This window comes from Mustela erminea, chromosome 7, assembly GCF_009829155.1.
Source record: "Mustela erminea isolate mMusErm1 chromosome 7, mMusErm1.Pri, whole genome shotgun sequence".
Lineage (NCBI taxonomy): Eukaryota > Metazoa > Chordata > Mammalia > Carnivora > Mustelidae > Mustela > Mustela erminea.
Window position 1 is genome coordinate 131,273,152 of NC_045620.1, and position 144,179 is coordinate 131,417,330.

Below are 144,179 nucleotides of genomic sequence, written 5' to 3' on the forward strand. Positions count from 1 at the left end.
TTTCGAGATCCATAGCACAGATAAAACTTTTCCCACTTTACATATGACAAAGCGGATAGGGTGAGAATGTCTCATTTCAAGCAGCCAAGACAAGAGGGAAGCTTGATAGAAAGCAGATAAGATCAGCCTAAAAGCTTGTGTTCTTTCCCCAGGATGAGACTTAATAAAAATGGATTCTGGGAATGAAAATGCATAGACATAGACACACACCTAAAACGATGGAGTGGTTTTGGAACTTCCACCCTTCTCCCCATCTAGGATGTATCGGTTATTTGGAGAGTACTGGTCATTCAGCCTCATAACAATTTCCCATCAGAAGTTCAGCTCGGACCAATGAATGGAATGATTACAAGCCTATTCCTCTGCTATGCAACTCGCACATGCTGAACCATGAGTAATTTTCACTGAGCCAGCTTGCCTATATTGGAATTGTATTCACTGCCCAGAAGACACACAGAGGCTTTAGCTAAAGTGCCCAGCAGGAAATAAAAGCCCGTTTTTGTCATGGAGACAGGGAGGTGGCACAGGCTTGAAGGGGAATCTGATTTGTAAGTACTGATGTAGGGCTGGCTGATGGCTATGCTGAAGTAAGTTTATTAAGGGAAATTTGGAACCAAAGTAGCAGATTTAGGCAGGTAGTAAAGCTGAGTTTTGTGGTTGTTAGCTTGAGATTACTTAAAGAATGCCATGTTAGTACTCGCCCAAAACAGAGTTCCTTGAGCAGCATCCTTGCAGAAGAGTATCTTTGGAACTCAGACATCAGTTAGTGCTGAACTGTCAAAGGGTTTTGATTGTATTTTTCCTTGAGGTGGAAAATTCCCACCTTTACTGTTCTTCTTTCCACTTGAAAAAGAACTCCATTATCGAAATGAAGTCAAAATAAAAGCAAACCTTAGGAGAGATGGTCATATATTTGCTTTCACAATAGGGTCTGGATGAGTCACCTGACCTGCACGGGGCAGGAGTTTGGTCCTGCTCTGCTCAGTGCTGCGCTCCCTGAACTCCGAACAGGGCCTGGCCCCAAACAAGTGTTGGGGAAAACGTTTTTGTGATTGAATGAAGCACAGTGAATACAGTGTTTTAAAATCCAGTCATTAGATGAAGTGAAATCTGAATTTTTTTTTTAATTATTTTGTTTGTTTATTTGGGAGCGAGCATGAGCATGGAGGGGCAGAGGGAGAGGGAAAAAGAATCTGAAGTAGAATCCACACCGAGCCTAGAGCCCCACACAGGGATTGATCACACAACCTGGGATCGAGACCTGAGCCAAAACCAAGATTCAGAGGCTTAACCAACTGAGCCACCAGGTGCCCCCAAATTATTCTTGATTTAAATGTATATCCTCATACCTTATAGAGCTGATCAAATAACTCACAACAAACTGACAGTAGCAGAGGACACTTAACATTTTTTTTTATTTATGTATTTGACAGAGAAAGAGAGAGATCCCAAGTAGGCAGAGCAGGAGGCAGAGAGAGGGCGAAGCAGGCTCCCTGCTGAGCAGAAAACCCCATGTGGGGCTTGATCCCAGGACCCTGAGATGATGTCCTGAGCCGAAGGCAGAGGCTTAACCCACTGAGCCACCCCAGGCACCCCTACAGTAATTTTTAATTAAAAAGCAAGAATAGTTGTAATTGAAAAGCACAACAAATTCATAATGGTCTTGATGATTATATATGACAAAATGTCCTTCCCCACACATGTAGGGACCTCATATTGGTAGACACACTTGGGCTGCAAGAGCTGTCCAGGTTTGCCAGGCAGGGTGGCCAGATTTCTTGGAAGAAGACTCTACTTAGAGTCCTCATGAAACTCTGAAAGACATTACTTATGATTGGGAAATTACTCACTTAATAGATTATATGTATTTTACTTATTTTTAAGTAAAATGAATAGCCACGGATGTGTACACTTAGTTAAACATAAAAGGACTCATGTTTTGGGATTGGATCACAGAACGTGGGAACTTGGGCAGGATCCTTTCAGCTACCGGTGGGCTCAGAACCAAAATGTGAGAATGGCTATGTTAGTGGTAATACTCCAGGGGCTGCTTTAGGGGAGCAAAGAGCCAGCGGGAAGTCCCAAGAGAAGATTGGGGACTCAGCCAAATTCCTCTATTTTTAAAACTTATTCAGTTAAGATTCTTTTTAATATAGAACAATTTCATGTTGGGAGCCTGTTTATAAAAGAATAAGCCAGGTTTTTATGGCTCTGGTTTCTGAAAAAAGAATGTGTGCTGATAATGATTTACTCTCTGAAATGAGAAGACACATCAGAGGGGGCTGTGGACAGTAGGTGATAGGATCCTCCCCTTTCAATCATATCAGTGCCTTTTTTTTTTTTTTTAAGTTGAGAAACCAAATTCAGGGTAGCCAAGGAGAGAAGAATAAACAGGTGAGGTTGGCACAAACAGGGGTGATCCACAATATGTGCTAGAGGGATGCTGAATGATACTTTCCTTGAGAGCCGGGTTGAAGATGGGGAGATGCAATGCCCAAGACCATGTGTGCAGAGACTTGGAGGGGTGTATGACTTCTACTGAATCAGTATCCATGAAGCAAGGGTGAGCCAGGTGCTGTCCTAAGCTGGGTACCACTTAGCTGGGGGAAGCTGTAGTGCCTGACTTTGAGGAACTCACAATCTGCATTTCCTGTCCCTCCAATGACTATGTTTAGAAAAGAGGAAGGAAAAATGATCCCCAAGTACTTCCATTGTGGCTCTTTAATTTTTGACTGTGAACTCTGAAGGAAAGGACTGAGTCTTCTTATTAATGACCCATAACTGATGCCCAGTGAATAAATAAAAGAATAAAAATAAGAATTTGAAAGGAATTGGGCATTTATTTATTTATTTTTAAGATTTTATTTATTTGTTTGATAGAGATAACAAGTAGGCAGAGAGGCAGGCAGAGAGAGAGAGGAAGGGAAGTAGGTTCCCCGCCGAGCAGAGAGCCTGACGCGGGGCTCGATCCTTGGACCCTGGGATCATGGCCTGAGCTGAAGGCAGACCCTTTAACCCATTGAGCCACCCAAGCACCCCGGAATTTGGGTATTTATATGCTGTCTTAAAATAGAATATTTGCTTTTTTTCTTTCTTTTTTTTTTTTTTACTGTCACGTGTAGAGTGATTTCAAGGAGATGAGCATATTGTTATGCTTTAGAATTAAATATTTCAAATATGTTGACTCTGCTATGTGAAAGTAATCATGCTGTAAGTATAAGCCTCTGGTAGGTTTCCCTCATCAGGAACCATGTGGAAATTGGGGCTTAGGAGATTGAAATGAATTCTGTAAATCATGAGATTTGCTAGGTCAAGACTAGAAAGTGATCCTCTTGATGCTAAGCTGCTGCCTGTTCTACAAGCAATATGGCTCATATTCATGCTAAGAGATTAGATCCTAGCTAGGTTTTAAGATGAGGTCCTGTGTTTCAGATGCAGCTCTCTCAGCATGATTCCTTCATGTGGTTTTCCGGGTGATATTTAAACATCTATTCATGCTCTTCAGGAAAATGCCAATGTAGGTATTTGAAGAATTTTGTTTATCCATTTGAGAGAGAGAGAGAGAGAATGGGAGAGAGAATAAGCTGGGAGAGGAGCACAAGGAGAGGGAGAAGCAGGCTCCCCACTGAGCTGGGAGCCTGAGGTGGGGCTGGATCCCAGGACACCCTCTTGATCCCAGGACCATGATCTGAGCCCAAGGCAGACACTTAACTGACTGCACCACCAGTAACTTCAATACCAATGTTGGTAAAGAAAGGAATTTCCTAGTATATTAATATCTAGATTATGTCCAATCCATAAATACAGCTTTTCGGTTTATTATTAATATTTGTGGGAAAATGTACTCTAATATATGAAGTATTGACATAAAGTAAGCTTTACAAATAAGTTCCAAGCATATGAATTTGTTTGACAAACATTATGTGAAAGTTATCTTGGAAATATGAGTATGCCTGAGGTGTTGTGTTTTGTTTTTTTCCTTTGATCTTGTTCTAGATATTTGATTAAATTTTATTATTAATTCTCATTTTATTTTTTAAAAAATTTTAAAAAAATTTTAAAAATATTTTATTTATTTGACAGAGAGAGAGATCACAAGTAGGCAGAAAGTTAGACAGAGAGAGAGGGTGAAGCAGACTCCCTGCTGAGCAGAGAGCCCGATGCAGGGCTTGATCCCAGGACCCTGAGATCATGATCTGAGCTGAAGGCAGAGGCTTAACCCACTGAGACACCCAGGCACCCCTTCTCATTTTCTTTAAATTCTTTGGAATTTTTTAAAACACAGACATGTCGTTTGTGAATACCCATGGCTAAATTTCTTTTTTTTTTTTTTTTTAAAGATTTTATTTATTTATTTGACAGACAGAGATCACAAGTAGGCAGAGAGGCAGGCAGAGAGAGAGGAAGGGAAGCAGGCTTCCTGCTGAGCAGAGAGCCCGATGCGGGGCTCGATCCCAGGACCCTGGGATCATGACCTTTAACCCCCTGAGCCACCCAGGTGCCCCCATGGCTACATTTTTATTTTCCTTTCAAATTCTTACAGATTACACTTCTTTTTCTTGATTTATTTTACTGGTTATTCTATGTTGAAGAGAAATGGTTACAGAAGTTATGATAATCTCTTTATCAATCTTTGGAAAAAAACATTTAGTGTTTTACCAGTAAGTCTAATGTTTACTATACTTTTTTTTTTGAGATACCCTTAATCAGAATAAGGATAATCCCTTGTATTCCTAGTTTACTAAGGATTTTTATCATTCTTGGCATTAGATTTTATTGAATGCATTCCTGTAACAACTGGGTAATCATATGATTTTTGTCTTTTGTTTATATAGTACATTATAGTGATTTTCTGGTTTTAAACTAATCTTAAGTCTTTACTAAAATGAGGTGTGATACATTGTTACTGTTGTATAATCTAGTAGGAGTTTGTTTGCTTAATGTATAGTGTGAAAGTTTTGCATCTATAATTATAGAAGAATTTGGGCAATAATTTTCTATTTTTGAGAGGTCATAGGCTTTAATCAGGTTATACAAAGTTCGTAAATAATTGTGAACGAGTTGTTTTCGGCTCTTGGGAAGATTCTAATGAAGATTTGATAATATCTTTATTTAATACTGGTAAAATTCCTTAATGAAGACACTTAGATTTAGAGATTCTGTGTGTGTATCCTTTGCATGTATTTGTCCGTTTTCAAATTCTTTTTTGCGTTTTTAGTATGTCATCTATACATTACAGAAAACTGAATTTGAATTTTCTCTAAATTAAAATCTTCAACTTTTTATAAGTAAATGTAGCAATTTATATTTATTATGATCATTGATATACTGAAAATTACTTTGCCATTTTATTACAACTGTATGTGATTATTTTATTTGCCCTTTCACCTTTATTATACTTACTGGAATAATTATATGTTCTTTGTTTCTATTTTTATATCAAGTAATTCATGGGATGTAATCTATTCTTCATTGATTTCAATTCTTAACAGGGGGGGTTTCAATTTAGAATTTTATGTAAATTGTGTGAATTAACCACTATCTCTAAGCTATGTACGGGACAAAAGTGAAGAGCAGAGACTCTGGTGACTTGAATTTGAATTTCAAGTCCAATACTTGTGAGCTGTAGGACCGTGGACAAGTTATGTAGAATCTCTATGCCCTAATTCACTCTCTATAAAACTTGGAGGATAGATGGTTACTCTTAGAATTAAATGAATTCTAGTTGTTTAGAACAACAGCAAATACTACATAATGTTAGCTATTACTAGCTGCCTTCCAAATATTACTGGTATTTTAGAGGTATACTTGATAGTATAGTAGTAGTTCCAAGTTATAATTCTTTCATTAGGAGCTATTTCTTTAGAATCATATAAGATTATGTAATAATTACTTCTGAATTTACTGATGTAATTTTGCTTTCCTACTTGTAGAAAATGATAGGTGTAGAGATGATTCAGTAACTTTTCCGGGTTTAGAATTTCAGATTGAGAACAATTTTTCTTCTCAGAAGTTTGAAATACTACTGTCATTCAGAATGCATTTTGCAAAAGAAAAATCTGATGTCAGTATGAGACTCTTTATTTTCTATGTAGATTGCACTTTTTTTCAGATACTTTTGAGATTAATTTTTTTTTTAAATTTATCCTTAGATTTCAGGAAGTCACACTAACATTCCTTCATTTCAGGAAGTGATTATATTTGTATTGTTCTCACTTAACACTATGGAGAACTTTTCAATCTGATCACTTGATTCTTTTGGTAATTCATTTAATTTTCCCCCTGCTTGTCTTTCCTTCTCCTTTGAGATGACTATTTAAACTCCTGGACTTTTCCTTTGTGTCATTATATTTCTCTCATCATTTATTTTGGTCTTGATTGGAAAGGACTTCTGTTCAATTATATAAATCAGAAATTCAGTATCTAGACATGACTACTTTATTAATTAGTGGAAATTTTTATACTTCAAGGTGCAAGCTTCCATTTTTAATTTCCAAGAATTATCTTCTGTTTCTTATATTTACTGTGACACTTTTGTTGTTAGTGGGTTTTTTCCCCTTCCAATCCTGTATCTGCTCGTAAGTGTCTATGTTCGTCACTTGTGTTGAGTTGGAGGCGCTGCACTTACAGATGGGCAGAGTGTGAATGGGTGGGTAAGGGACAGGCAGGAATAGAGGGGTCAAGTGTGCAAGGGAGGTGGTAATAACGTGTCCCTACATGGGGAATACCCCTACTGACTGAGAGGCAGGGCCTCTACAGGAGGAGCTCTTTCTCTCCCGCTTCTGCTGCCGTTTCTCTGTCTCTCTCTTGCCTCTCTTACTCATCCGCTTGCTTCCTCACATTTTCCTTATCCCCTTCCTCACGGAGCTACCACTTGAGGATCATGACAGTTATTTGGATGCGGGTGACCCCTGGGGTAGCCGGGGCTTACACTACATCCCCCTAAATGCCTTAATTTTCTCTCTCTCTCTTTTAAAGATTTTGTTTATTTATTTGACAGACAGAGAAAGAGAGCACAAGCAAGGGGAAAGGCAGAAGGGGGAGGGAGAAGCAGGCCCCCTGCTGAGCAGGGATCCTACTGTGCAGCTGGATCCCAGGACCTTAGGATCATGACCTGAACCTAAGTAGATGCTTCACCAGCTAGGCCACCTAGGCGCCCCTTTTTTTTCTCTTGAATAACCGCTATTAGATCTTATCTGTTTTCTAGATCGTGCCTTCCCTGTGGCATTGAATAGTATCATTTTGTTCAAGGTTGTTTATCTGCCAAGTAGTTTAAATGCATTTTCTCATTTAAATTTTGTAACATTCCAGTAGAGCAATTTTATCTCTATTTTAAAATGAAAAAAAAAAAATTTTTTTTGAGAAGGGAGGAATTAAGGAAGTTGCCAGAGATGATCCAATTTAAGAAAGACAGATCCAAGATTTGAACTTAGGTTTGTCTGATTCCCAAAAAGCCCATCTTTTTCCCCCTCCGCATAATTATTCCACCCCCGTTTTTGTCTTAGGCATTTAGGAAACAAATATCATTATGAGAATGCTAGAGATCAGGCTCCATGTTAGAGGTTAGCTCTGCATGGGTAGAAAAAACAGACCTGGTGGTCCTTGTCGTAATGAACTTGCAGCCTCGTGGAAGGACACAGAAAGAGATTTTTAAATTTAGAGAAAGGTCAATTTTAATCACTGCTTTGAAGCGAAAGTTCAGGGTGTGGAGTGAGCTTAAAGGGGGGGCTTTCTTTACTGTAGTATACCCAGAGGACACTTGCCCTAGAAGTGACAATGTTCAAGGAGGCACAGATAAAAGAGAACATAGAGTAGCATGTTGGGACATTGAAATGGCTTCCTTCTACTTTGTTCCTTCTGCACTAACCACCCATGCTCCGTACTCCTATCCTGGCTACCCTTGGTATGGCTCTGCTTGGAGCCTATTGCTTATTTAAAGACCATGCTGAAGTCCATCTTTGATGAAAAGCCATTCCATATTGGCCCCCAGTTAGAATTATTTACTCTGCTCTGTATTTTAAAACTACCCTGTTTTCCTGTTTGAATATTTATCACAGCCTATTTTATTTTAAAGTTAATTGTGTGTCTGTTTCTTTCATGAGACTTTAAGTTGTTAAAAACTGGAGGCTTATTTACTTTCGTATCTTTTGCAAAGCTTAGCACATAATGGGCTTTTAAAGGTTATCACAATGGCCTTGGGGAGTAAAGTATTTCACATTTTGCAGTTTGGAGGCAGAATTATAGGAATGGACACAACAATTACCATTAAGTGGCAAAAAAAAAAAAAAAAAAAAAAAGGAGGGGGAGGAAGCAAGGGTCATGGGGTGTTGGTATACCGCTGGTCTTCACCAGTGGTTCTCGAACTTACGTGTACCTCAGAATCACACCGTGGTCTTATTAAAACACAGATTGTTGGAGTTCATCTTTTAGGGTCTGATTTAGTAGGTCTGTGGATGGGAGAGGAGGGGCGGGAATTTGCATTTCTAGCAAGTTCCCAGAGGATGCTAAGGGTCTTAGTCCCACAACCGAATTTTGAAGACCAGATCTTCTGTCCACAAGGTTCAGCAATTCTGACTGACCACATTCTTTTCTTTCAGCACTTACGGAGCTATTTGTAGGACTTTACCTATAGCTATAAAGAGCATAGCTGAAGGAGCAGAAGCAGAAGTGATTTAAAATCCTGACTCTCTCATTATTCGCTGGTTTTGGACTAGACTCCCTGAGCGTCAGAATCCTCTTCTTTCAGAAACAGGATCAGTAAACCTACCTGGTGTTACATGATGAAGGTCTTGGAGACTGAAAATGCATGCTAACCGCATACCGCAACACGTGGCATATTATAGGTTCTGAGTCATTGTGACATTTCCCAGTGAAACCGGAGTCAAAGCAGCACCGCTCAGGAAACCTGAGCTGCTTCCATGCCCGTCTTGTCTCCTCTGTGTTCTTCACAGTTTTCTCAGCTTCTGTCCATAGAAGTTTGAGTTTCCAGTTTTGTTCTGGGATTTCTGTCCTTTTCTTCCTCTTTTCCCCTCCTGCATCCCTTTATTCCTCCCTTTTTTGTTTTCCTTCCCTTCTATCTTTCTCTCTTTCTTTTAAAAATTCACCCCGCATGTCTCATTGGAGTCTCGGCATTCGTTGGGATCATTACAGGTGAATGCCAATCAAATTTAAGTAACTAGATAATAATCAGAAATCCTCAAATGGGTTGTAAGAGAAAAACCATATCTCCCAATTTCCTTAAATCACTGGTGATTAAGTTGTAGGTGTTTTGGGTAGGTTTGGAAATTTCAGGTCATTAAAAGATTAACCGAGAAGGATTATAATAATTACCTATTCCTTTCCATATTTCTCAAACATGTTTCCATCTTATTTTCCAATTTAAAAGCTGATGAATCTATCTGGTGCTCCGAAGGATATATCTCAAAGGATTTTTAAGTTACAAGTAGATGCTTATTCTTTTCAATTCCATGTGATTATTGCATAAGTGAACATGGTGTGCATATCAGAGAGACTATTTTCTAGAGAAAAATTAAAATTAGTTCTGTAAGTGCCCTTGTCTCCTACGATATTAATATGAAAGGATTTTTAGATGTTGCCTTCTCTAATCCCCGATTTATTTATGTTGGGAAATCAAAGTTTAGATAGAAATTACATAAATTATGCAAGGTCATATAAATTTAGGCTTCTACTGTGTTTGGTTTATTAACCAGGGCTCTTTGCAAATGATAGAAACACAACTTCAAGAAGCCTAAGCCAGGAAGTGTTTCTGTTGCCTCAAGGACTTTGAGGAAGGATTGAGTAATAGATACATGAAGGTTGGAGATGTTAGGATCTCCAGATGAAGGTTAGGATCAGGGCTGCACCTGCTGCTAGAATTCTGTCCCTGGCCCTCCTTCCTGCCTCTTTCTGTGTACTCTCTTCTTCCCCAGGGTCACCAACTACTTTGAAGGGTTAACATGTTATAATTATGGGCTACTCAGTGCTCTAGATCCAATGTTTGGGAGAAAATCTGGAGTCAAGTGCTAACTCTTGGATCATTCATCTGGGACTAGTGTAGGGTCGTGTAAGCACAATTGCTTCCAGTGCATTCAACAGAGGTAGGGGGCAGTTCCCAGAAGAACTCTGCTGTCCCTGGGAGAAGGGAGGAGGCATTGGGCACAGAAAACAATAGATGATCTTTCTGGTTAGTGATAAGCTTTGCTAGATGTGGTTTCCTTAGTTGGTACCAGATGGCAGTGATTAAAAAGCTTACATTCCTTTAATTACTCTGTGAATACTTGTGGTTGTTAAACTCTATAGAGTTATTTGTTCATTGTTATTTAGCTTGTGCTGTGAGAGTAATAGAATTCAATGTTCTTTCATTTTAACAGGGGCTCAGAAAATTCTATTCTTTAACATTAAAATCAAATAACACTAGAACTAGCATTGTGTAATGGGGGCTGCACACATTCATTATGTCTATATCTGTATGAAATGGTATGAATAGGACCTTTTAGACCATAAGGACTTCATAAGCTTTAGCTTTTATTTCTCTTTGAGGATTTCAAAAATATATTTAGATTATTTTAATTAAAGAATCTAGAAAGGCATTGAGAGATTTATTATGAAAATAAGTGCCAAAATTATCATAGAAATTAAATTGTTCAACTATTGTTTCTACGTGTGTAGCCATGCACAGACATAGCAGTACAAACAGATACAGATCTACGCCTGCAATGCTTAATTACCAATCTCATCTCTATAGCATACTTATAAAAAAGCTAGTATTGACCAGTATTAAGGCCTTCGTAACTCTTGTGGTCTTGGTGTTTTTGTTTCATTGCTTGCTTTCTTTGGCTGTTTCTGTATCATGTTTCTGTGTGTTTCAGATACCTTCTGGTCCTAGTCAAACCTTCCCTTTTCTTCATAGCTCATGTAATAATTGTAGAGGATGCAAAGTTTTTCTTCAGATGCATGAAATTGACTTTTCTCCTTCATTCAAGACCTCTCTCAGCCATGTGAACACTGAAGGTGGGGTGTCCCCTAACCCTATATAGGGTGTGTTGGTCAACACAAGAAACAGGAAAGTGCATTTGAGCTGAAAGAAAAGTGACTTCCAACCTGAGTGACAGATAGTATTCAGCAGGTTGAGAGAGAAAGGAATAGGTCCCAGATAGCAGGAATAACATACACAATGTCCTGGGCAAGAAGGAGCATATCCAATAAGTAGTAGGTGGTCAGACATGGGAGTCCAAGCAGCATGACAGGAATCCTGGTTGCATATAAATATTTTGGGTTCATCTGTATTTAGAAGATAATCTAAGCTAAGGAGAGATGAAGAGGACATGGAAGAGAACACTAGAATTTAAAGGATAGTGAAAAAGAAAACAGAAATTCATAAAACTCTGAAGAAGTCTAAATGAAAAAGTCTTTCTAGAAGAGGGGAGTTATCAACAGGGTCACATGTCACCAAGAGGGAAAGGTCAGGATGGAGAAACTTCTTCAAATGCAGCAAGAAAATCTTGGTTATTTCATGCTTCCTCCTTTTTTCTCAGACTCCTCGCTTAGCAGGAATATTTAAAAATGGACTGCTCTGGCCAGACTGGGTTTTAAAATCTGGTCCCTTCCAAATATGGATTACATTATGAGGGGACCCTTTGGAAACCATTTTTAGTTATTTTTAAATAGCAAAAACAAAACAAAGAACTACCACTTAATGAACATTTGCCATTGGACAGGCAATGTACTTAGTGCCTAAAGAGTATGGTCACAGATCCTTTTACCAGGTCTGTACTTTACAGATTAAGAAACTGTAATGAATTTCTGAAATTCATACGACATTAGAGTCAGGTGTCTGTGATTTGGATTCAGGTTTCTTTGAGTCTCAAGGACTCAGTCCTTAGAGCTTCTTCTACCTGCGCTCATTCCTTTGGTGATCCTAACCATTCTCTAAGCCTTTAGTACCACCTCTGTGCGAGCAAATTCCAGATTTATATCTGTGGCCCAGACGTCTCTCCTAAACTACCTACTCATTTGTCCAATTCCCACTTGACATCTCCAGTTGAATGTCTTAAAGACATAAAAGACTTAACGTACCCAGAGCCAAATTTCTGATCTTGCTCCTTTAAAATCTACTCACAATCTTCCCCACTTAAGTTGCTGGCAACTTCATCCTCCTATCTACTTAGGATAAAACTCAGAGTCAGCTTTTATTCCTCTTTCTTTTATATGTAAACTAAAATCCATCAGTAAATTCTGCCCTAAAAACATATTCAGAATTCAAGCACCTCTTACCACTTCCCCTGTTACCACCTAAACCATCACCATCATCTCTTACCCAGAAAGAGAGTAGTGTCCTTTTTTCATCCTTTTATATCTCCATTGTGTTCTCAAATCAGCAACCATAGAATCTTTAAAACAATATATATTTAAATACAGTATTCCTATATCCAGAACCTTCTGGGGGCTTTCCATATCTCTCAGAACAAAAGCCAAAGTCCTTACAGTCATCTACAAGGCCTCATGTGATTCAAGTCCTCCAAACCCCTTTCTTACCTCATCTTTGAATACACCAAGTGTGTCTCTACCTTACATCCTTCTGCAACGGCTGTTCCCCTTGCCTGGAAAGCTCTTCTCACAGATATCATAGGTAGCTTCTTCCGTATCTTTAAGTTCTTGCTTGAGATTCCATGTTGCGTAAGAAGATGAAGCAACAAAGAAACCATCCCTTTTATCAAATTCAAATTTGATCACAAATAAATGAGTCAGACAGAGTCCGCTATGCATTTTGCTTGTGTTCATTTAGCCTATGTGACAATGAAAAAAATATACAGTGTTCAGTGATGCAACCAAGAGTGGATGTGATTTGAGAGGGGACATAGGGTTAAATTTGTTTGTTCTTGCAATAAAAAAAAATATGTCAGTTTGGAACTGAACACATGGGAACCAAAGAACCATCAGGCAGTGGGTTCAACAGAGAAGGAAACATTACCAGCTTCTCTTTTATTTGACACATATTTGTTGCATCTGATACTCCATGCTGGTCGCGGGTTGGTTATAGAGGAGTAAGATAATCTATATATTGAAAATGCCTAGAGTTCAGAGAGGATTCAGGAAACAAGTAAGGTCCAGGGTGCAGGGAGGCACAAAGAAAATCGTGGTCCATTTTCCTTGGAGTAAGCTGGCAGGGAGGGAAAGGAAACGAGGTTAGGGAAGACTTCACAAAGAAAGTGTGATTTTCACTCTTGAAAGATACGTGAGAATTTGCTAAACAGACAAGGGGAAGGAGAGCTACCCAGAGAAAGGAGAACAATAAAAAAATAACGTGGACCTGAAAATGTCTAACAAGTGTTTAGATAATGTAAATAAATCTCTGAATTACCTCCATCTGTCCCTCATAGTAAAGTGTAACTGAACAAGTAAGTGACCTTCCCTTTTGGGCACTTAGTAATTTTATAAATTTCTAATGAATCTTGGAGTCTCACCTCTCTTCCTTGGGAAGTCTCTCCTCTAGCATATTCTTAGGGTAGTTAATGTTCCTTCTCATATATGTTTGCCTTTCATGTGTCATTAGTTCTATTTGCGTGTATTCTTCTAAACGCTTGTGATGAAATTATTGTTCTTCCTAATTGGTTTGTGCTTTAGGGTTAGAAAAAGCAGGACATGATAGGAAACCAAAAAACAGGCGAGAAAGCAGAGAAAAAGTTAAGAGAATCACGTTTATGAAAAGCAGCATCCAAAGTTATTGGAAGTGGGTAGTAAAGACAGTCACCTTAGTGACAATGGAGTTCATTCAAGTATAAAAAATAATGAAGAGTGAGTAGAGTGGGAACCCCAAGACTATATGCATTTTCTTTAATCTGCCTGGGTATATCCTCTGTTCTTAGAATGATGCCTATGGCCAAATAAGTATCAATACATATTTCTTGGGAAACAGTATAAAGTATAAATAACAGTATAAAATAAATAAGTGACATTTGAAGTGCAACTTATCAATGCAACAATATATTTTCTATACTTGCACGAGCAGTATTTTCATAACATGTTTGCATGTACAGCAAGCATAAATTAATGAACAAAATCATTGGCCTTATATGTATTTGAGTTTTATTTCAATAGCTGACAGGCTATATCCATTTTATCTATGAGTGATAGATCATAAATAAAGTGATTACTAATATAGAACTGCAATATATCATATGAGTATTTTATTATAGTGATTATTACTAATTGTAATGATTGCATTTTCTTGAAAGTTCAGATGTTGGGTTAAACAAAAATTTGGTGACACTACAACATGTACTATATGAAACCATTCACCTTTTTAGAATACAATTAAATGTTTAAAAACTTCTGGAAGAACACAATCCAAACTGTTAGTAGTAATTTCCACTAGGGAGTAGTCGGGGATTGGGAAGCTCATAGAATGAAATGATTGTTCACTATATATTCTCCAGTGTAAGATTAACTTTTACACTCTTGCAGTTACAGTTCCATATAAAAGATAGGCTTATAAATGAAAACCAAGGCTGGTTATTTGCAAAGAGTCATTAAATAGACAATGCTTTTGTCAGTCTGATGAAAGGAAAAAAGGAAAATAGAGTGGAAATTGTTAGTAAGAAATAATGAACATAATCACAAGAGCATGATGTATTCCAAAAATTTCTGACAGAACACTTTGTGCCATGCATGTAAATAATTTTTAAAATCATACTCAAATGTAAGATTGTTATGAAAAATATAGTGTAAAATTTGATTCAAGATGAGGTAGAAAACTAAATAGACCACTAACTGTTTAGAAAATGAAAAGATAAAGGCCATTAAAGACTTGACATATAAAGGGAAACTAGGCTCAAATTATTTCACTAGCAACTTATTTATTAACCTATTTATTAACAGGTAGTTTCTAATTTATTTTAACTATTAATCAGCATAGGAGACATGAGTCTACATTCTAGTGGAGCTTTCTCATTCATTCTATAAACCAGGAAAAATCATTAAAAAAAAATCACCTACAGAAAGATGAAAACTGTAGACAAATTTTATTGCAGAGTATTATACAAAGATCCAAAAATATTATCAAGAATTACATATGTAAAATGCACCATGATTAAGTAGATTTGTTTAAGGTAATATGAATCTGAATAATTACGGTAATTCTTTATTTCAAAATATGGAAGCAGAAACTATAGTCATGAAGTATATAAGAAGTCATTTCATAGCCATTTGTAGAGCTTCCCTATGACCCTGCAATCGCACTACTGGGTATTTACCCCAAAGATACAGATGTAGTGAAAAGAAGGGCCATCTGTACCCCAATGTTCATAGCAGCAATGGCCACAGTCGCCAAACTATGGAAAGAACCAAGATGCCCTTCAATGGATGAATGGATAAGGAAGATATGGTCCATATACACTATGGAGTGTTATGGCTCCATCAGAAAGGATGAATACCCAACTTTTATAGCAACATGGACGGGACTGGAAGAGATTATGCTGAGTGAAATAAGTCAAGCAGAGAGAGCCAATTATAATATCGTTTCACTTATTTGTGGAGCATAGCAAATAACATGGAAGACATAGGGATGGAGAGGAGAAGGGAGTTGAGGCAAATTGGAAGGGGAGGTGAACCATGAGAGACTATGGACTCTGAAAAACAACCTGAGGGTTTTGAAGGGGGGGGGGAGGTTGGGGGTACCAGGTGGTGGGTATTAAGGAGGGCACGTATTGTATGGAGCACTGGGTGTGGTGCAAAAACAATGAATTCTGTTATGCTGAAAAGAAATTTTAAAAAGCCATTTAATAAATTCAACACTGGTTTTTAAAAAATCTTAATCCTTGACAAAGAAGAGAAACTGCTTCACCTGATAAAGAACATCCATAATAATACTATAGGAATTCATAATTAACGGTGAAACTTGTCTGCCATATCTGCTACTATTCATTTAATATTCCACTGGAGAACCTCACTAAAGTACAGGTAAGAAAATAAGTGAGAAATATAAATAATGGAAAGGATTTGTGAACCTGCTCTGAATAATAGGTAAAGTGGTTTTTTGCACCTAAAATTCAAAACAACCAAATAGAAACTTTTAGAACTAATAATGTTTCCCTAATTTGGCAGTATTCAAATCAGCTGTACAAATCAACAGTCTGTCTTTAACATAGTAACATCTTATTCAAAAGTATCAATGACAGATGATTATAGCTATAATAAGAGCAATTACCACAAGATATCTAGGAATAAACCTAAGAAGAAATAAAGGATTTGAAATTACTTACACATCTTTAAGAGAGCAAAGAGCAATAAATGAAAGGATAAACAGACTATGTTCCTGAATGAGAATATTAAATATATTAAATGAGTCTTTTTTAAAAGCATCCTATAAGCCCTAACATAATCCCAGTTTAAGTAAAATGGTTTCTAATAAAATTTGAGAAGCTGATTTTAAAGATTATCTGGAAAATTAATATATCATGGATGCAAAGGAAATTTTGAAAGAAAAAGAAAAGAAATTTGCCTTACCAGTATTTAATTTAAAATTAGGTTAATTAAAATAGCTAATAGTTAAATTTTAAAGAGTGTATACATTTTCCTTCATACATATACACATGTCAATATAGAAAAGTATATATAAATATGTTTATATGTGGTATAATATATTTTACATTTATAAATATATTTTATAAAAATGTTTCATATTTTTATTAATATTTTTTAAAAGATTTTATTTATTTATTTGAAAGACAGAGATTACAAGTAGGCAGAGAGACAGGCAGAGAGAGAGGGAAGCAGGCTCCCTGCTGAGCAAAGAGCCCGATGTGAGGCTCAATCCCAGGACCCTGGGATCATGACCTGAATTGAAGGCAGAGGCTTTAACCCGCTTAGCCACCCAGGCGCCTCTATTTTTATTAATATTTTTATAAATATATCATATTTTACATATATAATCATATATTTAAGAATAGATGATAGAGAATCATGTATGTAAAATAAAGTTGGTATTTCAAATCTATAGAGAAAGGATGAACTATTTAGGAAATAAGTTAAGAAACCATAAAGATATATTCTGTCCTCACACAAGACACTAAATAATATCAGATAAATTGATGACCTGTATGTAAAAAATAAAGAAAAAGAAAAAGAAAAAGCAAACCCAGATCTCTTGGAAGTATAAAAGGAAAATATGCATATTGTTTTAATAATTTTAGAATGGAAATGGTTTCCTATGTGAAACCTAAGTCCAGAACCTATTAAGGAAAATACATAATGTTATTAAAAAAAGAAAGCTTTTATACAGCCAAAAACATATTAATGAAAATTCAAAGACTAGTAAAACACTGGAGAAAGATATTTGCAGTATATTTAACAAAGAAAGGATTACTATCTGGACTAAAATGCTTAAACAAACTAATACGTTTTTTAAATTTAAATTTAAATTTTTTAATTTTTAATTTTTAAATATTAAAAAGAATTTTTATTATGTTCAGTTAGCCAACGTATAGTACTTCATTAGTTTTTGTTGTAATGTTCAATGATTCATTAGTTGTGTATAACACCCAGTGCTCATCACAACACATGTCCTCCCTAATACTCTGGCAAACAGATGTGTGTTTAAAAATCTAATAGAAAAAATGGGCAAAAGATAGGAACAGGCGATTCCTAGAAGAAAAGAATACACACATGAACAGTAGTCAATTTCTGTGGTTTAAAAAAATTCCAAGTTAAATAATTGTGAAATACCAATGGGACATCATATTTTGTAAACCTGATTCATAAAGATAAAAATTTTTAAAAATCAAATGTTGATAAAGGTATCAAAATGTGACTTATTACCATTTGTTTGTAATAGTCTAAAAGAGTGAATCATATTTGGAAATTCAGTTGTCATTTGATGTTACATTAGATGTGATTTGCAAACCAGTATGCAGGGAGACCCACAAGATGGCCAGTTTAGAGGAGCTCATCTGAGGAATTGACCCTCCCCCTCATTTTAGCTGCCACAAAGCCACTCACTCACTTTTGCTCTGTGAACCTGAAAAGCCAATATGGCTGAAAGTGCCACTAGCAGACTAAGAAGCTGCTTGTATCTATGACAAGCCTTTGAAAGTTGAATTACAGCAAAATCTCCTGAGATTTTCAAGTAAATTTATAACCTCTTGGACAAATAACTGTTCTTTTCAAAGTAGTTCTTGGATTCTTATTTGGCCTTGATAGAGCCTAAAGCAGGTTTAGACAAACTATGGCTACCCACCCCCAAGGCAATCTGGTTTGTTTTTATATAGCTCATGAGTTGAGAAAGCTTTTTAATCTTTATAAAGGATTAACAAAATAAAAAGCAGTATAATTTTGTGACATGTTAAACTACACAAAATTTAAATATCAGTGTCCATAAATAAGGTTTTATTAGGATACAGTTACACACATTTGTTTACCTGTTGTCTGTGGCTCCTTTCACTTACCACAGCAGAGTTGACTTGAGGCTACAGACTGTATGGCTCACAAAACCTAAAATACATACTATGGGTCCCTTCACAGGAGAAGTTTGCCAACCCTTTGACTCTACGGTTGGTAGTAGGTCACCCTGTAACTCTGCTATCTAGGCTTCCCATCAGGTCTTGGGTGTTATCTGATTTGTTCTGGCATAAAACTGAGAGTTCTGAGGAGCACTCAATTATTGACCAGAAGTGTGGTTACAGAAATGAGATCACACAGGTTCTGATTTTGCAAGTAAATTTTGTGACCTCTTTCACATTCCCAGTGTCCTACTTAGCTGCACAGTGACTCCCTCCAACTCACGTTTATGGTCTTCTGGCTAGTTAACCATAAATTCCTAATTAAGGAGAAGAAGATATCAAGTGTGGTTTATACATGGCTCTGCATCAATGACTGGTATAACCAGAAGTGGACGGAGGCAATTCTACAACCTCACTCAGGGAAGACAGAGAAGGTAGAAGGGGAGGAGATCCTCACCCCCAGGAGAACACTGAACATATATCTCAATATTCACTTTTCTTTAAGAAGAGGTGGTATGACGTAATGACCCACAGCTATTCATTGGCCATGGCTAACCATCTCACTGGAAGATATATGGATAAATAGGCTTACAATGTAAGAACACTTATGTCCCATATGAATGCTGACCAAAACCAAAATAAAGCCAACCTACCGACAGAAAAACATTCTGGAAGGGAATTCACTATCTCAGTGGAATAACGTGGGTCAGCTCAATTCTCCAGACATCCAAGTGGTTTCCCAATGAAGTCAACTAAGTTGCTATAGTAGCAGGGATAGAGGCTGTTCATGGGCCCAGTTTACCTCATAAAAACACACTCATGTCTTTCCATTTCTGAGTGCTCAGTCTTTCATTAGCAGCAACCTATTTGAGCCCCAGGTAGTCTATTATGTTCTTGCAGGACTAGTAGTTAACTAATAGCTGATTGATTGTATTTGACCCCAACCATGGAAGAAGTAGTTCTCACTGGATAAACATAACACTGTCTTTTGATTCACATTCCCTAGTCTTCGTGGTTTTAACAATACTATGATTCAAAGATATACTGAATGCCTTTGGCAAATCACATGTTTTTTTCAACAAATTTACTTTATAATAAAAAAATAAAAAAGATGTCAAGTGAAAGCATTATTTAACCCATCATCCTAAAGGAGTGGAATGAGAAATTAATATCTGCTATAGTCCTAGCTGTCATTTAATTTCTCCTTTTTCCTTCAACTGCCCCCAAGTACTTGATGAAGGATACGAAGGTGATAGTTACAGATCTGATGGTAAAATCACAAAGAACTACCTGTAGGAGAAAGAGATTTCCCCAGGAATCTTGTAGCTGGGTGGAATAACTCCTATCATTTTTGAAACGTCTTTCCTCGTAGAACAATTTTGTTAGGGGTGAATCTTTTTTAAGTTGTAGATTGGGAAGAAGCGTGTGTTTGTTATTGATTGCTGAAGGCGTGAACACTATTGACCTTCGCAGTTTAACCGTTTTGCATTAAACACCTTTGTAGCTCTAAATAGAGGGAGTGAGAAGATGAAAGGGGAGGGTAAGTCTCCCTGCTTCCTGACAGCACGAGTCCGTGACTAAACTACAGTCAAGTACGCCCTCATGCAGGAAGTTGACTCTTGTGAGAATGACCCCGAGGTGTAGAGTCTGTCAGAGGTTATCTTCAGAAGCTGGAGTGGCATCAAGAACTCAGTGATGGTGAGTGTCCAGAGGCAGCAAGGGCATTCCAACACTGTTATCTGGGGCATGACTGTGGCTCTACTTTTTTTCCCTTGGTTCATGCCTGAACCTGTCATGCCAGTCTTCTAGTCAGTTTTATGAATTCCCTTTCAATACATTTATTTTTTGTTTACATCAACCATCGTATCCTGTTACTGACATCAAAATTTCGGCCTCATTCAGTGGATGGGGTTGCCAAGAGTCTAAACATGACGAAAATACAGAAAACCGGGACCACTGCCAGTAGCTTACAAAAAGCCTGGGTTTTGAGTTCAAAAGGAGGTGATTTGTTCTTGGAACAAAGAACAAAAGAACACAACTTCATAAGCCCAGGCTGTGGCTACCTGTTCCTAAGGCAAGGACTTAATGCAGTAAGATAGGAGAGGGCAAGACCTGAATAACTAGAATGAGCCCAGCATTTCATGTTACACAAGGCATTCTCACATTGGTTATGTTTGATCTTTGTTGGGGCTCATGTAGAGCGTGAGATCAGCCATAATACCTGGTTTGCTAAATTGTAGCACATAGGCCGCTGAGGGCGAGGGAGCTGAGGGTGAGAAGGGGGCAGACCTTTGGAGTACTGAGGCCTGTGCTACCACTCTGTCCCTGGAATGCAGCAGGGAGTTGCCTTCCCCAAGCTTTCTTAGCCCATTTCTTAGCCCAAACAGCTGCCCTGTGATCTAAGAGATGTATACATTGTCCCATAGGCTATGTTTAGCAGAACTCATAGAACACACAGATTGGCATATCCTATCTTTCCTGTACATAGATCCTTCTTGTTCCAGTAAGACCCCGTGTCACACATCATGTGCTTGAGAAACAGTGGTAAGGATTTGTGATTTTCCTGAAGGACCAATAAAAGCAGGAGAAGAGAGGAACAAAGGGTCTTCATCTCTGAGCGTTGACCCCCTTGCCTTCTCCTCTCTTTCACAGCAAAGTCTGGAGTCATTTTTCATCTGTCCATACAGGGATTGCTGGCTATTCCTGGCATATCCTTCCTTTGTCCGGTGGTTTTCAGGGTATGGTCCCTCGGGACCCATTTTTCAATGGGCGTGTAAGTTCAAAACTATTTTCGTAACAACACTGTGAAATTATTTGCTTTTTTCACCATGTTGTCATTTACTGGTAGAGCAAAAGCAATGGTGGGTATAATTACTGGCCCCTTAGCATGAATCAAGGCCATGGCACCAAAAAATTCTAGTAGTTACTCATTTTCACCACCATGCAGTCTCGCAAACAAACAAAGAAACAAAAATTTTGCTCAAGACTGTCTTTAATGAAAAAATGTAAAAAAAATATTACTTTTATTAAATATTTAACCTTTGAGTATATAGCTATTTAATATTCTGTGTGATCCAATGGGAAATATACATTATACTGAGATTCCTAAGCTTTCTCTGTTAGTGGCTCTGTGGGTTTTGTTTGTTTGTTTGTTTTTTAATGGTTGCTTGAAGATAAATAAAACTACCTATTCCATCTATTAAGTAAATAGGTTTAAACAATTTAGTTTCAATGTATCAGTTGAAAAAAATGATAATGTTATATCATTCATGGATGTCAAATACTTATTAATAGGATATGCCTGTTGATCTGTACCAATTTTTCAGACCTTGGAAGTCAGTTTGGATGTCATCTTCCTTTCCTGTTGTATGTTGAGTTTTGTCCAGTATCCAATAGATGTTGCTGTGTCACCCTTGAAAATGTTTGTGGAGTTCTGACTTCTTGGTGGTAGTTTAGGAGTGCCTTATCCTGTAGTTTGGAAAATGTGGGCAAAAACTATCTGCAAATACCAAGTACAAAGTTTGCCTTAAGGGAAAGCACTGGTACAGTTGCTTGAGCTGCAAGTTCAACAAATTGCTTTCTTCATGAACACCATTTGCATTTGAAGGAACAACTAACGGTCAGTGGCTATGCAGGCTTGGGTATTTGGCAGATATTTTCTCCCAACTGAATAAAATGAGCTTGTTACATTAAGGACAAAAATTGATGGTATTCTTGGCCAATGACAAAATTCAAGTTTTCAGATAAATATTGGTATTTGTAAAACTTGTATCCATCACCATGAATTTGGCAGATTTTCAATGTTTAAAAGACTCATCTAATGAGATCCATAGTGATATAAACAAGTGTAATTTTTTTAAAAATATTGGATGTTGGAATGTGTCAGGATTTAAAAAATCTGCGTAATTTCAGTGAACTGATATTTTTCAAATGATCAATGTAGCAAAAGATGTGTGAGTAAAAATCTATTCAAAGTGCAGATGGGCGAATGGATTTTAACTCACTAGATTATAAAAAGTTCATTGATGTGGTTTCAGATTCCACATGGCAACCAACCTTTAAGCAGCTGCCACTTCTCCAGTTTTAGCATAGAATCAAAGCAGAATGTCCATAATTATCTGAAAAGGCTATTTAAGTACTCCACCCTTTTCTAGCAATATGCCTGAAGAGGCCAAGTTTCCCTCATGTATTTCAACCAAAGAAACATATTGCAGCAGATTGAATGCAGAAGCAGATATATGAATTCAGTTGCCTTTTATTAAGCCCAACATTAAACAGATTATTTCAAAATGTAAAATAATGGTGCTTTTCTCAGTAAGTTTTTTAAAAAATAGTTATGTTCCTAAAAATGTGTATAATAACATGTAATAGAATTCTTATTTATAAAGGAATTAATAAATATTTTAATTTTTTTTGGTTTTAATTTATAACTAAATATTAATGGATAAAATCCCTGTTTAAAGAAATGAAAAGCTCTTTGAGGTCCACCATGGTTGTTAAGATCTTAAAGCTTCCTGAGAACAAATATTTGAGAACCACTGCCTTAGCCTTTCAGATTTGGCAGAGGAGATTTTACTTCAGATGAGGAAATTATGCTCATCAAAATTAAGAGGGCAAAACTCAAGGTCACAGAGTTTGCCAGTAGTAATAGGAGAATGTGAATTTATGCTGTTTCCCTGTGCTTTTGTTTTTTGTATAGTTTAGAAAAAAGTGAAAGCTTAATCATACAAAAATAAGACAAGGGCCCATTTAGAGAAACACAAAACAAGGCCAGCATGGATATAGCAGTAAGAGCTACTTATTACTAAGCTCTTGACCTTGAACTCTTTTTTTTTTTTTTCTTAATATATTATTTATCCAAACAGTTTAAGGTGGAAGCCAAAATGCTTGAGTTGTGAGACTATAAAGCTATGGGAGAATAAGGCTAATCTGGTCTTTTAAGGGTAGGTGAAATCTTTACAGAATAAAGATATGACCTGTGACCCTGAAAGGACAGCAAAAAGGTATACTCTCAAAGAGCTCACGGGGAATGGCAAAGTGAAGGAAGTATGTATTTGTCTGGAAGTCTGCCCTTTTGGTAACATTTAAACTGTAATAAAACCGAAGTCCGTGCTCATGTTTTAGAAGCCCTGGAAATCTCTAGGTCATTCTGCAAAGTCTTAGGCATGTGTTAAAAGGTGATGGACCATTTCAGGACATCATTTCTGATAAGAGAAGAAAATGGTGGGGGGTCTGTTCTCTTCAGGGCTTCCTCACTATTAACTGCTAAATCATAAACGTCCTCTTCTTAACATAGTTCTTTAAGTGGTTGTTGTTTTTAACTTTTGAAGAAATGGAGAGAGAGAGGTCTGCAGGAATAACATTGTTAAGTAAATTCATAAGCCAGAGAGTTCTTCCAGCCTCCAGGATAGAAGACAATTCTCTAGGCTAGACTTCTGTAAACAGGAGTGGTTTTTGTTCTTTGCTGGATGCACCAGGGAGAACTGAGCCCTGGAAGGTTTTCTGGGGCTGTCCTATTATTGGAAAATCAATAGCTACACATGATAGGGCATTAGGCCATATTATGAGGCCTAAATTACAAATACCCTTTAATGTCTATGGAATCATGGCTATTACTAGGCCATCGATCTTAGTTTTATTACCTCTCTTACTCCCTGTTATACATAAACATAGCAGCTCTGGATACATCCAAAAGATGGTTTCAAAACAAATGCCAACATTCAGAGAGAGTTTGAATAGCCAAGAACATAGGATTTTTATTACGAGGCTCATAGTCTAGTGGGGAACAATCAATTGTGCAGGGGTGCCAAAGTTAACACCATTCACAGTGGTAAGCCAGCGTGTGTACTGCTTCTGGAGTTTTCAGAGAAGATTCGCTTCACATAAATGACTAAGAATCATTTACTAAGAATCACTAACAAAGATCAAAGTGATCTGACACAGAAATTCCCTTCTCTGACCATTTGTCTGTCATGATTTCTTACAGCAGTTTATTGTACATGGTTTATTTCACCATTGTTCATTCTTATGCAGGCTAAAAATGAAAGGCTGTGAAATACTAGCATGCTGCTAGTAAAATGCTAACATGTTAACTGGGAGGGAGAATATTAAAGCAAGATGAGGGAGGAGGTGGGGAGATCAGTATTCTGGGACGATAAATCTTACTGTCTGTAAGATGTATGGGGAGTAAGGGAGAGATGGGAACTACATTAATGGACTACTGTATAGTTCCGCCATAGCTGGTTTGAAATCAATTGAGGGGGATATTTGCTTCCTGGGAGTTATGGTTACATGGGAAAAAAGCATATTTGTCTCTGTCCAGATGTAAATACGAACAAAGGAAACTTAAGGAACAGACTTAGCCTCAAGGTTTTTCGATTATTCAAGCTTCTCTAAAGACAACATCTGGATGGAACCCTACATATCAGCAGAATAGCCTTTTGTTCCCAACAAAATGTATGAGTGTTGAATGGAGTGAACACATGGCCAGTCAAAGGGCGTTCCTTGTTCTCCAAACCCTCTGCTGCAAACTAAAAATGACTTGAGGGGCACTTGGATGGCTCAGTGAGTTAAAGCCTCTGCCTTTGGCTCAGGTCATGGTCCCAGGGTCCTGGGATCAAGCCCCGCGTTGGGCTCTGTGCTCATTGGGGAGCCTGCTTCCCCTGTCCCCCGCCGCCTGCCTCTCTGCCTACTTGTGATCTCTGTTTGTCAAATAAATAAATAAAATCTTTAAAAAAAAAAAGACTTGAAACTTAGAATATTCAGCTGCCCTTGTATCAATGATATCCATATATTTACTTCTTCATTAGTTACTCATTTATTCAACACACATTTGCAGAGTGTGCATCCACTTCATATAGGTTCTGATTACTGAGTCATGTTTTTATATGGGAATATGTCGGGAGGACCAGATCACAGAGAGCCTTTCATTGCTGAAGAGACCGGATGTCAGCCTTTAAACAATGGGAAGCCACTGGTGGATAGAGATAGAAAGATTATCATGGTCCTATTTTAGTTTTAGGAAGATCAACATGACTGCTACATTAAATACGGCATTAAAAGGGGAAAAGCTGAGAAGAGGGAAACCTGGGAGGCTGTTTGAGTATTCCATGTAAGAGATGATGAGGTTCAAAAGTGGGCAGAAAGAGTAGGGATGGAAAAGGGGTACTGAGCAGAAAGACAGGGACAATAGGATTTGATGCCAGACTGCCAGGTAGGAACCCATATCTTTTTGGGACTGTTGCCGTGTTCTACTTATGATAAAGGTTTTAGTTATAATAAATTCCACTTATTAATCAATTCTAGATCAGAGTTTGGCAATCCAAGGAATGTGGTCAAAAATGGAAGAGGGACTTCGGAACATGAAACCATTCCTTACCAACACCCACTCTGAGATGCCAAGTACTGCTCGGCCTTCCTGTTCACTCCTCCTGCTGTCACTCAACTTTTAGTATCCCCTATAACTCAGCAATCCTTTTCCATTAGCAAGAGTGTGAGTGATCGGGTTTCTTTTTCTCTTCTCTCCCTCTGCAGTTTGTAACAGAACAAATAACAGAGAGTGTTGACCTCAAGCATACAAAGCTGTTGACATGCTATTCTAGACCTCATTCTGAAATTTGCAAGGCTACAGGTCATGTGACAGTAGATACTCTGGTGTCATGGGCATGCCATCCTTTCTTGGATTCCTCTCATTCTAACAAGGGTTTCGGCATTTCTGTATCTAAACATTTGGCCTCGTCAAATAATTGGTACAAGGGATTCTGAGAGATGATGGTCTTCCCAGATTTTCTGAAGTGTGGGGCATTCTAGGTATAGATGGAGTAGATGTTGTTGCAAGGAACACCAGGATGCCAGTTAATGGTGTGATGAGGGAGGCACCTGGGTGGCTTCATTGGTTGAACATCTGACTCTTGATTTTGGCTCAAGTCAAGATCTCAGTGTCCTGAGATCTAGCCCTGCGTGTGGGGGCTCTGTGCTCATCAGGGAGTCTGTCTGAGGATTCTCTTCATCTGCCTTTGTCCCCTGCCCTGTTTGTGTGCACACTGTCTCTCTAAAATAAATAAATACATCTTAAAACAAACAAACAAACAAGCAAACGCTATTATGGAGAATAGGAGGAGACTGTGTCTGGATGATGTGGGCTCTTGAAAAATTGTCTACAGACAAATAAAAATTATTTGTCTTTTGTCCTATTTTGTCCTTTTAAGGACAAAGTCACTTTTATCCTTAAAATTCTGTCCTGAGAATGTCTTAATACTTGTCCAGGGGCATTCTATTTTGGGGGCCAGGGTTTTTGCCCAAGGAAGTCTAACCCACTGAGTGATCAGAGTAGCAGAGCAGGTAGCAGGGCTTACTGGATGTGTGAGGAAGGAAAAAAGGGCCATTGTTTTAGGGGATGATATGTCACTCTGAAATATGACATTAGTATTCAGGAAGATGGGAGAAGGGACTTGTTTCCCAAGGGGAGGGACTGCCAGATGCTGTTGAGGTTTAAGGGCTTTAGCCAAGGGGACTTTCATTACCCCAAGGAGAAATAGGTATAATCCCACTGGATTGCCCCGGACCAGGAGGGGCATGGGATATGTGTGTAGTTTCATCCAAAGCTCTCCAGATGCTAGGAACTCCTGCCCCAAATGTTGCTGGAGGCTCTTGATGTACACCCAGTTTGGGACAGAATTAACTAGAGGTATTGGGAAAAAAGAGCTTGCAGGTAAAGTGTTTCTTGAAAGCTCCATCTCTTGAGATACCCATTTTTACAAAAGTCCAGGCTTTATGAAGACTCAGTTCAGCTTTGTTTCTGCTACCTTTTTAAATAGACACATTCTGACCCTGGGTTTAGCAATAAACTAGCCCATTTTCATTTGCTTTATTGTTGTGCATGACACACATAAATGTAGATTATCCAACACAGACGATAGGTGGTGCTAACCAGATGTGACTGAGTTTTCAAACTTCAATGAGGACTTTATTCCTGTGGCCTTTTGAGGAGACGTATAGAGTTATAGAAGAACTTCAATATGGTCAAAGCCATAGTACAGACTTTTCTAAGCTCAAAATAGCTTCCAATTAACCAGTAGCCCTTAAAACACACACACACACACACACACACACACACACACACACACACGGACACACACATGTGTATTTTGAGGTAGGTTCTAATGTGATGCGTACAGCTCAATGATTTTTATATAAATATAAGTACCCTTGTTACTACCATCAATATCAAGATATACACATTTTTATCACCCCAGAAGTGTTCTTTACACCTCTTCAAAGTCAAGTCCCCCCTAGAGGTAACACATGTTCTGGCTTCTATACAATAGACTAGTTTTACTTATTCTTGAATTTCATATACATGGAAAAACATGGTATGTGCTCATTTGTGTCTAGCTTCTTTTAAGTGTGATATCCTTGTGTTTAGGTTGTCTGTGTTCTTCTGTGTATATCAGTAGTTCTTTTTTTTGTTCATTTGTAAATGGTTGTACCACAACTTATTTATTGTTTTTCATGTTAATGAACATCTGGATTGTTTATGGCTTTTTGGTAATATGAACAAAGATACTACAGACATTCTTGTCTTTTGGTGGGTGTGTGCATTCACTGATCTTGGGTATATGTCTACAAATAGAACTGTTAGGTCATAGGAGATATGTGGGTTTACATCTTTAGTAGATCATGCAAAAGTATTTTCCCAAGGGGTAGAGTAATTTATACTCCCATCAGTAATGTGTGAAAGTTCCAGTGCCTTACATCTTCAGTTAACATTTCATATTATTGGTCTTGGTATTTAGCTGTTCTTGTGGGTGTGTACTGATATATAGTTATGCTTTTAATTTGCATTTCCCTGATGACTAATGTGTTCTGGCCATTTGGATATTCTATTTTGTGAAGTACTTGCTCAAATTCTCAATTTTTAAAAACTGAACTCTTTGTCTTTTTTGTTATTGATTTGTAGGAGTTCTTTATATATTCTGGATATGAATTTTTTGTCAGCTATATATTATGACTTTTTTTTCCTTCTCAATACATTGACTATTCACTTACCTGATATCTAAGATGAACAATTCTTAATATTAAAGAAGTCATGTTTATATCATATTTTCATTTCATGACTAATGCTTTTGTGGTCCTATTTAAGGAATACTTGCTTAACATGGTCTTACACACAGCTTAATTAAGGTGCACTTTCTGGAATTGGGAATTCTGATGAAGTTAAAGTTCTATTTAATAAGGATTAAACTTTTCAATTTGAAATAAATGTAATTTATTTTTTAAAAAGTGCAAAAATGGTGTCAAAATGCCTTTAACCCTTACCCTGTCTATAATTATTAACATTCTACCACAATTGTGCCTCTCTCATTCTCTTTCCATCTCTCTCTCTATCTACTTTAGTGTGTATTTTGTAAAAGAAAAAGGTACTTTCTATATAACAACACAAAAAACTATTTAAATCAATAAATTAATATATTATTGTCCAGCACACAGACTCTGTTAAAATTTTATCAATTGTCCCAATAACGGGACAATTTCAGCCAAACAAAACCCATTTTTTCTTTAGTTCAAGATACAATCTATGAACACAGGCTGCATTTACTTACATCTTTAATCTCTTTCAAACTGGAATAGTTCTTCAATCTTTTCTTTCATGGTGATATTTTGAAGACTACAGACCAGTAGTCTGGTTAAGCTGCTGCCTTCAGCTCAGGTCATGATCTCTGGGTCCTGGGATCGAGTCCCGCATTGGGCTCTTTCCTCAGCAGGGAGCCTGCTTCCCTTCCTCTCTGTCCCTTCCTGCCTCTCTGCCTACTTGTGATCTCTGTCTGCCAAAAAATAAATTAAAAATCTTAAAAAAAAAAAAAAAGAAAAGAGGGTATAAGATGGTTTCTTCCTTACATAACTGAGATCCCTGGAGACAGCAGATAGATCTCTCTAGCATTTCATTGTCAAAAACAGTTGTTTACCTTGCCAGTACCCACAACATGAAAACAAGCCAAATGTCTTTTATGCATTTCGGGGTTTTCTTGGAAACATATTCCTTATTTACAAATTGGACGGAAGTCCATTAATGCTGTTGGTTGATGTAAATTCACCAATAATTCCAATTCAAATCCAAAAATCACAGAAATTATTCTGGCTGTGCTGTTTGAACTCCCTTCTACAATGATGAACATGGTTCCTATGACCTTATTTATTCATTCCTCCATTTTAGAATCAGTATATTGACCCCTTTGGATGTCTCCTCTGCCCGACCCCACAAGTTCTGGTCACTCCCTTGGTCTCAATTATTCTCTTGGCCTGGGTCACGTGTGTCTCACCAGCCTTCTTTGGCCCTGGCCTAGCCAAGCTTGGCAACCCTGGCTGCTTCCTGGGAAGCAGAAAGAAGAATTGGGAACCCTAATTAATTCCTAGAGAAAACAGAAAGAAGGCCAAAAAAGGAAAATAATTAGAAACCTTTTTTAGAAATCATTTTTAGTGTTGAACTTAGTATTCCTCTGTTGTTTGAGCTTAATTTCATTTTTTTCATATCTACACTCTAATCACAATAATTTTAAAATTGGTGGAACAATTGGCTTTAATGTGTAATGAATACCGGTCATTGTGTTGGACTTTACATAGGGAGAATGGAAGGCCGGGTTGCTAAAATGTGCAGCATGAGGAAAGGGGGAAAAATAGTCTTTAGTCACCATCTACTCGAGACCAGCACTTTTTCATGATATTTTTCCTGATTATCAATCCTGAGAATAGTGCCTTAATACAGCTATCATTTGCATTAGTGATGAGCTAGCAGAGCTCACTCAGCTCTCCTGACAGATTGTGGGGCAACTGTGTGGCAGAGCTTGGATCTCGAATCCAAGGTTGGCTCCCCCCCCACCCCATTCTTACCATTTATTACTCTAAAGGATTGTATATTTAACTGATAAGTAAATCCAAGAGTTAAGGTGTTAATAATTCTGATTTTATTGAAGATTGACAGCACCTCAATGTCCAGAGAAGGTCAGAACATAGACGTGGTGATGACAGAAGACACTGTTGGGTCTTCAGCTTCCTTAGAGGTGTTGGGGTCACCTTTGACTAAAGATTGAGGGACTGCATTTTCTGGCAGGTAGGAAGAGAGGAATTACTCCTAGCCAAAGGCAGAGTCTTTGCCTGTGGAGATAAGGACTTTATTCCTTAACTGCATATTCTTCATAATAGACTAGATTTTAATGCTAGAGCAATTTCCAATATCTGAGGAAGAATTGCTTGCTCTAAACTGGCTGGATTCTGCTACCTGTGGTGTTTTTCTCATTAAAAATTATTCTACATGTATTTTATATATTTTATATGTAACCCAAATGTGCTTTTCCCCAAAATAAGAGTGCATTTCATGCTTAATACTAAGATTATGATAACTTGAAAACGTCTGACCCAATTGTCCCTCTTTAGACTTTCCTTCTTGTTCTTTCCAATGCTTCTCCAGGATGCTAACTTGTGTGTTCAGAAAGGGGTCCCACATATTTTTTGGGACTGATTTTCATCTCATTGCTGTCAAAAAAGAAACAAATCTGGACTAAGTAAAGAGAGACTTCATTAGAAAGGATTGTTTCAAGGATTCTTTAAATGATTAGTTTTCTAATCATGTGGTCAGAGAGTTTTACTTATTGTCACAACAGATCAGCAAGGTTTATGATCAAGGTTTAGGTGGAAAGAGTTTTTTTCTTTCATGGAAAATAAACAAGGCTAGAAATAACCCGGTGTGAGGCAGTGGGATGAAAAGGTGGTTCAACACATCACAGAAAGCTGTACTCTGAGGTCAGCCTATCCTTGGATTGTGGGTGTGAATTAAAGGGAGTCTGTATGCTGGCTCGGGATAAGGTCAGAATTCAGAGTTAAGGAGGAAAGAAACTTAACCAGAATTGGATTAACAAACTCTTTGTTCTGATTGAAGGTGGGGTGGGGGTGTGTGGAAAGCATCAGAGGCAATCATTTATGAGACAAAGAGTGGAAATTTGGAGATTCTGGGTCTGGTCTTATCATATATAAACAAGGGGGCATCTGTGAGGCTTACTGAAGTCATTTGGAGAAGGCAGTTATGCCTTCTCACAGAACACAAAAGAATAGGTGGGAGGTTTCTTAGCCACAGCTGCTTTATAGGAGGACAGCTGCTGGGTAGAATGCAGCTTTGTCACCACACTTCCCAATGCTGGGATCACCTGGTTGCCAGGCACACTTGGCGTGTGGATGGATGACGCAGCTGCCCCCGCTGCTCTAGGCTCCGCCGGAAGGGGGACCGCTCCCCCGCTTCACCTTTCCAAGTATGGAGGAGAGAGTTCCACTGTTTCGACAGAGCACAGCCCAGACCAGGCTTTGAATGTCAGATGGAGAAGGAAGAAGGAAACGCATCTCAAAGAATGCTTCATAATAACCACGTGAGGTCATGTTTATTTTCAGGTTTCAGGTTCAAGCCCAGACAACATTTTAGTCAAAGGTTCAAAGTGAGAATCTTCATTTTCTTTCCCAGGATCAGCCTTTTCACAGGATGCTACAATGAGTTGATTCGCTCACGTGAGGTAAAAAGACAGCCTTACTCAGTGAGTGACCTTGCCTTTGGACACCAAGCGGCAACAGTAAGACAGTCAAACCAACAAGGGTACAATGCATAAAGCCACACGTGAAGGATGTTCAGTCAGTACTGAGCCCAGTCTTACTCATTTCACAGCACCTCCTCTAGGATGAAGGAGAAAACATGGCGGCATGTCCTTGGACCTCAGCTTGCTGCTTCTGTTAATACCCATCCAGAAAGAACACACAAAACTTACTATTAACAGAAATTCTTTATAGACGGAGTTGTCTAAATTCACCAGTGGGAGGAACAGCTTCTCTTCAAAGGAACAACAGAGAGACATTTCTGTTCTCACTGGCATCTCACACCCAGGTAGCGCCTGCTCGTCTTTCCAGGCTCAGCTTAAGTATTACTTTCTCAGGAAAATCTCCCCAGTTCCACATTCAGTGGTCATTTGCTCACAGATTCTTCTTCTTCTTCTTCTTCTTTTTTTTTTTAAGATTTTATTTATTTATTTGACAGACAGCAATCACAAGTAAGCAGAGAGGCAGGTAGAGAGAGAGGAGGAAGCAGGCCCCCTGCCGAGCAGAGAGCGAATGTGGGGCTCGAACCCAGGAACCTGGGATCATGACCTGAGCCGAAGGCAGAGGCTTTAACCTACTGAGCCACCCAGGCGCCCCTGCTCACAGATTCTTAATAGCACTTTTTACTTCCTCATTGCCTTTAGGACAGTTACTTTAGAAATTATTTGTATCACTTTTGCATATTTTCTTTGTCTCCTATAATACAGCCCGTGAACACCCATGAGGAACAGGTCTGCCTCGTCAGCACTGACTTGCCTGGTGTAGAGTTACTGCCCATACATATCGGAGTGAAAAGTTATAGAGAAAAGCTTTGATAAAAGATACATCTGTTTTATTTAGGGAAGACACAGTCAAGTCCTGGGTCTGGGACATCGGCATTCACGTTGAGAATGACTTAATTATTCCTAAAAACAGTCGGTGAGATCTGCTTATATTTACATAAATACATATGGCCCAGAGCTCTGCCTTATGATTTTGCTTTTGTTTTTATTTTTATTTGTTCAGAACAAAATCACTGCTTGCCTTAAAGGTAAAGTGGAGTCTCCACTCTTGAGTTGTAGAGAAAATATGCAAGAACTTTTGTAATGGCAGTTTTTCCAGTTTTTACACCCATCATGATGTTTAAAATAATAGCTCAGTCGCAGCCAGGGTCTGGGGGTTACATACGTTATTTTCAGAACTAACGATGTAGAGTGTAATTTGAGCTCTGGAAATGATCATACCTATATTCATCCTGTGATATATCATCCTCAAAGCAATTTCCCATTGCCTCATTTAATCCTCATGAGTACCTTTTGAGGGAAAAAAAAAAGTTTTTACACCCATTTTACAAGTGAAGAAACTGCAATCCATACATATTCCTCGGCTTTCCTGAGACGGCACAGCTGAGCAAAACGCTAGGGCACCGGCCCAGGTCTCCTGACTGAATCCAGTGCACTTGCCAGGGCTCTCCAGCTGCTGAGTCAACAACAAGGGGGCTTGGCCCATTTCTATCTTCGTTTTAAATAGATTGTATGTCTTTGGCCTCTTTTTTCAAATGAGAGCCAGTTGGGCTTATCTCGAAGTAGATGCTGTTCTTTGGCTCTGAGCCTTCTTTTCAAAGGATATTCGGAGTTGGCAAGGAGCTCACCAGTGATTCAGGCCAACGCAACATCCCCACCGTGTGGCTGTCCAGCCTAAACTTGAATGTCTGACCTGACGGAGAACTCACTCCTATACACGTGGACCTGGACCTGCAGTTATGCTGGCTTAAGATTTATGAGAACTTCGAGAGACCTACCGTAATCAGCCTTACTTCATAAAAGGAGGAACTGAGGCATGCAACATTTAAGCGATTTGCTGAAGGTTGCACACTGAGTAAATTGCAGACTAGATTTGACCCCCCACCCCATCCCTGCATGCTGACTCTAGAGCCTCCTTGTTAAATGAGCACATTCTGCCTCTCTACCAAAGCAGTATCTCTCCACCACTGCCAATGAGGGTTATAAACATTCCAGGTGTCCTCATGCCAATTATAATGAACGTGGATGAGTGTCCAAGTTGATGGGGATTAAGGAAAGGAACACATTATTTAGAGATTTGGCTTTTGGCTTTGTTTGCAGGGCTTGGCTGTGGCACAGTAGGATTCATCACATCCAAAGGAAGTGTGTCGGCAAAATGCTTTCTTCTTTAAATGCTCCAAACCAGCCCTTGGTGGTTCTAGAAATTACCCCTTCTGGTGTAAGGCAATGATTAGAATCAGGATAGAAATCTGGCTTCATTGCAAACTGTTTTTATAGTCTAAGGTGCCCAGCCTGCTGCCCCCGTTTTCAATCTACTATCTTTAAAACTGAGTATGAAGAGGGATGCCTATTACACAGTCTGGAGTAAACAAAGGACATGCTTATGTTTCTCGGTATCTGAGTTTAGCTTAGCTCAGGAGACACCTAATCTTGCAAATTAAGTTAAGTCGGTCATTTTTATTTAAAATCCAATCTCAGGTAACTACCATGTCAATTCCAATTCTCCCATCCCCTCCCCTTTCCTTCTCTTCTCCTGGGAAAACACCTGGTGCAGAAGTCTATGTTAGTTCCTGGTTGGGGTAAGGGCAGGATGTGAAGGGAGGTAAGCATAGAGTCCCAACCTATTGTGTGTTGTGGGCCACCTGTCGAGGTTATCTTATCCTTCCTGGTCTTGGTCACACCCTTGTCCCTCCTGGGACTGTCTCATCTGCTTGCGGAGTCGCCATGGCCTCCAGTGGTAACATACCCTGGTCTCCTTGTCCCAACCTGGAGGGCTCCTCCTACCTGCCAACACTTTCAGAGGCTCTTGGATGCTCCCCTGTGACAGGGCTGCAGGATTCTCCACAGGACTTCCTCTGGGTCTCCTTGTAGCTATTTTTGTTCCCCCCTCTGGCTTTTTGTAAAGCTCAGAGCTATACCCCAAGGCAAGAGAGACAAATCTTCTCAGCTTTGAGAGCCTCCAACATTATTCGAGATTTTCTAACCCCCTTCACTCCCAAGGTTTTGACCCCAAAAGTGGAGCATAGACTACTTCCCCAGCCAACCCTCACACATGCAGACACACTTCTTTCTTGTCCCAAAGTTTTCCCCATTACCCATGTCCAGTACAGAACTTTACCTTCTCATTTCCTTGTCTGGTCTCTCCATAGCCCTGAGTCAGCATTGCCTCTTCCTTTCTCTGTGGTTGAAGCTGAACTCTACATTCTGAGTATTGTAGTTCATAAAGAGCTAAAATCAACAGTGACAAGGATGAAAGTCCTTTTCAATTTTCAAAAGTTGTTAAAAAAGGATATTGAATGAGGCTTTTCCTATTGTCTTGGAGTTCTGGCGGAAGCCCCAAATCTGGGAAGGTAATTACTATGACATTCTAAATAGAGCACCCGAATTGCTGCCAGTTTGCTCTCCCAGGGCTCCTGAAGAGGTTGCCAAACCAGTCTTGTGATTCCCCGGTCCTCCCCTCCCCAAACAACCTATGCAAATAGGAGACTGGAAATTCCAAGGGAATTGGTTAGAGGATCAGAAAACTTTACAGTAGTGGTCATATCTGAAGCTTTAACCTTTTCCCTGAGGAAGGGGAGGGAAGGGGTTCTCCAAAAGAATCATCCAGAGACTTCTCGGAGACCATCAAGAAAGGGACTGGGACCACTCTTTCCATGCAGATGTTGCTGACCTACAAAACTCACAAGTCACTAGAGTGAAATCCATCACTAGAGTGAAAGACTTAGCACTTTCAGGTTATTCCTAAGGAGCTTAAGACAAGCATCTTGGAAACCACAGAAATGGGTGCCTGCTTCTAGCCCAGAAGCAGCAGGTCCCTGGATCCATCGTGCTAGCAGGGTGAGGAAACAGGGCACCCAAGGGCAGACTCCCCTCCCAGTGTTTGGTGCAATAGGATGTTTGAGAATGGCCCACATGGACACCTAAGAAAGAAGCGAAACTTGAGCTATCTCTCAGCTATCCAGTAGGGTGTCTCTCAGGGATAAGGGGAAGCCGGCATCTGTGGGATATTTTCCAGGGCAGAAATTAAAAAGAGGGTGACTGACTAATGGTCCAAATGTCAATTCGAAGAACTTGTGCAGAGATGAGATTCTCACACAGGATTCTGGAAAATCCACACATGGACCCCTTGGAAGGACAAACACATGACACTGGCCACACGGAGGACATCACTGGCTAGTCAGCACAACTACAGAGGGCCATGAGAGCAAAACCTAATCAATGATAAGAATGTTTGCCCTTTTCCTATATTCCTACTCCTCTCTCAGTAAGAGCCTCAGTGGGAAGAAAGAGGTGTTTTCCCTTACCCACTCTAGGTCCCTGTGCTGTGTTAGGGATGGACAGAATATATAAAGGTTTGGTTTGGATGAGACAAAGGACCTTTTGAGTTATGCTCAGATGGACATTTTTGGTACCAAAAAGGAAGCTCAGTCTTGAGAACAGGACTTGCTCTTAAAACCAAGAATGGCCATAAAGTTACAGATCTGCTTGAGTTGTGATCAAAAAGACAGAAATATATCTGGAAAAGAATACAACTTTTTCCTAAAGACTAAACAACAGTGGGTTTGTTACTGCCTCTGTGCCCTCAGCTTTCAAGACCAAATTAGGAAGTTAAGGGTTTAAAAGGTGGTTCTATATGAGGATGGAACTGGAGGGTATTATGCTGAGCAAAAGAAGTCAATCAGAGGAAGAATGGAATAGAAGAAATAGCGCAGAGGATCATAGGGGGAGGGAGGGAGGGAGGGAAGACTGAATGGGAAGAAATCAGAGAGGGAGACAAACCATGAGAAACTCTTTACTGTAGGGAAACAAACTGAGGGTTGCTGGAGGGGAGGTTGGTGGGGGGAATGGGGTAACTGGGTGACGGACGTTAAAGGGGGGCACATGATGTTATGAGCACTGGGTGTTATATGCAAGTGATGAATTACTGAATTCCACATCTGAAATTAATGATGTACTGTATGTTGGCTAATTGAATTTAAATTTTAAAAAAGGCACTGGTTGTTATATGCAAACAATGAATCTTGGAACACTACATCAAAAACTAATGACATACTGTATGGTGACTAACATAACATAAAAAAAAAAAGAATATGTTAAGTGGAAAGAAAGGTGGTTCTCGCTGGAGTATTTTGGGACCTCCCTTTTTTATGGTCGTAAGTCTTACCTTTAAACAATTTAATGGTGAAATGGTGGCACGTAAGGTAAAACTACAGGACAGGAAAAATATTAGTTAATATTTAAAAAGATTTTTCTGCTCCATTGGAAATTGGTCTGGATGCTATCAAGATTTTTTTTTTTTTAATCTATCTTATATTCATGCCGATGTTGTTACTTTCCTAGAAAGGAGGGGGGTGGGTGGGCGTGCCTGAGTGACTCAGTGGGTTAAAGCCTCTGCCTTCGGCTCAGGTCATGATCCCAGGGTCCTGGGATCAAGCCCCGCATCAGGCTCTCTGCTCAGCGGGGAGCCTGCTTCCTCATCTCTCTCTGCCTGCCTGTCTGCCTACTTGTGATCTCTGTCTGTCAAATAAATAGATTAAAAAATCTTTAAAAAAAAAAAAAAAAAGAAAGGAGTAGGGGTTGAGAAAAGCATTTGTTTTTCTTAGGACATCTTTATCTTTGGTTCTTCATTTTTTGTCCTTCTAGCAAATTGATCCCAGATTAGTTCACTGTGTACACAGTTTGCAGAGAGCCTGGCTTGTGCCCCTGCCTCTCCAGACCCCGGCCCTACATCCCCGACTTTTATTCTCCCCTCCTTAGAGAGTGGCGAGAGTATTTTTACAAGCCTCCTACCCCACTCCCAGGTGTGTTCCCTCTAAAACATTTTCCATGTTGCTGCCAAAGAAATTGTCAAAACTTTATCCTATCCTTCACTCCTGTTGAAAACCCATCAATGGCTTTCCATTGCCAGGGAAAGCTTAAAGGTCTTATTCTGAAATAGTCTGCATACTCCAGCACTCGTCCAAGCTCGCTATTCTCCCCGCCTTTGCTCACTCACATTGAACTTTTTACCGTTTTCTGCAAATGCAGTAGATTTTGCTCCCTCTTTTAACTAAGGACCTAACCTCTCTCCCTCCTCATTCCCTGTTTCCCCCGCCCTCACTGCTCCAATAGCTGCCCGCACCCCCCACCCCCGGCTTTCCTCCCTTTCTGTGTCCATCAACGCTGGGCAAACCTTCAGTCCTCTTGCAGGACCACGCCTTTGCAAACCTTTGGGCAGAGCTGTTTATCCATCTCCGCTACATCCTCTCCTCACATCTGTCACAGTTTTCTCTGTAATAGCCTATTCTCTTCATTGTATTTCTCTTCCACTAATATTTGCACATTAAGGGCAAATGGAGGGTCTTTTTCATGACTTTCTGCCCATAGACTGGCACATTGCCTGGAAGATACTCTGATCAGAGAATAACAGAATGAAAGTAATTTTAGATCTTTTATGGTTCCTATCTCCTTTCAGATCTATTCAGTAAAGTAGGATATAGACTACCTCAATTACTTGAAAGAACGGGGACGTGCTCTATCCTTCCGCAATGAATGGACTTAATTTTGAAGGTTCCTAACCATTTGGAGCCACTGGTGCTTGCTTGGTGAGTTCTGTCAGAATTTTAAAGCTGAGGACAGCACCGAATGAAATGAGGCCAGTTCCAAAGAAATCTGTCTTAGGACTGGGAAGAAGGTAAAGAAGCTGCAGCCCTGAGTTTCTAGGGACTCTGTGGGAGGAATACCCCTACATTGAAGATCCCAGAAGGTTGTCCAGATGTGATGGGCTGCAGCTTCTGAGACCATGCAGGAAGGGGTGACTGCCATGGGGATAAGCCTGAGGCTTGCTGGAGGAATTGTGGCCAAGAGAAAGAGGAAAGCCATCAGGTGAGTGGCTCCTGCAAGAAGCCACTGGAAGACAGTGTCCAAAGCTGATCTTGTAGTCGAAGGAGCTCAGGGAACTTTGCAAAAAGTGAGTGAATCCTTCCTTTTGTGTTCCTTACTCCATCTTCCCTTCTGCCCACATCAGGCCAATGGAGCATACTCGCTCCTTCTCCTCTGTACCTTGCTGTTTTGGGTCTCTGGCAGGTCTAAATCTGGTTTCAGAATTCTTCATTTCCTTTCCCGCAGCATGGTTTTAGCAAAATTAAGTTTTGCTGACTAACAATTCTCTAAGGCCTGATTTCACTATTATCTAAATAAGAACACTTGGTCTGATTCATTCTGGGATTCAGGCTCTAAATGTGCCTTTAGAAGAAGTAACATTTATTTTGAGCTGACGGAAGTGGGAGTTTGGCCTTGACTCGCCTCCTGAGATCAGTATTAGCTCCAATTGCTGATTTACAAATGTTTGGGTCCTGTCAGGCAACACAGACATTTCAACATCAAAGGCCTTCTGGTTTTGCGATTTGGTCCTTCCAACTGGCAAGAACTACTCAGAGGCAGTGTTTTTAAATGTCATATTAAATATAAACATAAAAATAATATAAGTATAAATATATAAATATATGTATTTTTTCTTCCCCTAAAAGACTGATAACCTGTCCTGTACCCGAAATTGCTGGTTTTGATGCCATTTGGTATGTCCTCTTGGAAGAGGATGACAGCGAGGATATTTGTGCCCTGAAACTTCTCTTCACAATAAAGGAAGCAGGAGAGAGTGTGAATCCCCAGAAGAGATTCCTCTGGTTACAGTGGAGGAGGGAGGTCAGAGGATTCAAACAGCTTTCATCAACATTCTCTGAAGACAGACACTATTTTGATTTGATAGCGTTATGTGCGGTCCCAGAGATTTCAGGTCTACGCTCTCTCAGTCAAGAAATAAAAATAGTTTAAGCTCTGAAAAATGAGAGAAGGAAGCACTAAATTTCCCCATCACTAACTGTCATGTTAATATCCTAGGGCTGTTGTAAGAAATTAATACCCTAGAGCTTCTGTAGCACAACAGAAATGTATTCTCTTACTGTTCTGGGGGCTAGAAGTCAAAAGTTAAGTGGCCAGCTGGGCCAAGCTTGCCCTGGGACTCTGGCTGGAATCCTTCCTTGCTTCTGCCTACCTTCTGATGGTAGCTGGCAATCCTTGGCACTCCTGGGCTTGCAGCTGTCCTTCTGTGGTGTTCTCTGTGTCTGTCATCATGTCTTCCCTCTTCCTATAAGTGCATGGGTCATGTTGGGCCAAGGACCGCCTTTCTGAAGGATGACCTCATTTAAACTGATTGTACCTACTATGACCTTACTTCCAAAAAAGGTCACCTTCTGATGTTCAGTGGGTAGAACCCAACATATCTTTTTGGGACACAAAATTCACTCCATAATAGCTCTCCAGGAAGTTTGAGAGGTTGGACTTACAAAATCAAACATTGATACAGCTGGTCATTATGAGGTCATCAAATCAAACACCCCCTGCTTCTTACCCCTCCTGCAGCAGTCCATAGCAAGCTATCTTCAGAACCTGGTCATCCATCCCAGGTTGGAATACAGCTTCTGGAAGGTGCACAGGCTTCTGCAGGATCCTAGTTTTATTGTGAGAGTTAGACGAACAGCACGGAGTAGATGAGTGTTCCTCGAACGTGTGTGTGCTTGGTCTCAGTCACTCAGCTTGCTACAGGTTCAGATTCCTGCTGCTCAAGATCTAGAGATGCTATAGGCCATTCAGTACCAGGGGTTCAACTGGCCGCATTTTTGAGAAACATTCACACAGACAAAGAGTCCAGGTAAATTTCTGCACCCCAAATGTGATGTAGTTCATATCCTTTGCAAATTCTTCTGCTCATACAAATCTAGTCTTTTAAAAAATGATACCACAGTCTGACACTTACATAAAATTATAGGCAAATGAATGCCTTCTCTAATCAGGTAAGACACTGATTTCTATGTGTCATATAATTAAGTGCCTGGCACATAATAGATACTTAATAAATGATAGCTGCAATAATTCTACTATATCCGGTTATCCAGTTTTTTTTAAAAAGTCTTGTATGACGTCTAAACTTTATCATCTAGACTTTATTCTGTTCTCAGAGCTATACAGAGTTAGCTATTCCCTCTCACAGTAAAGTCTAGGCTCTTAAATATGGCTGAATTCTATAATGATTTTATTATGGAAGAAATCCAGAAATTCATAAATATTGAGTACCCCCAGTGCTACCATGACGCTTCTTTTTCTTGACATCCCTCCCTTGCCATGTTAGGGCAAGGTCAGATTTTCTTCTTTCAAGGGCTCTGTCAACAAAAAATTGTCTGATCCCCTGAGGGGTGGGACTGAGGAGTCTGAGAGAACCCGGTACAGGATCCTGTGGTGTGGGGCTTTCTCCAACTTCACGTTGATCCCAGTCATTTAGAGGGCATGGTTCAACAGTTGACTGGGCCTTGCTTCCTGGAGTTTCAGGTTCAGTATGTGTGAGTGGGGCCTGAGAACATGAATTTCTAAGATATTCCCAGTGTGATGCACCTTGAAAATCACCGCTCTAGTGGAAGTTCTCTGCACCCTTTCAGATCCTTTACCAGCCACTATCTCCCAGCTGCCAACAAGTCAAGCTGACCCTTCCCTTGCTCCCAGCCCAAGCCTAAAGGTGGGTAGAGTACCCTGTTCCAGTCTGTGCTCAGCTGCTTCCACATGGGGCCAGGCTGAAGTGTGTCTCGCATGGAGACCACATTCTTGCTGAGCTGTTTCTCCTGCCCTGCTTCACTCACACACTTCTCCTCACAGCCTCTCCCCATAAATCACTTGAACAAGAACCCTTATTTCTGCCTCTGCTCCTGGGAAATTCAAGCTAAGATGAATCCTATTCATATTTTTGCCCAAATCATCTTAACATTTATAAAGTACCAATTATACACAGGTACTGTGTTAGGCACATTAAAAAATACGTCTAGCCCCAACCTGGTCATCACATGTACCCCCTGCCTTATAATCTGAATCTGAAAATGTGTCATTGCATTCTCCATCCTGGAATCTTGCCTTCATTTTGTAAGGACTAGATTGTCCCTGAAGATACTAAATTGGAAAATCTGGTGGATGCAGACCGTCCCCTCGTGATTGTCAAGGTCACCACACTGCCTAAAGAATGACATCCAGACTTCCTAAGAAGAGATTAAAAGCTCTAGAAATTTCTCAGACTAGTTGGCTAATGCTCCTGGGTCTTCTGCACGATTCCTCTACTCAAGTCGATATATTTCACGTGACGTGTTGTGTTCAACTGGGTGCAGACACCTCGCTCCTTCAAAGGAGCTTTGCATGACTTTTCAGTCTGGGTTGGAGTCTCTGTTCTGTATTTTCTTAACAAACTCTGTGTGCTTCTTTGAGATTATTTGGCCGCTACCCCCCACCCCCAACACCTACACAAAGCTTCATAGTACCATTTGTCTTTTTCTCCACAGTACCCAGAAACTGACTCACTGTAGGCACTCAGTTATTCAGATTTTGCTTCTGCTTTTACTACCTACTGGCTGTATGACTTGAAGCAAGATAGTTGTTCTCTCTGATCTTTAGTGACCTCATCCCTTAGATGAGATGGATACTATGGCAGATAAGTGAGTAAGGAATGCAGGTGGGAAATGACTAGCCGAATGCCTCCAAGGATCATAAACACAGTAATGTCACCTCCTCTCTGCCAAAACCCATCAAGGTGCTCTGCGGGTTCTCTGCACCTTGCTAACTCTTATCCTTCTTCCACGGTCTGGCACCCCTGCCTTTTAGATCTTTCGCTCTTTGGTCTCTGACAGTCAGCACCTGTAAGGGTAAATACAGAAACCACCAGTGAAAGTGGTGTGTCTGGTCACGGTTGGTGGTCAACAGCAGAGGGTATATCCCAGTATTTCTTATTTTCACTGCATGGATTCTTTCCCCAGTCAGGAGCTCAGAGCTCCCCCGTTTCAAGGTATGAAGAAAAGCCAGGAAAGTGCCCCTTTTTCAAATCTGGCTCTGCCTTTGCCAGGTTGAGTGATGATGGATAAGTTATTTCCTGATTCTGATGGACATGTAAAATGGGGGTGGGAGCAGGGAACATCTTCCACGATGGTTTGAAGGCAAAATGGGAGAACTTCTATGCAAATTTCTACCATGAAGCAGGCTTACACTAGTGGGTGCCAAGTGAATTAATGATTGATAAGTACAGTTGCTCATGCAAGAGTAAAGGCCCTGAACAAAGTCCCCAGCAGTGGAGATAGGGGAAGGTAAATCCCACTGACTTCGTCAATGAAATTATGCCCAAATGGCTTAAAATACATGCTCAGCAAATAAAATAGATTCAAACATGCAAAGTCCTTTAAAAAGTGCTGAAGCTGGCGCCTGGGTGGCTCGGTGGGTTAAGCCACTGCCTTTGGCTCAGGTCATGATCTCAGGGTCCTGGGATCGAGTCCCGCATCGGGCTCTCTGCTCAGCAGGGAGCCTGCTTCCTCCTCTCTCTCTCTGCCTGCCTCTCTGCCTACTTGTGATCTCTCTCTGTCAAATGAATAAATAAAATCTTTAAAAAAAATAAAAATAAAAAATAAAAATAAAGTGCTGAAGCACTAATCTGCTCATCTTTTTAGTGAGTTTGGCTAATGGATGAGTAGTTTAAACCTGGTCTTTCAACCACACAGCACACCTCTGCCATGCAGATTGGAGCAGGACATGTTCATATGCTCTTAATCAAAGTTTGTAATTAATTTGCCTAAGAAGAGAAATGTGCTTTGGTACTGAAAGCTAGATTATAAATCCTGCAGTGGGTGGGAGGGAGGTGTTTTCTATGGAAACTGCATTTTTTAAAAAATAATGAAGTTGAAATGAATCATGATAGTGATTATGGTTTTGGAAGACTGAAGACATAGGTCTGGCATCAACATTGGTTATGGGAAGGTGGCAAAAAGAAAGAAGGAAAACACATGGTTTGGACTGGGAACAACCTGAGTTGAGTCCTGGTTTTTCTACTGGCTGTGAAAAACCGGGCAAGTGATTTCTGAATTTTGTTTTTCTTAAAGACTGAGATTATCCCAATTTTAAAATTGTGTATTAAATATTTCACGTGAAGAATGTTATACTTTCAACTTGTTGCGGATACTATAAATAGTAGATATAAATAAATATCGATTTAAAATATAAATATTTTAACAATCCAATATACTCTTCTTTCAAGCAAAACACACAGAAGGGCCTTTGCGGATTTTCAGTTGTTGCATATACTATAAATAGTGGAGATTTAAGATAAAAAATATGATTGGATGATAAATGCATCTAAAGACATTCCGCTTGAATACTGGCTTTAGGAAGTTTTCATTTCTGTGATTTTTTTGAACTCTGGCAAATTATAAAGTACTTTATAAACTTAAAATAATTCTATTGGAGTGAATCCATTAACTGAGGTAAAAGTAGAGAGAGTGCTAGATTGAATATAGGACACAACACTCTTAATTGCTAAACAAGGAGCCATTAGACTGGGGTGACTTTAATACCTTGGCAGTGTATAGAACTCAAATCTGATAAAGAAAATAAGAACAAGCAACCACAGCTAACCAACTAAACTTTCCCAAATCAGACACTACTTAAGCTACAGCCAAGCACATAATTAATAGCTTTGCTTTCGTGTCTGATTTGAATCCATGTTATGCTCAAACTCTTTTGGTGAGATACAGTGTTAGGAGGGGAGGATGTGGAGATGTTGGCTTGTTGACTTAGTATACTGAAGGTATTTGGCGTGTCTTCTGAAGACGTGATCCCAACATCACCTCCCACATCCCTACTCCCCGTCATGCAGCATTAACTCATTGCATGGATAATAGGGAAAATAAACTCTTCATTTTTCAAGTTTCATGCTTGCTTTCCTCTTTTCCTCTCTTCCCTCTTCGTAATCCTTCAGGGCAGGCAGTTTGCTTGAGTAAAAGAATGTGTTGTGCCACTGTATTCCCGTCGTGGTGCTGGATGCCAGGAATAAATTAATTAATAAACTTAGGAGGGACAACTCAGTTCAGTGGAGGAAACAAATGCATAAAAGCAATATTAAAATAGAGCCATACTGGGGTGTCTGGGTGGTTCAGTTAAGGGTCCGACTCTTAGTTTCAGCTCAGGTCATGGTCTCGTGGGTGGCGAGATCGAGTCCCATGTCAGGCTCTACAGTCAGTGGGGAGTCTGCCTGGGATGCTCTCTCTCTCTCTGCCCCTCCCCCTGCTCGTGCTCTCTCTCTGTCTCTCTCTCAGTAAATAAATAAAATCTTTTTTTAAAAAAAGTCATGTAAAAACAATAGGTAGATGAAAAAGCATTAATAAATGTATGGAGGCAGGTGCCGGTGGATTAAAAAGACCTCAAAAGAGGAAGTTGTCCTTTCGTGAAAATTGTAAAGACCAAATAGAATTTCCCAGTTGGGGGAGTGAAACAGATCCTGGGGATGATTATGAGGTGAGCACAAAAGCCTCTGAGACCATAGGCTTTCAATTTTATTCAGAGTATTGGGTGACTCTGGGAGAAATAAAGGGGGTCACTGAAAATGTATTTTAGGATTAGATCCTGAGTGCTGCTATGTCTCATAAGGCACATCTGGGAGCCCTGGAGACACTTTAGGCAGGTGTGTGAATAGCGATCACACTTCACACCTCCTTTCTGGAGGCTGAGGTGGAGCTCACTCCCATCCCCAAGCCTGTGGCAGCAGGAAGAGCTCTGGCTTTCACCTCTTCTTCATAGCTGTGCCTAATTCCCTTGCTGAACCCCCAGACCACTCTGTCTCAATGTCACCTCTTAGAATTTCCGTTTTTTTTGAAGTTCACAAGGGATTGATCAATTGGATGCCCTGGACGAAATTCTCCTACACAGAAGTCTCCTGAGGAGCTGAGGAGAACAGGGGACTGGTCCAGAGGAAGGCAGCAGTGGTAGGAAACAGATCAAGGGGGGAAGTGGGGAATAGTCAGGAGACACAAATGATGGACAGTTGTAGCCAGATGTGGGATGTAAGGAAGATGGGACATTAGGACCTGGTTGACTCGTTGAAAATGATGACACTAAACCAGATAGGGAATTAACATACACGCTTTTGTTTTTTTCCCCTAGTTGTGATTTATTTTATAAGTCTTCTCAGGAGAACTATCAGCATCTGTTTTCCCTTCTTGGGGCCCTGGACTTAGTAAATGAAAAAAATAAAAACAAAACAAAACAAAAAACTGCAGTAACACGTTCCAGTGGAGCCGGCCACCCAGGATGTGGGTAGGACTCCACAGTCGCCACATGTCTGTCCTCCCCGTAACAAAGCTGACTTGCCTTTCACTTGATAAATTTGGGCAGGTGAAGGCAGGACTGCCTGACAAAGGGGGAGACTGAACCTTCCAACCCACTAGGCTGGGCAATAGCTCACTGGCTGCCACGATGTGGCATGTCACAGCTGCTACCATCTTTATAATCATGTTTACTCAAGCAGCGGAGGGGCTTCTGTGGTCAGGTGAGTGTGACTGCCTAGAGCTCCAGCCTTAGGCTCTTGTCCGGTGGACAGAGCTGTTCTCAGGTGCCCTTACAACCAGTTATAAATTACTTTCAGTGAGCTAAGGTCAAAGGCACGGATAGAATAGAAAGTGACAACACTGGAGATTTATATGACCCCTCTCCTACAAGGAGACCAAGTACTTCAAATATATGAACTAATTTACCCTCCTCTGATGCCTGGGAAGAAAGAAGGCATGTGGGGGAGGCAGCGATTAGAGGCATGAACGCTTTGGTTAACAATCTTGGATTATCAGTAAGGCAGCATGGTTCCTTTCTCTTTCATTTTTCTTTAGGGTTCTTTTCTTTACTTTTTGAGAAACTGATGCTGCCTGACCTTTCCAAGATGGTTTCTAAGCTTTGTGTTTCCCCTCTTTGGTTTGAAGGACTGAAGCCAGATGGTGAGGATGATTCCACATTCAGTGAGGAGCCTTTGATTCCATTCCTTAAAGAAGTGGCATGCTGATGCCAAGATTACCTTAATTATCAGACCAAATAAGCAAGCACACTGTGATATGGAGAAATCTATGATGAGGTCTTTTCTAAAAAGAAAGTCACTGGCACCTGGGTGGCTCAGTTGGTCGAACATCTGACTCTTGGTTTTGGCTCAGGTCATGATCTCAGGGTCCTGAGATCAAGCCCCAGGTTGGGCTCCTCACTCAGGAGGGTGTCTGCTTGAGGTTCTTTCCTCTGACCCTCCCCCTTGCACACGTGCTCTCCCTGTCACTAAAATACAGAAAAAAATCTTTAAAAATAATAAAAAGTAAGTTAAATATTGAAGATAAAAATGGCTGGAATAAGTTCCCAAGGTTGATTTCCACTCATTTGCATTCTTCTACTTGTTATCTGAAACTCTCTAGTGACAAAGAATTCTATGCCATGCTTCTTTCTTTCTTTTTTATTTTTTAAAGATTTTATTTATTTATTTGAAAGACAGAGATCACAAGTAGGCAGAGAGGCAGGCAGAGAGAGAGAGGGGGAAGCAGGCTCCCCACTCAGCAGAGATCCTGATGTGGAGCTCGATCCCAGGACCCTGAGACCACGACCCAAGATGAAGGCAAAGGGTTAGCCCACTGAGCCACCCAGGTATCCCCACCATGCTTCTTTCAAGGACACAGGGTAATTCTAAGTGAACCATGGCTGGTAGCACACCTCTGAATTGTCCAGGTTCATGTAGGAGGTTGGAGGGAACGCTGACCTTATCCCGGATGTCCTGACTTCATGTCTAGGTCCCTTGCTGTGCACCTGTGTATGAAACCACTGCCACCTCACCTGCTTACTGCTTCTGTTGTCATTTCCCAGACACAGAAAAGAAGTTGATAGAAATCAATACAACAAAGGCAATGCAGACCAGTAAAAGGATTAGAGGAAGGACACAGGAGAAGAGATTACAGGAATTTAACCTGTTCACCTGTGCAACTTTGGGCAAAGGATATAAAGGGAGGGTGACGATTTACAAATTGCACAGGGCTGTCAGGGAGGGTTTGAGGAGCCCAGACCCAGCAGTGGGTAAATGAGTCTAGTCAGGATGTTGGGGGAGAGCAGGCTGAAGACAAGAGAAGCATGATTTCATAGCCCTAACCAAGAGTAATGAGAGAGATATTGAGAGAGGAGGCAGGGGGACCCCAGAGACTCACAGTGTTGGTTTAGCAACATGTTCATGATGTTCAAATGAAAACACGGGGACCAAAGATAAGATGCATGCTTTGAACTGCCCCAGGGAAGATTCTAAACTTCCAAAGCCACCATGGTAGAACATAGCTCTCCATGTAGCTTTGGGTGTCTAGCTGATGAAGGTATTGGCAGGTCATGCTTTTCATATCCTCAGGGCTACACTCCTTGAGCTTGCTGGTCTCTGCATGGTAGATAGCTTTCTGGAAGCTCCATCCTCACAGGTAGGTCGAAAGTATGCTATCAAACAATTGCTTGGAGCCCTCATAATTTCAGAGAAATTCACATCATAACAGGCTGATACATTTTCTTTAATAAATCTCCTAACCTTCTCTAAATTTCCAGCATGTTCTTAAATCACAACATCAGAATAAAAAAACATGGGAAGCATATTTATACCAAGCAATGGCTATGCACTTGATTAAGTAGGAGACTTCCTCCCCAGGAATTTAAAATTTTTATTTTAAAGTAAAAATTACAAAATGTCATAGGTTTCCTAAAATGCCACAAGCAGAAGGAATCTGGGGTGTCAACTAGACCAGGCTCATCGTTATACATATAAGGCTCAGAGAGTTTTATCCCTTACACAAGGCTGCACAAGAAAAGCAAAGCTGAATTTGAGTAGTACTCTTCTTACCAAATCACACTGCCTTTAAAAACTTTACTTATTCTAGATAGAGGCTTTCCCTGTTTGACAGAGAAATAATAACTAAAAAGATATTTTTATTTTTTTAAAAAGATTTTATTTATTTAAGAAAGAAAGAGAGAGCATATGAGCAGGGAGGAGAGGCAGAGGGAGAGAGAGAGAAGCAGACTCCCTGCTGAGCAGAGAGCAGGACTCCAGGATCCTGATTTGAGCTGAAGGCAGGTGCTTAACCTACTAAGCCACCCAGGTGTCCCAGCTAAAAAGATATTTTAGTTAAACATTGTAACTTTAGTTATTTTTTTTGAAACTATTGTTCTTTTAGTTTTTATTGATTCTTAGTGAAACTAGTAATTTTTAGTTTGAAATTGAAACTGCCTAGTTATGTCTGCAGTGCTATCGATGTAATTGTTCAGTAGGTTTATGATTACTGTAGAGATATGAGCGGGACTTCAAAACTCAACACAAAAGGTAGAGCATGAGTACAAAGCCTTCCCTGAAGTGAGTGGCATTGATTTGAGAACTCTGTTGAATAATACCTTTTTTAGAAATAGCACTGAGAACCAAACTGAGCCATGTAAAAAAAGTAAACCTAACTCTACTTACTTTTTGGAATTACCTAAGACCTAAATAGATCTAAATACAAAAAAAAAAAAAAAAAAAAATACAAACACCAGTGATTTTAGAACAATGTTTCTAAAACTCCCCTCCAGTGAAACAGTTTAAATTTGTAGTAATCTTTGATGAAATGAATTAAACTATCATGCAATTTAATTTCAGCAGAAAATAATGCACAGGTATCAAAATATTTTCTAAAATGAACTCACCCAGTTTGATGGTGGAGAGTAAAAGGGTTTTAGAACTTGATTTTATGCAAATAAATTATGAGAAACAAAGCACATATCAGGGATGCCTGGGTGGCTCAGTGGGTTGGGCCTCTGCCTTCAGCTCGGGTCATGATCTTGGGGTCCTGGAATCGGGGCCCACGTTGGCTCTCTGCTCTGCAGGGAGCCTGCTTCCCCTTCTCTCTTTCTGTCTGCCTCTTTGCCTATTTGTGATCTCTGTCTGTCAAATAAATAAATAAAATCTAAAAAAAAACAAAAAAACAAAAAAAACCACAACACATGCCAAATGAGTTTGTGGCCTGTTGTAAGCTCAGGTAGATTTTAGATGGGACAAATCACCTCTGAAATGTGAGTTACTGCAAAACAAAACAAAACAAAACAAGGGAAAGAAAATGAAGCAGATACTTAGAAAGTAAGTACATTCTGCAGAGCCACATGTTAAAACACCAACAGAGAAATGTATGCTGAAAAATTTTCCATCTTCAATATGTACTGTTTAAGCTCATTATATTTATTTTTAGGGGTGTTTTGAAAAGAGCAAGGTTTGGTCTTATTTTTTTTTTCCAATTTTGTAAGCAGCATTTCATACTGGTGAGCTCATTTTGGGCAAGAAGGAGCTGGTAAACATACCTGCCGCCTTCTACACTACATGGGTGGTTCTCTTAACTAAAGGCTTAAAGGCCGGACTAAGTGTTGGTGCAGAAGGAACTCAAGCTCTCAGATGAGTTCTCTTCAATCTATTGAACAACAAATGCATTATGCCCCTGAAACAAAGTGTCTATGTTAGGGCTTTGGTGAAAACTTTAGCTGAGGGCAGTTGTTGAACCTTCGTCTATTCTGGTTTTAATTTTCTTGTCATTTGGATTTTGTGGTTTTCCGGTCTATTTCTTTTGGTCCGTTTCACCCTACGTTGGGCTATGTCCCTATTGATATGAACTGTCAAGGCTTTTATCTCTTCAACTGCAAAGGCTCAAATTTTAAAATCGAGTTTTCCTTTAATATTCCACTTATATGAGGAATCTAGGGAAGCCAAGCTGGCAGAAACCAATTGTCGAACGATGATAGCCAGAGGCTGGGAGGCAGATGAAATCTTGATAGAGAGATTGGTTGAAGGGTATAAACTGCCAGTTATAAAATGAATAAGTTCTGGGCATCTAATGTACAGCCTGATGACTACAGTGAACATATTGTATTACTTAAAAATTGCTCAGAGAATAGATCTTAAATGCTCTTACCATGCACACATGCACACACACGCACACACATGTGATAGTTATTTGAGACAGTGGATGTGTTTACTAACCTTATAATAATTTCACTATATATACATGTATCGAATCATGACATTGTACAGCTTAAACTTTACACAATGTTATATGTCAATTATATCCCCATTGGGCTGGAAAAAAACACAAATAATTTTTTTCATCTGCGTTTGACTGCTCCGGTTAGTTGATTATTTTATCAACCTTCTTCTCATTGATGCAAATACAGAAAATGACAAGAGGTGTGTATCTCTCTTTAATGAGAAGATGAACTTGAATACAGAAGTAACTAACCTGTTCTGAGCTTATAATGGTAAGTAGCGCTATTGTTGCGTTTCCAGGAAAATGTTCTTAATGTGGATGAGTTGCAAAGAGAGCAGTCTGAATTCTTGAAAAATTAAAAGCATGTTCATAACAAAAGAGGGAGTGTTTGTTTCTTCAAGAGTCTCTCCTGATGGATGTTCCCTCTGCCGCCTCCACCTTGCTGGCTCCTTGTTTCCTGCAAGAAAGCTCTTTCCCAGGGAGAGTGAACCCACTGTTGCCAACAGCTATAAATGCAGCCTCTTATTAGCTTATTAGAATTGATTGGCAAAAAAGTGTTCTCTATAACCAGGAGGAGGAAATGAGAATCTATAGATTTCTTTCATTCCTCATTATGTTTGTAAAGTAACTTGGGTTTGACTCTGACTTGGTTACACAGCTTTGCTCATTTTGCATTTTCCTCTCCCTTCTTCTCTCTTGCAACCTTGCAAGAACCAAAGCTTCCCATCTGTCCTCATGGTACCCGTGCAGGTGATTCTGACCTGAGCCCTCTAATAATTCGGATAACTGGTCTTTAAGTTTCTCTTGCTTTCCTTCTCTTATTTCAAACATGTCTTCCTGTAGAAACTGACCTTCCAGCTGAGTCTTAAGTGATGGGTAGGAAATAGCAAGGGGAAAAGGTGGTGGAAATAGGAAGTAGAGCTGTGGACCCTCAACATTCTTGTCTTCTTAGACTCCTTGCAATCCCTTCCCCCCCCCCCCAGCCTTCTCCCATGCCCTCTTCTCCCCCTGCCCCCCGCCCAGCCATATGTATGTGACTGTGAGGGTGTAAAGATGAATATAATCCAGGCTACATCATAGTCACTTCTTCTCTGATTTTTTTTTTTAAGATTGATTTATTTATTGGACAGAGAGAGAATGAGCGGGAGGGGCAGAGGGAGAGAGAGAGAGAGAGAGAGAGAGAGAACCTCAAGCAGACTCTGCACGGATCATGGAGCCTGATGTGGATCTCAATCTTCTTTTCTGACTTTAAAAATTAAAGAAAATTAGAATATTGTCCTGGGCCCCTAAGTGGAGCATGAACCTCTGTGCCCTGCGGCTCTGCGTGTAAGGCTCAGGTCAGCCCTGAGTGACAAGAGGCAGGAACAGTCTTCTCAAAGAAGAAAAGAGCAAAACATGGGGACATAGTGAAACACTGAGGTTGTTTTCTGTTTTTTTTGTTCTGTTCCTGGCTCAGAGGTACTGCTGTGGGATGTGGTGATGTCAGCTACTTCTCTGAGCCACTGGTTTCCTCATCAGCAGAATGTGGGTGGATAAAGCACGGGACGGAGATGAGAATCGCATGAGTTCAGGTAGATTTAGATGCTGTAAATTATAAGGCACTGTAGGAAATTTGTCATTCTCTTGGCCTCAAGCCTTTTGTGGCATGGATATGAAATATATATATATATATTTTTTTTAAATCAATCATAATTAATTATAAAAATAATATAATTAATTTTATTATATAATTAATAAACATATAACTAATAGAATTAATTAATTATAAAATAATGTAATTAAATATATAATTTTATATGTGGTACATATTATTAGCAATGACTTTCTCTCCCCGTCCCTCCCACTCTGTTAATAGAGGTGTCTTCATTACCTTTGCTTGGGTAACCTTCATTACCAGAAGGCTTGGGATAGGCACCAAGAATATCAAACCTGTATTGTTTTGAGATCTATTCCTTGATCTGACATAAATAAGGCTTTGACTGAGTAAGGGAGGCAACATGGTTTTGGTATTTGGTTTGGAACCTGTTTCCCCTTTTTGTTCAGTGAGCCCAGTGTGGTTCCTATTAATTAACTAGAAGAACAGTAATATTTTAACAATCCAATATACTCTTCTTTCAAGAAAAACATACAGAAGGGCCTTCAGACAACTTTCTTTAGGTTTGAATTAAGATCTCTGACCTCCAACATCAGAAGACTAGGATTAGATGTTTTGATTGCCAATTTTTATAGGGACATAATGGGGCCAATACAATTACGAACATGAGAAAGTGACAAAGGTTTTATTTTTATACATTATTCTCCTGGTCATTGTCTCAGGGAAATTTCAAAACTGTTCCATGAGACCAGGACAGAATGTAAGACTCTTATTATAAATGCACATGTTTGGCTTGTTGTTTTTGTTTTTCTTTTACCTTTCTTTTCTTTTCTTTTCTATTTTTTTTATTTTAAGAGAGAACTGGTTAATCCTGCCCCAGGGACCTGCTCACAGTCTGTTAAACCTTTAAAGAACATTTCATGGGGCGCCAGCGCCTGCTGCACTCAAAGGAGAACTTTTATGAAAGCAGCTTATGCTCTGAATTGCTAACGACGAGGTCTGCCACCCAGCGTTTTGAAACTCTGTCCCCAAGTAGAAGAAGAATAAGCACTGATTTCAAGGTTTCTGTATTTTCTTTCACATGGTGTCCTTATTTACATAAACTTCGACGGCATCACAGCATTGCGTGTCATGTTCTCATTTTGAAGCTTTGGATTTATGGTGCTGGCCTGTGTGCATCGTTTCAAACATTTTTCGAGAGATTGTTCGCCGGGCGCTTTCCCCAGAATTCTGGAAAGGAGGTGAGCACGTGCTCCTTCCTCCCTTATATGGTTAAGGAACCCGAGACCCTCCTGTTAGGTCCCCCAATAATGGGTCCGTGATTAAAGAAGCGAGACTGATACAAAGCGAAGGTCAAGCAAAGCTTTATTTCGTGCCAAGCATCAAGAATCAGACTGACCGGCCAGGGCCGCGCCTCTTACAGAGAGGATGACCTCTCTCTGCTTCACAGACTAGCTTTTAAGGGCAAAGGTCATGGGGTTGGGCCTGGCCACGCACAGGGGGCCAATGAGATTGTAACACACAGAGAAAGCTGCACAGTCATGTTAGGTCATACATAAGTGACCAACTGAATTACAATTTACCCTAGTAGACATTTGAACTAGCCTATCACCTTGGTCAGAATTGGTGCCCAAAAGGCTCCCAAAGGGCAGGGCCCATACTCCTTGGTAACTAGGGAGACTGTCTCCACCTGGCCTGACCCACCCTTGTATTTGGGCTTTGTTACCTGGGACCCTTTCCGGGACTTGTTTTTGAGTAAGTCCCCTGGGGGAAGGGGGGCAGGGACAGTTTAAGGGTTAAAACAGCAAGGTTATTGTTTAACCTGGATGGAAGTGTTCTGGTTAAAAAGTCCTTACAGCTCCTTGCTTGAAGTCACAGAGCATCATGTCACTAGCCAGGACTGCAGGCTCTTGTATCAGTCCCCACAGACATGGCCATGGTGGGGGTTGTGGTTTGTGGCAAGGACAACAGGATCTTCGGAGAGGATGATGGTCCCCGAAGGCCTTGCCCTTCCTGTTGCTTCTTTCCCGTCTCCACAGGAGATCCAGAGGGCTGGTTTCCTCCTTTGGCATCGGTGACTGTCAGGCTTTGAGCCATACCCAGCCTCGGTGCTCTCCCCTGCCTGTGGGTGAGATGGTCCGGCTCTCTCCGCAGCCTGGGGTGTGCTCCCAGCTCCCAGGGTGTCACAAGAAGGGGAGGACCCCAGGGTCGGGAAGGCCTGACTCCGGATTCTGCTTTACCCCACTCAGAGCCTCAGGCTTCAGTCTGTTCCTTTCCTTGTGTTTCACTGTGTGGGGCCACCTTCTCTGGCCAACTTCAGGGCCCAAGGGAGCACCCCTGCCCCTGTTCCCATCCCCTGGGCTCTCTGAGACCTCTCACCCTCCCCCGATGGGCACCTTCCCAGACTGAAAACTGTAACTAAGATTCATCTCCACTGTAGGAAATGGCCACTACTTAAAGCTCCCCAGGGGCTCATTCTCTTTCCCTCAGGGAGGAATGTTCTTACTGGCATTTTAATGCACTTTCCGTTTTCAGGAAATAATAATTTTGCTTTACTCAAACAACAGAGGAACTTGAAAAGTTTGTCATTCGGGCCACCATGTTTGAAAGGTGTATTAGAAACGGTTTTAGCTCTGGGCAGGGAAACATGTTTTGACAGTTCAGAATGGAGTCCAACCTGCATTTGGGCACTCACTGAGCCACTGGTTTTAAAAAATGATTTACTTTTCAGTGGCAAGACATGGAAATATTCTTTCTCCTCATCTTTCTTCTTATAAAATGAAAAGCTGCAAATTTAGGATCCTATAATGAAGAATGAACCCCAAACTATTCAGAAATTTTGCCATATTCCAAACAGATGTGTTAAAAAGATCTAGGGATGCCTTTGAGGGTTAATGTTGAATTTTAATTTATCGTAAGGTAAAAATGCATTTGTTGATTATTAATCTTAGGGAAAAGTATACACATGTAAAGAACATGAAATTTAGAGTCAAGACAAAGATTTTAGTCCTGGCTTTGCTACCCATGAATCCTGTCCCTCTGGGCAAACTCATTTATACTTCCTGGGTCTTTGTGATTTTAACTGGCAACATTAATGTGTGTTTCAAATACTGGAAAGATTTAATAACCATAATATAGGTGGATTTTATACTCTGAAACATTAGTTAATATTTACCTTTGCCCTTCCAAAAGCAGAAACAATTTGTGGTATAAAAGTCTGTGTATTGAGTTTATACTTCTCTAATCCTCCACGAATCCGGTCAAACATTATTGAGGATAGAACACATCATGCTATTTTACTTCCATTTATTTGAATCAAACAATTTAATATTTTATATCAACCTACTGTGTCGTTCTAACCATCTGTGTTTAAGAATTACGAACTCAAAGAGGAGGAAAGCCAGAGGGTTCTTGTAGATATTCTCATCTAAAGCCCCGCTTTATGTCTGCATAAATTGAAGCCCAGGGAGGGTCACCAGCTCTCCTGCGTCACCCACGTTGCTGTGGCCTGAGCCAGAAGGACCCCCATGCCCTGCTTGTCTGTCTCACAATTCACTTGTCATGAGTCCACTGTGGTTTTGGAAAGAGGAAGGGGACAGCTGAGGTGGGTGTGAGTTTAGGACCACACTTCTTCAGGGGCTGATGCACAGTCCTGCCATCTCTTTATCCCAATGGCAACGCACCCCCCCCCATCCCCTCTCACGCCTCCTCATTGTCCTGCTCCCAGGCACGCCCCCAAGGACCCTGCCCTTTATTTGTCTTCATACTCCCCGGAAGCATTTTTCTGGGCTGGGGGGTTTTCCCCCAACCAGCTGCCAGTTTTAGGAGGAATCATTTTCAATTATTTATACAAGCTGAAACCCAGGATCCTCACGTGTGGTTTTTCATAAGGCTTCAATGCAATAATTTCTATAAAGCCTATGGCATAATGTCTGATAATAGAAGCTTCCAGAATTTGCCATCCTATGGAAGGCTTTCAACTTCCTCCAAGTCTTTTGGAAGGAATGACTTAAAATAAGAGAGGTTTCTGGGTGTTTGTTTCCTGATTTTTGTTCCTACAAGTGAAATGCTACCTGTTCTCAGAGGCAATGGAGGGAAAGACCTCGGGGGTTACAGCCTGAAATCCTCTCTCCCTGCTGGTCACCTCCGTTCTTAGAAAAGTCAGAGGGGTAGCGAATGGCCCTGGATGACCTGCACAAGGACGTCTCCCCATCTTATGGCGATCAGGAAGAGCCTCTGACTTCCTCTCCCGACTGAGAGAAATTTTCCATTGGCCTCTAGGGCATTTTAGCAAGCAGGTGAGTTCCTTAAGTGCTTGCTGACAGTGCTTTGAGAACAGAGACCAGGTCATAATTGTATTGAAAAGGTCCCTGAAAGAGAATTTCTGAAAGGTGTCCCCAAACATCCTGTTTTTATGGCTAATGGGCTCCGTCAAGGTTTCTTCTGAATGACTGATGGCCTTCACCAGCGTCTGCCTCTCTTCATTCTGACACTGACAGAAGAAAAGAAAATGTCTCAGAGCCAGACGCAGCCACTAATGCAATGTGATTTTGTTCTCGTTTTTTTTGAAAAGAAGAGAAATGCTGTGAAAAACAGGCCCAGCATTTGGAGAGTCTGACTCTCAACTCTAATTCTTGTTGGCCGTGAGAGCTTAGTATGGATATCTTATTTCCTGTCTTTGTGGCTCAATCCCCTACCTCTCCAATGGGTATAATCATACAGATAGGTTAAGAGGCAGGATATGGGCCTTAGACACCAATAGCACTGGGTTCAAATCCTGCCCAACCCACACAGCTGGTTTGCGAGCAAGCTACTCAGACTGAGTGAGTCATGGTTTATCCATAAAAGTATCTTATAGTTTCGCTTGGCAGGATCAGGTAAGATCCTGTAAACCAACTGGAGGTACGAGACAGGTGCATCAATTACTATCTGTTTCCCTTTGTTGTATGAGGACATAACAGATTGGAAAAATAAGGGGTCAGGGAGAGTATAGCGCAAAACATAGGTAGAAAATAACATTTTGGTAAATGACCATCTTTTCAGAACATAGGAAACAGTTTCTATTTTTAGCATAACCAGGTGTTTTACCAAAGACTTGCCCTGGAGGTGATCAACATTTTATTCTTCTTCAACAGCAGGAGTATTAGGCTTCTTGGTAGGAGACAGAACAGAGAATCACCCTGAGTTCCCTAAGGATACCTTTGTAGAATACCAAACCACTTGGGCATTATTAAATGTAGGTTCCCTTATGAAGCTGGCTAGGGAACACATATCTAATTGTCCAGGAATGAGGATTAGTAAGTGTCTTTGTTTTCCAAAAATTAAAATAAAATAAAATTAAATTAAATTAAAGGTGACCCAGTGTTTTAAGGAGTCAATAACCAGGGAGGCAGGAGGCATAGTAATTTCAAATTTTTGATATGAGGTATCTGAGCTGTTTTCATTCTGGGCCGTGTGTGCTAAGATTGCTAAGAGCTGTCACCTTGCATCCCTCGTTCAGAAAAGTAGATCATCTTTCTGTGAAAAACCTTGGATTTAAGGAGCAGTTTCATCATTGTTACAGGGAATAAACATCAGTCAGATTGTATGGGTTAAGCTTCAATAAAGATAACATGTAAACCTAGGGATCTATGATGATACAGGCTAGCTGGAGCCCAGTTTATTCCATGCTTAGTATTACCCAAGATTTTGTAGATTTATTTGGCAATACCCAAAGATTTAGCTCCTTGAGTCAAACATGACACTGGGGGTTCTTCTACAATTAATGGGGTAGGGTACAATTAATAATACCTATTTTTTCAATTATTAATATTTAGAGGAGATTTTTGGACTTCCTGCTAATAAGGGATTGGAGTCCAAAGGTTAGTTGGGAAAATAAAAGTACCATGATTTTATTTGTCTCCTCAGTTTGTGGAGACTTTAAAATTGGTTGCATAGACACTATCCTTCTTTTATTTTTCAGTTTTCGGTAACTTCTTATATCCAGCATACTTTTTACCTTCCATCTAAATTTTGAAAATTATATGTTAGTGTACTTCCTGCAGTAGTCACAGAGTGTCCTTCCACAGTAGTAGAGGGAGGACGGTGAGGGAGGCAGGTGTTCACTTTGAGGCTTGTGCATGTGAGTTATTATCAGGAAGAGAGAAAATGTAAAAAGAAGACTAAACATATTTCTGGTGGCATTGATCTGACCTTCAGCTGGATGTCCTGTGCACAATTTTCTATGGAAGACGATATTTATTATACAAACAAATTAACAAAACAAAATCTCTTTCACTATAATCAAGATGGTTCTTTCATTCTCTTTGTGTGTAATTGTGGTACTTTATACCTTGAAAATTATGTAAAACTTTTCAATGTAACCTGAAACCAGAGAACACTCATTTTCTTTTCTTAATAATTTGCATTTGATTAATTCAGTTGTGAGTTGCTTTACTAAATATTTGAACTTGTGAATAGAGAAGAAATTTCACATTCAGCTAAAATGGATTTTCTACCAATTTTGGAGTAACTGTTTCCTTGGTTTAGCAAGGAGTAAATTGCTACAAACCCTTAAAGTAAAGTAAAGCAGTAGTATATTTTTTGCCAATCCAAGATGACAGGCGGGAGGGAAGGAGACTTTTTCCCAATAAAGATGCTTTGGATTTTAGAGATCGATACCTACTATTTTGGCCATATGAATATGTTAAATCTGAAAACAAACAAACAAACAAAATTCTACTTTTTTAACCATAGTGTTGTGTGATTAAATCTCTTTCATGTCATGGATGAGTTCTGAGGAGGATGATTTCTTTTAATAGATTTTAATTTTTAGAGCAGTTTTAAGTTCACAGCAAAATTAAGTGGAAGGTACGAGTTCCCGTATACCTGCTGTCACTACAAACAGCTTCACCCATCGTCAACATCTCCCAACAGAATGGTATCTTTGCAGGAGTTGGTGAACCTACACAACACACCATAGTCATCCAAATTCCGTAGTTTACATGAGGGTTCGCTTTTGGTGTACATTCTGTCGGGATGGACAAATCCATACTAGCATGTATCCTCCATTATAGTTACTTACACAGTAGTTTCACGGCCCTAAAATTCTTCTGTGTTCTGCCTGTGATTCCCCTTTCACCCTTAATCTCTGACAATCGCTGACCCTTCTATTGTCTCTGTAGTTTTATCTTTTCCAGAATGTCATGTAATTGGCATCCTGCAGTATACAGTCTTTTCAGATTGGTTCCTTTCACTTAATAATTGGCGTTTAAGCTTGCTCCATGTCATTTCATAGCTTGATAGTTCCTTTGTTTTTACTATTGAATTATCCATTGTCTGGATGTGCCAGAGTTTATCTGTTCAACTACTGAAAGGAATCATGTGTCCTTTCAAGTTTTGGCAATCGCGAATAAAGCTGCTATAACATTAGTGTACACGTTTTGTGTGGACTTAAGTTTTCAATCCATTTGGGTATAAACTAAAGAATAGGATTGCTAGGTCTATGGTAAGTGTATGGTTAGTTTTACAGGAATCTGGGAAACTGTCTTCCAGAGTAGATGTACCATTTTGTACTTTCACCAACAATGAGAGAGAGTTCCCGATGCTCATACATTAGGCACCATTTGGTGGTGTCAGTATTCCAGATTCTGGCCATTCTAAAAGAGTATAGAGTACCTTGTTTTATTTATTTATTTATTTATTTATTTATTTATTTATTTAATTTTAAAAGATTTTACGTATTTATTTGGCAAAGAGAGAAAGAGAGAGCATGCACCCAGGGCAGCAGAAGAGGGAGAAGCCGTCTCCCCACTTAGCAGGGAACCCAAAGCAGGGCTCAATCCTAGGACCCTGGGATAATCTTAGCGGAAGGCAGAAGCTTAACCAACTGAGCCTCTCAGTCATCCTGGGTATCTCGTTTTAATTTGCATTTCTGTGATGACATATGATGTTGAGCACCTTTTCATAGGCTTATTTGCTATTTGTATATTTTCTTTAGTAAGTTGTCCATTAAGAACATTGATCTATCTTTATTTATTTTTATTTTTTTCCATCTTATTTTATTTTATTTCTTTTCAGCGTTCCAAAATTCATTGTTTATGCACCAGGCCCAGTGCTCCATGCAATACATGCCCTCCATAATACTCATCACCAGGCTCACCCAACCACCCACCCACCTCCTTTCCAAAACCCTCTGTTTCTCAGAGTCCACAGTCTCTCATGGTCTTTCTTCCCTTCCAATTTCCTCCAACTCCCTTCTCCTCTCCATCTCCTCATGTCCTCTCTGTTATTTCTTATGCTCAACAAATAAGTGAAACTATATGATACTTGACTCTCTCTCCTTGACTTATTTCACTCAGCATAATCTCCTCCAGGCCCATCCATGTTGATACAAAAGTTGGGTATTCATCCTTTCTGATGGAAGCATAATATTCCATAGTATATATGGACCATATCTTCTTCATCCATTCGTCTGTTGAAGGGCATCTTGGTTCTTTTAACAAGTTGGCAACTGTGGCCATTGCTGCTAAGAGCATTGGGGTACACATGGCCCTAATTTTCACTACATCTGTATCTTTGGGGTAAATACCCAGTAGTGCAATTTCAGGGTCATAATGTAGCTCTATTTTAATTTCTTAAGGAATCTCTCCACTGTTTTCCACAGTGACTGCACCAACTTGCATTCCCACCAACAGTGTAAGAGGGTTCCCCTTTCTCCACATCCTTTCCAACATTTGTTCTTTACTGTCTATTAATTTTGGTCATTCTAACTGGTGTAAGGTGGTATGTCAGTGTGGTTTTAATTTGAATCTCCCTGATGGCTAATGATGATGAACATTTTCTCATGTGTCTGTTAGCCATTTGTATGTCTTCTTTAGAGAAGTGTCTGTTCATGTCTTCTGTCCATTTTTTGACATGATTATCTGTTTTGTGTGTGTTGAGTTTGAGGAGTTCTATATAGATCTTAGATATCAGCCCTTTATCTGTAGTGTCATTTGTGAATATCTTCTCCCATTCCATGGGTTGTCTCTTTGTTTTGTTGACTGTTTCCTTTACTGTGCAGAAGCTTTTGAGTTTGATGAAGTCCCAAAAGTTCATTTTCATTTTGTTTCCTTTGTCTTTGGTGACATATCTTGAAAGAAATTGCTGTGGCCAATGTTAGAGAGATTACTGCCTATGTTCCTCTCTAGGATTTTGACAGATTCCTGCTTCATGTTGAGGTCCTTTATCCATTTTGAGTTTATCTTTGTATATGGTGTAAGAGAATGGTCAAGTTTTATTCTTCTACACATAGCTGTCCAATTTTCCCAGCACCATTTATTGAAGAGATTGTCTTTTTTCCAATGTATAATTTTTCCTGCTTTGTCGAAGATTATTTGACCATAGAGTTGAGGGTCCATATCTGGGCTCTCTACTCTGTGGGTTGTTTGTTTTTCTTATTGTTGAGCTTTAAGAGTTCTTTGTATATTTGAGATAAGAGTACTTCATCAGATGTGCCATTTAAAAATATTTTCTCCTAGTTGGTTTCTGTAGTTTGTCAGCTCATTCTTTTGACAGTGTCTTTTGCATAGCAAAATATTTTTATTCCAGTGAAGTTCAACTTATCAATTATTTTCTTCATGATCATGCCTTTTGTGTTGTATCTAAAAAGTCATCCCCGGGGCACCTGGGTGGCTCAGGGGGTTAAAGCCTCTGCCTTCAGTTTAGGTCATGATCCCAGGGTCCTGGGATCGAGCCCCATATCAGGCTCTCTGCTCAGCAGGGAGCCTGCTTCCTTTCCTCTCTCTCTGCCTGCCTCTGCCTACTTGTGATCTCTGTCTGTCAAATAAATAAATTAAATCTTAAAAAAAAAAGTCATCCCCATCATCTAGGTGTGCTCCTAGGTTATCATCCAGAGGTTTTTTTTTTAGTTTTGCATTCTATGCTTAGTCTCAGATCCACTTTGAGTTAATTTTTGTGAAGACTGTAGAGTCTATGTCTGGATTTTTTTTTTTTTTTTAATGTGAATATCAACTTTGTAGAGAACCATTTACTGAAAAGATTACCCTTTTCTGTTGTATTGTCTTTGTTCCTTTGTCGAAGATCAGTTGACTGTATTTATGTATATATATTTCTGGGCTCTTTGTTCTATTCCATTGATTAATTTGCCTATTCTCTTACTAATAAACAACACACTCTCTTGATTACTATAGCTTTATAATAAGGTTTGAAGTTAGGTTGTATCAGTCCTATGGCTTTGCTCTTCTCCTTCAACATTGTGTTGATTTTCAGGGTTTTTTTTGCCTTTCTGTATAAAATTTAGAATCACTTGGTGAATATTCATGAAATAGTTTATTGACTGGTATTATATTAAATCTATGGATCAAGTTTGGAAGAACAGATATGTTGATAATATTGAGTCTTTCTACCCATGAAAATGGAATATCTCACTCATTTAGTTCTTTCACTTCTTTTATCAGAGACTTATAGTTTTCCTCATATTCTCACAGATCTCCTATGTATTTTGATAAATTCATATCTAAATGTTTTACTTTTTGGTGTTAATGTAAATGGTATTGTGTTTTTTATTTCAAATTGCACTTGTTTATTGCTGATGCATAGGAAAACAGTTGACTTTTGTATTTTTACCTTGTATCCTGCAAACTTTTTTTAAGTTAATTAATTGATTGATTTGTTTGTTTGTTAGTGAGGAAGAGAGAGAGTAGGAGGTAGAGGGAGAGGGAGAAATCCAAAGCAGGTTCCACACCCTGCATGGATGATCTCAGGAGATGGTGGTGTTGGTGGTTGTTGTTGATTCTTTTGGATTTTCTGCATAAACAATCGTGTCATTTGGGAGGAAAGATAGTTTTATTTCTTCCTTCCCAGTTTGTGTACCTCTCATTTCCTTTTGTTGTCTTATTGCATTAACTTGGATTTCTGGTATAATGTTGAAAACAGATGGTGAGAAGGGATATCCTCACCTTGTTCTTCATTGTGGGGGACATTTCCTGTTTTTTTTTTTTTTTGGCATTAAGTACGATGTTAGCTATAGGTTTTCTATAGATGTTCTTTATGTAGTTGAGGAGGAAGAAGACATTTAATGTAGTTTTTTAAATCTGCTAGCTTTAGAGAAAGAAAGGAACTTTCTATTTTAAAGATATAAAGACTTTTTTCTTGTAATGAAAGAAATGGTTGCTTATTATAACACTTTTAAGCAATAGAGAATTTTAAAGCTTAAAAAAGTCCCCATGAATCATATCTTAGATTTATAATATTTTTGTTAATGTATAACTATTGAATTATCCATCTACCCATCCGCTCATCCAACTGTCATCTTTAGATTATCTGGTTTTGCCTTTCTACTTTATAAAAGTAGAAATATATAAAAGTACTCACTCATTGGAGTAAATGGAAGTTATGTTTTACTATCTCTCTTGAGCCCTTTGAGTTTGTTACCATTTTGGAACCCTTTTCCTTTTATTTCCAATTCCATGGGGAGCTACCCTTCTCTACTACCAGTTAATGACTTAAACTAGTCAACGTAAGAGTGATCTCAACCCCATGGAGCTATTAGGTTGATGGGATTGAATGGTCCCACTTTTCTATACTCCCCCAAGTCTGCCAAACTAGTCTGTATATATTATTGACTTTTCCATCCAAAGAATAACATAACTATCTTCAGAAATATTTGTGAAAATAGTCTCTTGAGGTCTTACATGCCTTAAAAGTTTTTCCCCTTAATAATAAATAAAAATTTAGTTTATAGTAAAATTTTTGAATCATAAACTTTTTTTCTCCCAGAATCTAGAGTTGTTTTTAAACATTTTTTGGACTATATTACACATATCTCTCATAATTTCTATTCTTCTCTATATTTGCTCTGAGTTTTGGGAGAATTTTGACCATCTTTTCTTTAATTCTGTTTGCAGTTCCATCCAGTGTAATATTTACTACTTAAATACATTTTGGGGGTACTTTTCCTTTTTGATATATTTTTAAAAATGTCTCCTTTGCCAAAAAAGCCAGCTCCTATTTTATTAGTACTCCAGTAGCTCCTCAAATCTCCTGCAAAATATGTATGCATGTTGTGTGTGTGTGTGTGTATAATTTTTTTTTCCTGTTGTAATTTCTTGTGTCTCAAATGAACTCTTTTTCATTGGGCAATATTTGCTGTGACTTCTCAGGTAACATTTAGAGCTATTTATTTTCTTCATATGTTTTGTGATTTTTGCTTTTCTTTTAAAGTTTTTAAAAATTTAATTGAATTTTTTCAGTGTTCCAAGATTCATTGTTTATGCACAACACTCAGTGCTCCATGCAATATGTGCTCTCCTTAGTACCCACCACCAGGCTCACCTACCCCCCACCCCTCCCCTCCAAAACCCTCAGTTTGTTTCTCAGAGTCCAAAGTCTCCCATGCTTCATCTCCACCTCAGATTTCCCTCAGTTTACTTTTCATTTCCTTCTCCTAGTGTCCTCCATGTTATTCCTTATGCTCCAAAAGTAAGTGAAACCATTTGATAATTGACTTTCTCTGCTTGACTTATTTCACTCAGCATAATCTCCTCCAGTCCCATCCATGTTGGTACAAAAGTTGGGTACTCATCCTTTCTGATGGAGGTGTAATATTCCATTGTATATATAGACCATATCTTCTTTATCCATTCATCTGTTGAAAGGCATCTTGGCTCTTTACAGTTTGGCAATTGTGGCCATTGTTGCTATGAACACTGGGGTACAGCTGGCACTTCTTTTCACTAAATCTGTATCTTTGGGTAAATACTCAGTAGTGCAATTGCAGGGTCATAGAGTAGCACTATTTTTAATTTCTTAAGGAATCTTTTTTGTTTGTTTTTTTTTAATTTTTTTTCAGCATAACATAATTCATTGAAAAAAAAATTTATTTATTTGAGAGAAAGCAAGTGAGAGTGGGTAGAGAGGGCAGAAGGAGAGCATCCTCAAACAGACTCCCAGCTGAGTGTGGAGCCCCACCTGGGGCTTGATCTCAGGACCCATGAGATAGATCATGAACTGAGCCAAAACTAAGAATCTGACACATAACTGACTGAGCCAGCCAGGTGACCCTGTCTTCTCAATTTTACAAACAAAAATGTATGTTGATTATACTGGCAGCTACCTTCTGTGAGCCCCCTCAGCACATATGTGATTATTTTGAATCCCACGGCAGATGCCTGAAGATGGGAGCTCTGTGTTAGTGAGTGGTGGGGCGAAGTCTTGCACTTCCTTTTAGACCAACTGTCTTGGGAAACATAACACAACCTTGCAGAAATACATTCCTTTCATACAAAACAATAAGGATTTTGTCATAGAGCTTCTTTCTTGGTTTACCTCTTCTGCAACTATTAGGTAGGATCTGCCCAGGCAAGATAACTGTATATAGTAATTAACTCACTGAAATTATTTCCTTTTCATTCTTTCTTGATTACAAATGAAACTGTTTAAGGCTTTACATTTTTCTCTTAGAACATTCTTAGCTTTAGCTCCTGGCCTAGATATTAAGTGCTGGTTTGATTTATACAGTTCAAACCACAATGATATCATTGACATTCGTTACTAGACTTTCTTCATGAGACACATAAACTTGCCTGATCCAATACTGTTTAAGAGAGAAATTTTTAAAAAATAGTTGGTGGCTTTTCAAATTTCTCTACTTTTCCTATTTATGTGGTTAGTAAATTGGACTGAACAAATCTGATCCTTTCTATTTCTAAATTATTATTTTTTAAAATGCAGTTTATGAACCACAGTGCTTGAAAAGAAGACACAGTCCCCATGTAAAGGGCATAGAGTTTTATGGGTGCACATGTATATAAAAACAAACATGCATACTTGAGATAGACATTTTTATGGATATTATTCAGATACTCTATCAAGGGTTGGCAAGGGACTTCCTGCTGGCTAAGGCAGCTGGCAACTGTTTTATAAATAAAGTTTTAGTAGATCACAGTTATGCCAATTTATTTACATATTGTTTATGTTTGCTTTCACACAACAACAGAGTTGAGTAGTTTTAATAGAGACCATAGGCCTGCAAAGTCTGAAGTATTTACTATTTGCCCTTTTACAAAATACACTTTGCCAAAATCTGCTCTATATCTGTGCGTAGTTCTATTTAATCTGTAAACAATGAATAAGGTGTGTTTAAAATTCCCATCCATATTATATTTTTATATTATTTTTTGCTTCATTATTTCTCTTTGTTGCTTACCTTATGCAAACATACAAGTCATAATTTCTCTGTTGATTGTTCCATTGATAATTATAAAGAGAAGCTTTATTTTTATTTTCTTATGATTCCTAATATTAGTTTTGAAACCACTGCTCTTTTACGTTTGCATTTGCTTGATATTTTTGGTGGTGGTGGTATTTTCTTCCCACTCAGCAAACATTTTCAGGTACTCTGTTTAGGTATGTATCATCTGTCTATGGTTAACTAGTTGCGGATCCCTATCCCATGGGTACATGTTATTGATCCATTTTTCTTTGAGTCTGTAGCCTGTCTTTTCATTCTCTTAACAGTGTTCTTGGCAGAGCAAAATTTTTCAATTGTAATGAAATCCAACTTACCAATTTTTTTCTTTTGCTTACCATGTTTTTGTTGTAACTAAGAAGTCATTGCCAAGTGCAAGGTCATCTAGATTTTCTCCCATGTTATCTTTTGGAGTTTTATAATTTTTTATTTTACATTCAAGTCTATGACCTGTTTTGACTGAATTTCTGTGAAAAATGTAAGATGTGTTTACATTCATCTTTTTTGGATATGGATGTCCAACTGTTCCTGTGTTATTTGTTGAATAGTCTATCCTTTCTTTATTGAATTGCTTTTGATCCCATGTCCAAGGTCAGTGGGCTATATTTGTGTATGTCTACATTTGGGCTCTCTATTCTGTTCTAATGATCTATTTCTTTCACCAATACTATACACTCTTAATTACGATAGCTCTGTAACAAGGCTTAAAGTTGTCGTCCAACATTGTTCTTCTCCTTCAATATTGTGTTGGTTATTCTGAGGCTTTTGCCTTTTTTTTAATACTTTAGAATCAGTTTGTGAACATGCACAAGGTAACTTACTGGGATTTGACTGGGTTTGTGTTAAAGTTCTTGCTTCCTAGACAGGCAGTTACTACCTTTATTTTCCTCCCCTAACTGCTCTGTACCCATCCCCTCATCTGATAAAGTTTTCCACCCATCTCTTTGCCCTCCACATTTCCACTGGGCACTCTAGAACTTCTGCACTGTTTTCTGTCAATGTTCTAACTACTCTAAACTGTTTTTCTGGATATACATTTTACTACTTTGATTTAAGTGAAATAAGGCTGCCCCATGAGGATACGACTTCTCTGTATGTTCTTTCAAAATTAAGTTGGTTGTAGGATTTTATTTGTGTGTTTTTTCCCGCCTGTCTTAGGGCCAAGAGTTTGGTTAGGTGTCCATTTGTTCCTCATTATCTATACCTTTTGTCCTGTTGGGGACTGTAAATTGGAAGGACAGATCTCTTGCTCTTTTGAAGCTCCTATCGTTTCGCTGGGACTTGTTCTTTCCTTTTAGTCACTGTCTCCTATAAATAACTTTGTCTTTTCTTCCTTCCCTTTTTGTCTCCTATAAATAACTTTGTCTTTTCTTCCTTCCTTTTTTGTCTCCTATAAATAACTTTGTCTTTTCTTCCTTCCTTTTTTGTCTCCTATAAATAACTTTGTCTTTTCTTCCTTTCTTTTTACCTCTGGGATGGTAGCATTTATCTCAATTCATGTTGTCGGAGATTTCGATGTCTACATAAATAAATCATCCAAGAGTCTCTGCTTCTTTACATCTCAACTCCAGAAAACTTACTTGCAACCCCACTACAGGTTACACTTCACAATTTATTACCACCTAACACAATAACCTCTGAAGTTGTAATGTAAATATCCTAATTTCTACACACAATTTCCTATTTTTCTTGTTTTAAGAATCTCCAGTCATTCTTTGCTCTCTCCCCCTACCTTTTTTTTTTTTAAACCACATCAAGGATTTCCAACCAATGAACCCGTCACTTCCTGTCAGTGAATCCCTTGCTTTCCAGCTGTTTGGTCATAAATTGCTTCATTTGTTATTACGAATTTCTGGAGAATACTCTCAATCTTATTTCTTGAAAATACTCTCGATCTTTTTGTCTTTGTCTTCCTTTCTTTTACTCACCTTGGATGGTATATGGAAATTATGATCCATAGCCTTAGGGTCTGCACCTGAGCAGCTGACTCTGGATGAGGAAAAAATCATGCAAGTGAACTAACCAGTTCTGTTTTTCCTAAAAAATCACTAAGTTGAAAGGAGAATGGCCTTGGAATCCTTCCATGTGTTTCTTAAATCCTTTAAAAAATTTTTTGAAACATTTTTATTATTTTTATTAACATATAATGTATTATTTGCCCCAGGGGTACAGGTCTGTGAATCATCAGGCTTACACATTTCACAACACTCACCATAGCACTTACCCTTCCCCATGTCCGGCCACCCTATCCCTACCCCCCATCACCCAGACAAACCATAAGAGACTATTAATCTTCCATGTGTTTCTAATACCTCTTCTTATCATGATCTCAGATGACTATCTCAAAGCTAATTCACTCCTCAAATAATCTCTTCATCACTCTCAGCTGATGACCTAGCTTCATATTTCAAACCAAAAATTGAAGTCATCAGATGTGAATTGCTTTATCTTTTTGGCATGGGAGCCCTCTTAATATATACTATGTGACAGCTGTTATTCATCTCTCAGGTGTACATGTCTAGCATCATAAATTTTCAAACTATAACGTGTCTCCCTTTAAACTTCCAACCTACTTATGTGTCTTATTCAACATTCTTTTTGAGATGAGTTTCTGAGAAGGAGGAAATGAAGTTTAACTTTCATTGTACCAATGTTTGGTGTAGATGTTGCACCCTCCCTGTTCTGAAATCTCTACCAGAGGGACAGATTTGGAAGAGGGAGTAATTACAATGCAAGAAGCAAAAAATCCCACCTGCAAGCAGGTACAAAACCTTCCCTGTGGGGGTAGATGCCACTGGGGGTAGATGCTGCTTAAGGTCAGGCTACCTCTGTATCAGCCTTCCTTCTGTAGCATCCACAATGTATCTCAACTCAGCATCTTTGCAGACATTTTTTGCCTTCTAAGACTGGCCTCCAGTAACAATGACAGCAAAGTTGGATAGCTTCTGGCTGCCACTGGTTATTAGAAGTCACTACTCTAGCTGACTTCTCCAAATCTATCAGGAGGAACAGCCACCCAAATTGAGGAAGACTCGATTCTAGCATTCTTCACACATACTGAAGCTATCTACATGTTTGCACCATCTTTTGTTTCTATTTTCTTTTTTTAAATATTTTATTTATTCATTTGACAGACAGAGATCACAAATAGGCAGAACAGCAGGCAGAGAGAGAGAGGGGGAAGCAGGCTCCCTGCCGAGCAGAGAACCCGACACGGGCCTCAATCCCAGGACCCCAGGACCACAACCGGAGCTGAAGGCAGAGGTCCAACCCACTGAGCCACCCAGGCACCCCTTCTTTCTATTTTCAATGGAGAAAGGATCTCTCTATCTTTCAAAGACTCCAAAATTCTAATAGATTTCTTTCCCTCTTGCTTCTCCATAGCTTCTCTCTCTGACTAGTCCATCTCTCTACTGCATCATTAATCGTAGCTTCTCTGATGAATCTTGCCCAGTGTCTCTGGAGAATTCTTTAGCCTTTTCCATTCCCCACCCCCCAAAAATCTTTTAACTGCAACTCGCATAGATTTACTTCATTAACCTTCCCAGTTCTTGGTTTCCTATTAATAATCAGACCTTTCAAGTTCATTTTTGTCCTTATTTCTGTTCTTTTGTTTTGTTTTGTTTTGTTTTATTTTTTTGCTTTAGTGACCCATGAGCACTGTGTGTGTGTGTTATTTTTGAAAGGTTAAAAAATTTTAGAAGGAAATGCCGGACACACATTTAACCAACATCAAAAAATAATGAAAATATTTTATCATTTAGGTTCCAGTCATGCAATACATTGGGAAAGAAATTCCTTTTTTTATCAATTACATTACCAAGTTTCCCTCCCTAGAGTAAATGATCTTGAACTGGATGTGTCTTTTCACACCACTTTGGAGGGATGTGTATGTGTGTGTGTGTGTGTGTGTGTGTGTGTGTTTTATTTCCTTAATGCTATCAAGTCATAAATGTCATTCCACAATTAAATATTTGATTTAACATTGTGAAGAAAAACAAAGATCTGGTTTGTTTTAGTTTTTAAAGTATTTTATATAAAACTATACCATATTACCTGGAGATTCATGTTGTTTCAAGTTTTTCTGGTAGATTTTTTTTTAGGTTTAAAATTTTTAATTTGTTTTCAGCTTTATTGGGGTATAATAGACAAAATTATGTATATTTAAAGTACTATACAGCATGATGACTTGACACACATATACTTTGTGAAATGATTACATAATCAGATTAATTAACATATCTATCACCTCACATAATTATGTTTTGTGTGTGTGGTAAGAATACTTAAGATGTGTCTCCTAGTATATAAGTATCTATAGTGTAAACCAAGGAGCAGAGTTACTCTGGAATAGAGTAGGATATGTCCATTTCAATTTCACTAGGCTTCTAAATGCTCTATAGATAAGTTTCAAAAATTAATATGCATACTACAGAGAATATGAAAACTTTGGTTTGCCTTCATGGTTGCCAACACTTTGTAATCTCCAACTTCCTGAATTTTGTCAATCATCTGATTTGAGGACATTGGCCTCTCATTGCTTTACTTCATGTTTGCCTGATTTCTCATGAGATGGCATGTATTTTCATATTTATTGTCTATTTCCTGTTCTAGGATTGCCTGTTCAGTTAATTCTTATTTTTTTTTTAAGATTTTATTTATTTATTTGACAGAGAAAGACACAGTGAGAGAGGGAACACAGCAGGGGGAAAGTGGGAGAGGAAGAAGCAAGCTATCTGCTGAGCAAGTAGCCTGATGTGGGACTCTATCCCTGGACTCCAGGGACCATGACCTGAGCTGAAGTTAGACGCTTAACGACTGATTCATCGAGGCACTCCAGTTAATTCTTTTGTTCATTTTTTCCCCCATTGGATTATTTTTCCTTTAAAAATTGATTTTCTAATATTTAACAGAAATCTCTTCTCCCCAATTGGCTCTTCTCAAACTTTGTATATGCCATCTTTATATTATAGGAATTTAAAATTCTGATATAATCAGAGTCATTGCCCTTCTGTTTGTTGTTTTTTAATCTGTCTTATCTAAGAAATATTTATATTTTTAGAAGCCCTAGAGACATCTTTCCATATTTTCTCTTTTTTCCCGGAGCATTTTATTTTCTTTTATTTTCTTTTTTTTTTTTAAATTTCTTTTCAGTGTAACAGAATTCATTGTTTATGCACCACACCCAGTGCTCCATGCAGTACGTGCCCTCCTTAATACCCACCACCTGGCTCCCCCAACCTCCCATCCCCCTTCAAAACCCTCAGATTGTTTTTCAGAGTCCATAGTCTCTCATGGTTCATCTCCCCTTCCAATTTCCCTCAACTCCCTTCTCCTCTCCATCTCCCCATGTCTTCCATGCTTTTTGTTATGCTCCACAAATAAGTGAAACCATATGATAATGGACTCTCTGCTTGACTTATTTCACTCAGCATAATCTCTTCCAGTCCCATCCATGTTGCTACAGAAGTTGGGTATTCATCCTTTCTGATGGAGGCATAATACTCCATAGTGTATATGGACCACATCTTCCTTATCCATTCGTCCATTGAAGGGCATCTTGGTTCTTTCAACAGTTTGGCGACCATGGCCATTGCTGCTATGAACATTGGGGTACAGATCACCCTTCTTTTCACGTCTGTATCTTTGAGGTAAATACCCAGTAGTGCAATTGCAGGGTCATAGGGAAGCTCTATTTTTAGTTTCTTAAGGAATCTCCACATTTTCTTTTAAGTGCATTGTAACTCTGATTTTATGAATGAGATATTCGAGGCACTTGCAATTTATTTTTTGTCAGATGTGAAATAGAGCTCTAGATTTGATTTTCCATAAGGAAAGCCAAGTGAGTCAATGAACTTTTACTGAATAACCCATCACTGTATAGGATTTATATGCAAGGGACACCAGGTACTAATCTCCGCATCAGTCTGTTTCTTGTTGATTCCCTTCATCTCTTCATCTACATTTGAGTGTCTGCCTTAATGTTTTAATTACAGTAGTTTAATAAAGTCATATTTACAGTAAGGCAAGTTAGCTTGAATCTTTTGTGTTAGGAATTATTTTGTAAAAAATTTCCATGAAAAATAGTGTTGAGATTTTGATTTAAATAGTTTTGAATATACGGATTATTTAGGTAGGGGCAGGGGCTGGCCACATTAGGATACTGAGATTTCCTATCCTTGAACAAATTATACGTGCTCGGGTGCTCATTTATATAAATTTCTCCTTTAGTAATGTTTTACCATTTTTTAAAATGTGGATGTTATACTTATTTTTATTATGTTTATTTCCATACCCCTTATAGTTTAAGTTGCTGTTGTGAATGATGCCTTTTCCTATAAAACAAATTACTGTTGATATTTAGGATTATCTTTGAATTTTGATCTTGAATTTGGTAACACTTTTGAATTCCCCTGTTAGCTTTTTCAGAGTAGTATCCTCTCACTACGATCATTCTCTAACTCAAACCTGTGTCTGTCTTCCTATGACATTTGTTACTGTAATGACCTCAGTTACAGTACATTTATTAGTTCATGAACTTAATTTTCTAAAATAAGCTAAATGAAATTAGAGGTCATGTCTCCCCTGTTCATTATTGCAGTTCAGATCTTAGCACACTTTGTTGCATAATGTTTATCCAAATTTTAGCCTTTTTTTTTTTTTTTAAATCTGGAAGATGCTACCAGAAGTGGCTGCAATTATATCCCAGTTTCATTTTAGATGGGGAAGCAGAAAAGGATTTCTGCTTTCTATCCTTTTTTGACACAGATGTAATGGCTTCTAAGGAGGGAACTGCGTAAAATAGTCTATTCTAGAAGATCATTATGCATTTCAATTATTTATTTCTTTAAATATTTTATTTATTTATTTGACAGACAGAGACACCACAACAGAGAGAACACAGATAGGGGGAGTGGGAGAGGGAGAAGTAGGCTTCCAGCTGAGCAGGGAGTCTGAGGTGGGGCTTGATCCCAGGACCCTCTGATCATGACCTGAGCTGAAGGTAACACTTAATGACTGAGCCACCCAGGTGCCCCTCATTATTGATTTTTATCTCTCTGAACCTCTGCACTGATACATCCAGCTCCTTCGAGGCCCAGTAGGGATCCCCAAATACCGTAACCAAAGAGACTCTCATCCTTCTTTGAGCTTGGTCCTTTTGGTGTCCTTGCCATTCACTGGGTACCTGGCCTAGGATATCGTTTTTTTTTTAAGATTTTATTTATTTATTTGACAGACAGAGATCACAAGTAGGCAGAGAGGCAGGCAGAGAGAGAGAGAGGAGGAAGGAGGCTCCCCGCCAAGCAGAGAGCCCAATGTGGGACTCAATCCTAAGACCCTGAGATCATGACCCGAGCTGAAGGCAGAGGCTTAATTAACCCTTTGAGCCACCCAGGTACCCTGGCCTAGGATATCTTGAATTATGGTTTAAATTACAACTTAGGAGCTACGTGGGAGTTTCTTACAGTAACTTGGCCATCTTTTTGTTAACCATTTTTATATTATTGGGCTTGAGTTCACAGCAAATGTTTCATGATTATAAAAGAGGTTCAGATGAGCACCTTTGAACATGAAGCTTTTTATTTATTTAGTTAGTTAGGTTTTTTTTTTTTTTTTTCATTTTAAGATACTTATGGAGTAGTAGAATTACTTGGTCCAAGCAGGCCGCATCTTATCTGATGCCCAGGCTGACTCTAGAAACTTCATCATCCCTACCACTGGCTATTTAACAATGGAAGAGCTATAATGATGATTCATCTCCACTTCCTGAAAAATGGTACCCTCCATTTGCAAAGAGCTTCAGTGTTATGTGGGGCCATAGTTTTGTTTCAGGGAGATAACCCTATTCAACCTCATGCAGACAGCTTGAACATTAATGTTTCATCTCCTCCTCCATGGAGCCTTGTCTGCCAGACCCAATTTGAGGTTCTTTTGTGCTTTGCTATTTTTGAGCTTTCTTTTCACTGGTGGAGTTCCCAAAAGCCATTTTGGGGACCAGGAAAGGGAAATATTTCCTTGTTCCTACTCCCTCCTAGGGTTCCCTTCCTCCTGAGGGAAATTTGGACCAGAGAATGTTCATATATAGCTCATGTTTCTCCCAATGTAGATTGCCCTGTAGACGTACTAACTTGTTATCTTTACAAATAATGTATGGACTTCTAAGTGGCAAGTGGTAGGATTTAAAAGTCAGCTACCTGGTCATCCCAGGAACTAAGATAGGAATTTTCCCCAAGTAGATGGATAAGAGAACAAGCACAGAGTTCTGAGATGGCCATGGATTGTGGGCCACACTGACTTGCATGAACTTTTGATTTGGGCACTTAGTAGCTATGTGACTCATTCTCCCATCTCTGTGGCTTGTATTGCAGTGATACACACATGGTTATCATCATAATAAGGGTGAAGATTGATTGTATAAGCTGTTTTCTAGGCAATTTCTTATCCAGGGTCAAGCTTCCCTCTCATTCCAACCTCATCCCCACCAGCAACTCAGATGTGACTCAGCCTTGTCTACCTTCAATGGAGAGGGGCATTGTGGGAACCTTTTGTATTTTTCCTGATTGCTCTCCATTTCCATCCATCTTATCTAGATTTGAAACAGGGGCAAGCAGAAAGAAGGTCACCAAACATCTGGCTTGGATGGGACAGTCTTCGTTAGGCATCGATGCCCTCTGGCGATTTGTCTGGTAGACAAATGCCAACTACTAGGCCACTTGTGTTGGTTTCTTTGAGGTCTTGCTGGAGCTCCTCCAGGAACACTGTCCAGAGTATCAATGAGGGGGTCTGTAATGGACCATCACCACCTTTTCTTCCTCAGCTTCTTCTTCTGAAGGTGCTACTCCAACTTCTGTCAGTGAGAGCCAATTCACTCTTATGACACAATTAACTCTTATGATACAATTTTTTCAGTCTGACTATAGTCTGACTTCCTCTGACAGGTCCCTTGGGGCCTCATGAAACCTCAAAAATATGTCATGAGGTGAAGTACTGGGCTTCCACTAGAGTTAGGTCTGCCCACCTTACTATCCGGGCAGCCCTGGCTGCCTTCTCCTCTTCAGACCCTTCCAAGGAAGAGTCTGCACTTGTCCCCAGTGCCTGTCTCCTCAAATAGTGCTCCAATCCTTGAGGAGCTGTGGGCTGATGTCTTCTGTCCTCAGGAGGCAGCGGGGTGCTGCAGCCAGGGAGTGAGATGCTCATGAGAAACTGCAGAGCTGGTGGATGTGTGGGCTTGCCACAACAGCACTGCATTTAAGTCTGACCTCTGCCTCTTTTGGATTGTGACTTTAGGAACATGACTTAATCATCCAAATCTGTTTTCTCCAGACTGTAGCATATTGTGCAGATTAAAAAGGAAGGTGAAGGTAGGTTCATGTAGCACGATGCAAACATGTTTAAGGTTTGCTTTTATTTTGATAGTGGCTCTTAAGTTTATAAAACACTCCCGAGGAGGGAAATCTCTTCTAAAAAAAAAAATCAGGCCTCTTCTTCCCATATGGGGCAAGGCTACTGTGGTGCACATGTCCTTCCTCTGGATTTGCACAGTGAAGAGAGTCTCTGAGAGTGACTTTCTTCACTCTCTAACCTGGTGATTGCCCTTCTGAGGGCCCAGGTGCTCCTGATTTGGAGGATAGAGGGAAGGGAGGGAACACTTGGGAATGAGCTTGAGGAGCTCCTTCCCTTACATGTAACCTCTTCTCATTGATTCCTTATTTTTTTTTTCCCCAACCTGGCCTGCCTCATGGTGCTGAGATCAATGAGTAACTATAAATTATTTCCTCATACTTACTCCTCTTAAATGTGTTTAGAACTGGTTTCAAGGTGGCAAAGGAAAAATATGAGGTTCCTTTAAATATTTCATCCATCACCTCTGCTGAATTAGACCTTGAGTGTGACCAAAGTCATTGGCAGTAGGAATAACTTAATTTGCCATTAATCCGAATTATATACGTAAAACACAGGTGAACTGATCTATATTCTCTGGAAGCAGAATATTTCCATTTGTGTAACCTTTACTTATGAAGGGCACTTTCTCTAATCTCTCTGGGTTAAGATAGGGCCTGTTTGTTATTATTAAATATTTCCCTTTAGCACCTTGGTCTTACTTTTCCTCTCAAAATTCTCCCATATTGACTGACATTGGGTATCACGGGGTCACATAAAATTTTTTTTAAAAATTATGCATGCTTTTAAATGGAAGCTGTTCATTTCTATCTGAGTTCTTCGTGTCTGCACTGTTGTGCTCCTAGAGTGTGAATCTCATTATTCATTTATTTATTCCATACACATTTATCAAGAATCTACTCCATGACTGGAATTCTGTGTCCAAGTTCAGCCTATTCTTTATGAGCCAGTTAAAGTGTCACCTCTTCTGTAAGTATGTCCCCTTCCGTGTAATTGGAATTAATTTTGCCTCTTTTTATTGGCCAACAGTAATTTGTTTATGTATTTGTAGGATTAGCTCTCGCGGTATAACAGTTACAATCAGTTGTGTTCACTCCTATCTCCTCCTGCTTGCCTTTAAGTGTAGTTCAGAGGCCATGAGGATAGGATAAGCCTGTCCAAACCTGAAGAATGCCTTTCCTTTCTGCTGGAACATAAGCCCATTAGGACTGGGACTATCTCTCTGATGTTCAGTGTTTTACCAAGGCCTGTCCCAGACTCTAGGACATAGGAGTCATAAACAAATTCCTGTCTAATAAATGTATAAACAAATATTCTCAGAATTGGAGTTTTGGGATAGACCAATATAGAGCAAGCATGTTATGGTATACTTTGAAGAATTTCCTCGGGATTTGCTAAGTGGAAAATGACAGTTGATGATGATGATGACAATTCTGTAGTCAACATAGATGACTAAATCATTGATAAATATATTCTGGAAGAAAATCCTGCTTTATCTGTTAGAGATTGTACTATGTATATGGATATTTATATTAACTTTGTAATAAATTCTATATAGATCATAGATTCCTAATTTTTTTTTCTAAGCATTTATGAATGCAACTTATTTTAATTATGGCTGTTATAATGAATTTATATAATGTTGTCATTCCTCGTATACACAGTGAACTCACTGTGGGGTGGGAGCTGTTTGAGATGATTTGGGCTCGTGAACCAACTCTTTCCTTAGGACGATGCATCTAGCTCAGCTTCTTACACAAAAAGACCTCAGCAAATGTCACTTCTATTCCCTTTCCCTTAATCTGGAGGAACAAGCAGGAGAGTTAGATCTATGCTTTATAAATACGGATCCCAGCACTCCTTGAAGTGGCATGATTGCCCAAAGAACATGCTCACTCTAGCTCTTTTGCTTTTGATTCCTGCAGTGTTGGCAGTAACCCCAGCACACTGAGAAGCTCTTTCCTATTCATCACTCCCCACTGGGGTGCCTCAGATTTATGCTGGCTTCCCTAATCCGCACTTTGATTGGTGTTCCCATGCATGAAGATTTTGCATTGGACATGGAGAGGCCACTTTGCATAATTCTGCCCGCACATTTCCTTCAGGCAGCTGCTATCAGAGGTGACCTGAAACCTGGTGGTTACGGATTGTTCTCACTTTCAGTTCATGACGATTATTCGGGGCATGCAATTGATGCAATTAATTCAGGAATGGCCCATGTGCAAGGATAAAAGGAAAGCTCTGTTGCTCCAGTTAAAATGCTGAAACCACAAGATCAGAGCTTGGGAGGATGAGGGAGCAAAGGGGTCAGAGGAAGCTCTTTCCTTATGTTTGTCATCACATTGGCTCCCTTTCAGTTTGCGGATACTGGACATCAACTGCCACTCCAAACTCTGTCTTGACAGCTTGCTGGTACCAGAAAGGACCTAGAATTGACATTTCCCAGACTCTCTTACAGCTACGCTTATGTCTGTGACTGGTTTTCTCGGGGGGCTATACCCACAGGCAACTTAGAGAAAAAAATAAGCCACATGGGATGACAGCAATGCTCCAGCTGATTGCAGCTTCTGAAAGCGTGGTGACAGAGGCTTCGGTAACTTTTTGACCAGAATTCCTGGGGTCCAGGCCTTAGCATCATGGTGCCAAGAGGATGTTATGGCAAAAGTGATCGGTTTGTGGCAAGAGTCTTTTGGTGCATTACTCCAGATCTGCTGTTCCTCACTGTATTATTCTGACCCTGTAGCCTACAAGCCTGGCTTTCCTGGCCCTCCTGGAAATTTAACGATTAATATTCTTTATTAATTTCACTTGAAATGGTTAAATTTTGCTTCTGTAATTAAGAACTCAATGACACATATTGATACATGTCTCTGATAAAAGCTGTCAAGGGAAAAGCACTTTGCTAATGTCAACTGGAATTCTGATTTTAAGCAAATAATTTGTAGTATGCTCTTGTAGAAAAATGGTAGAGAATTTTGTGCTGAAATTCCTTTAAAAATAACTAAGTGATATCATGGGCATTTGTAAGTCGTTTTCCAGTTTATAAAATCCTTTCTAGCATTTCATCTTTTGTCCTTTATTTATAAATACATTAAATGCCTACTGCCAGCCATGTAATATTTACAGATGAAAATTTTGCCAGTCAGGGTGCCTGGGTGGCTCAGTTGGTTAAGCGTCTGCCTTGGGCTCAGGTCATGAGCCCAGAGCTCTCCATAGGGCTCTCTGCTCAGTGGGGAGTCAGCTTCTCCCTCTGCCTGCCACACCCCTGTTCATGATCTCTCTCTCTCTCTCTCTAACAAATAAATCTTAAAATAAAATCTTTCCCCTCTTAATGTCACCATAAGTGAACAGCCCTTAAATTTTGGTGTATTTACTTCCTGAAATTTTCAATTTTCTAGCTTTCAGTTTCTCCTTTGCTTATTTGTCTATGATGATTTTTTTTTAACTTCTTTTAAATTAAGTCTTTCTATATTTTCCTAGAAAGTTACCTAGTTCATTTAGATTTTTATTTTATTGTCCTAAAACTGTACATAATTTTCTCTTATTTAAGGAAAGTTCTTTGTATCTGGGTTGCATCATCTTCTCATTCTTCACATTGCATAGTCTTACTTTTTCAGTGGTCAGGCTCATAGGTATTCTCTCTGTTTTAACCATCTCTAATTCTACACATTTTGCCTTTTTATGTCTTAATATTTGCTCTCATTATTATTGGTTTATTCATCCTGTTTCCATGTGCTTTTGCTTATTTAAAGATTAAGCTATTTTTTAAGTATTTTTTTCTGTCCAAATGTTTGAAATATTTTCTCCTTTATTCTTTTTATTTTGGTCGGGGGAAGGGGAGAGAGAGGGAGAAGGGCAGAGGGAGAGACAGAGAGAGAATCCCAAGTAGGCTCCACATCCAGCACAGGGCTTGACAGGGGGCCTGATCTCACGACCCTGAGATGATGACATTAGCTGAAGTCAAGAGTTGGACGATTAATGGACTGAGCCACCCAGTTCTTTATTTTTAGAATTTGGAAAAACTCCTTAGATATGTGTAGATGAAGCCCTTCAATGTGAAGACAAAGTTTTTCATCAGCTCAGGTCATTTGTCTTCTTTTATTTCTTTAATAATTGCTTTCATTACCTCTATTCCCTTCTCTTATAGTGTCCTAATTACACGGCTAATGACTTCCCAGATTTATCAGCCATGTCTGATCTTTTCTCTGATAATTTCCTGCTTTTTCTTCTTGATATATTCTGGGAATTTGAGTTGGTTTATCATTATTTTTGTCGCACATTTTCAGACCTACCAGCTATTAATCAATTCAAAACATCTTAATTTATTAATAGCTAATATTTTAGTATTTTCTGTTTCTTAGCATAGGTTTCTCTTTCATCTTTGAGTTCTTATTTCTCTTTACTTCTTGATGACTCTGTACCTGTTGCCATTGGTTCACATTTATAAGGAGGGGGGGAGACGAGTCTAATTGGCAATTTCAACTTTATCTGCTGTAGGGCATATACTGCCTCTCTTCTGGCAGGACATCCAGCCAAGAGTGGGAGTGATTCTGGAGGCCAGGGGGCTATGCCTCTATTCCTTGCACACTGTTTATACAAACAAAGACTGGAAGAAATGACACAGCCAATCAGATTCTGTGTAGGAGGCTGGTAGAGTGCCTGAAGTGATTTGGGTGCTTGATGACTTCTCCAATATCAACTGCCTGTCCTTGAGTACTTTTTTTTTTTTTTTTTGAGACAGAAGGAGGAGTAGGAGTGGAGCAGAGGGAGAGGGAGAGAGAGAGAGAGAGAATCTTTTTTTTTAAAGATTTTATTTATTTATTTATTTGACACACAGAGAGAGAGAGATCAGAAGTAGGCGGAGAGGCAGGCAGAGAGAGAGAGGGAGAAGCAGGCTCCCTGCTGAGCAGAGAGCTGGTTGCAGGGCTCTATCCCAGGACCCTAAGATCATGACCTGAGCTGAAGGCAGAGGCTTAACCCACTGAGCTATGCAGGCACCCGGGAGAGAGAATCTTAAACAGCTTCCATGCCCAGCAAGGAGCCTATGTAGTGCTCTATCTCATGACCTTGAAATTATGACCTGAGCCAAAAATCAAGAATCAATGCTTAGGGGCACCTGGGTGGCTCAGTCGTTTGGGTGGCTGCCTTTGGATCAGGTCATGATCTCGGGGTCCTGCACTGGAGTCCCTCCTTGGACTCCCTGTGTAGCAGGAAGTGTATTTTCTCTCTCTCCCTCTGTTCCTACCCACTGTGCAATCTCTCTCCCTCTCTTTCTCTAAAATATCTTAGAGGGAAAAAAAAAAAGAATCAGATGCTTAACCAATTGAGCTAGCCAGGTACCCCATCCTTGAGCTTTTGATGTTGAAACTTAGGGGGCTGTGTCCTGTTGAAGCTATGGAGGAATTAATTAGGAAGAAAAATATAGGAGATTTCCTTTTTTTTCCAGAGGCAGCTCCAAGTTAGCTGGTGTATTGCCTCTCCATCTCATTGCCTTTGACTCTTTCTCAGTGACCTCTTATTCTTGTTCTTTACCCTGAATTTATTTTGATTTTTTAAAAAATTATTTTTATTAGCATATAATGTATTATTTGCCCCAGGGGTACAGGTCTGTCAATCATCAGGCTTACACAATTCACAGCACTTCACCATAGCTCATACCCTCCCCAATGTCCATAATCCAACCAGCCTATCCCTAACCCCCCACCCCCCAGCAACCCTCAGTTTGTTTTGTGAAATTAAGATTATCTTATGGTTTATCTCCCTCCCGATCCCATCTTGTTTCATTTTTACCCTGAATTTACATTAAAAGTGTAATCTGCTTCTGATGAATTTTATTTGCTGGAGAATTACTCATTCTATAAAATTCAGTTGGCAAGCGATGGCCTGCCAACATATTGTACTTCTTTTACAACTTTAAACTCTATCATGTGCCTATCTGCATGTGGCAAAAATTGAGGTAGATAGAAAAAGGAAAATAAACTCTGGCATTTTGTGTGAATGGGAAAACCTTACCTTCTTTTACACAGACATTATTTTTAAGACCACTTTAAATTTAGAGAAAAATTGCAAAGATAGTTTTCCCAATTATTAACACCTTATACTTGTATGCTGCCTTTGTTGAAATTAATCAACTACTATTAATACATTACTATTAACTGGGGTCCATACTTTATTCAGATTACCTTAGTTTTTACTTAATGTCCTTTTCCTCTTCTAGGATCTCATCCATGATACCAGTATTCTATTCACTCATGTCTCCCTGGGGCCCTTCTTGGCTATGACTATCTCTCAGACTTTATTTGATCTTGACGACCTTGACATTTTTGAGAATTATGGGTAAGGTATTTTCTAGATTATTACTTAATTGGTATTTGTCTGATTTTTTTTTCATGATTTTCCTGAGGTTATGGGTATTTGGAAGAAAAAACACAGAGATAAAGTGCCATTTTTATGTTGATGTAGATGATATAGATTCTATGATATAGAATCAACATGGAGTATCACTGTTGATGATAATGGATCATCTGGTTGAGGAAGTGTTTTTCACATCTTTTCACTGTAAAGCTTTCTTCCTCCTCCATATCCGTACTCATTTAGAGGAAGTAACCATACCTAACTCACACTTAAGGAGTGGGAATTATGCTCCACATCCTTGAGGGCAGAGTATCTACGTAAATTACTTGGAACTCTTCTGCATGGACGATTTGCCTCTTTCCCTACATTTATTTATTTATTCAGTATTTTATTTACATCAGTATAAACTGATGGACATTTATTTATTTTTAATTTTTTATTGTGGCAAAATACACATAACAAATAAATTACTGTCTTAACCATTTTTAATGGTACAGTTCAGTGGTATTGAATACATTCCTAATGTTATACAACTATCACCACTGCCAATCTCCTTAACTCTTTTCATTTTGTAAAACTGAAACTCTATACCAGTTAAACAGTGACACCTCTATCCCCCACTCACTTTTACCAGCATCTGGCAATCACAATTCTACTTTTGTCTGTATGATTTTGTCCACTTTAAGTACCTCATATAAGTAGAATCATGTAGCATTTGCCTTTTTGTGGTCAGCTTTTTCTACTTCGCACAATGTACTCAAGTTTTATACATGTTGTAGCACATGCCAGAATTTCCTTTTTTAAGGCTGACTAGTATTCCATTGTATGTATAAACCAAATTTTGCTTAGCCATTTATCCATCCTTGGACATTTGGGTTACTTCCATGTTTTAGCTATTGTGAACAATGCTGCTATGAACCTAAATATACAAATATCTCTTTGAGACCTTGCTTTCAATGATTTTTTGGGTATATCCAGGTGTATAATTTCTTGATCACAAGGTAATTTTTTAATTTTTTAAGGAGTGAACATACTGTTTCCCATTAAGCTGCATCATGTTACATTGCTCCTCAGAGTGCAAAGGTGTTCCAAAATCTGCCCATCCTTACCAACATATTTTGAAAATAGAATTTATGGGTTTGAGTTGCTATCTCATAGTTTTATTTTGCATTTCTCTAATGATGAGTGATACTGTGCATCTTTTATTGTCCTTATTCGACATTTGTTTATCTTCTTTGGGGAAATGTCTCGTTGAGTCTTAGCTCATTTATAGACAGGTGGTGGTGGTAGATGAGTTTTATGGGTCCTCTCCATTCTGGATATTGGTCCCTTATCAGAATATGATTTGCAGACATTTTCTCCCATTCTGTTGGTTGCTTTTTTACTCTGTATCGATAGTGTCCATACAGAGTAAAATGTTGACGTACAACATTTTAAAATTTTTATAAAGTCCAGTTTGTCTGTTTTTTCTTTTGTTGCCTGTGCTTTTGGTGTCATGTCCAAGAAATCATTGTCAAATACAGTGTTGTGAACCTATGTCCTATGTTTCCAAGAATTTTATAGTTTTAGATCTTGCATTTAGATCTTTGATCCATTTTTGAGTTAATTGTTGTATATCGTATTAGATGAGGGTTCAACATCATACTTACACATGTGGATACCAGTTTTCCTAGCTTTATGTGTTGAAAAGACTGCCTTTTCCTTATTGAATGGTCTTGACACCTTTTCCAGAAATCATTTGACCATTTTTTAAAGACATTTCTCCAACTTCTTGATTGACTGATTGACGGAATAGGTCTTGAAGAGACAAAACATGGGGCAGACAGGTATGCAATGAGAAATAAATACAATTGTAGACTGTTTGCCAATTGTTTTATAACCATAAGAAATCAGTATAGAAAATGCGCTATACAAAGCAACACAACAAAGGTTCATTGATTGAGGTATTCCTTTAGGCAAAGCTGAAAATTTTAGGCTCTGGCATTTGGAATTTAGACTACAGTCTTTGGGGATGGATCACTGGGTATGTGGTGTAGCCTATGCTTATCATTAGAAATTTGAAGTGCTCATTTCCTAATTTTCCCCATATATGCAGTTGCTTTTGAATGTCCATATCTTCAATGTCTATCAAAGGAGGAAAAGGAAGAAAATAAAAGTGGGGGGGTGGAGGGGTACTGGCACTTTAAATCTCCTGGTAGTCAGGCAGAGGGAGAAAGATTTGCAACAGTAAGGGAAATTCAAGAGTGGCCTACCTCTTCCTTTGCACCTCTGGAATCAGAAGCAGCAATCAGCAATGCAAGCATAGATTCCCCAGTATTTGGAGGACAGGATCCTTTTGGCCCACCCTGGTACTTGCAGCGTGTGTGCAAGCTGCTCCGGTAACACATGCATAGCTGTATCCCTTGGGGCTGAAGGTGGGGAATGGGTAACTTCTACTGTGCTACAAGAGCTAAAATCGATCAAAGTTAACCACAATTTACCATCTAAGCCTTGACCTGGAAATTGCAAGCCTTCAGTAGATTCCAGAGAAGGGGCATCAGACATATTTAGCCAGTGCCACTGTTTTCTGGGCGGTGGCAGATTCTTGGTGCTTCCTGTTCTGCCGTTTTCCCAGAATCTTCCATGTATTTTTGTTTTGTGCTTTGGGCTATAGTCCAATACTACTTGACTTATTTTGTTGCTCAAGTTATTCTAGATTTGTAAATTAAAGTCTCCTACAGTTGGCTTCTGTGTCCCTTTGACATATCCCCATAATGCAGATTTTGTTTTCTTTTCTTTTTAGCACTTATTTTCTGAACTTTAAGATATTCTGGGCTCAACCTTGTGTGCTTTTGTCCTCCCTAGAGTCAACTATTTTTCCCTGGAGATGTGTCCTTTTATTGGAGAATGGTATTAGAAACCAAGATCTGGATGCTAAGTGTGCTCTTGCCACTGGGGTTTTGCATCTCTGCTCTCTTCTACGATTGAAAGAATACTCCTTTCATATGCAAACAATCCACATGTGGTTTAAGGATGAGAAAATAACCCAATTCCGGGATTGCGAACATTTCTGCAGCCTGGTCTGCTTTCTGTACAAAACTGATTACAGCCAAATTAATGTTCAGCATTGGGATTGGTCTCCTTTAAGTCCAGGGTGATGTATGGGTTTACCCTTTTCATTCAGAATCTGCCCAAAGGATAACAAAGTATGTAATGCTAGAAATCAGCCTTACTCAGGATAAATACATCGGGATTTTCCGTATACTTTTATCCATTTCTTCTTGTTCAGTACTAGCTTCCTATACACTGCTCTGAGCTTCCCTTTATTACAACACTCCCAGTTTAACAACCCAAAGTATTGGCTTCTTTGACGCTTGAATATTTCCTCTGTGCTTAGAACTTTGTGCTCATAATTTGCAGCTTGGTTAGACCCTGTTTCCTGCTATTAATCTTCTTTGCTTTACTCATCTTACGAATAGCCCACTATTTCTTGAGTTCTTATCTCTTTTTGCCGTGGCTTTGCCGTGGCTTTGCCCTTCTAAAGAGGTTACAGCCAGTGTGATCCAGTGTTACAAGCCCAAGGTTGGAAACTTGGAGGATTTTGGTCAGGGTAAGCATTTTCTGCAGTAGGCTTGCCTTTAGAACAACTGATCTTAACTGTATCCCAGATTAGAATGAGCTCCTCCCTAGAAAGCCCACGTTATTAAAGGGGAAGCTCTGACAAATACCTGGGCCTAAATCTTTAAATTTCTCTATTTCCATTCCAACCATCATCAGGACAAATTGCAATATGGCTTTATGAACCAGGGCTTTGGATCAGAAGAACAGTTTTCTCTTTGGTGTTTTTGAAACTTGAGAAGGGCATCAGAGTGATCTTTTCCTTGTTTGTGTTTATAAACCTAGCACACTAGCTTTCAAATGTCTGAATGTTTCTTAGCATGGAATTCTAATTTCAAATAAATAACAAATAGTGGATGACTGACCCCTTCCTGCCTTTTTAAAACAAGTATTCTATAAATGTGTTGCCTTCTGCATGAAAAGCCTTTCTCAAATGTGCAGATGAGCACTGACATTCCTGCAGGAGAAACCACTCATCACCTCTGAGATCCAGTCCTGCATAGTCTTCATTTGTGTCTTCCCCTGCTTCTCCATTGACAGCTGCCCCTGAATATGCTCACCTCATGGCCCCAGATATACCATGCATCTTCACATCTCTGTGTCTGTGCCATTCCATCCTGCTAGCTGGCAGTGAAAAGCACTTTGAACTCAAACAGATTATGTTCACGTACTAATTATACTATTTACTAAGTTGGAGAGCTTGGGCAATGCTGGTAAATTCTATGAACCTCATTTTTTTTTTTTTTGCCATCCATAAAATTGGGAAAGTAATATCAATATGATAGTAAATTTCAACAAGTCACATAAATTTGAACAGTGCTTGACATAGTTGAATTGTTTATAAATGTCCACTTTTTCTTCATCTGATAACTCCTATTCATCTCTCAGGGATTAGTGGAGGCTCCCCACTTTCCAAAAGCAAGACTTCATTCCTTATGCCTCTCCTCATGAGCCAGCATTACCTGCCACTCCTGTGTATTTAATCCCATAGTAATTGTTACCTCACCGTATTATAACTGTCAGTTTTGACTGGAGGGACTATGTTTTTCTTATCCCCAAATCCCCAGAGAATATCCCTGTTCCTGACTGTAACTTCATTCAAATATTTATTGGAATGATGGATATTAATTCTATTAGCCCACTTAAATAAGTTTGCATTTTTTAATTTAAAATGATATCCAAGTCTAATTAGATATGAACAGCAGTCAAATTTCCTCATCTTAGCTCCCCAGCCCCCATCCGTCTTAGTGATGTTTTCATTTCCCAGACCAGCTCTTAAACTTGGAACAAAGGTGAGGTTTCCTGCTTCATCAGGGGCACTACACACACATCAGCATAATGCCCTGATAGCTGTTTAAGAGATTTCTTTTAACACTGAAATTTCTATAGCTTTGAGATCTTCTCCTTGTGTTTGAAACACGTGGAATTGAAACATCTGCATAATTGGTGCATGGGGTATTTCTTGGATTTCAATCATAGTTTTCTTTCAGGGTCCTTGGTCTCAATCTCATTATAAGTTCTAGTTTCCAAGAAGCAGACCACGGTTCCATCAGAATTCTCAACTTCACAGGAAACAGTACACTTGACCTCTGCCTACTTGTGTCTGAGTTATTCAGCCAATCCCAGGCATATCAGAGAGGCCCTGCCTACAGCTGACAGACCCCGGGGTAGTTCTCATCTTTCAAAACAGCAAAGCAGTGTACATGCACGTGGTGTTGTGTTAGTTACCAGTTAGTAATTATGTCATCATCATCGCAGACACATGCTCACACTTCACTGAACGCAGTTGTACGAGACTGGTGACCCACCAAACTCCCCCACTCTTTACTATTAAATTTTGCACTGGTCGGTGCTAGAAGGCTCAGATTCACATCCTGGCTCAGGCACTGAATTAGTTACTTGAACAACTAACTGAAGGTCATTGGTACTCTCCCATTCTAATCCAGTTCTCAAAGTATGGTTTTGGGGTTCCTGAGTTCTCTTCTGAGGATCCCTAGGTAAACTCAAAACTGTCTTCACACTAATACTGACACTATTTGCCAATTCACAGTCTTTCCATGAGTTTACAGTGGAGTTCCCAGAACCTACTTGACATGTGATGTTGCAAAAAGACTGAAGGCAGACAGCGATGTAAAAATCCGGCTGTTTTTCTACTAAGCAGGGCATTAAAGAAATTTACCCAAATGCAAAATAATGGCAGTCTTCCCACTACATTTTCTGTTTTGTAAAACATGCTAATTTTCACTAAAGTAATATGTTCAAGTGAGATGGTGTCCTGATGATTTTTTTTTCTATTTTAGTTTCTAATGCAATACATCTTGGTAGTAATTATGAAGAGATATAGTAATGGATTTAATCCACAAAGAAACCTTGTAGGGGTCCCCGGTAACTTTGAAGAGTGTAAAGGGGTTCTGAGCTTTCATGTCTGCCAAAATAGGATGATGGTACTTATCTCCTGGGGTTCCTGTAAAGATTACCTAATATGAAGCACTTACACAATGTTTCGTTAAAGACGATGCTCATTAGAGTAAAAGATAGTCTTATTCTCATTAACATTTATTTTGGAAGAGTAAAAGATTTTGATTCCCATTTGGAAACAACTTGTATCAGTCTCATGGCTTCCTTCTGCTTCTGGAGATCATCTGTTGTCAGTGACAGCATGAGATATAACACTCAGTTACCATAGTGCCTGAGTGGGTTTTCACTGTTGCTTATAGCTTGAAAGGTATCTGTTATTATAAACTACAAGAAGTAGGATATAGTTTCATGGTATGTATTTAGAATTTTAATGGACTTTTTTTTCCAGAAAAAAAAAAAAAAGAAAAGGTAGTAAGTGCCAGTTAAGTGTCTAAGCACTAGAAATACAAATTGAAAACATCCAGTCCCTTCCCTTAAAGATCCTGTGATGTGAGAGGGGAGATGGATGTATTACCTGACTGGGTCAAAGCAGTGCGATGGCTGAATTTAATGAAATGTGAAGCAGATGTATGCTGGGAACACAGAGAAGGTCCCCTGAACCAGCATTAGAAGTGTTAGGGAAGCCTTCCTGGAGGGATTGTAACCTAACCTGAGTCTTGAGTGACTAGCAGAAGTTGTCCAGGTGCGGAGTGCAAGTGAAGGGAAGGAGGGAAGTAATATAGGAGAGTCACATAATAGCTTTATGACCTCTTCCAAACACGAGATATTTGGGATGACTAAAGCATAAAGGGGGAGGCAGCAAGGGTAGGAAGATAGACTGGAGACCTAGAAGAGATTGTGCAGGACCCTATAGGAACTTGAACTCAATCCTATATATAAAGGGTCTTTATTTAAAGGTGTCACGAGGGGACTTGTAGGGTGAAATTAATAATTGAGAAAGTCTACTGTGTCCTCAAACATTCCGTGAGAAAAAGCATCTGACTTTGCTACTTAAACAGCATGGTTATTGAGAGACTTGGCCGTAGTTTCGTGAAGTCCGTTAAACATCACATCTTATTTCTCAGTTGTGTCAATTAGCTGCTTAAACACTAAAAGAAAGCACAAATACACCATTTAATGGTCTCATTTGAATGAAATATAGAGGGGCACCTGGGTGGCTCAGTGGGTTACAGCCTCTGCCTTCAGCTCAGGTCATGATCCCAAAGTCCTGGAATTGAGCCCCGCGTCAGGCTCTCTGCTCAGCTGGAACCCTGTTTTCCTTCCTCTCCCTGTCTCTGCCTGCCTCTCTGCCCACTTGTGATCTCTATCAGATAAATAAATAAAATCTTTTTTTATTAAAAGATTTTTAATAAAAAAAGATTTTATTTATTTATCTGACAGACAGAGATCACAAGTAGGCAGACAGGTAGGCAGAGAAAGAGGAGGAAGCAGGCCCGCCGCCGAGCAGAGAGCCCGATGAGGGACTCAATCCCAGAACCCCGAGATCAAAGGCAGAGGCCCAACCCACTGAGCCACCCAGGTGCCCCAATAAATAAAATCTTTAAAAAAATTTAAAAAAAAATTGAATGAAATATAGATGTAGGCCGTTCAAGAGCCCAACTGTCTTTTTCCCTTGGAAATGCCAACTTCAGCCAGTCAGTGGTCTCTCCCCTCAGGTCCGCACGATGGCTGCTGTAGATGGAAGCATCCCATCTCCACACAACAGAGTTTCAAGGAGGTATGGTGTCTTTTCCTCACGAACCTATCTCTTTTATCACAAGGAACATAACTTCTGGAAGTCACCTAAGGAGACTTTTTAGGTCTCTTGAACTTGGCTCTATTTTTACCCCTAGAACAATCATCGTTTAGATAAATCATGATTTATGTGGCTGGGTAAAGTCCCCCAACCCCCTAAACAGAATCAGGATTCTGGTAGCAGAGGAGTAGATGGTGGATAAATACCAGCATTCTCTGCTGTGTCATGCTCGTCTAGCTTTAGCGTAGGAAAACAGCTACTGACCCAACAGGTGAGCTTCCTAATGTTTTTGAATCTGACTCTAAAATCCTGGCTTCTGGAACCTCCCTGGGCTTCACTGGCTCCCTGATTAGATGGTAACACTTGCCTCCTTGGCTCCCTCCGACTCACCTGTGCACATGCAGATCGAGGCACTCCATTTCGTCCTCCCCAGGTCTGGCCTCCTTGTATCTAATCCCTCTGGCCTCAGGCCTTTTCCATCAGATCTTGAATTCCTCTTTCTTTGTTCTCAGAGTCTTTACTGAGCCATAAAGAATGGCGCATACGTTTTAGCACAAGCTGTTTAATATACTTTGCAATGTATGCATAAGACTTGCCAAAACCCTCTAGCAGTTTTTTTTTTTTCTTTTTTCTTTTTTCTTTTTCTTAGATTAATCATTCCAGTCATGATTCCAGTCTGTTCCTCCTTTGCCTAGTTGGACCTGGGAGAAAGCAGACACTTGCATGGAAATAATGGCTCTTGGTCTTCGATAGGGCCATGCAGTGGTTGTCCAACAATGGTCCTTAAACTAACAGCATCAGCATCACCAAGGCATAGGTGAGAAATGGAAACTCTTGGACCCCACTCCAGACCTACTGAATCAGTAACTCCGTGGAGGGGGCCCAGCAATCGTGTTTTATCAGGGTCCTCCGGGTGACTCGGATTCATGTTCCAATTTGAGAACCCCAGGGATAGAAAGACAGAACTCTGGAGTTCAGAGGTGTGACCTTGGTTGAAGCCATAGACCTTCTGAGTCTCTGTTATAGTTAAGAAACAGATAGTTATTGATGAGACAATACTTAACCTGATGGGAATTAAATAGGCCTCTATTTCTAGAGCAGTTTGTTTGTTGTTTGTTACTTGCCAGGAATATGATGTCTTCATCCCTTCCTCTTCCCTGTCTTTCTGAATGTTACTTAACAGTAATTTGTTTGAATCACAATTTTTATGTTAATCCTAGCCTGGAAGGCATTTATTCCAATTACTGAGCTGAAATGGTTTTATACATTAAGCTCCTCCTTGGAAAAGATGGATACGTGTTAAACAGTCAAGTTTTTCTTTCCCTTCTCAGCGTTTTGACTTTCATCTCTTTTACTTGTGTTATGACTCTCCAGTACCCAACTGTTTTGCTTTAATACTCACCGCCTGTGCTCTGAGGAGGAGGCTGTGGATGATTCTCCAAGTCGCCTACTCTCTCATCTCTCAGTTGGGATTCATACAGCTGGTATTTCATTTCCTTAAAAGTCACTTTTTTTCAGGTGAGAACGATGTCTGCATACACCGAGTTTCATGGCCCCGGGATTGTAATTGGGAAATAACCCCCATCTGTTCATGTCCTGCCTGAGAAATGTGCTCAAATTGACGCTGATGGTGGCTGCAAACGGTCTGGGTTACCGCGACTGTGTGGCTTCACTTCTTGGTGCACCAAGTCACAACATAAAGTGGGCATCGTTTCTGGGACTGCACACACGTTTCTGTGAGAGTCAAGCAAGCTCCTTTAAGCAGCATGTTGGCTGTTCTTAGTGTGGGTAATGGATGACGGAGTTTCAGAATGTTTCTGGGAGGAGAGACTGCCTGTTTGGTTTCCACCCCCGAAAAAGCCTATTCTGAGAACTATCACCTAAGAACCAGCATTTCCGGAACTCCTTCTATATGTAGACGCTGCTGTAGGTTCTTTTAAACCATTGCCTTGATTCCTTACAGCAAACCTTGAGCATCTGACTCTTGATTTCAGCTTAGTTCATGATCTCAGGGTTGTGAGACTGAGCTCCCTCCTGGACTCCCTGCTCAGAGCAGAGTCTGCTTGAGCTTCTCTTCCTCCCCCATCTGTCCCTCCACTGGCACATTCTCTCTCTCTCTCAAATAAATAAATAAGTAAATAAATACAATCTTAAAAAAAAAAGGAAAGTAGAATTGAAACATTCAGAGTCACACAACTATTAAATAGGAACATTTTATTACTACCCAGATCTCTCTGATTCCAGTGTCTCTACTGTTGTTATTTATTTTTATTTTTTAAGATTTTTGTTTTATTTGTGAGCAAGAAAGAGAGAGAGAGCGCACACAGAGGGAGAGTGAGAAGCAGACTTCCTGATGAGCAGGAAGCCAACATGGGGCTCGATCTCAGGAATCTGAGATCATAACCTGAGCTGAGGGCAGACACTTAACAGACTGAGCCACCCAGGTGCCCCTCTGTGCTGTTTTTAAAGTGACATGCTGAATAAGAAGGAAAATCATCAGGAATGTGCAGTGAAGTCTCAGATACTAGAGAATTTGATCATACGGATTTTGGTATAAGGTAACTGGATTCTGTGTGTCGTGTGTGCATTTGTGCATGTGTGCATGTGTATTTTAGAGACTGGACTTGCTGCCAGCTGAGAACTACTAGTTATGAATAGACTTTGGGTTTCTGACTTTCAGCCTACACTCCTGCTGGGTGTCATAGAATCACTACTCAATCACTTAGTAGTCATCAACAAATATCGGGCACCCACCAGGCATTGCATTATGCACTGGGAATAAGCAGGTAAAATGCCTTTGAGTCTTTGACCTTCTCCACATCTTAAAGAAGTTGTATGTTTTACATTCAAGGCTATCATGCATTAGTTATTTCAGAGGCTTAGAACACATCATGTTCTATCTTTGCTCTTCCATATGAACTGGATCTATGTCTCTAAATGACTTTACCTCCTGAGTTTGTTTTTAAACCTGTCAAATGGAAATTATAAAGGCCTATCATAACATCTTCTCAAAATGGAGATCAAATGATGTGATGTATGTAAGATGTCTTGCCATCTCCAAAGTATGATAAAATATTTAATGTTAATGTACTACTGATAACATTTTACTATTACTACAGTTATTGTCACTAATACTTTTAAGAGCTCATGTAAATAAGTTAATGAGCCTATCTGTACTCATGAACTGTACATCCATTGAAATCTGTACTCCACTGTCTTTACTCAGTAACAAAGGGTGATTGCATTTTCAGTTCTATTACAAAGGTTGGGGAGCTTAAATACTTCTCATCTGTAGGCTTGAAGATGCTCCCTTAGAAGCTGATTGAGAGGCATTATACAAGACCGTAGAGATACCATGTACTGGATAATCACGCCGACCCGCTTTCAAACCCTGCTTAAATTTTTTTGCTAAAAGACTTGAGGCTTGAATCCAGTTTTCCTTAATGAGGGGATAGTGACATATAACTTACAGAACGATTGTGATGATTAAATGATATAAAAATATATTAAAATGATTGGCACATTCTACAACATCATACGTATCTTTGCTTATTTGTTGTTATTAGAAGTTTATAAAACACAGTCCTAGGAGGAGATGATGGGGCATTTATTTTTAATTTTTAGCCAGTAAATTTCCCTGTTTCAAGAAAGTTTAAGCAAATCCAAAAAACACAATTTAAATGTTGGTTTCCTTCATTGATAGGGAAGTTGTAGTTACCACCTAGCCTAGCAAAACTCAAGATTGATGAATGCTTCCCTAACATCCACAAAAAAGACCTACCCTCTCCATGCTTCCCATTCCCACACTCCTTGGCATATTTTTTCATGCTATCATGTACATTTCTGTCTGCTCACTGCATTATGAACTCCTGAGGATAGCACCTCTCTCCCAATTATCTCTGTGTTCCTAAAACATTTCACAGTTACTGGCACATGGAAGGCACCAACTACGTTTCTGTTGCATAAATGCACGATTGCTTCTAAATATATGGAAGGTTCTTTGTTATACAAAAGCAATTGTACTGGGTTTTCTTAAAATATTTTAATCCTAACTGTACATAAGTTGTGACTCATAAAATTGATTTTACACAACAAAAAAGGATTCTATAGTAAAGTTATATATAGATGCTTAATGAGCCCTCAAAATATACCTTTTGCTCTTCTATATATAGATAACTTGAAAATGTTTTAGGGTAGGACTTTTTAGTATTTTAACCTCAAGAGATACATTTCTACAAATAACTTTTTCGAGTGCATTTCAATTATTTTTTGAAGGAGGTTTTTTTGTATTTTCATATCTGAGTAAGGTCATCAGTCAATTAATTAGTTTGAAAATCACATCTGTGCTGAAGAGAGCTGGGATTGTTTTCTTATAGAAATCAAGACAGGATCAAGAATGAAGTACTAGACATGTATAAAAATGAGAATTAGTTTTCCATAAACAATGTCAGGTCAGGCATTAGCCAACTAGCCAACCGCGTGTAGGTGCTATGACCATAGAGTCTGTGAGTTCTCTGATACTGTGCCTTATCAGCGTCAGTATTTAAAGGTTTTTCTTTTCTTTATGGAGCAGAAACTATATCACTGTGGTAATAACTCTAATATGGGGGCAAAACAGGGGTGTGAACCCATGATTGGGACACACTTTGCCTATTTCCCATTTTTCCTAAGGTAGGTTTACCATTAGATTTTATAAGGGGAACCATATACAAGAGAAATCTTCAGGATGCACTATGCTTGGTTCTAAAAGATGGGAACAGGACATATGGGAATACAGAGGAATCAAATGACTAGTCTGAGGGAGAGGGCTACAGTCTACAGAAACATGAGGGTTTTGAGATGCCTTTATTTTTTATTTTTCGAGATACATTATAATGGTGGTGGTGGTTCCACAAATGCACATGAGTGATAAACTTTCATGAAGCTAAACACAACACATGAGTGTCCATGAAACTGAAAATCTGAAAAGGTGGGTGGATTATATCAATGTCAGTTTCCTGGGTACATTGTTGTACTATAGTCATGCTAGATGTTATCATTGTGGAGAAACATGGGCAAAGGTTATATAGGATCTCTCTGTATTATTTCTTACAACTGGACTCAATTTATTATTTTTTTTAAAAAAGCTTAAAAAAGCATGAGTGGTTCTTTGGGTAGAAAACAGGGGTGTAAATATGGATCACCCATTGAAAAAATAGTGAACATTATAGGACAAAGAAGAGGGAGAAGATTAATTAAGCTATCTATTGATCCATCCATCCATCCGTCCTTGCATCCATCTATCCATCCATCCATAATCCTAGTTTTTTGAGTGCAGTGATACTCTAGACAATGAGCAGAGTATCAGGGATAATACTTCACCTGCCGGAGAGAATGGCACCTTTAGAGAGAGGCAAGTATGTAGCTCTTCACACAGGGAAGCATGACTGGTTCACGGATGGAAGCGTGGGGTGATAAGGAGATGCACTGAAGAGACTGCTCAGTACTTGAGGGAGTGTCGCTTCTCAGCCAAATGCCATGGATTGGAATCTCTTGAGGACAAACATCCCTTTGCACACACTGTTTCTCCTGCAGTGTGTGACACCACACATTCAGAAGAGATCCTACACATCTCTCTTCCTTGCTGTGATTTTCAGCCTCCTCCCCAAATCCTGTAATCTACTGTGCTTTCTTTTCTTTTCTTTCTCTCTCTCTATCTTTTTAAAAAGATTTTATTTATTCATTTGACAGAGAGAGAGAGATCACAAGTAGGCAGAGAGGCAGGCAGAGAGAGAGGGGGAAGCAGGCTCCCCACGGAGCAGAAAGCCCAATGCGGGACTGGATCCAAGGACCCTGAGATCATGACCTGAGCTGAAGGCAGTGGCTTAACCCACTGAGACACCCAGGCGCTTCCTGTGCTTTTTTTCCAAATGCTTATTGAATTTTATTCTGCTGAAAGTCTAAATATGATTTCCTTTTTAAATTATACATTTCCATTCCTTTTTATGTGTTTAAGAACCTAGTAGGTTGCGGAAGAATTCCAAATAGAATGTGTAGATACTCCACCCTCAAGGAAGTAGAACATAATTTCCCATTCCTCAAGTGTGGGCTGTGCACAGTGGCTTTTTTCCAGTGAATACAGTGTGGAAAGGGGAGAAGTAACCTATAGTGGAGAAATCTGACAAATGCTAGCTCGGCCGGGGACCAGAGTCAACATCAGCAGTGATAAATCATATAGAAGGTAAATACCCTTGATATGTAATAAAAGTGACACTTTACCTCTGTAGTTTTTCCTTAAAACAAACCAAAACCCCTGTGTAGCCATGAGAAAAAACATCATACAGATCTCAGTTGAGGGACATTCCATAGAATACTTGACCAGTACTCCTCAAAGTTGTCAAGATCATCAAAAACTAAAGACCCTGAAGAGCATCTCACACCAAAAGGAGCCTAAGACCCATGATGACTGTTAGGGAAGACTAAGTAAGGAGTAGACAATAACTGTACTAAGTTTGTCCTGTTTCTGTAAATCCAAAATTAGTACAAATAAAAAGTCAGTTAAAACAAAAACGAATGACACATCTGTCCCATTCCTAACAGAATTGGAAAAGATTAAGACAAAATAAATAAATTAATTAAAAAAAAAGACAAGGTTAAGTGAGTATGGAAGTATCAACTACCTATGGTTTTTACGTAACGACTTAGAATGATGCCCAAGCTACTTTATGGTTTGTTAGTTCCACAGTCTTAAGGCCTAAATCATGCCTATTTAGTAAAATTCCCTAATACCTAGAGATATGTGTTTGAACCTCGTTTTAAGAAAAAGGTTATAAGAAGGCTTTGACCATCAGCCTTGCTAGGATATTCCTTTACCTGGTATATTCTAACACGTGAATTTTACTTCTACATATCTTCCCAGGGCACTTGCAAGCTAATCGTATAATTGGCTGAGTTATTAGTGTTTGGAAAAGGGAAGTTAAAAAGAGTAAAGTAATTTCCTTTTGATGTCACTCATAATTTCCCAAAGGTTTAAATACTCGGGGTGGTGGGGAGGGAAGCAGAATCATCATGTTAGCCCTTAGAAAAATTCTAGCCCAGCGATTCTTGAACCAAAAACTACAGAAGAGTAACAAATATGACTTTCCAATCCCCATCATGTGATTCTGCTAGAGCTTTGTATTCTTGACTTTTCTAAGATTCACTGCCATTGTGGCACACTGCTATTGATGAGAGGGTGTCCTCCTCCTCAGATATATTAGAGAAAGAAACATGTGGAGAACCTTCCTTCTGATCTAATCTCCTCTTGTTAGATGAGAGAACTGAAGCCTGGGGTGTGGTTATAATTTTTTGAAGGTTATAGTGACTGCTAGAAGGAGAGCTGAAATTTTCTAGTACTTCCTCTGGTTCTCCTGTGTTTTATTTTTATTTATTTATTTTTTCATTATTAACATATAATGTATTATTTGTTTCAGGGGTCTGTGATTGATCAGTCTTACACATGTCACAGCACTCAAGCCATAGCACATCCCTCCCCAATGTCTACCACCCAGCCACCCCATTCTTCCCACCCGCTCCCCTCCAGAAACCTTCAGTTTATTTCCCGAGTTTAAGACTCTCTCCCGTGTTCTCTTATCAAGTGATGGTTTCAGCCTGTGCCTTGGAGGGATGTGGTGGGTGGAGGTGGCTACTCTGAAATCCTGTGGCTGGGTGCCAATTTCACCTCCACCAACTCTTAGCTGTGGGAAGTAGAGCCAGTCACTCAGCCTTTTGGCACCCCACTCTCCTCATTAGTTTCAAGTGGACATAACTGACTTCATCCATATGGTCGTGATGATTAAATGAAATAGATGTAGTTATGAGACACTCAACAAATGTTTCTTGTTTTCATTAGTGGCCACAGGGAATGATGGGTAATGCTGGTGATTCAGATTCTAGGCCCTTCACTCCTGCCTCAGCAAGAGCAGGAAGATTTTATGTTCTGTTTTATACATTTTATTAATTTTAAAAAGTTTTCTGCTACTAATAGTAAGTTTGCAAAGAGCTATTCTATCTTGTGCTGTTGAAACGTTCCTAGGGGCGCCTGGGAGGCTCAGTTGGTTAAGGACTGCCTTGGGCTCACTTCAGAATCTCAGGGTCCTGGGATAGAGTCCAACATCAGGCTCCCCTGCTCCTCAGGGAGGCTGCATCTCCCTCTCCCTCTGCCTCCCACTCCACCTGCTTGTACACACTCTCTCTCTCTGTAAAATAAATAAATAAGTAAAATCTGAAAAAGAAAGAGAAAGAAAGTAAGAAAAAAAAAGAAAGATAAACATTCCTAGTATCATTGTTGAGAGAAGGGATTCCTGAAAATGTCCATCCGTTCCCTTGTCTGTGTGAGTACCAGCACCACCACTGAGTCCACATTAAACCTTCTGAAGTAGACCCTTATATTTGTGTATTATTAGTTTACATTTTGGCTTTCTACTTCTGACCTCTGTCTTGAAAGATTCTCCTATCTATTTGTGGCATCAGAGAGGATGCAGGAACCATCGTTTGTACCAAGAAAGACACAAATTATAAAGAGTCTTAAGGAGGGGCTCTTGCTCCTAGAAGCTAAAGTTAAATTAGCTCAGTACAGAGGAAAATCAGTTAATTCAGATTAGATCAATATTTACTGCCAAACACCTGCCTTATTATTGCACTTATTTCTGGAGTACCCATGTACTTGTTCGATGCTTGCACTGGACTGCGAGATTTATTGTTGCGGAATATGCCTCTCCCCTTACCCTCCCACACTTAGCACAGAAGTAGCCATTCACCAAGTGTTGGTTCAATTACTGAACAATGGCAGTGTCCCTCAATCTTAGAAGAAAAGTGAAACGTGGATAGAAATGAATCACAGAGCGGCACATATATGGTACAAAACTTTAGTGCAGGACAGCTATCTGACCATTTTATTGCTTGTGGATGGGTGGAAATATGTCCAGGAATCTTCTGAGAAGGGATAACACCTGATCTGGACTTTAATAACAATAATTGACCATAAGCAAGTATCATCTCTAAAGACTGTATTACTATTCACAGTTATTCACTTTTCCTCTTCCCTGTAAGAAGTCTCTACATTACTGCCCATTACTGCCCATTACTAGATACCTTGTCTACCTCTTGTGGAAGCAGCATCCCCATGCCATTGACTTTAGGCTTAGCCGTATGACTTGCAATCGCCATGAACAGATGTGGCTAAGCAAACTCACTATGAGCAATATCATGGTTTAGTTAGTTGGTTGTGTTTGTTTTGTATTTTTCCATTTCTCTCTGTAGTGAGAATAGGTTTATCCATCATGGTATCTGGCTCCTCAGCCTGGGTATGGGAGTAAGACATACTGGGCAGAGTCACGCAGAATCAGGCAGAACCATGCAAAACTGCAGCTGACCAGATAAAAATGCAACGTGGGTAAGAAATGACATTTTTGTTGTCATCAGCTCCTGAGATTTTGGTGCTTATTTTATAGAAATATTCACTAACCAAAGCCCTGTGAAGGACAGACTATTATTATTTTTCTTTACAGAAGATAAAACAGAGTCAATTAGTAACTTTCCCAATCACACATTTAGTAAAAAGGGAGACTTAAGATTTAGAATGAGGTATGCCATATTGTATGTTTTTCTAGGTATAAGGTCCAAATTTAAGGAAGAGCTTGTACAAAGGCACAGAAACATGGAACACGTTACACCGCAAGCAAGCAATTTAGTATTATTGGTTCAAAGGTTATAGAATGGATGAGCAATGGTGGGAGATGAAGCTAGGAAACTAGAGAGAATGGGTCGAGCTCATGGATGGCCTTTGAACCTATGCTCAGATGATTGACTTATAAATCACGAACCTATGTCTGACTTGATTAGGAGGCCTCTTGGGATGGTGTTTATCTTAGTCTGCTTGGGCCGCCATCACAGATTACTAAAGGCTGCCTGGCTTAATCAACAAAAAATTTTTCCTCACGGTTCTGGAGGCAAGAAGTCCAAGATCAAAGTGCTGGGAAGTTTAGTTTCAGTGAATCCTCTCTTGCTGGCTCATAAATGGCCACCTTCTCTGGGTTCTCACATGGCTTTTGCTCTGTGCTTGTGTAGAAAGAGAGTGAGCTGGCATGTGTACAAGCAAGAGAATGAGGGGAGGTGTTTTGTGTCTGTTCCTTTTCTTATAAGGTCACTAATCTTATTGGATTAGGGCTACACCCGTAAGACCTCATCTAACTAGAATTACTCCCTTACAGGCCCTATCTCCAAATATAGTCACATGGGAAGTGAGGGCTTTAAAATGTGCATTTTGGGGGGAAACGGTTTAGTCCATGGGAGTATATAAGTCTAGAGGAAGTGTGTGTGTGTGCATGTGTGTATTTATATATATATTGGCACCCCCCATGGGGAATATATTGTTATTATGAGTATTTTGGAACTTTAAATAGTTTGTACTGATCTACATTAAGTAAATTGCTATCAGTTTAGACTGCTAACTAAGATATGACTATATAATCTTTTTGAATGTCTTTATTCTACATCAGTAACTGTATAGACATAAAAGAAAAGAGTATTTGACCCAGGCCACATGGGTTGTTAAGGCCAAGCCAAGGATAAATAACAGTCTTGTGACTTCCACTGGGTTCCAATTTTGTAGTTAATCCTGGTCGAGGAAGAGAAATTTATTTACACTTGAGATTTCTGCAAAGTGCTGACTCCTCTCAACGTCCCGATGCCTTCCTGTGGCATCCCAGTCACCTGCTTTGTTTCCGCTGATAACTTGCTTCTGGGATTTCCAAATTTGCATAGCACCAGCTTCATTCCATCCCTCATATTTCCATCCAGATTCCTGCTCCAGGTAATATGCTTCCAGGGAGAGGAAATGAGCCATTGTGTGCACCCAAGGAGCTGACCCAGTAATTTATTGATGCATGGGGTGGCGGGGACACTAGAAAACACTGACACATTCTCCTAATAAGAAGTCAGCTTTTATTTTTTTCTTTGATTCAAGAACATGCATTTCACAACAGTGCCAACATAGAAGCAACTATTATTCCTCTGCAACATTTCAAATTGAAGGGCGCCTGGGTGATTCAGTTGGTGAAGCATCTGCCTTCATGATCCCAGGGTCGTCCGGGAATCAAGCCCCACAGGGAGCCTGCTTCTTTCTCCCCATCTCCCTGTTTGTTCTCTCTCTCTCTCTAAATTAAATAAATACAATCTTTAAAAAACAAAACCCCAAACAAACAAATAGACAAACAAAACACTTGAAACTGAATGAAAGGGCGAAGCTGTTCTCAAAAGTAAGTGACCAGGAAACTATGGCTGGGAGTGTGCTGACATATGGCCTTCTACATAAACAGATACCTTCAGGCACGTGGAATTTTTCTCCAGGGAAGTCCACATATTTGGACAATGATGAAATTTCATCTGCAGACAAACTTTACAATTACAAAGTTGCTGTGGCTCTGATCATTATAATAGAGCTATTGCTGAAGAAACTGAATTGAGAATGGGGGCTTTCTAAAAATGGTAGATAGGTTTCCCCATCCCATCTGAGAAAGTAACAGGAAACATAAAAAAAAATTCTCTTTATTGATTTAAATATCTCAGTCTCATTTATACTTATTTTTGAATATAATTCTCATCAAATGTCAAATTTGCTTTGAATATTTTCTGAATACACACTGTGGGCTAAGAAATATTCCTGATACATGAAGGTCAAGTGTTGACTGATCCCCAAATCTGGAAGTCTAATTGTGGAAATAAGGTTGTGACCCTATTCAGTGCTACAAGTTCTACTTTTAAATTTGATTCCTTTGGAATATTTTTTGACACAAGTTCTTATATTTTTCTCCTTTATTAAATACTCTGTTGGCTGGCTCCTTATTTGCAGACTTTGAACAATCACAAATCCCTCTTGAAAGATCCCTTACTTGCCATTCTGTTCTCCTGAGACACTAGTCTATCCTACTCCTTGCCTTTATATACAAGATGCTTCACCGAACCGTTGTCTCCATTTCCCGACCACCCATTACGTGTGTACTCATCTTCTTTTCGGCTTTGCCTCCACTGAAGCACCCTTATAAAAATGCCTTCAGGTCGCTTTGTAATTGTCAGATTCAGTTTTTATCCCTTCTCTCAAATGGGCTTGATACCATTGGCTACTCTTCTTAATTCATTCCTTCTGTGGCTTAAACATCTCTTGATGGATTCTCTTCCTCTCTCTGACATTGTCTGTAGGCTCCTTTGCTGGGTCTTCTTTTTTATTTTGGTATGTTTTACAGGGCTCTGTCTCGGTATTCATTTTCCCCGTCAGTCGCCGGCCTGACTCTTCTACTCTAACTTGAAATTTAGCCAAATATGGATATCTCCCAAATCTGTTTTCTCAGCCCAGATTCCTTCAGACTTGTATACCCAGGTGCACAGGAAATAGCTCCATTTAGGTGCCTCAAAGCACCTGAAATCTGCTCAGTCAGATGGAATGTCTTCTCTTGTTCCTGCATTTTTTGTCTGTGATGACTATCATGAAGATCCAATTCGGCACTTCACCCAGACATTCAGGAGTTCTCCTGGTGTTTTTCCTCTCTTTTCTACACCTCTATACTCAATCCAGGCGATCATTCAGCTCTGGAGATTCTGTTGAACAATTCTTAAATATGGGTATGATCATTTCTTGCTTCCCTATTGTAATAGCTTCTATTGTAACTGGTATCTTTGTCTCTCTGGGTCTCTGTCTCTCTGTCTGTTTGTCTGTCTCTCTCTCACACACCTACACACATACATACACATTTTTGCTCTCCCTTTCCTCTGTCATAGGTTGACCTGCTCATTACACAAATCACTCTTCTGGTTAATTCCATCAAGTGTCTCATTGTTTACATGAATGACCTCATGCTTGAGTATGCCATGCAAAGTACACCATCATGTGCCCCAAGCCCTGTCTCCAGCCTCCTCTCTTTCTTCGGTCCTATTCAATTGCTTGCAGTTTCTGACTGCACCTAACCGTTTCTCATTCAATGCCTGTGCTAATGTTCGTGTCTTCTTTCAAAAATGCTCTACCCCTGTACTAATCTTCATGGCTAATGCTCAAATTTCAAGGCACCTCATGGTTATATGTTACCTTCTCTGCACCACATTTTATGATCTCTTACTACTCCAGGTAGATTTGGTCTTGTTCCTCTACCAGACACAATGCATTTACCAGTGTACCTCTAATATATATGTTTTTCTGTTGCTAATTATTTGTATTTACATACTTTTTTAAATATTTTATTTTTTATTTTATTATTTTATTTATTTATTTTAAAAAAATTTTTAAATTTATTTTCAGCGTAACAGTATTCATTGTTTTTGCACCACACCCAGTGCTCCATGCAATTTGTGCCCTCTCCAATACCCACCACCTGGTTCCCCCAACCTCCCACCTCCTGCCCCTTCAAAACCCTCAGATTGTACCTCTAATATTGACTGAATGACTCTGCAGATGCCTTTCTCTTCTCCTGGGCTCTATGTCTTTTGTATATCTAAGCATGGTGCCTAGAACATACTAGAAGTTGTGTAATAAAAGTTGGTTGAGTCAATGATACTTAAAAAAGTAGGATTTCATAGAAATTATTGGAAAGGGAGAAATAAATGATCCTGTGTTTCAGAAATGAGAGAAAACAGAATTTTTGGCACCAGGAAAAAGTTTGTGAAGGACATGCAGTTGTTTCAGGTCTATAGCAGATACAGGAGTCTAGAATGAGAGGGACATGAGACCCAGACTATTGTCTGTCATTCTATCTGTTATTATTGCATCATTGCCTAGATATAGCAGGAAGTGAAATAATTTCTGGCTGATGGAAATTTCTGTTTATATAAAGTTTTTCTCTTTTTATATAACCACAGTTTTTCTGACCACTAGCTATAAAACTTCTGCAGCCTATTGCCCTCGATAATTTATTCTCTCTATTAGACATTTCATCTCTAGTCTTTGCTAAGAATACTTTACTTATATCTGAATCCAAATTCCCATTGTTTCTTTCCAATGATTATTTATTGCTAAAAATCTCTACCTTAGAAAGGTAGAGAAAAAGATGACCTGGTTCGTTTCTATATTTTATCTTTCCACTGGATCCCTGAGATGATTATGGGAAGCCTCCATAATTATGGATAAGCAAAAAAAATTGTCTATGTTCCAAAGGTAATGCATAATACTTTGGAATCTAGTTTTTAGTTTGATTATGAAAATTCCAATGATGTAATATTTTTTACCTCATAAAAACAACCACCGTTTAACTTTGTGTAACACAGAACAATTTATAAATCATTTTGGTTTGCATTATTTTATTTTAGGCTCACAACAAAAGTGGAAGGCAGTATGGACATTTACTTTGTAGAGATGAGAAAACTGGAAATCAGGTTGATTTTCTTAGTCAAAAATACACAAGTGATAAACAGTAATACTGGGACTTGAATTCAGACCTTTTTTATTTAGGATTTCCTGTAGGATCATACTCTCTTTATCCTCTTCTTATTTCTCTTCTAAAGCGTTTTTTTTTTTTAATTTTTAATTTTTTATAAACATATACTTTTATCCCCAGGGGTACAGGTCTGTGAATTACCAGGCTTACACACTTCACAGCACTCACCAAAGCACATACCCTCCCCAATGTCCATAATCCCACCCCCTTCTCCCAACCCCCCTCCCCCCAGCAACCCTCAGTTTGTTTTGTGAGATTAAGAGTCACTTATGGTTTGTCTCCCTCCCAATCCCATCTTGTTTCATTGATTCTTCTTCTACCCGCGTTTTGCAACGAGGCTATGACATCTCAGTTCATTTGGGGTTGGTTTTAAAGAAAAATGAGAGTGAGTGGTAGTACTACAAGTATATACATTGAGCATTTCAAATTACTGATAATTCATACTATTTCCCTAGCATTTTAACATAAAATAATACAATATAAAAAGCAATGGAGACTTTTGATTGAAACTCAAAGAAAATATTTCCTACCAACAGAAGAGGAAAATATTGCTCACTCCAGCAGGAATACTAGATCCACCATGAATTCTTGCTCATCCATTCATTCATTCGTTTCTGCATTTATTCATTTATCTGAGAATCAACTTATAAAAAAAAAAAAACTGCAGTGAGCCAGACATGTGTTGGCCTTGAATGGGCCTCAGAGGTAACTCGAAGATGAATCCTGTTCTTAGGGTTCAATGATATCTCCACAGGTTGAAGTTAACTTAGAATCACATAAAAAATTATTCCATAGGAGTAACTGTAGGTATATTTTGAGGATGTGATCCACCATATCACAAAGTCCTATTTTTACTAGAACTCCTGAGAGAAATTTCAGAGGTCAGAACTGAGAAAAAAGTATGTTTTTCTGCAGAAAATATGTTGTTTCTTCTAACTTGCTCTTTTCAAAGTAAAAGTGAATTTTGCCATTGTGTTTATACTTCTACTTTTAATTTATTAGTCTTAGAGTGACATGATTTGGGCCACTAAGAGGCACTGAGCAAAACCTTTGGCTCACCTCCAGGAATTACATACTGTTCTGTGGTTTACATTTTGGATTGTAATCTCTGCTTTAGTATCATATTTTCCTATTTTTATGTTGCCTCTGTTTCTTTATTTTCTTTATACTGTGTTTTATTGTCAACATTTCTGTAAGCTATGTTTCAGTGTTCTTCTGAAAATCCACAGGGTCTGTATTTAAAACAGAATGTGTGAGGGGGAAGAAAAGTTGGAGAGGGAAAGAAAAAAAAGAAGACGAGAGAATTTTGGATTTAGAAGGAGCTTTCAAAATTAACCTAGCCAAAATTTGCCCCAATGCAGAAATCTTCTTCTGAGAGTTCCTAAGTAATGTTCATCTGCTATCTTCTTGTGTATATTTATAGGTAGGAAAATCATTGTCCCCCTCCTTCTATGACAACCCACACCATCGCGGGAGAGCTCTGATTATCTATAAATTTATCCTTTCTGTTACATGAAATCAGCCTCTGACAGAAATTTCATTTCCAACTTCAAAGCCTTGAGTTTTATTTAGATTTGAAAACATGGGGAAAAATAAACAGCATTTTCTTTTTTGTTTTTCTTTGAGATGACACGAAGCCCACAACCCAGTTGTAGAATAAGAGGTGTTAATAGATCTGGAGGAGAGGCATGCAGTTTGATATTCAGAGACAAAGACAGGCTTGCTGGGCTGTTTCCTCTATCAAATCTTCATTACCAGCCACACTGTATCATTACTCACTAGCTTTAGCATCAACACGCTGCTCTCACATCCCTCCCTAACCCCTCTTTCTAGAAATAAATGCTATTGATCAGCAGTGGCCATATCAAAAGCTGGCAGGAATGCATGATCTTATTAAGTTTCTTTATTAAGGTTGAATGGAATCTGGAAAGAAGAGTTGATTCCCCCTGGATTTATGGTCATTTATATTTTTCCTTTGTAATCCTCCATTTGTAACATTTCATTACACACTGTCTAATGGGGTTTGAGGATATTTTTGTTTGGTAAAGGATTTTTGTCATGCTGCTTTTTCCTAATCATTAAAACCTCAGTAGAGGGTCTGTAGGGAAAGATACAAAGTGCAGCTGTGGATATCTACAGGCTTAACATGTGGTCAATTATATTTGCTCTAATTTATAAGGTGATTTGAGAGTGAATTTTAGATCCAAAGAATTTAACTCTAACATCCATCTCTTTGTATCCTGTCATCTTTTCCCCCCAGCCCATGTCTCTCAAATTTCTTCATGACCTTCTTTTTCCTGTAGTTTTGTTTTGTTTTGTTTTGATTGTTTTCTTAGGTCAGTCCTCTTCTTGAATTTTGGTAAAAGCCTCCTTTTTTTTTTTTTCTTCCCGCTTTCCTTGCCCTCTGCTTTCCCATCTTTCATCTTTCTTCCGCAGCTTCTTTCTTTCATCTTTCTTCTTTCTTTCTAAAATGCGAATCTGACCATATTACCCCCAGTAGGGACATTCTCCAATGACCTGTCATTGCATTTAAGATCAAATCCAAATACACTGCCAAACCCTTCCGAGAGTTACAAAGCCTCCCTTTTCTGAGAATGCCTTGCCTGATTCTTTTCTTCTATGTTTAGCCAGTCCATCTGAACTTGCTAGCTGTACACCTTACCCATTTAGCTTTGATAAACCTCTTACCATGTTCTTAAGCATCTTCTTGGCCGTGCCATGACAGCATATCCCTTCTTCATCCAACTAACTTGTGTTCACTCTCTGAGAGTCACTTTTTCCCCCTGGGAGTGCCTCCCTGCTGCAAGTGTGTCCCTCGTGTATGTCCATGGTACCAGTGCCTCTCGACCACAACACTTCAAACACATTCAATCACAAGTATCCAGTTACTTCAGTTGTAATCACTAGTCCAAACTGCCTTGAAGATAGAGCCTCTGCCTTTATACTTCCTCTGTCTGTAGTTCCTGCTCTCTGCCTGGCACAAAGTAGCTGTTTAATAAAGTTCTACTGAACGACTGAGTGAAGGAATGAATTAGTAAGACATGCAATCAAATCACATGAAATGAATAGTGTGGAACTGGTATTGTCTGTCAAATAATTCTCTGCTCAGAAAGCAAGGGTTGTGATGTCAGAAAACCCAGATCTAGATGGCATGTTCTATAGATGCATGATGCTTAGAACTTTAGGTCTAGGAAGAACTTCAGAGATTGCCTGAGGTGTTTGAGGGATTCTAGTTCAACCTCTTCAATTGATGGTTGCAGAAACTAACTCCTGAAAAGATTCAGGTCTTCTTGGGGTCGCAGAATCACACCTTCAGAGCTAGAGCCCAGGGTTTTTAATCACTGTTGATGTACGACTGTAAAGAGCTAGTTACTTCTTTTTTTTTTTTTTTTTACCAGAATTGCAATGGTATATGGTATGTGCTATCTTCCTAAAAATATATATTACTCAGCAACCCATATGCTTAGAGGCAGGAGTTCTAAAAGAAGACTGTTCAAACCACAGGGTTCTCTAAGTTTTCAAGTTTTACTGGGGAGAATTTCAACATTTCTCTGAAATATACTTTTGACTCATCATGAGTTAAGAATGCATTAACACCCCCGCAAAATGTAACCAGGAAAATGTGTTTTACCTGGAGGTGTGTAGTCTAATTAAAAATGTATAAAACTTGACTATCTCAGTTTCTTCTTAATACTTACTTTTCTTCTATTCTGAGGATAGTCCAATTATCTACTTAGGTCTTTCCATCAAGTGTTGAGTATCAGGAGATAGTTAAATTTCTCAGTTCCAGGGGGCCACTGGGATAATTTTGAGCAAGAGTTCTCCTGGCTCATTAATGGTAATGTCAGAGGCATTACAGAACTTTTCAATATGTCTACTACTAAATAGGTGTTATGCATTACTTCTCAACAAGATGATATAGATTTACTGGAATGTCAGTTTGGCTGAAATGATTACAACTGGAAAGCTCATGCTGATAGGAAGCTATTATAGACAGTTACATGTTTCGTTGCCCAACAACGAGCAGATATAAAAAGAGGTAATCATTATAGAATAAATGTAGTTTATTTGGCAGACATTTGCCTTCTAAAATTGTGTTAAAAAAAAAAAAAAAACTTGTAGGGTACCTGGGTGGCTCAGTGGGTTAAGTCACTGCCTTCGGCTCAGGTCATGATCCTGGAGTCTTGGGATCGAGTCCCGCATCGGGCTTCCCTTGCTCTGCAGGGAGCCTGCTTTCCCCTCCCTCTGCCTCTCCTCCTGCTTGTGTGTGCTTTCTCTCTCTCTCTCTCTCTCTCTCTCTGTGTGTGTGTGTCAAATAAATAAATAAAATAAAATAAAAACAAAAACAAAAAACAAAAAAAATTTGTAAACTAATGGTGCCCAAAAATAATAAAAGTTTCTTTGGCTATAACAAGGTTGATGCCACATGTTAGAGTGTAATCTCCTCATTTCTCAATTCTAATATTCTGGAAGAAAGCCTGTGGGAGTGCATGAATTGAAGCCATCGTTAGTTTTTGGCCCCACTTGGTGACATAACTGAAACTTTTGTGAATTCGCCAGATTCTTAGACTCCTGGGAGATAGTTGCTGTGGGCAGTCATCTCTCTATCTTGCCACAAATAGAAGTTATCATTAACACTACTGAAGAAACTTGGAGATGGAGCAGTATCCGAAATTGGACCTCTCAGGGACCTTTGACGTCAGAGATAACTTGTGTCCATATAATTATAGGATTTGAAGGACTGAGTAGGAGCTCACAAATAAACAAACTAATGGAAAGTTCTGGAGGCCCTGCTAATATTTGAATGTTTGATGTCGAGCCTAGGTGGCCCAATATGAAAACTGGAGATGGGAGGGTTTGTAACTGATATTAAAACTCACTGGTGCTGAGTGGTAACCCCTCTTCTGGTTGCGAGTGCCCAAAAGACAACAGCTCTCTTTAATTTTTAAAATTTTATTCATCTATTTGTCAGGGAATGATAGAGAGCCCAAGCAGGGGAACAGCAGGCAGAGGGAGAAGAAGGCTCCCCGCTGAGCAGGGACCCCTCCCCCAATGTGGAACTTGATCCCAGGACCCGGGGATCATGACCTGAGCTGAAGGCAGACGCTTAACTGACTGAGCCACTCAGGTGTCCCACAAGAGCTCTCTTTAATTCTGTTGTAAACCCAGTGTTCTGTCAGTCAACTAATTATTACTATATCCAACTATAATATAAATAGAAGGGATATCATTGAGATGTTGTTTTTGTTTGTTTATGTGTTTTTTTTGTTTTTTAAAAATTAATTAATTTATTTATTTTCAGCATAACAGTATTCATTGTTTTTGCACCACACCCAGTTCTCCATGCAAACCGTGCCCTCTCTAATACCCACCACCTGGTTCCCCCAACCCCCCCCCCCCCCCGCTGCTTCAAACCCCGCAGATTGTTTTTCAGAGTCCATAGTCTCTCATGGTTCACCTCCCCTTCCAATTTCCCCCAACTCCCTTCTCCTCTCTAATTCCCCTGTCCTCCACTCTATTTGTTATGCTCCACAAATAAGTGAAACCATATGAAATTGACTCTCTCTGCTTGACTTATTTCACTCAGCATAATCTTTTCCTGTCCCATCCATGTTGCTACTAAAGTTGGGTATTCATCCTTTCTGATGAAGGCATAATACTCCATAGTGTATATGGACCACATCTTCCTTATCCATTAGTCCGTTGAAGGGCATCTTGGTTCTTTTCACAGTTCGGCGACCGTGGCCATTGCTGCTATAAACAATCCACCGGTATTTTCAAAGAGCTGGAGCAAATAATCCAAAAATTTGTATGGAATCAGAAGAGACCCTGAATTGCTAAGGAAATGTTGAAAAACAAAAATAAAACTGGGAGCATCACATTACCTGATTTCAAGCTTTACTACAAAGCTGTGATCACCAAGACAGCATGGTACTGGCATAAAAACAGACACATAGACCAGTGGAACAGAGTAGAGAGCCCAGATGTGGACCCTCAACTCTATGGTCAAATAATCTTTGACAAAACAGGAAAAAATATACAGTGGAAAAAAGACAGTCTCTTCAATAAATGATGCTGGGAAAACTGGGCAGCTATATGTAGAAGAATGAAACTCGACCATTCTCTTACACCGTACACAAAGATAAACTCAAAATGGATAAAAGACCTCAACGTGAGACAGGAATCCATCAGACTCCTAGAGGAGAACATAGGCAGTAATCTCTTCGATATCAGCCACAGCAACTTCTTTCAAGATATGTCTCCAAAGGCAAAGGAAACAAAAGCGAAGATGAACTTTTGGGACTTCATCAAAATCAAAAGCTTCTGCACAGCAAAGGAAACAGTCAAGAAAACAAAGAGGCAACCCACAGAATGGGAGAAGATATTTGCAAATGACAGTACAGACAAAAGGTTGATATCCAGGATCTATAATGAACTCCTCAAACTCAACACACACAAAACAGATAATATATCAAAAAATGGGCAGAAGATATGAACAGACACTTCTCCCATGAAGACATACAAATGGCTATCAGACCCATGAAAAAATGTTCATCATCACTAGCCATCAGGGAGATTAAAATTAAAACCACATTGAGATATCACCTTACACCAGTTAGAATGGCCAAAATTAACAAGACAGGAAACAACATGTGTTGGAGGGGATGTGGAGAAAGGGGAACCCTCTTCCACTGTTGGTGGGAATGCAAGTTGGTGCAGCCACTTTGGAGAGCAGTGTGGAGATTCCTCAAGAAATTAAAAATAGAGCTTCCCTATGACCCTGCAATTGCATTGAGATGTTTTTAAATAGAAATCACACCATTCAAAAACACTGTTTATACACTTATATGTACTGCTTACTTGCTTATATACTAAGATGCTGAGCTTTTGACACTTCTATTGCTGATACATGGAGAATATGAATCTTCCTAAAATGCAATTTTCTATTAGCACTGTTTTACAGGAAAATAAAACTGGAATTGGAGTTATAACCTATATCTAACTTTGCTTCTTTTGCCAAATTGCTCTGTGACCTTGGATAAGTCACTTTACCTTTCTAGCTCTCTTTCTTTATCTATAAAATTAGGGGGTTTGTTGTTAAAATGTGTTTTAAGGAGCCTTATCATTCCTTTAAAGCAGTCTTAGGATGAGAATGAGACCATTTCTGTTGCAAGCAGTGCCGATTATGATCTCTTAAAGAAATCAGCCATAATATCCCTTTTATGTAGTTTTCTGGAAAATTATTCAGTTACATTTGTCTCCTAAATGCTCTCAATGTAGTGGACAGTTTGAACGTCCAAATTTTATGGAAATGAGTGATTTCCTTAAACCAGAGACATTTTTCTGCTAGGCTGAATTGTTAAGGCTTTTTAAAAGTTCTAACTCAGGTTATTTCCCTTCCTTCAGTGATTGATTGGTGATGGTTGAAAATAAAATTAGAAGGTGTCCCCCAACTGTGAAATGACTCATAAGGAAGGTTCAAAGTGTTCTCATTTGAAAAGTTCTTTGATTAGAAGAGTGCTTTATTCCCTTAAAATATCTTGGATGAAATGTCCAACCCACTTAGAATGATCTAATATTAGAACTAGAAGGGACCTTAGTTTCACTTTCTACAAACATCTTTTTATGGATGTGAAATTTGAGGCCCAGAAAAATTTTCCTGGCTAATATTCTGGAAGAAAGCCTGGGAATGCATGAAGGGGAAGGGGAGCAATCCAACTCCATAGTATTCTAACTTCTTCACTAATATTTATTATGTTTGTAAAATATTTTAAGGTTTACAAAGCATTTTCTTATATAATACATAATTTCATAAGCATCATCAGCCAGTGAAGAAGGCAAAACAGTTATAAATATTTTATGTTGAAAAAAATAATAATTAGAAATGTCAAGAAGAGAACTGAGACCTTTTGCTTCAGACCAGTGTTATTTCTACTTACTGAACTGTCTTAACATTTGATTTAAGTTATTAAAAAAAAAAAAGATGAATAAGGTGTTTGGTGCTTTAGTTATTTTTAATTATTTCTCAATCAGATTGCTGCTCTCTCTAATAAAATTATCAACAGTGATATGAAAAATATTATTTTAGGAAGGAAGAGCCTGATCCTGCAGCAGTGAAATGAAAGCTTAAGTATCTTTGTATGCATCTTTCCATACTTGTTAACTGAATGGTGGGCTGGGGCAACCATAGTCATTAGAAGTCAAGAGTCTTGCATAAGCTGCTAGACTTCATGAGGAGAAAGAGTTTAGCTCCACCCATTGACCTAACTGAAACTTTTGTGAGTTCATCTGAGTGTTAGACTCATGGGAGATAGTTTTTGTAGTTATGGTCATCTCTCAAGCTTGTCAAGACACTTTGGAAATAAAGTAAACATAGCCCTTCCAACATCTTTCTAACACTTGGCCAGAAGGTAATCAGGAAAAAAGGTTATGAATTAATAAGTCATAAAAACATAAAATCAGTGAATAGAGTATGTAAGATAAAACTAAGCTTTAATTGGGCATAGATTATAAAGTTCTACAGTGAGCCATGGACGTCAATATTAGATGTTCATTGTGTATCATAGAAAGGGAAGAAGAAAGTCAAATTGAATTGGGAAGAGAGCTTTCTAGCCAGACTGGAAGTCACCTGTCTAGCACACATCCCACAGCATGAGATGATGGCTAAGCAAAGGAAAGAAGGAAAAGGAGCTACCACTCCAGTGCAGCATAGAGATGACTCTTATCCCTGCCTTCTTCCACCTCACTCTGTCTTTATTTAAGCCATGATGGGCAAGCTGGATTCCAGAATAGCCCAATCATTCTGGAAAGGTTGTATTTCCCCCAATACTAGAAAGACTGAATTTATGGCTTTATATGACAAGGGATTGGAGCCATAAGACCCCCTTGTAAGTTCCAAAATAGAGTCTAATAGGAGGACGAACATCACTTCCATCCTTATCCTTGTATGAATAAAGGGGTGGTAGCCAAACCAATGCAATTTACAAATTATTTTGTTGACTTTATTTGGCAACCTGAAGATAAAGTGTATGAAGTAGTCAAGGGAAATGTGGTTCTAATTTAAAGATGAATAACATGAGACTCTGGAACATCAATTGATTTCCTCAGGACCATATGAATGTCAGGATGACATGAGACTAGACCTAGATACTTTGATTCATAATTTATGAGTTTTTCTACTATCTAAGTGTCCTCTCATTTGAGACAGGATTTTTTGTCATAAACTATCCATTTATCATTCAAGCACTATATGTTATGCACTGGGTCAGGCATAAATAAGTCTTCATTCAATGGTAAGGAGTATATTGTATTTTAATTCTCCTGACATTATATGGAAAAGGTGTTGTATAAAACTCTCCTCACCTTCTTCTTTTTCCTTAATTCCCTCTTAGACACATAACTATTAGTGGGTTGATTTGCCATTTCTGGGCGCAGGAGGCTGTAGGAGAATCTGAGACATATACCAGAGTGTTGACTTCACAAAGCCCAGAGCTTACCTGTTCTGCAGGGAGAATATAAACATACACAACTTGGTTGAAAATAGACTTAGTGGTAAAATACCATTGACTAAGAGGAAAGCATGGTGGGAAATTGGAAGGAAAATCCATGTTTTCCTTTCTACATTCTAATCTCAGCCTGTATATAGAGTTCAGTCTTACACTCAAGATTCTCTCCAAGGGAAGAAAAATGGTTGCTTAGAAAATAATGTCATGGGGGCATCTTGATGGCTCAGTTGGTTAAGCATCCAGCTCCTAATTTTGGCTCAGGTCATGATCTCAGGATCATGAGATCAAGCCCCATATCGGGCTCAGTGCTCAGTGCAGAGTCTGCTTGAGATACCCTCTCTCCCTCTCCCTCATCCCTTCCCCCCATGGTTGTATGCTCTCTCTCTCTAAATAAATAAAATCTTTAAAAAGAAAAATAAAAAGAATGCCATGATACCTACTGGATCATAGAGCAAAGGGGTAGGATCAATTTGCCTAAATGCTTTAATCTACCTCTTCAACTTTATCTTCTTGCTCTGAATGTTAATGCCCCAGCACATCTCCCATCCACACATTTTAAAAACACTCAGTCTATTGCTTCTTTTCAGTTTGAGGAAGAAGTGGGAAGTACAGCTTAGACCTCTGGCCCCAGCCAGAGTTTTCCAATCTGTATTTTATTGAAAAGCCATAACTTAAGGGTATTAGAATCCTTATAATGATTATTAAATTAGTACTTTTTTAAACACTTATTGAGAGAGCAGGTGAATTTCTATTAACTCAAGGTACTGTATTCAAAAAAATTTTAGACCCAAGACCCCACAACAATTACTAAAAATCAAAGATGGGTATAATCCCCCCATGTTCTAACTTACCAGTTTTCAGAGCTAGTGAAAAAAAAAGTTACAAGTTATATAGGGACTTTAGAAATATGTGTTGAATGGAAAGAGAAACAAAGCCAAAAATGGGAGTGCCAAGAGCTGAGAGAACTGATTCTATTCAAAGAGTAAATTTCATAACTGAAAATATATCATCTGAAAGAGTATGTTTAAGTAAGTCTGATCATAACCGGTATTTTTCTCTGAAGAGTTCAGTTTGGTGTGCACAGAGGGCAGTCACATGGTACTGGTACTCAGAAATGAATGGTACTTGAAATCATGGGAAGACATAAGGAAATAGTTCTGTATGGTCTCTCCTTGTTGAATTGCTGGAGGGATAGGAGCAGGATCTAGAGCTGTAGGAGATACGAATGGCTTAAAATAGACAAAGTGACAACTCCAGATAGATGAGTTACAGTCTGGGTATGCCTTCAACTTTTACAACAGTGAAATCAATTTCAGGAGCAGAATGGTGCCAGGGCAGTCTTCGTGAACTCTTTTATCGCCATTTGCTTCATCTGTGACCATGATCTTCATTTTTCTCATCTCAGAACTAAATATGCTATCCTATAAAACTGTTTTAAGGACCAGAGATTATGCATGTAAAACCTTGCACTTAGAGCAGGCGCTAATCAAATGGTAGCTACTCTTGTGGTGTGATTGTTAATGTTACCACTTTTTTTTCTTATAATCACCATCTCCTTTTCATCATTATTAATAAGTTCCCCACTTCCTTTTTCCAATTATAGAGGCTCTTCCTTCTGGCCTTCTAGGACTCAGAAAGTTACTAGAAATTGGTCCCCAGTTGCTCCTACCACATCAAAGTCTTTGTCCCTGACTACCTTGAGGCTTTGCGTCATCAAAGAAATTCATCAAAATGCCTCAGATGCCTTCTCTTGGAGAGAGGTGATAAGGTGCCAGTGGAAGGATTCATTTCTTCATAGGGAAGGACTAGTCATAACATGGTAGACCCAGAGGGGTAAACACAGTCACAAGATGTCCAAGAAGGAAAAGGATGATCACAAAACCCTTTTATTGCAGAGGCAGAGAAGTACATATATTTTTTCTTCTCAATGTTATCGTGAAGCTATGAGCCAGTCCAAAAAATCAAGAGAAACCAAAATGGGCATGCACATATTAGACCAGGCTTTTGGAATTTTAAGACTGTTTTGGTCAAAAAGGCTGAAAGAAGGCATTCTCCTTATTTAAGGGATATGAATTAAAAAGAAAATTTTGAGTGTGGAGTGTGTTCTCAATTCTGCCATTAACAGCTGTGGTACGAAGGTGGTATAGTTTCTTAGAGAAGAAAGATATGCATTTTCCTTTTTGGGACCTTTCTTGCTATTGTAATTTTATATTTGATTTTGTGATTATTATCTCTCTATTTAGTTAGACTGCATGTTTTTTAAGGACAAGGCATTGTGGCTGCCTTTCCCCATCATATCTCCAAAGTCCTCTGTTTTAAACACTCTGTGATGTTGGTCCAAGCACTGGCCTCATCCCAGGTTCTGCTTTCGTAGAGATAAACACTGAGATGTGGTTGTTGTGAAAATTCAATGAGATTGTATCTGCTGTGTTCCCTGGAACTTAATAAGTGCTATCAAATGTTCCTTTCCCCTTTTCCCTTCTCTGTTTTGTTCTAAATAAAATTGTCCTAAAGTGATATGGTACAGAGTATACAACAGGTTGCCAAATATTACTGCATTGAATTCTCCTAATGGTTCTGTAAGGTAGGCAGCAAAATTGATATAGTTCACATTTTATCTTTTGGGTAATAGAGAGCCAACATGTTTATGTGTAGTCAAGTCCTGGGCCAGAATTCTATAACACAGATCTTCTAGCTCAAGTCTTTGTGTACCTCCCAGTGAAATAGAGCCCTGCTTAACAATAGTGCAAAAACCATATTCTATATACTTCATAATTGAGAAAATGACACCGTAGACCCCTCTGAGCCTGCGTTTTCTCATGAGAGGTGAAAATTGAAATACCTACTTCATGAGATTATTAGTTGTGAGGATCAAATGCCTACATACAATAATGCAGATTCACACGCGTTTTGAAATAGTAGGTGTTCATACAAGGTTAACTTCTTGTCTCTAATTTAGTTTCTACTTGGTTCACAGGAAAAATCTGTAGTGAAACTGAAATAGATACATCCTAAAATGCCTCTGAAATAAGTCCATTCACAAACAATTGATTTTTGGAGGGAAAGAAATGGAAAGAGCTGGTCAAAAGAGAAGGCTTTGGGCTGAAATCCTGCCCCTGGCACTTAAAATCTTTGTAATTTTCCAAGACCACCTAAAGAGGAGACTCCATTTCTTTGAAATAAAAAAAAAATGTGTTAAAGTATTGAGGTAGGTCCTGGCACAAACAGGAATTTTAATAAATTGTATAAATGGTGCTTATTAGTATTGTCACTACTGCTGCCATGTATCACATCGTCACTGGTATCGTTATTGTCATTATTTTTAATACACAGAAGGGGCATTTGTTCAGTTTCTTTCAAAACTTAGCAGGGCATTAAGCACTGTATTAGTTTCCTAGGGCTGTCCTACAAAGCACAACTGGGTGGCCTAAAACAAGAGAAATGTATTGTCTCACACTTCTGTGGCTAGAAGTCTGAGATCAGGGTGTTGGTTTCTCTCTCCAGTGGCTTCAGAGGAGACTCTATCCTTGTCTCTTCTAGCTTCTGGTGTTGGCCAGTGTTCCTTATAGATGCATTGCTCCAATCCTTGTATCTGCTGTCAAGAACCTTTCACCTCACTGTATGTTTTCCCATGATCTTCCCTCTGTGCCTGTCTACTTCTGTGTCCAAATTCACCCTATAAGGGCAGGAATCATGTCTTAGGACCCAACCAAATGACCTCACTAACTAACTAATTGCATTAGCAACAGCCATATTTCTTTCTTTTTTTTAAATTTATTTTTTATTTATTTTCAGCACAACAGTATTCATTATTTTTGCACCAAAACCATATTTCTAAATGGGGTCACATTTTGAGGCACCAAGGTTAGGATTTCAACATATCTTTTGGGGGATGCAATTCAGCAAGTACAAAGTACCCCTTTAAAAAATTTGCTGTCTTTTAGTGACTTCAGGATTCACTTAATCAGGTGATTTGAATTATTCCAGCTAAAATGTAACTCTCTTCATATGATACCGATTTCTGTACTTAGTGAAAATAACACTGAATATCTAGGGAGTTCATGACAATCAGAGTGCAGTTTTCAGACTATCACAAACAGCTAGGTGAGATCTCTGAACAACTGTGAACAAATGAGAGAACTCTTCAAATCTGTGTTCAAAGGAAACATTTTGTCCCATCTACACTCTAGCAGAAACAAAAGTTGCAATAAGTGAGTAGAAGAGTCAATATTTAACATTTCACCTGACACCATCAGGGGAAGTGAACACAATAAAGAGAGTTGAGAAGAAGAATCAGGATCTGAGAGCTTGGAAATCATCTAGAGACCCCTGAGTACAATTCATAATTTTATTTTATTTATTTTTCAGGGTTCCACAATTCATTGTTTATGCACCATAGCCAGTGCTCCATGCAAATGTGCCCTCCATAAGGGCACCACCACAAGGCTCACCCAACCCCCATCCCACTCCCCTTCCAAACCCTCAGTTTGTGTCTAAGAGTACACAGTCTCTTGTGGTGTGTCTCCCCCTCTGATTTCCCCCATCTCACTTCTCCTCTCCATCTCCCAATGTCCTCTGTGTTATTCCTTATGCTCCACAAGTAAGTGAAACTGTATTATAATCGACTCTCTCTGCTTGATTTACTTCACTTAGGATAATCTCTTCCAGTCCTATCCATGTTGATACAAAAGTGGGTATTCATCCTTTCTGATGGAGGCATAATACTCCATTGTATATATGGACCACATCTTCTTTATCCATTCATCTGTTGAAGGGCATCTTGGTTCTTTCCACAGTTTGGCAACTGTGGCCATTGCTGCTCTGAACATTGGGGTACAGATGGTCCTTCTTTTCACTACATTTGTATCTTTGGGGTAAATACCCAGTAGTGCAATTGTAGGGTCATAGGGAAGCTCTATTTTTAATTTCTTTTTTTTTAAAAGATTTTTATTTATTTATTTATTTGGCAGACAGATCACAAGTAGGCAGAGAGGCAGGCAGAGAGAGAGGAGGAAGCAGACTCCCTGATGAGCAGAGAGCCTGATGCGGGACTTGATCCCAGGACCCTGAGATCATGATCTGAGCCAAAGGCAGAGGTTTTAACCCACTGAGCCATGCAGGCACCCTATTTTTAATTTCTTAAGGAATCTCCACACTGTACCAACTTGCATTCCCACCGACAGTGTAAGAGGCTTTTCCTTTCTCCACATCCCCTCCAACACTTGTTGTTTACTGTCTTGTTAATTTTGGCCATTCTAACTGTTATAAGGTGATATCTCAGTGTGGTTTTGCTTTGAATCTCCCTGATGGCTAGTGATGATGAACATTTTTTCATGTGTCTGATAGCCATTTGTATGTCTTCTTTAGAGAAGTGTCTGTTCATGTCTTCTGCCCATTTTTTGACATGATTATCTGTTTTGTGTGTGTTGAGATTGAGGAGTTCTTTATAGATTTTGGATATCAGCCCTTTGTCTGTAGTATCATTTGCGAATATCTTCTCCCATTCCATGGGTTTGCCTCTTTGTTTTGTTGACTGTTTCCTTTGCTGTGCAGAAGCTTTTGATTTTGATGAAGTCCCAAAAATTCGTTTTTGCTTTTGTTTCCTTTGCCTTTGGAGACATATCTTGAAAGAAGTTGATGCCATGAAAAGTTCCAATGTCATATTATTGGGACCCCTGTTGCAGAGGAGAAAGAAAGAAGACTAGAAGATATAGTTGAACAAATTCTTCATGAAAATTTTCCCAGTCTGGGAAATGGAACCAGCGTTTGTGTCCTAGAGGTAGAAAGAATACCTCCCAAGGTCAAAGGATCTAGAAAGACCTCGAGGCACTTGATTGTAAGACTAATGAATCATACTTTTAGACAAGAGCTTTTGAGAGCAGCTAGGGGGGAAGAGATTCCTTACATACAGAGGAAGGTCTATAAGAATAATGTTAGACCTGTCCACAGAAACCTAGCAAGCCAGAAAGGGTTGGCAAGACATATTCAGGGCACTAAATGAGAAGAACATGCAACCAAGAATACTTTATCCAGCAAAGTTGACATTCAAAATGGATGGAGAAATAAAGAGGTTCCAAGACTGTCAAGGTTTAAAAGAGTATGTTACCATCAAGCTGGCACTACAAGAAATATTAAGGGGGTTCTATAAAAGAAAAAAGAACCCAAGAGTGTCATAGAACAGAAATTTACAGAGACAAGCTATAGAAACAAGAACTTCACAGGCAATATGATGTCTATAAAAACTTATTTTCAATAATCACTCTCAATGTGAATGGCCTAAACACTCTCATAAAATAGCACAGGGTTGCAAATTGGATAAAATGACAGGACCTGTCCATATGTTGTCCACAAGAGACCCATTTGGAACCTAAGGATACATCCAGACTGAAAATGAAGGGATGGAGAAGAATCTTTCATGCCAATGGGCATCAAAAGAAAATTGGGGTGGTGATTCTCATATTAGATTAAAAACTAAAGACTGTAGTCAGAGATACAGAAGGATACTACCTCATTCTTAAAGGGTCTATCCACCAAGAAGATCTCACAATTGTACATATGTATGCCCCCAATACAGGAGCAGCCAACTACATAATACAACTGTTAATCAAGATAAAGAATTATATTGATATGAATACATAAATAGTAGGGGATCTTAACATGCCACTCTCAGTAATAGATCATCCAAGCAGAAAATCAATAAAGAAACAAGATTATTGAATGACACATTGGACCAGATGGACCTCATAGATATATACAGAACATTCCACTCTAAAACAACAGAATATTCATTCTTCTTGAGCAGACATGGAACTTTCTCCAGAATAGACCACATACTGGGTCACAAATCAGGGCTCAACTGATACCAAAAGGTTGAGATTATTCCCTGCATATTCTCAGACCTCAATGCTTTGAAACTGGAGGTCAACCACAAGAAAAAGTTTGGAAGGAATTAAAACACTTGGGAGCTAAAGACAACTCTGCTTAAGAATGTTTGGGATCAACCAAGAAACCAAAGAGGAACTTAAAAAATTCATGGAAACCAATGATAATGAAGATACTTTGGTCCAAAACCTATAGGAAAAGGCAAAAGCAGTCCTAAGGGGGGAAATACATAGCCATCCAAGCCTCCTTCAAAAAAAAAAAAAAAAACCTGAAAAATCCAAAATACACTGCTTTCTTTGCACCTTAAAGAACTGCAGAATCAACAACAAATTAAGCCAACCCCACACACAAGAAGGAAAATAAGATTAGAGCAGAGATCAATGAGATATAAACCAGAGACACAGTAGAACACATCAACGAAAATAGAAGCTGGTTTCTTGAAAGAATCAATAAGATTGATAAACCATTGGCCAAACTAATCCAACGAAAAGAGAGAGGACCCAAATTAATAAAATTATGAATGAAAAGGGAGAGATCACGACTAACACCAAGGAAATAGAAACAATCATCAGAAATTATTATCAACAGTTATATGCCAATAATTCAAGCAATGTGGATGGAATGGAGACATTCCTGGAAACCTATAAACTTCCAAAACTGAATCAGGAAGAAATTGACAATCTGCACAGACTAATATCTAGAAACGAGATTGAAGCAGTGATCAAAAACCTCCCCAAAAACAAGAGCCCAGGACCTGACAGATTCTCTGGAGAATTCTACCAAACATTCAAAGAAGAAATAATACCTATTCTCCTGAAGGGGTTTCAAAAAATAGAAACAGAAGGAAAACTTCCACACTCTTTTTATGAAGCCAGCATTACCCTGATCCCCAAACCAGGCAAGACCCCACCAAAAAGGAGAATTTCAGACCAACATCCCTGATGTATATGGATGCCAAGATTCTCAATAAGATTCTAGCTAATAGGATCCAATAGCACATTAAAAGCACATAAAAAAGATTGTTCACCGTGACCAGGTGGGATTTATCCATGGGATCCAAGGGTGGTTCAACATTCACAAATCAGTCAATGTAATAGAACAAATCAATAAGAGAAGAGAGAAGAACCACATGGTCATCTCAGTTGATGCAGAAAAAAGCACTGGACAAGATACAGCATCCATTCTAATTAAAACAATTCAAACTATAGGGATAGAGGGAACATTCCTCAACTTCATAAAAACTATCTATGAAAAAACCTACAGCAAATATCATCCTCCATGGAGAAAAGCTGAGAGCCTTCGCTTTGAGATCAGGAACACAACAAGGATGTCCACTCTCATCACAGTTGTTCAACACAGTACTAGAAGTCCTAGCAACAGCAATCAGACAACAAAAAAAAATAAAAGGTATTCAAATTGGCAAAGAAGAAGTCAAACGCTCTCTCTCTTCGTAGATGACATGATACTTTATATGGAAAACCCAAAAGACTCCACCCTCAAACCACTAGAACTCATTCAGCAACTCAGTAATGTGGCAGGATACAAAATCAATGTACAGAAATCAGTTGCCTTCTTATACACTAATAGTGGAAATATAGAAAGGGAAATTAGAGAATCGATTCCATTTACTAATAGCACCAAGAACTGTAAGATACCTGGGAATAAACCTAACCAAAGAGGTAAAGGATCTGTACTTGAGGAACTACAAAACATTCATGAAAGAAATTGAAGAAGACACAAAAAGATGGAAGACCTTTCCATGCTCATGGATCAGAAGAATAAACATTTTTAGAATATCTGTACTTCCTAGAGCAATCTATACTTTCAGTGCCATCCTGATCAAAATTCCACCAGCATTTTTCAAAAAGCTGGAACAAACAATCTTAAAATTTATATGGAATCAGAAGAGACCCTGAATTGCTAAGGAAATTTTGAAAAAGAAAAACAAAACTGGGGGCATCATGGTGCCTGATTTCAAGATTTACTGCAAAGCTGTGATCACCAAGACAGCACGGTACCGGCACAAAAACAGACATATAGATTAGTGAAACAGAGTAGAGATACCAGATATGGACCCTCAACTCTATGGTCAACTAATCTTCGGTAAAGCAGGGAAAAAATAAACAGTGGAAAAAAAGACAGTCTCTTCAATAAATGGTGCTGGGAAAATTGGACGGCTATGTGTAGAAGAATGAAACTCAACCATTCTCTTACAGCATACACAAAGCTAAACTTGAAATGGATAAAAGACCTCAACATGAGGCAGGAATCTATCAGAATCCTAGAGGAGAACGTAGGCAGTAACCCCTTCAATGACTCCTAATTTTAAATGAGTCCTGTGTCCTCCTGTTGTAGATATTCGGGGCCCATGAGATGAGTGATGGGACAAGACCACCGGAAATGTCAAATAGGTTTAATGCTATACATAAGAAAATAGTATTAAGAGAGGACACATACTCCACTCTGGCACAAAAAGGAGGCTAAAAATGACTCTTTTCCCTGCCACATTTCTACATGTCTGAGAGGGAGGGCAGTGATTACAAAACCTGGTGATCAGAAAAAAAAGAGAGAGTTGGAGACTCAGGTGGGTTAATAATGCTTTGTCTTTTATTCATTTTGGTTATAGGCATAAAAATCAATCACCATCACCCCTTATATTTTTATAACCTTCACAGAATTGGAACTATCTGGGACACTCTGGTAGGCAGGATGACAGACTCCCACAGATCTCTGGATGCTAATCCCTGCAGCCTGTGAATATGCTGACAAAAGAGACTTTGCGAGTGTGGTCCGGGGTCTTGAGATGGGGCGATTATCCTGGAATATATCAGAGTGGGACAGTGTGGTTATAAGAGTCCTTATAAGAGGGAGGCAAGATGGTCAAAATTGGAAAGAAAGAGGTGATGTTGGAATCAGAGGTTGGAGTGCTGCTCTTTGAAGAGGAAGGACAGGGGCAAGGAATGTAGGTGACTTCTAGGAGCCTGGAAAACAAGGAAACAAATGATTCTCCTTCAGAGACTCTAGAAGGGAGGCGCTCTGCTGACACTTTGATTTTGGTCTTTCGACTTCTGCACTGTGGGAGAATATATTTGTGTTGTGATAAGCTACTAAGTTTGGGGTAATTTGCTTTGGCAGCCATAGCAACGTAATACAGGATCATCTGGAGGAGGATGGTACACTTTAAAGAAGAGTGAGCGAAGGGACACAGAATTGAGTGTCGCAATTCCACATACTTATTAAACGACAAGGCCCAATTTCTTCATTTAAACTTGCTTTTATTTTGGTGAACTCACCGGTATATATCTACTGAGTATCAAAAATGCTCCCAGGCCTGATCCCTGGGTTTCCCACTTTAGGGGCAATGAGGGTGTTTGAGCTGTACAACAGATCTTGAAAGGCTTTCGAGTCATCATGGAAATATGCTGTAGGTGGGGAAAATAGGAGCTCTCAGTTGGGCCTTTTTTGGACGAAAGAAGAACAAGAGGCTGGGCAGGGCTCAGTATAAAAAAAAAAGCAGGGCTGGTGGATCAGGCATGGGTGCTGGCTTCACAAAGACAGGATGGGAACTTTAGGCTTGCTGTCTGTCCTTTCTGGATAAGGAAACTGGGGGCTCAGGCAGGATACTCCCTACTCATACCCATATTAATATGAGTACTCAGGTACTCACACCTGGTAGACAGAGCATAGGTAATGAAGGAACCAAAAAAGGAAATTTATTGCCCTTGGGCACTGTTCAATTTGCTCCAAGAACTTAGATCCTCCTGGCTCCTGAACCAGTGCTCTGCTCCCCTCCCCCTCCAAATCCACAGCCTCCAAACAAAAAGCACTTGGCACATGTAATTCAGAGGTTGTAATGGGTCTAGCCGAATTTCTGGCTTTTTCGTGGAGTAGCTGAGTATCCCCAGACAAATGGTTGAACTTTCCCAATCATCTTGCCATTGTGAAAGACAGGTGTGAAAGCTGTTGGAAATTGGAAGCTATTTTACGTGGTAGGAGTTAATTGTGCTAACCCTCCCGGGAAATTGTGTGCATTGCTTTTTTTTTTTTTTTTTTAATCTTAAACTAACTCCCTTTATGAGAGGTGAGAATTTTATATATCCTTCTTTGAAATAGCATTATTCTTAGGAAATGCCTCTGTAAAATTATAATGTTGCCTGTCATCAAGTAGGAATAACAATAGCCAATATTTATTGGGCACTTACAGTATAAATTGCCAAATGGGTAAAATTGCCAGATGGGTATATAAGAATATATATATTATATGTAAATAATATATATATTATATAGACTATCTATATATTATATAATTATATATTTTATATATATATATAATCAATTACCATTGTACCTCACAACAGTTAAGTAAGGTAAGATATATCATTATGCCTATTTCATTGATAAGGAAACTGAGGCTTTAAAGGGAAAGGGGACCTGCATAATAAAGTCAGGCTATGGTGGGAAAAAGTGTTGCAACCAAGTTTTCCCAAATTGTGTACTTGATCCAGGGAATCACACTCTTACTTGAAAGTGAGAACTTCATTTTCTTTAATTTTGAAAACCCAAGGCATCGCCTAATTCAAAGCCTACAACAGATATTTAAACATGTTTCTCGAATTTATCTTTCACTTGGAATTCAGGCACGGCTTTGTGTCAGGGTGTCATGTCCATTGCAAAAGGCTGAGCCCAAGAAGCTCATGAAAAGTCAGCACTATGAAGCTCTAAAATGATTGTAAGGAAATGTAAGTTGAATGCATCCTCTTGGGTTTGTCCTGTCATGCAGAGGATGCAAGATGCATACCCAAAGAATTGGGTGGATGGCCCTGGGTCCCTCATTTTGAGAAGGCTGCCAGGTAACCCCTCCAGCAGTCTCCAGTGCCATAGGAGAACACTGGTATACAAGCACTTGACCCCCAACAGATATTTTCCCCCACAGACACATGAACCACGGAAACCAAGTGGTAAATATCAATTGAGTAGAGATTGGCATTTCTACATCAGAGGCAGCATGGGTCCTGCCTCTGGCACTTTTCCACCCTCTTCTCAAGATGTCCTCCTACAATACCTATTACAATCTTCTCCACCCCTGTCCAAAGACGGCATGACAGATCACACAAACAACTTTGGCTAATTGTCATAAGCAGTAACTTTATTGAGTAATTGGTTGATTGATGAATGAGGGTTCTGGTTCTAAGAGTAAGCTGCTTGTAAAAGAAGAAAGTGTAGAAGCAGATCACTGACAGTTTGTACAAGGGATGGATGCTATTTTCTGAGCTTAGAACAAGAGAGAAACTAAAAAGTTTTTGGAAAAGATGTGTTGACCTATCTCAGAAACCCTACTGAGGTCTTTTCTTGATCCATTGAGAATAGTATTTTTAGTAGGAAGAGTTTATAACCAATAGTCCTGTGTGTGAAGAGCACCTTTTATTCATTGGACACAACAAAGAGTGTGCGAATAGACTACCTATCAGACACACAGGGATCAATTAAAAACACGGGTTCTCATAAGCCACTTGAGACTTACTTACTCAGCGTTCAAGTGGGGCTTTGAAAATTTCTCCTCTGTGATGCCCATGATGTAATTAAATTGGGGACTGTTAAACCAGTGCCCTTTTCTTTCACTCTGCCAGTGACTCTGCTGATCATAGGCTATGATGTCCTGCCACTTAAGCAGTCCATCTCTCAAAAAACAGGTGACAGAATAGAGACAGTACATTTATAGAGGGGAAGATCCCAGTAACTGTGGTATTTCATGCTCAAGCAGACTTTTAAGAGAAAAGACAAGTTTGGCCTTTCTGTTCTTTTAATCCTTATAGCTCTGTGGATTAGGCAAGACAGAGATCATTTGTTTGAGAAGGCAAGGATGCTGAAACTCAAAAAAGTTAGGAAACTTATCCAAGACTGTATAAGTTAGAAGTGGTCCTAAGTAGAAACCAAACTCAGCTCTCCTGACTCAAATTGTTTTCTTCTATAACTGGCCATCACTGATTTGGCTATAATGGTTAAACTTGTGCATAAACACAGAAGGATCAACAAACACCCTCTGATCTTGATCAATGAGGTGTAACTATATAGAGATTTGCCCTACAGCTAGGCTAGTGGAGCACGACTGGTATGTCTCTATTAAATATACATTTTCCCTTCTAAAGTTTCTGTATTTGTGTTTAGCGAAGTACATTGTCATACATTAACTATAAAATGTCTTATAGAAGCTTGTGTTAAATATTTAACAATGTAAGTGACTCATCACTAATCTTCCATCCTGCTAATTCTCCACCAATGCATGATATGGCTTATGCTTTCCATTTTCAGAGCTCTGGCTTTCTCTTGTAAAAAAAAAAAAATAGGATAATCTTTGGGACTCAGCTTTGATGTTCTGTGGCCTTTGCTTTTATTGTTTGTTCTGTATGAAATGCCTTTTACCACTAACTTTGTCTGCACAGTTTCTATCCAGATGGTATAGTTCCTGATGTCAGCCACAGGATCTAGGACAGGAAAAAATGCTGCATTTTGCTCTTGCTCTTAATGATTAGGACATATAATCTGTACTTCCTTATGTCTCAATTCCTACCTTATTGTAGTCGTTTTTGTAAACATCTTCTCTACCCTGTTGAACCGTGTGCATGCCTTAATCATCTGAGAGGTTCATGGTCCAAGCACAGTGGCGGGCTACCATTTTTTGAGGACTGTGATATTGGAACTATCGTTGTACCCAACTGCTAGCTTCAAAGCTTGAAGAGGTTAAGCAAATTGCACAGAGTCACAAAACAATTAAATGGCAATAGCAAAATCTAACTCATGTGACCACCATACCATAGTGTCCCACCCACCCTTATGGAAGGAGGCTTATGAGCTCAACTAGGTCCAGTCTCCTCCATGCCTTGTAAACCCATTTCCTGAGACTGATTACGTGTTCTAACTGGGGCCCAAGGTAAATCTGTGGCACTGATGGCGAAGGAATCAGCCAGGTGGAAACTGAGAGCACCTTGGGCAGGTTGGTGCGATTATTTACTTGCAGGAACAACTACCCTGTCAGTCTTTACAAATCCAGAAAAAAAAGCTGCTTTTGGCAAATGCTAATAACCACAAATAAAGCCTCCATTGTCTCCTCACCTCCTCTATATCCTGTGTCTCAACCAGGATTTAGGAAAACAAAGAAGCAGACTCTGCAGGCCTGGACCTATCTCCTGGGGCATGTTGAAAATGAAAGAGAAATCAGCAGCATTGGATGGAATCACTTTCATGCTTGTTTTATAACAATTGCGCCAAGTAGAGTATTGAAACACAATGAGTTCTTGGGATCATTTTCAGAAACAGTTTTGAAGCTCACTTTTTAAAGAGAATGCTCTACTTTAGGGCAACATTTGGCAAATTTTTTCTCTAGAAACAAATGGCAAATAGTTTAGACTTTGTGGACCAAGAGGCCAAACTGAGGATGTTATGTGGTTACTGATATGACTAGAAAGACAAGAGAAAACTTCTACCCTGGGTTCCATTTGCCTGGTGTGGTCCAAGGCCATCCGGGCCTAGGGCTCGACAGACATGTTCAGAGGAAGCATGAGTGGGGCATGGAGGGTGTCCAGCTGTGTTCGTGGGGGTGGGAGGGTGTTCCCTCACTTTACACCTCTGTCCCAGGAACAGTCAGATCCAGGCATGTCCCTTCCTGCTCCCAAAGAGCCTGGCCTTCCTAACTAAGGAAGCTGACTGGAGGCACAGCTACTCACTGAGATTCTAGACTGAGTTTGTACCACCCAGTACCCAACAGTTGCCAAACAGCAGAGACCTCAACCCATAGGGGCAGCCAGTCCAGGGTGTGGCCAGAGGCTAAGCCAAGCTCTGGAGGCAGAATGGGGGAAATGGAATGGAGGTTACCCTGGCTTGGTTTCCATGGATCAAAATGCTAGTCCATTAGAGCTGTGCCATGGGCTGTAAGAAACAGGCAAGCCCTGTTCTAGGGCATGGCTGAGCATGACATGATTCTATTGAGGAGACACAGTGAAAGTAAATAGAAACTAGAGAACAATGTTCCTACAAAGAAGCTGAGAAGACAGCTCGAGCTACACCTACCTGAGCATAGTCCAAAAAGCAGGATTTGGAAGGTGTAGATGTAGAAAGTAATTGTCATCATGGACAGTACCACAAAGGCCAAGGCTAGCACCCTAGGCAGGGGTTTTATAGTGACTGGGATCTCAGAAGCCAGTGTGGCTCATTTCTTCCCCCTTCCCTATGAAAGGGTTGTACATTGCTGCCCTTCACCATGTAACTTATGGGGTTTTCCTTGGAGGACATCGCTTCCACCTCACCATCTGGCTTGGCCACCTGTTTGGATTTGACAAATGAAGTTCAAGAACAAATGACACAGTGTTAGGTTGGAGCGAAAGCTTCACAAAACTTTTCACACTCTCTCAGTGGTTCTCTTATTCCTTCTTCCAAGAGAAAATCTGCACTCCTTCACCTGAGCTTTTGGATCAGCTGCAGAGCCACACTGCCTCTCAGCCCACACGTCATGAGGTTGAGAGATAACAGTCCGTTTTTATAAGTCACTGAGATTGGGAGATCACTGGTTACTGCAGCAAAGCAGATACATCAGTGAAAATCAGAAATGCAGGACAGAAGCTGTTAGGGACAACACCAGGCTAAGAGTTGGGTCCAGGACTCCAGCTCCCATGAGGATAAAATAAGCCAGGACATGAAATCTAGAAGCCCTAATCCAGGATACATAACAGGATACCAACACAGGAATTGAGATTTAAGAATGAGTTTTTCTTCCCTGAGCCACACGGTTATGGTTGGCAGTAGTAACCTGACCCCAGGCTGAGCTAGCTACTCTCTACCAGTATGCAGACCAGGAGCTAAGGGATCAGAGTCAAATAAAAATGATGGGGAGGGGACATCATGAAATTTCTATAGAGGACATCGGGTCTCGAAGGACAATTAGATAAGTAGGTTGAGGAGCTAACACATATAGCAGCACAGAAATGAGGGTGGGCCAAGTTCCTTAAATTCTTGCCTAGCTGAGGCTGCTCTAAGAGCAGTTCTTCAAGGGCTGTTTCATGAACCACTTGCACCAGAAGCAGCTTCCTAGAATAGACAGGGCCTGTGTCCCCAGACCTACTGAATCAGAATTTCCAGATCTGAAGCCTCAAAGTATCACAAGCCAACTGACCCTCTGAGGGACTCTTTGCACTATCCATCTGAGACCCAATGGTATAACCCATTCTCAAACTGGCTACATATTGAGTCATCACAGCACCCTTTAAACATAAGTCGCCTGGGCCTTGCCCCAGAGACTCTAATTTGATTCATCTGGGACAGGGCACAGGCACTGGTGTGTTTTAGAAGCTCTAAATTTATTTTGATGTTCAGTCTGTTTGCGAACAATTGGTACAGAGAAAAAAATCAATTCATATTACTGCATATCCATCATGTGAAGACAACATCCAGGGCACTCTTGTAACTACAGTGACAAAATTGCTGACGGTTTTTCCTAAAAGGACCTTACCATAGTAAAAGCTGGTAGGAAGGCAGCACCTGGCACAGAGCGGATGTTCGAGGTCGTACACTGAGTGAATGGATGAGGGGAAACCTATCCAAGGAGGACGTACACTTTAGCCAAGCCTTCCAGGTCATTCTTAAACACTCTAACTGCAGTTCAGGAGCTATGCTATATCGGAGAGAGTCAGGGAGCTAGCACAGAGTCATGGAGTAGAAGAGGAGAGAAGCAGCATGAGTGCAGGCAGGGTTCAAGACTCCAGGAAACAGGCTGACTGGGATAGGACAATCTGGCTCTGAGAGCATAGGGGCTCCATTCTCCTGGCTTTGGGGGCCTGGAGCTTTCTGTGTTCTGGCTTCTAATAGAGAACGTATCCTCAGAACACATGTGAAGTTATCTTCCAGTTTTGGGTTTTGCTTATTGCATTTTCAGAATTGAATTTTTCAAGAGCAATTGCCACAATACAATTTTGTGAACTTGTAGCACTGAACATTTCTAATTAGGTTGCTATAGCCCTTAGCCAAATTACTGCAAATGTCATCTCTCTGCTCTCTTTTTGATGCAAGAATGTAGGGCAGTCAGCAATATATACAATTTAATCTTAACGTAGGCAGACGCCGCTCATGGTAACAGAAGGGTCTGTTTTCCATTAACCCAAAATTTGCTTAGTCAAGCAACTCCCTCATTACACAGCTTGCATCCAAAAGGATGTTTCTGCCTTTCAAGCAAGCTGCTACTTTAGCAATTAGCTGTCCATAAAAATGTGAGTAATTGCCCTATCTCTAGATGGTTGGTGGGTTGATCATGCCCACGGGCCAGCCTTGGCCATTCTGAGTCTCCTCTGTTGGCGCAGACCCAAGCTGCAGGGACTGAGTGCATCATTAAAACACGTGACGGCATTGACAAGTGATTTTCTGGCCTTGTCACATTTCCTTCAGTGGAAATCAGTATTCATGTAGAGGAAACATTGATTTATAAATTCTAATTTGTCAGCTCCATGACCTAACTCCCTTAGTCCTAGGGACTTAGACATAAGTCCCATCTTTTCAAAGCTAGTTCCATTAATTTTTCCAATGGGAGGCTCACCCCTACACACCAGCCTAGACCAATTCATGTGCAAACAAAGCACAGGAAAACAAAAAGAACAATCAGTCAAATGCAACACTAGTCATCAGCCTTGAGTACTCACTATATATGATACATTACATTAGGGCTTTTATTATTAGTTTTTAATTTTTTTAATTTTTTTTTTTTTTTTTTTTTTTTTTTTTTTTTTAGAGAAGGATGGGGGGGAAGGGAGGGGCAGAGGGAGAAGAGAGGGAACGTAAAGCAGGCTCCATGCTCAGTGCAGAGTCTGACACAGGGCTTGATCTCACGACCCTGAGATCATGACCTGAGCTGAAATCAAGAGTAGAATGCTTAATTGACTGAGCCACCCAGGTCCCACATATTAGGCCTTTTAGATCTCAATTAATTCTGACTACAGTTCAAAGAATGTGCATTATTGTTCCCCATAAACAGATGAGAAAACTGAGTCAGTGAAAGTAAGTGGCCTTCTTAAATGTCACACAGCTGAGTCATGAAACTGCTTGTTGTACAACCTCTTGATTCTATAGGTCTTTCAAACACCCTCCTAAACATCGCAATGGGCTTTGAAAATAGTCATCCTCTCAGACGTGGAATCCTCAGTCCCAGTCATGAGCTGAGAGCTCTGTGGTTGTATATCCCACCCTAATGTGCACTCTTGGAGATGAAGCTGGTTTTTCAGGGATGATTTCCCTGGTCTTTGGGGTCTGTTGCCTATGAATCACCATCTAAAATGAAGCTTATTTAAACCCACAACTCCTGTGAAGTGTCTACTTCAGATTTTTTATTGCCTAGATTATTCCGTCAATTAGAGCCAGAACCGATCCTCTGCTGTCACCATGAGACACTTTCTGTCTTGATCTAGAGATGGAGAAGAAGCCCATGTTTGTGGGAACTGAGATATTTTCTTTCACAGAGTCAGCATTGCATAAAAGCAGATGCTTCATATCTTCTCATTACCAATCACAACCTTGATTATGAAATGATTTTCCTGATCCATTTCTTTCTCCCATCTCGGGTTCTGATTGTATAAGATTTTTGTTTCATGAGCTCCTCTGTATTTTTGACCTCATCTCCTTCCCTGTTTCTCTAAGGTGATTGCAAGTTTTTTCCCTTGCCAGTCATTTGGTTTCTCTCGCTGGCTCTAAGGCCTTCAGATAATTCATACCTGAATTGTCACTAGCTTAGGTTTTTACTTTCTACTTCAGCACAACTAGAAATCTCAGAAGTACTCTTAATGATGCTTTCTTCTCATCATTGATTTTCAACCAGAAGAGGGTCCTATGGATTTTTATTCCTAGATATCTTTGAAATTCTTTCCTTTTTCTCCAGGACCTTTTTTACTTTTCTAGTTCTAACCATCATCACTAACTATCTAGGTTATGGAAATCCCTGCTAAGTGCTTTCCATGTCTTCATCTTGACTGCCCCATATTCTATTTTCTCCTTTTCCACCAGAGTGATCTATCTGAAGATCATGCCTCTCCTATTTAAAACTCTGCAGTGTAGCTTGAAATCAGTCAACATGATGCCTGCAGCTTTGTTTTTATTTTTCAACATTTCCTTGGCATTTTGGGGGCTTTTCTGGCTCCATTCAAATTTTAAGATTGTTTGTTCTAGCACTTTGAAAAATAATGTTGGTATTTTGATCGGGATGGTGTTGAAAGTATAGATTGCTCTGGGCAGCATAGACTTTTTAATATTGGTCATTCTTCTGATCCATGAGATGGAATGTTATTCCATATATTTGTGTCTTCTTCAATTTCCTTCATAAGTATTCTGTAATTTCCAGAGTATAGATCTTTACCTCTTTGGTTAGGTTTATTCCTAGGTATCTTAAGGTTTTAGGTGGTATTGTAAATGGGATTGATTCTCTAATTTCTCTTTCTACAGTTACATTCTTAGTGTATAGGAAAACTACTGATTTCTGTGCACTGATTTTGTATCCTGCCACATTACTGAATTGCTGTTTGAGTTCTAGTAATTTGGGGGTGGTGTTCTTTGGGTTTTCCACATAAAGCATTATGTCATCTGTGAAGAGAGAGTTTGACTTCTTTTTTGTTAATTTGAATAGTTCTATTTCTTTTTTTTTCTATTTTTTATTAATTTATTTATTTTTAGCATAACAGTATCATTATTTTTTCATCACACTCAGTGCTCCATGCAATCTGTGCCCTCTATAATACCCACCACCTGGTACCCCAACCTTCCACCCCCCTGCCCCTTCAAAACCCTCAGATTGTTTTTCAGAGTCCATAGTCTCTCATGATTCACCTCCCCTTCCAATTTACCCCAACTCCCTTTTCCTCTCTAACACCCCTTTTCCTCCATGATATTTGTTATGCTCCACAAGTAAGTGAAACCATATGATAATTGACTCTCTCTGCTTGACTTATTTCACTCAGCATAATCTCTTCCAGTCCCGTCCATGTTGCTACAAAAGTTGGGTATTCATCCTTTCTGATGGAGGCATAATACTCCATAGTGTATATGAACCACATTTTCCTTATCCATTAGTCTGTTGAAGGACCATCTTGGCTCCTTCCACAGTTTGGCGACCATGGCCATTGCTGCTATAAACTTTGGGGAACAGATGGCCCTTCTTTTCACTACATCTGTATCTTTGGGGTAAATACCCAGTAGTGCAATTACAGGGTCATAGGGAAGTTCTATTATTAATTTCTTGAGGAATCTCCACACTGTTCTCCAAAGAGGCTGCACCAACTTGCATTCCCACCAACAGTGTAAGAGGGTTCCCCTTTCTCCACATCCCCTCCAATACATGTTGTTTCCTGTCTTGTTAATTTTGGCCATTTTAACTGGTGTAAGGTGATATCTCAATGTGGTTTTAATTTGAAACTCCCTGAGGGCTAGCGATGATGAACATTTTTTCATGTGTCTGATAACCATTTGTATGTCTTTTTTTTTTTTTTTTCCAGCATAACAGTATTCAGTATGTCTTGATTGGAGAAGTGTCTGTCCATATCTTCTGCCCATTTTTTGATATGATTGCCTGTTTTGTGTGTGTTGAGTTTGAGGAGTTCATTATAGATCCTGGATATCAACCTTTTGTCTGTACTGTCATTTGCAAATATCTTCTCCCATTTCGTGGGTTGCCTCTTTGTTTTCTTGACTGTTTCCTTTGCTGTGCAGAAGCTTTTGATTTTGATAAAGTAAAGGATCTATACTTGAGGAACTACAGAGCACTCATGAAAGAAATCGAAGAAGACACAAAAAGATGGAAGACCATTCCATGCTCTTGGATCGGAAGAATAAACATTGTTAAAATGTCTTTACTGCCTAGAGCAATCTATACTTTTAATGCCATTCTGATCAAAATTCCACCGGTATTCTTCAAAGAGCTGGAGCAAATAATCCAAAAATTTGTATGGAATCAGAAGAGACCCAGAATCGCCAAGGAAATGTTGAAAAACAAAAATAAAACTGGCGCATCATGTTACCTGATTTCAAGCTTATTACAAAGCTGTGATCACCAAGACAGCATGGTACTGGCATAAAAACAGACACATAGACCAGTGGAACAGAGTAGAGAGCCCAGATATGGACCCTCAACTCTATGGTCAATTAATCTTCAACAAACAGGAAAAAATATACAGTGGAAAAAAGACAGTCTCTTCAATAAATGGTGCTGGGAAAACTGGGCAGCTATATGTAGAATGAAACTCGACCATTCTCTTACACCGTACACAAAGATAAACTGAAAATGGGTAAAAGACCTCAACATGAGACAGGAATCCATCAGAATCCTAGAGGAGAACATAGGCAGTAATCTCTTCGATATCAGCCACAGCAACTTCTTTCAAGATATGTCTCCAAAGGCAAAGGAAACAAAAGCGAAAATAAACTTTTGGGACTTTTATTTCTTTTTGTTGTTTGATTGCTGTTGGTAGCACTTCCAGTACTATGTTGAACAATAGTGAGGAGAGGGAAATCCTTGTCATGTTCTTGATCTTAAGGGATCATTGAGAATGATATTCGCTGTGGGCTTTTCATAGATGGTTTTTATGAAATTGAAGGAATGTTCCCTGTATCCCTACACCCTGAAGAATTTTAATCAGGAAAGGATGCTGTATTTTGTCAGATGCTTTTCTTGTCTCTTCTTTTATTTATGTGTTCTATTACATTGATTGATTTGTGAATGTTGAACCACCCTTGCATTCCAGGGATAAATCCCACCTGGTTGTGATGGATAATCCTTTTAATGTACTGTTGGATCCTATTAGCTATGATATTGTTGAGAATTTTGGTATCCATATTCATCAGGGATATTGGTCTGTAATTCTCCTTTTTGATGGGGTGTTTGCCTGGTTTGAGTATCAAGGTAATTCTAGCTTCATAGAATGAGTTTGAAAGATTTTTTTATGAACAGCTTCAGGACAATAGGTATTATTTCTTCTTTGAATGTTTGGTAGAATTCCCCCAAGGAATCCATCAGGCCCTGAAATCTTGTTTTGGGGGAGGTTTTTCTTTTTTTCCTTTTTTTTTTTTTTTTTGAAGATTTTATTTATTTATTTGACAGATAGAGATCACAAGTAGGCAGAGAGGCAGGCATAGAGAGAGGGAGAAGCAGGCTTCCCACTGAGCAGAGAGCCCAATGTGGGACTGAATCTCAGGACCTTGCGATCATGACCTGAGCCAAAGGCAGAGGTTTTAACCCATTAAGCCACCCAGGTGCCTCAAGGTTTTGGTCACTGCCTCAATCCCATTACTGGTTATTGATCTATTTGGATTGTCAGTTTCTTCCTTTTTCAGTCTTGGTAGTTTATAGGTTTTCAGGAAGGCATCCATTTCTTCCAGGTTGCCTAATTTATTTGCCTATAGTTGTTGATAAGACAGCATGGTACTGGCACAAGAACAACATATAGATCAATGGAACAGAATAGAGAGCCCAGATATGGACCCTCAACTCTATGGTCAACTAATCTTCAACAAAGCAGGAAAAAATATCCAGTGGAATAAAGACAGTCTCTTCAGTAAATGGTGGTGGCAGAATTGGACAGCTATATACAGAAGGATGAAACTTGACCATTCTCTTACACAAAGGTAAACTCTAAATGGGTGGAAGACCTCAATGTGAGACAGGAATCCATCAAAATCCTAGAGGAGAACATAGGCAGTAACCTTTTAGACATCAGCCACAGTGACTTCTTTCAAAACACATCTCCAAGGGCAAGGGAAGCAAAAGAAAAACGAACTTTTGGGACTCATCATGATCAAAAGCTTCTGCACAGCAAAGGAAACAGTCAACAAAACAAAGAAACAACCCATGGAATAAGAGAAGATATTTGCAAATGACACTACAGATAAAGTGCTGGTATCCAAGATCTATAAAGAACTTCTCAAACTCAACACCTAAAACACAAGTCAAAAAATGGGCAGAAGACATGAACAGACACTTCTGCAATGAAGACATACAAATGGCTAACAAACATAAGAAAAAATGTTCAACATCATTAGCCATCAGGGAGATTCAAATCAAAACCACATTGAGATACCACGTTACACCAGTTAAAATGGCAAAAATTGACAAAACAAAAAATTACAAATGTTGGAGAGGTTGTGGAGAAATGGGAACCTTCTTATACTGTTGGTGGGAATGAAAGTTGGTACAGCCACTTTGGAAAACAGTACAGAAGTTCCTCAAAAAGTTAAAAGTAGAACTGCCCTATGACTTAGCAATTGTTCTATTGGGTATTTACCCCAAAGATACAGATGTAGTGAAAAGAAGGGCCATATGCACCTCAATGTTCATAGCATCAATGTCCACAGTAACCAAACTGTGGAAGGAACTGAGATGCCCTTCAACAGATGAATGGATAAAGAAGAAGGGTTCCATACATACAATGGAGTATTACTCAGTCATCAGAAAGGATGAATACCCAATATTTGCATCAACATGGATGGAACTGGAGGAGATTATGCTAAGTGAAATAAGTCAATGAGAGAAAGACAATTATCACATAGTTTCACTTATTTGTAGAACATAAGGGATAGCATGGAAGATATTAGGAGAGGGAAAGGGAAAATGAAGGGGTGAAGTCAGAGGGGAAGACACACCATGAGAGACTATGGGATCCGGGAATCAAACTGAGGGCTTTAGGGGGTGGTGGGGCTGAGTTAGCCCAGTGATGGGTATTAATGAGGGCACATATTGCATGGAGCACTGGGTGTTACATGCAAACAATGAATCATGGAACACTGTATCAAAAACCAAACATGTACTGCATGGTAATTAACATAACATAATAAGAAAACAAACAACAACAATAACAAAAAGTCTGCAATGGATATCCATGCTTTCTGGATAATGTCTAAACCCCTTATGGAATCTATCTTAAATATTTCAAATGGTATTCAGCTTTCAAAACCCAATACAAGTTTCCTCTCCAAGCCTGTCAACTTCCTCCACCCCCAAGTATTACTATTACAGCATTTCTTAAATGGGACCATAACTATTTATAGAGAAACCTTTCTCCCCACTCTGAATCTAGATCCCTTGACTAGGTAAGGATCATGTCTAGTTAACCTCTATTCCCAACTACAGTGCAGTGCCTGGCACTTAGTAGATATTTAATAAATGCTTGCTGGAGGAAAGAATGAATGAATTGGTCAGTGGGGGAAATTGCCCACACCCACATATAGGGTGGAGTGTTACTTACCCAGATATATGGATGGAGGTTGCCATTGAAAAGTCAGTGAAACTGCCCAGTTTCTTTCAGAGTGATATAAGCCAAAGTAATTCATTCAGCCTTTATGATTTAGAAAACTTTCATCCAAAACATTTACATATTAAATTCAAATTTGCATATGTCCTTAGCTTGTGGAAGAAGAGATGATGTTGCAGAATTATTATAAGTTTTTGTAACTCCAATAGATGGAGGATAAAAACAGGAGGGTTGATAATGTTGGTATCTGAGAGAAAATGAAAATTTGCTTGTGGGTGGAGAGCAGGATCAAGAAGTGATTTCCTCTCTTGTCTAATTGCAGTGTGTTCGGACAGAATGAAGCAGAATGGAGGTTTTAGGAGGGGTCCCGGGACCCGTCATTCCACCAGTTCCTTACTGAACACCATCTGGTGTGAGGCACTCTACCAGGCTCTCAGGATAAATAAATAATTAAAGTGTGCTCCTGCTCCTGGCGTGCATGTGGGTGTGGGTAGGGGGGACACACAATAGGTAATTACAAGGCAATGTAGAACATGCTAGACTAGTCAATGAACTAAATGCACTGGAAATACTTCAGAGAATTTACTTTGTAAATTCCCATTCATCAGCTCCACAGCCTAATTCTCTTGTTTTTATCCTACTGGTCTGCTTCTCTCTACAGACCCCAGGAGAGCTCTTCAGAAGTGTCATTGTTAGTGAATGTGGACAGGTACTTCAGGGTATATAGCATTCCAGCTAGAGAAAACAGCTGGTGTAAGATCCCCAGAGTGTGACACGGCATGGTCAAGGAATGACACAGGATGATGGTGAATGGAAGGGTGACAAAGGAGGAGGAAGATGATAGTCACTGGCACTTCATACATAGGGAGCAGGGAGCCAGAGGGTTTGAAAGAGAGAACTGGTTTGATCACACTAATATATTGTATATTCAGGGGTGTTAAGATTTGAAGTTTATGTAATTTAGGGATTCTTTATAACATAAAGAATATTTTATATTTGCATTTTATATTAATATAAAATTAAGCCCATGCTTGTGGAAGTAAGCAGCTCTAAATTCCTTTGCTATAAGGTAAATCTTTCTGTTTTATAGAAAGGGGACTTGGTTGGTATAAAATGCCTTTACTCTCAAAGAAACTCTGAGGATAAAGAGGGATTTACTTTGTTAGAAAGAAAACTGGTAGACCCATAAAACATAGAAGCCCAGTTTAGAAGGACTGGGCTGGCTGCCTAGAGATGTCCTCTCTGCCTCTAGAAAGCTGTTTGTCTCTCTTAAGTGGGAGTGAGAGACTGTGTCTTCTGTCAGTCCTATCACATCTCCTCAATTTTGTGTCTTGCTGCTCCTGAAAGGGTACTAATTCACTGAGGGAGAAAGGTGGGAAAGCTAAAGGGTGGGGAGGGTTTTTGCTTTTCAAGTTTGCCATATATCCTGTGTATAAGTACACGTAGTTAATACTTCAGTAAGTTGTTTGGAGCAAAGTGTCATCAGAACTCATCTATACTACTGCTCTTCTCCCTAACAAGATCTGAAACAATTACTCTATAGACCATTTCTTTCCCCTTCAAAGCATCTCTGGAAAGGGGATGAGGAGAAAAATTTGCTGATTTCTTCCAAGATTTTCTGCAAGTCATGCATCATACACCAGTCAGCTACTTTGGATTTCTGAATACTTCTGACACCTTTTGTGTCCCTACTGTGTATTACATGTTATATTATCTATAACATGACACATATTAAAGGAACAACCTGGAGAAACTTGAAACCTGGTCTTATCCCAGCCCCAAAACTTAATCTTTTCCCAGTAATAATTCTATTTTCTCCTGGGTATCACAGTTTTATTTAATTTTTAAAGATTTTATGTATTTACTTGACGGAAAGAGAAAGAACAAATGGGAGGGATGGGAAAGGGAGAAGAATCTCCTTGATGAGCAGGGAACAAGATATGGGGCTTCATCCTAGGACCCTGGGATCATGACCTGGGACCATACCATGAGTCTGATCAGGATCAGACACTTAACCAACTGAGACTCCCAGGCAGCCCTGGGATTACAGTTTAAATACATATATATATGGCCCCATATATATATATATATATATATATATATATATATATGGGGCCATCAGGGGCATTGCTCAGGTACCCACAAACAATTCCAATTTGCTTTCAATGAATGCAATTTTTAAAGAGCCTGGGGTTTTGCCTACTGTTGCTTATTAGGAGTTACAAGAATGAGCACAAGTAATTTATCTTGTTTCTGTCCTGCCATCTCATGAGTCACAAGCCCTCATTGGAACCTCATCTCCCATGCAAATATGGCCCTCCTCATGCTGGCGTGCTGACCTGATTTGATGCGTGGCAACACCGTATCCCAATTCTGCAACATTGTGTGGTTCTTTCGCTAATTGGAATGCACTATATATTCCTATGAGTTCTTTGATTTCTTGCCCAGCAGAATTTATTCATTCTGTTCTCACTCCTGAAAGGTTTCCTGCATTATTAATTATTCCAATATTATTCTGCTTTCAGAGCTAACTTTGGCACTTGCATGTGACTATGTCTCCAAGCACATTTGGGGTCTACATTGTATCATCTTATTTAAATGTCTTGTCTCATCTTCTGTTACTTCCTAGGCCTTTCTGAGAATGTAATCAGAGTCTGGCTAATCTTTGTATCTCACAGCATGGTGCTGGATATGTTCTTGTAGCTGCTAGAATGAATGGATGGATACATTAGGTAGAATGATCTTTGACAAATCTTATTACTATGATGACATCTCCATACTGGTAGAATTCCGTTAGAGATAGCTAGCAATTTTTATGAACTCTTCAACTTTCATATTCAGTACTGGTTCTCAAAAACTCTTTATATCTCAGTGATAGGAGGAGAGCAGATTCTGATGGAGAGATGTATCCACACAGGTGATTTCACATGTCCCTTCTCCAATAACAGGCAGATACAATTCCTCTTTTTTAAGGAAGGGGGAGCCAACTTGCCTGAATAAAGAGATTAAACAAGTGAATGTGATGTGATCCCATTTCTATGCAACTGGCAACTGACACTTAAATTAGTGTCCTTTCCAGGATCAATATTCTTTCTCAGTGACAGAGACTGTTAAGGGCCTTGTGGGAAACATCATGTAGAACTGAAGAAATAACCCATATGGATTCAAGGGATTAAAGTTTTGAAGAGTAGAAAAAACGAGTGTTAGGGAAGGATCTGATGAAACAGTCACTGCAAAAGGGATAAAAGCGTAAGTTCACCTACACAGTTTTTCATCTTTCTCTCCCCTCCCAACACCACTTCTCGCTCATAAAACAGAGGGATGCTGTAAGCATGGTGAATCTTCCTACGGGCAAGGAAAAGGAATTTGACCAGTTCCTCAATAGGTACCTCTTGAGTGGGAGACTACAGCTACAAAACTGGTTAAAGTTTTATCCAGTGAAGGTGGGAAGTAGACAGCTGCCATCCTACAGAAACACTGTTAACGAGATGCTGAAAGACTATCTCCTTTGTAATGTTTGCATGCAGAAATTGCGCAGAAATATGTACAGCCCACATATAGGAGAAATGCATGAAATAAAGCTGAGTTGGATATCTCCACACATGAAATTGCATTTACAGGGGTACAGAGTGTAGGAAAAAGGAAAGGGCATGCTCCTACCCAGGGTAGAAATAAAAGTGATGATGAGGAATCTGGAAGTGATCTTATGAGAAACTTTTCATGAAGACTTTACATGCCTGGGCTAATTGGTAGATCGTAGGATACTTCCTTAAAGGTGAAAAGACACACTGACCGTGATTTCATTGTTATTACATATTGCAAAGTCCCTCGTGTTGGACACAGGTTAGACCTCATCTGTGTGTTCACAGAATAGAACTAGGATCAATGAGTAGGTGTTCCTTGAATCAGAATGTTCCTGCATGTGGAAGTTAATTAAATCAGGAAACAGTTCCTGAATGTTGTAATGGACTGGGCATGAGGATACAAGACAAATAGGGCAGAGTGGGCAATCTAATGGACAGAGACATAGGTAAAGAAGTAACTGAATGCCCATGGCAACAGTGTTGTGGGTTATATTGTGTAGACTGATGGACCCTCTCCATCAAGGCAACTTTCAGAAAACAGCTAGGTGACTTTTAGGGGCTTAGATTTTTATTTTGGATTTCTTTTGAAAATGTCACAATCAGTATTGAGGATGAGAGCAAAAGAAGCACCAATGTACTTGGCTTATGAAAGGACAATGAGTTTTAACTATCTACATGTGATTGTAAGACTTTCAATGGTAAAGTTTGTTCAGGAGACCAGGGAATGGAGCTCTGGGGGTGTGAAACAGGGCATCAGGCATCAGAGCTGGAAGAAGACATGGGAGGGACCAAGGTCCCCCGGGCTGTCCTGAATACTCATTACTGTTCTGCATACCTCATCCATGAGCTATGAAGGTCATGTGTTAACTTTGAAGGTCATGGGCTAACTGTGAGAGAGAATTAATATATTCAGGAATACCTCAGTTTTCCAGGAGAGGTACTATATCAGTTTGTTTGATTGGCTGTAACAGTATCATGAACTGGCGGGCTTCACCAGTAGAAGTGTATAATCTCAGTCCTGGAATCCAGAAGCCTGAGATTTGGATGTTGGGGTTGGTTCCTCCTGACCTTGTGGAGGAGAACCTGTTCCACACCTCTCTCCTAGCGCTGTGGTTTGCTGGCATCTCTGGCTTGGATAAAAATCACTGAGATTTCTGCCTTCATCATGACATGGTGTTCTCTCCCTGTGTTTGTCTGTCTCCAAATTTTTCCTGTTTGTAAGGATGCCAGTCATTTTGGATTAGGGCTCATTCTAATAACCTAATCTTAGCATGACAAACTCTATAGAGACCCTCCTTCTAAATAAGGTTACCTTCTGAGGTAGTTAGGTGTTAGGACTTCACATTTTTTTTTTTTTTTTTTTTTTGGTAGAACACAATATAACCCATAGCAGGTGCCTTATGAACAGTAAGGCATCAGTAAATTCAATCCAATTTTGTTGAAATTGTAGGCAGTTATAACCAAAACAAACACTGCAAAAATAATGTGGAAATGGGAGAAGTGAGTTAGAAAATGGTACAATTAGCATTTAAAGAGAGCTAAGTGTGGAGCATTTATGAAAACAGTTTTCTAAGATCAATAATACATTGTTTCATTTTTCTTTACCTTTTGTTGAGGGACACAATTTTCTTATCAATTGGTTTCAGTTTAGCTAGTGTTAGTTTGGAGAGGAAATAGTAATTGAGGTGTCTACATCAATAATAACCCCTTCTTAGGAAAGTGAATGACAGTTGTTTACACCATCAGAAATTTATCCATTGAAGCTTAGTATAGTAGACTTGGGCTGAGAATGCTAAGTTCTGGATTTTAGTACAAATGCTGGTGATCTCTTTATGCAAATCACTTGATAATTGTTGGTTAGTGTTTTATTAAAATCAGAGGAGGTTGTATTCGATTTTATAAATAATGTAGATGTCTCTATTAGTCTTTGAGTCACTTCTGGCTTGTTATGCCATATATGGAAATAAAGTAGACCAAAGACCCAATGGAACATTGAACAACAGGAGGTGAATGTAAATATCAATGTTAATGGAAAAAGAAATGTGAGTAATAAAGCACTAGAGAGGTTGGTTTGATTTAATGAATTATTTGATCATTTTGTTAACTAAACACAGTTGTTTAGAGAACTTTCAGGAAAACTCTACTAGATTCTTCAAGAGGAGAATAGATTGA